This window comes from Larimichthys crocea, chromosome III, assembly GCF_000972845.2.
Source record: "Larimichthys crocea isolate SSNF chromosome III, L_crocea_2.0, whole genome shotgun sequence".
Lineage (NCBI taxonomy): Eukaryota > Metazoa > Chordata > Actinopteri > Sciaenidae > Larimichthys > Larimichthys crocea.
The window spans coordinates 16,466,583-16,599,024 of record NC_040013.1 but is presented as its reverse complement, the minus strand read 5'-3'; the positions used below and the strand labels follow the sequence as shown (position 1 = coordinate 16,599,024).

The 132,442-nt window shown below is 41.2% G+C and overlaps 5 protein-coding genes across 9 annotated transcripts; 2 read left to right on the top strand and 3 right to left on the bottom strand.

Moving 5' to 3' along the window:
• Positions 1-5,973: 5,973 nt before the first annotated feature.
• Positions 5,974-23,718, bottom strand: efemp1 (EGF containing fibulin extracellular matrix protein 1). Of its 2 annotated transcripts, none has more exons than XM_019267930.2 (11): positions 23,443-23,718; positions 22,703-22,806; positions 22,457-22,502; positions 22,026-22,325; positions 11,382-11,504; positions 11,127-11,246; positions 10,134-10,253; positions 9,900-10,019; positions 8,921-9,047; positions 8,640-8,832; positions 5,974-7,971 (listed from the first exon to the last, which is right to left on the bottom strand). In XM_019267930.2, exons 2-11 carry the CDS (start codon positions 22,781-22,783, stop codon positions 7,810-7,812), a joined length of 1,392 nt encoding a protein of 463 aa, XP_019123475.2. In that variant the 5' UTR covers positions 22,784-22,806; positions 23,443-23,718; the 3' UTR covers positions 5,974-7,809. The 2 variants fall into 2 exon arrangements, with proteins under 2 accessions (XP_019123475.2, XP_019123474.2); XM_019267929.2 differs by having other exon boundaries at positions 23,432-23,717.
• Positions 23,719-39,921: 16,203 nt separating this feature from the next.
• LOC113745659 (cystatin-like) lies at positions 39,922-40,625 on the bottom strand. Its single transcript, XM_027278065.1, has 3 exons — positions 40,350-40,625; positions 40,163-40,270; positions 39,922-40,036 (listed from the first exon to the last, which is right to left on the bottom strand). The coding sequence occupies exons 1-3, from the start codon at positions 40,557-40,559 to the stop codon at positions 39,941-39,943; spliced, it is 414 nt and encodes a 137-aa protein (XP_027133866.1). The 5' UTR covers positions 40,560-40,625; the 3' UTR covers positions 39,922-39,940.
• A 3,780-nt stretch (positions 40,626-44,405) lies between these two features.
• On the bottom strand, positions 44,406-56,873 carry xpo5 (exportin 5). Its single transcript, XM_010745021.3, has 33 exons — positions 56,640-56,873; positions 55,983-56,104; positions 55,800-55,872; positions 55,562-55,699; positions 55,073-55,255; positions 54,946-54,972; positions 54,651-54,836; positions 53,869-53,945; positions 53,731-53,775; positions 53,528-53,618; positions 53,336-53,419; positions 53,094-53,219; positions 52,920-53,010; positions 52,706-52,834; positions 52,351-52,466; positions 52,096-52,251; positions 51,665-51,706; positions 51,491-51,580; positions 51,156-51,355; positions 50,959-51,061; positions 50,330-50,511; positions 50,107-50,207; positions 49,909-50,005; positions 49,678-49,814; positions 49,470-49,567; positions 49,299-49,345; positions 48,637-48,743; positions 47,776-47,835; positions 47,600-47,691; positions 47,407-47,514; positions 46,748-46,885; positions 46,163-46,327; positions 44,406-45,894 (listed from the first exon to the last, which is right to left on the bottom strand). Exons 1-33 carry the CDS (start codon positions 56,739-56,741, stop codon positions 45,748-45,750), a joined length of 3,660 nt encoding a protein of 1,219 aa, XP_010743323.3. The 5' UTR covers positions 56,742-56,873; the 3' UTR covers positions 44,406-45,747.
• Positions 56,874-59,762: 2,889 nt separating this feature from the next.
• Positions 59,763-87,395, top strand: tp53bp2a (tumor protein p53 binding protein, 2a). 4 transcript variants are annotated; one of them, XM_010744995.3, is made up of 21 exons: positions 59,763-59,878; positions 60,196-60,354; positions 70,297-70,444; positions 71,488-71,601; positions 73,047-73,117; positions 73,517-73,618; positions 74,592-74,766; positions 74,934-75,115; positions 75,230-75,394; positions 75,641-75,679; positions 77,229-77,276; positions 78,536-78,719; positions 80,948-81,070; positions 81,232-81,353; positions 81,464-81,872; positions 83,078-83,937; positions 84,704-84,841; positions 84,941-85,074; positions 85,290-85,456; positions 85,557-85,756; positions 86,159-87,395. In XM_010744995.3, exons 2-21 carry the CDS (start codon positions 60,328-60,330, stop codon positions 86,198-86,200), a joined length of 3,450 nt encoding a protein of 1,149 aa, XP_010743297.3. In that variant the 5' UTR covers positions 59,763-59,878; positions 60,196-60,327; the 3' UTR covers positions 86,201-87,395. The 4 variants fall into 4 exon arrangements, with proteins under 4 accessions (XP_010743297.3, XP_010743305.3, XP_010743315.3 ...); XM_027277523.1 differs by lacking the exon at positions 59,763-59,878 and adding an exon at positions 59,931-60,087; XM_010745003.3 differs by lacking the exon at positions 75,641-75,679.
• Positions 87,396-92,557: 5,162 nt separating this feature from the next.
• Positions 92,558-115,974, top strand: sema4ga (sema domain, immunoglobulin domain (Ig), transmembrane domain (TM) and short cytoplasmic domain, (semaphorin) 4Ga). The gene is made up of 16 exons (XM_010744984.3): positions 92,558-92,818; positions 98,107-98,404; positions 102,435-102,583; positions 103,771-103,833; positions 103,961-104,059; positions 104,286-104,379; positions 104,460-104,573; positions 105,718-105,872; positions 106,730-106,905; positions 108,175-108,319; positions 109,049-109,271; positions 110,021-110,136; positions 110,221-110,375; positions 110,792-110,850; positions 111,358-113,873; positions 115,021-115,974. The coding sequence occupies exons 2-15, from the start codon at positions 98,257-98,259 to the stop codon at positions 112,365-112,367; spliced, it is 2,706 nt and encodes a 901-aa protein (XP_010743286.2). The 5' UTR covers positions 92,558-92,818; positions 98,107-98,256; the 3' UTR covers positions 112,368-113,873; positions 115,021-115,974.
• The last annotated feature ends 16,468 nt before the right edge of the window (positions 115,975-132,442 follow it).

Here is a 132,442-nt window from a genome sequence, read left to right as displayed (position 1 = left end):
TGGTATGCTGAACATTTTTGGAAGGCAAGATAGATATGAGGCTGCGGTGGAATTTGATCAGGCAGAGAGCCAGCCTTCTGTTCATTACAGAGTTTTCCAGCAGTAACACACCCTCCCAGTGAGCACACCTCAACCTGAGGAAAAGTATTACTGACTGGCATGTCAAGAACCTGCGCCCACCCTTGGCCTTCCCTCACCTGCCCGTCTTCATCGCTGTCACACATGCATGTGCTGACACATGCTGCACACAGTATACTCTCCCAAGTTACATTGGGAGGGATGGCAGGGATGTGGAAAATATGAAAGGGCTTGAAAATCCAGGGCAGATGTGTGCTGACAGGGCGGGAGAGATGGAAGTGGACTCGGAGCAATGGGTATAAGTGAGAATCTCAAGACTTGAGCTGCAAAATTTTGTTGGGTTGTTTCTCCACCCATTAAAATACTTAACTTTTTTTTTTTTAGAAAATAATATCAACTTGATTTGTCAAACAGACTGCTGAAGCTTCATATTAGCATCAGATAGAAGATTTGCAAACATTTACACACAGAACGAGGACTGGATTTTGTCCCTCCTCACTTACATTGAAAGCTCATAAGGAGAGGCCAGGAAACCTCTTTCGATGTTTATGTGACTATTGTTTCAAGACAGACTTGAAAAACTGTGAAGCTATCCTTTAATTGTGAACTGCAGCAAGGTATGAAAAAGAGGGTAGCATGTGTGTGAGGAGGCCCCCCTCCAGCAGTGACCTTCCTTTTAGGATTATCCCCCTTGAACTATTTCCTGCTTCACCTTGACTTGGGACCAATCAGAGCCCAGCTGGAAGACTCTGAGCCCCATCATTCAGTCTATAACCCTTTCTAACCTAAGGGCTTTTTTAATGATTACTAAATCATTTGTAATGATTAAATAAATCACCACTAGATCATTAAAAAGAAGAACATTTGGGCTGCCAAAAAAAAATTGGCTGGTGTTCATTCTCCTCAACCATGACACTTTCTCTTTTTGGCTAGCTAAAGTTCAGTTCAGGCCACTCATGATATGAAATGCATTGGTCAGCCATATTTAATTTAGTATTTTTTATTTGTGATTTGTTTGTCAAAATGAAAAAAGCCTCTTCACACCTCCACCTCCTGATTACACCTCTGCTCAGGTCAAAGTTGAAGCCCTTCTGGGAATAATGAGTTTAGTGACCTTACATAAGTTGCCCTGGCCTAAAAGGTGCATCTAAACTAACAGGTGATAGAAAGAGATTCCCAGTCAAACATGGTCTGAACAAGTCTACACAGTCCTGAAGGAGTCTAATCAGGCGATGTAAGTAAAGACACCTGTGGTGTTGTTTAATTGCACCTTTCCGACATAGCAGGGAAGCTGCTCCTTCTTCACAGTGTGGTAGCAGTGGGACAGTGGGGGAGAATGCGTCTTCCACCATCTCTTTGACTCACATTCTTCATGTACTCCCACTAAAACATAAAATACATTTTCTTACAGCATTTGCTTTTCAAATGTGCTTCTCTTAGTTGAAGTGTTAATTAGTCTCCTTCTATTTGCATGCATGACCTGTTTGTCTTTACATTTTTTTCTATTCAGCAACTTAGATATGTGTTGCTTTGCCAGTGATTGTGTATCTATTCTACTTTAAACAGATTTGAAATCATTTTGATGACACACTGACACATTGTAATCAGGTGAATGGTGTTTCTGTCTTTGCAGTACAAATCATTTCACGGCACTAAATCACACACCAACTATTTGACTTATTTCGGTGAAATCATATTTTATGGAAAAAATGTTTTGTAGTTTCTCTCTGATGTTCTCTTTGTGCTGCTCGTCAACTGTCAACAGTGATTTACCGTGTTTCTTGATGGATAGTAGGTTAAGCTTCTGTGAATTATAGCCGCCGTTAGCTAACGTTAGCTCAGTTTGTTTGCTTCCTGGACTGTGAGCTTAGAGTATGGGAGAGTATTTGTGTTTACAGGCCTGGTGCATGAGGGAATGCTTGCAGGGAGCAGAGCTAGTGTTGTGCCAGAACAGGAGCTGGAATGTGACTGGGCTCAGCAGCCTCTGTGGACATAATGACCGTGGCGAAAACTAAGAAGTTTGTCCAGGAAGGCTGAAGGACAGACGGCAAACTGAGCTTCTTGCTGTTGGACAGTAAGTAATATTTGCTGGCTGCTATGTCTTGTGTTGTTGCACTTGCTTGATGTTTGGCTGTTAGCAAAGTTGTTGACTTGCTTGATCATAAACCATAACAAATGCACATGTACAACTGTCCATATTTACGACAGTGTGGGGTCGCTGAATTGTAAAACTACCAATTACACTTTTAGCATCCTGTAAATAAAGCAGTGTTTTGATAGAAAGAGCTGTGGCCTAACATGATGCACTCCAGGTGCAAGTTATTTCCTCCTTTGACCGAGCAGCTAATGATAAACACCACACTGTAGCAGGCCCTCTGAGGAAGAAATATAAACTTTTTCCTTGATATGAACTTCACAAAAGGAAATGCCATTTACTGTTACTGTGCTTGAGGATAATTATCATCCTTGTATATCATGTTTTCCCTTGTAATTATGTCATAATTCAAAGGCTTCCCTGGCGAGCTAAAAACAGTCAGGTACGTCATCATATAAGAAAGTTCTCTGAGGAACGGGCCTATTAATTGTCAGGATATAATTACATTCACAACACCCTGAGGGCCCGTCTCGTTTAGTCATCTCACAGTTACTGCTCCAAACTATAATTAGAGAATGTAATCACACAGGTATGGACCTCCAGGATTTATTTTTCAGCCTGACTGAAGGCTGATTGAAACGACATCTGTGGTTGGGCACCGGGCAGGGAGTGTTTACGACCTGGCACGTGTTCAACAGCCACATGCAGTGGCACCGGGCGGCATACCAACAGAGTTCACGATTTACATACACAAACATGCACACATGGATTCTGCTAATTTGTTTGACGGGTCCATATTCTTGTTACCTTGAGGAGTGATTTTTTTGAGTGGCATGCATGTTTGTGTGAGTGTGTCTCCGTGTGAATGCCCTTGTGTGGTTATGCCACCCTTATGTGGCACTTTTTTGCCAGTGCTAACAAGTGACCTCATCCCATTATGTCTTTCCGATCCCAAATGCCATCCAATAAACTACTCATTTCTCACCTCTTCATGCACTCTTTCTCGCCATTAAAACCGTCACCTCTTACCTCTCTGCCTGACACCCACTCTGAGAGAGCTCAAGGTAGGCCGAGAAGAACATAAAGTAACTGCACAAAATGAAGTGGTTGTGAGTGATTTCCCAGTGAGAGGTGATTAATACCTTGAGTTTAAACAACATTTTTGTGAAGTAGACTCTGGGCTTAAACCTGGATAAAACAAAATGACTGTAGTTCTGCTGGACCCTAAAGATTGTTTTACCGTCCCATCCATTATTGTGTAGGGGTGGCAGTATTGTTTGAATATATCAGCAGCTCTGCCCTTTGACTTTTCTGTGGCACCACCAGCAGGTCAAAGTTTTCACCATTGACAGTGTAAATAATGGTGTGTGTGACGTCACCTGTGGGTTTCTGAGGGGCCATTTCGTGGCTCAAAATCTGTGGCTCTGTCCTGCCTCTTTCGCCTCTCAGCTAATCTAAAAATCGGCAAAGACATGGATCATCAGTGGACCTGAGGCAGGCTGAATGACACCTGGTTGCTCAAACAGCTGTAGCAGCAACCTGTCAATCAAAGCGTCCATACTGTTAATTATGCAAAACTTTAGCCTCAAGTGCCCGTTCAAGGAACTGCAGTCTTTGGCACTTCCTCATAGGCTTCACTTCAGGGCCACGGATGTTGCCACTTGGTTTTCACTTCACCTGTGACATTCATTGATCCCCGACAAATTTAGTTATTCTGTGACTTTTCAGCCACCAGCAAGTTGACATTTGTTATTTTGAGTGAAATGTCTCCACAGTTATTGGATTGGATTGCCATGAAATGTATCTATCAACATATTGCTCCCACAGCATGAATTGTAATCACTCTGGTGATCCCTCAACTTTACATCTAGTGTCATCATCAGGTTAAAATTAATTTGTCAAATACCCACAACACTAATGATTGACTAGTCTCATCAGCCACAACTGTATTTTGTTTTTAGTGCTAATTTTCCATGAACATGTTAGCACTGCATGTTGGCATGCTGTTGGTGTTACCATCACAAAAGATACAAAACCACAATGATAAGTAAGGGACTGCATCGTCCTGGTATTACATACTGCGTACTGAATCAGGCCTGAGTTACGCTGCCCATCACTCCACCATCTCTCTCCACATTTGCATGTTTATGAGCCCTTGTACCTTGTACTGCATGTGTGTGTCTGGGTTAAAATAAAATAGAGTGAAAAAAGAATTTCCCCATTGAGGGCTTGATAAAGTATATTTTCTTTTTCTTCTTCAACCACTCTGGTACAGTGACCCTCAGGGACCCAAAAAACATCAAGTTCACTGGCACGTATTTTGTGATAACTCAACTAGTTGCACAATATGTTTGTTTTTATTGCTTGCGCCACAAAACCACAAATTGAAATGACAGATTACCTCGAGGTAACACCTGCATAAATACCTCATCTTTAGACCCTGGTGCATTGTACTAAATAAATTTGTGCTCATTAATGGGTTAATCTGTCCCTGTGGGTAATATCTGCATATTGAATATGATACAGACTGAAACTGTGTTACTGTACTAGAAGGGTACTGCACCCCAGAACCTTTATTAATTAACCCAGGGACCCCCAGGAGCGCTTTGAGGTATACCCCGGCCTGTTGACATGTGCTGCTACCTGTGAGATGCTACCTGTGTATGTATGAATGCTGTTGCAGACATTAGGACGTCCAAAGTGTGCATGCATTATTAACCATCCAAGGTTATAACAGTATATATATTTTGTTGTGGTGCATTCCTTTCCTAGCTGGGAAAAACCCCCCAGCCTTCATATTTTGTAATGCAAAAAAAAAAAGGTAGTAGATGCCTTAAGGCTGTAGAGAATTCAGCTAATCCTCCATCAACTTCTCATCTTCACCAATATTACACTACATTCCTTGAGTCTGAAATATCCATTTGCTTTTTGACTGTGTAACACGGCTGATTAATATGAACAGCTCTCTAAGATCTGATCCCAAACAAGTTCAAAGTATTAAAAGCATGCTGCAAAAAAAATGTTATTGCATCACTAGAATATTGTGGTAAGGAGATGACAGAGGGTAACAAACACTGAACTTACTGAACTTTTTTTTTCCCTCGCTGTGATCTTCAGCCAGTGACTTGGGCTTTGATCTGTTTAATAAATCTAACAGTGATTAATGAAATGTCGAGCTATATGCAGGGAGATTAAGTTAATTATCTTCACCGTGACCCTGAGTGGAATATTAATCAAGAACAAGAACCTGAAAATGTTGCTCCTTCCATGAAGCTCAGCGCATGGTTGAGTCACAGAAAAAGTGGGTGAGCAATGTTTTCTCCTGGGGGTTGAATCATGCACAGACAGCAGAAACACAGAGTTCCTATGAACGGGGAGCTGAAGATGAGGCTAGGGGAGCAATGACACATCATGTATCATCTTACACGTCCCAACACTGCTCTGACTAAAGCCCTAGACAGCAGAATGATTGAGTAACAACTTACCATAAAACCACTCCCAACCAATTTCAGATCTAAATATGTTGTGTGCGTGTGTGTGCAGGCTTCACATTTGTCCCTCAGCACACATTGACTTAACATACTATATTACTATATCCCTGCTGGATCTCTTTAAATAAGATAGATATGATGGCTTGGCTCATGTTCACTGCATTTATCATTGTTACATTCAGATGAAATCATCCTCACGTTTTTCCCAAAAGCATGGGAAGAGCAGCGAAGCATGTCACGATACTGCTGCGTTTTCCATAGCGCTATATGTTAAGTCAGAGCTTCTGCTAAAAAAACAGAACAACCGAGCCCCGTGTATCCATCATATTTTATTCAACAATATAACTTTTGCTCTTCAGAGTACAATCAATATAAGATACATATGACAAAATATATTTTAAATAGAAGAGAAAGACATTAAGGCATTTCAGTGAAGGAAGTTAACAGTCTGACAGCATGAATGGTAAGATTAGTGTTACATTTTTTTTTGTTTATACCTCTAAGGCACTATGGCAAGCTCACTGCTGAAACCACATGAAACGCTTTTAGGCAAAGACGGATAACTTTCTACACTACACTTTACAGTGGTGACAACATACTGCTTTTTTAATGTGGTTTTCAGTCCTGTGTGTCAACAGTGTTCAGTGTTTCAGCAATAAGCCAGAGCAGACACGTGGAGTCATGAAAGGCAAAGCAGGTAGTGAACGATTTCTCATTCTGCCAAAAGTGTGGTCGTATTGTATTAACACTTTAATAATCCCCTGTGTCACACATGCACCAGCTACAAGGCAAAGCACTGTAATTATGTTTATCACGCAAGCCAGCCTGGTGCCAGTGTGACTTCTTGACTGGGACCAACATTAGAAAGCCCCACTGTTCCTCTGGAGAATCACCGTGGCACCAGCGAGCGGACAATTGGCCAAGGTGTGTTACGAAAGCCGTCATTTCCTGCGCGTGTTGTCGAGTTCAAAAATCTCTTGTTATTGCCTCTGTGACCGAGGGCTGCGAGGATGGCATCACAGAAACACATAAACAGCTCAACCACATCCACCGAACCTGGGTCAGAGAACAAGCTCTTTCTCACTCTTTCCCTTTCTCTCCCTCTGTGTTTCACACTTTCACTTGCTTGCATGCATAAACAAAGCCAGGCGCACACACACATACACGCACGCACACTCGCACAAGCATCCACACACACACACACACACACACAGTTAGCTTGGTATGTACATGACTTAACTCCTGTGAGTGAGGTCTACGAGCATCAAGCCTGTTGTCATGCAAAGTTTAGTACTCTCTCAACTCACAGGCATATTCCCTCCCTTTACACTTCTGAACTGTTCTGGACTTCTCTGGAAATTATTACTCATGAGTAAAACTATACAGAAACTTGCACAAACAGTGTGGCGCAGCAGTACTAACCCCTACAACATTTATCAACAGAAGCTGTGATTTACAAGGTCTGTAAATTATTTTTGTATCAAAGCTGCTCATATTGTATATTTTTTCATGTACATTTATATAGAAAATATGATTTCTCGCTCTCTCTCCTTGTGCACACACACTGGTTATTGTAAGCAGTTCTGGTCGGAGCAAAGTGATAAATGTAGGTACAGCTGCATCAAAAATTCATCACAGTTAGGATGCGTGTCCACTAGGCTTCTTTTCCTGAGTGCCACTGCACGGTTCCCAATTGTTGTTGTTTTTTTTAGTATGGAAGTAGCTAACAACCACTACGGGTTAAAATGCTGCATCCAGCATCATTCTTATATGTCCACTTCAGGCACTTAAAGTAAAAAGTGTTTCAACTTTAAAGATGAAAAATGTTTTATCGTTAAGTGCTGTTGTTCAGACACAGTTGGTTGATTCTTCAGGACACTAAAACCCTTCATCACAATGCTTCCCTGCACCGTGAGAGAAAAAGATTATTACAGACATTACAGCACGGGTTGGTCTGTCATGAGCAAGCCTATTGGAGCTGCTGTGAATGAAATCGGCCACAGCCTATGTTATATGTGGTACGCATGTATTGTATGAAAATGTACAGTATGTTATGCTGATACAGGCATCTGCTGTGTTACACTGCTATGTTTGCTGAAACAGACTTATGTGGGCTGCTGGGGGGGCGGGGGGGGACTGCAGTGCTCAGAAGGCGTAGGGGCCGACTATGACGGTGAGGCGCAGCAGTGAGCTGGAGCGGTAGTTCATGGTCAAATGGTGAGTGACCATCTCTAGGTCCACGACATACTCCCTGGGGCCTGACAGAGGCTTGGTTAGCACCAGCATGGCACTCACATTACTGGAACGCTGCAAGAAAATATGTTCAGTCAGTGTGAATACAGATTTATTACATAGCGTTTTGATAAAATATAGTTGGATTAGATAGATAGTTGGATTAGTCCATCACTTTATCAAATATCTACCTAACAGACATTCATGGTCTCCAGAGGATGAATCCTGCTGACTTTGGTGATCTCTAATTCATTTTTAATTAGATTTTTGACCAAAAGACCAATGACATTTCCAGTGGTTAGCTGTCCTTTGTGTTTACTGCTAATTAGCAAAATTAAGATGGTGAATATGGTGAACATTATACCAGCTAAACGTCAGCAATGTCACTGGGAGCATGGCAGCGTTTAGCTGAAAACAGCATCTATGTGCAGCCTAAGAGAGTCACTAGCTGACTGTTGCTAAACAATACATTGGAAATGGGGGGGACACTGCAAAACTGTAACTATTGTGCTACAGTTGCCATATGCTGATCAAATATCAGTTTGGGTAATTGTTCGAGGTGGAGTCGGGGGATAATAATAGAGTGAAAATGTGAGTAATTTAATGGATTTAGTTTGAAACTGCAGATTTTGACAGCATCACAACACTGTAACAGTTTAGCATTCAATCTTAACCCATTATCACCTATTACATCTTCCACTAAGCTTTAAAGCAATACAAAAAAATAATTCCCATCGACTTACTCGCAGGAAAAATTCTCCTCCCTCATTCCCAGCTTTGATCCTGAAAGTGTTGTGTGTGTTGGCGTAGATGTTGGTGGCCTGAATCTGGAAGATGTCTGCTGGCACGGTGCGGTCAGCCTGGATGCTCATGTATTTGTAGACAATTGATGGTGGGAGACCCTGGCACTCTGCCTGAGACCGGCAGATACAGCGACTGCAACCATACAACAATTGTGACAACCTCTGTGAAACTGGCTGTACCGATGATAGTGAAACAAAAGAACTGGATGATGTTTACTGACTTTTCAGAGGTTTTGGCATAAGGCGCCTCGCAGGGGTTTCTGGGATAGCAGCGGAAGCCTCCATAATAGTTCCAGCACATTTCATCATCTTGGCAGTTATGGGTCCCCGTCTCACACTCATTTATGTCTGGTGATTGGCAGAATGACAGAGAGAGAGAAAGGATTGAATAGTCAAAAATAGCTGGATGACAATATTAGTATCCCGCACTTCCAAAACACACAACCTCGCCACGCTTCATGAAACAGAGCTGTGAAAACACAGTCAAAGTTCAGGACATGTACAGTTTGGGAATGGTGTTTTAGGGTTGTAGCTGCATTACCAGCAGCTGTGGAGATGCAAGGAAACACAAGAGGGAAGTCGGCGGATATGTAGTCGAGGGAAGCCCCCCGATGCAACCTCACACAGGCCTAAATGCAACTCTTTTCCTTGCAGCACCATGAAAATAACCCCATCAAACGAGCCCCAAACCACAAGGCTATTTCTGGCACAGCAACCTGGATTCATCACCAAAAGGTCCCTCTGACACAACCGACCAGATTCATGGTTCCCTCTATAAAGCCTGCACCTGACCGAGGGGGAGAGGAAAAAATAACAGCTCACCCTTTGAGCGAGCGCCGGAGCTTCAAATAAATCCACTTCAAAAAACCAACATCATGCATATAAATTCACAGAGGTGGCTTAGCTGGGAAACACAAAGTTGCTGTGTGTTTGTGTTGCCTAACCTCTGCATTCTTTCCATGACAGTACTGGTTTAGAGTGGCGTTGATTCCCTGCTTGAGAGCTAGAATAGCGGATGATAGCAGGAATTATCAAGTCTTGATTAACAGTTAGCTTCAAAGAGTTGGGGAAGACGAGGAAGGGAGGGAGAGATAAGGACTCACTTGGGAACTTTGTTGTGTGTGAAAATAGAGAGGAGGATAAGACGGATAAACAAATAGATAGACAGAAAAGGGACAGGAAAGAGGAGGACTGTAGTACCTTGACACAACTTGTTTCCCTGGAGCTGATATCCCTCTGGACACTCACAGGAGTAACTTCCTGGACTGTTGATACACTGATACTGACACATGTAGCTGGGGAAGCTGCATTCATCAATGTCTGTACAGGAAATATGCACACACATATACAAACAAATGATGAGTGTAAGGCAGCGCATGTTTATATACAGTATGTTTGTGTGTGTGTGTGTGTGTGGATGATGTGTGTGTCCACCTTGGCAGGAGACCGTGTCTTGTGCCAGCTCATAGCCCTGGTCACACTGGCATAGGAAGGAGCCAATCAGGTTGTAGCAGTGGTGCTGACAGGGACTCTGCACATCACATTCATTCACATCTGGAACAAAAGCAGATGTTTCACATATATGGACATAACACAAAGAACTTTTGTTACATCTTGGAACTTGTTTTTGTAGTTCAGGGGCCATGAAACTGGTAATAATGATATGGCACACATTTTAAAAAAAGAACAGTTATAAATACGATTTAATTGTCTCATTTATTTTCCAAATGGAAGTTTGAAAGGGGGCAGAAAGACAAATACAGTATCCACACATTTGGCACAAATACACACACACGCATTTTTAGCATAGCTGGGAGCTAGACATGGGTTTTAATGGATTTCTAAATATGCTTCAGAGATAAACAGTTTTCTATCACTGCGCAACATTTTAAAGAACTTCCTTTGAGATTTGCCATGTGGGTTCAGGTTGCATGATGAATCTGATGATAGATCTGAGCATCCAGCCATTAAAAAAAACAACTGCTCGTGCACCATTTGTTTTATTAAAGCCATTCCTGGCCTTAAAATATCTGCATCCTGAGCTGAACCAAGAGATGAAAGAAAGGCGGTGTTAACACGAGACTTTGTTTTTTTTTTTCTATTTCTATTCTATTATTTTGTTTAACTTTATTTATGTCTGCCTATTCACAGTACAGTGAAGCACTCTGTAAAAGTTTTTAGGAAGTGCAATATAAATAACCCATTAGTCATGATTATTATAATAAGCTCTTGTCATTTATATTGAGCATGCAAGAAACAACAGGTGCTGAAATCTATTAAAAGTCAGCCTGGCAACCGAGCAGATTCAGTGGAATCCACACCAGCACAAAATGTCTGACGGGCTACGTCAGAAAAACAAACCACTGAAGCAGAATGTTTTGCTGTACACACTAACACATGAGTACACATGGCTTTTCAGTGACTTACCAACACAGCTGTGGTTGTTGCTGGCCAACTTGTGACCTGCGTTGCACTCACAGTAGTATGAGCCCTGTGTGTTCACACATCTGTGCATGCAGTAGTGGGTCAGCGCACACTCGTCTCTGTCTGCAGGAAAACACAGGCACACACACACACACACACACACACAGGATAGTCACAAAGGTATGAGCGGCATGATTGACACCATCAATCATTCATTTAATCATGTGATAAAGCGAGAGGAGAGAGTGTGTGGCTTACCCACGCAGTGGTCTCCGTTCTTCTGGTAGCCTGGAGGACACTGGCAGGTGTAGGAGCCTCTGGTGTTGTAGCACGTCTGTTCAGGGCCACATGTATGTCTACCTGTTGCACATTCATCTATATCTGCAATAAACACACAAACACACGCAGTGAGAGGAAGCCACAGCAAGAAGCTACAGGCTGACAAAGCAAAGCAAGATGTCTGGACTATATGTACACTGTGATCTGTGATATCTGCGATTACTGACACCATCACATCACACACATGGGCGTAAACACACATGTTCACACAGAGAGCGTGTGATTAAATAAAGAAGGCTTCTATTCAGCAGCTCCGGGTGAGGGGGAAAACACAGATCGTATCTTTTACTAACAGGACAGTTTTTTGGAAGAAGTGCGTGCGTGTGTGTGTGTGTGTCTGTAAAGAGCTCCACTGATAAAGTCATATGCTTTCCTCCATAATATCTCGGTCTCTCGACAGACATCTATCAACCCAAAAGCACACAGATCCAGACACATTCACTATCTGTTTCTCACCTCATCATTAATAAGTTATATAATATGATAAGAGGTAGTTTGCTGTTAGTATAAGAAGCTTAAAAACACAAAGCTCCTGCCAGAAAGATGTTACATTTCCAAAATCAATCCAAACCATTTTTACCACTGACTGACTTAATGACGACCATGATGTGCAAACTCAAACGTTACCAACTCCTGAATGTCTAAAATAAATGATACAATCATTAGTTTTGAGGGCGACGAGGGGATATCACGCTGAGGTTATGGCCGTGTTAATGTTTTAACATTTGGCTAACCCTCCAAATAGCACCTTCTCCCTCAGGTTCTTCAGCAGAAATGTAAGTTTTCCAACGACACAGCAGTGGAAAGATTCTCCCTCTTGATCCTACAAACACGTTCTCAATTTTGATTTGCTTGGAGCCAGAGCCTCTTCAAAAAGGCTTTTCTCACTATACCCCCCCACCCCCAACTCTTTTTTTTTCTGAACTATCTTTCTCTCTTTCTCTTTCACACACACACTAGAAATACGCACATAGTTTTTTTTTTTTTTTTACTCTCATCTCTGCGGGCCCACCAGCAGTCCTCTTGGGTGGTCCGACACAACCCATCATATGCAGACAGCCAGTGGGCATCAGTTTAACAGCATGACAGACATTTATACTCAATACCACACGCACACACAATAAAGGGAGTGGAGGCAGTGGCGGGGTACTGACTGTATTGTGATTTGGCACGTGCGTACTTAACAATAGTTTGAAGAACCTGCCTGGAAGGTGACTGGAAAGCTTAAAGTTTCCCTCTGTACTCCCTTGCTTGTGCTGCACTTGACACACATGACTGTATTATCTCTCCTGCAGGATTTGGATGTGATCAAAGGGCCCAAGACAAGGAGTTATGGAGCCCCTATTTATAGAGATGAAACATGTAGAATTGATAAATCAATTCAAATGAGTGCAGGGAAGCCAAAACTGCTGCTGCGCACATATCTTGAACTGATGTTCACCTGGAAATGTTTCATGTGATGTGGTCTCAGCTGGAAAGGATCAAACCCTTTCCCGCATGCCTCAAATGCCCTATATGCCAGTCCCACAGCCTCCACCATCCAGTGGGAATGGTGCCGGTGAGAAACTGGCCCATGAATCAAAAGGTGGACAGAAGGTAAGTTGTCCTCACTCCTTAAAGAGAGGAAAGGGAAGAGGGGCAGAAATGTGCTCAACTTTGTGGGGGCACAGTGATAAGATGGTCTCACTACATTAGGGACAAAAGCGGGGCTTATCTAACGGTGCACCTGAGAGACAACAGGTGCGAATCGCATACAGGGAGGAATGCGCAGACAAGACCTGTTGCTCACTGACCCGCTTAAAGGACAGAGATAAAAGCAGTGTTGTTCTAGAAAATCTAAGCTCTGATGTGGCTTGAAAGGAATCTGGGAAAGTGCGTCTGCAACCAGCACCAAGTGTCAGTAAGAGACCGAATGCTTGTATTCCAGCAGTATCACATTATGAGACACTGACCCACTTGCAACAGCCCAAAGAATTAGTGACATGGCTGTTAAGAAAGCCCTGGCGCATTAGTCTCTGTTGGTGATAGGTCTGCAGCATCCAGATCCACCCTCTTCATTCTGGATGTGGACAATTCCCCATATGATGTGCATGACCACACCACTGTCGAACTGGATCTCTTCAGTTATTAAGATGGTTTAGGTTTATTTTATTTATATTACCTGGAAAGTCACTGACATTGTCATGCTAGAAGTAAAGCAACTTACACTTATCTATGCCTCTTTGCACATACAGAAAGATGCAGGTTGGCAGAAGTAGCTACACAAGTTAGTAAGGTAAACTGGCCCTTTAAAGAAGAACAGAGTGATGTGCTTGTCAGAGAAAAAACTGGGAAGTGAAAATGATGTATGAAGACAAACCAATGTCAACAAAAAGTTGAAAAGTTTAAGTCAGGAGACAGCCAGATCAAGCCCCCTGTGAATCACAACTACGCCTACTTACTGGAGGTATTTGATGATTCATTGAGACTGGAAATGCCCTGCCTCCTGGCAGCAGATTTAGACAACAAGTCTGATCCCTGAAAAAAGTCCTGTGTGTAACAGTGACAATGCTACATGCATGCCGATGTTTAGCAAGTGTAATGTTACAATGTTTAGCAGCAGTTAGATTGTTTATATTTGCTAATAAGCACTAAACATGTTGATGGGACATGTCATTACAGATATTTCTTCATAGTGGCAATAAAAAGTTTGGGAATCGCCAAAGTTACAGTAAAACAGTTTATCTCAGCCTCTTAGGGCCAAGAGATTTTGTGGCAATCCATCAGCGTCATTGCCACATCGCCAGTGTGGCTAAGTTTCTTAGATAAAGTTTGCGCAAGTCTTTGTGCAATTTTTATTTTTTTGTACTGATGTGACTGAATCTGTGTAAGCAGTTTTGTTTTTTGACAGATACCAGCATAGTGGCAGAGTTTGACCAGTTGCAGTTAACACAACTTGACTTTGTTCAGACTGACTTCAGGACAAAATCTAAGCCACGGCTGGTCCACATATGGCTTCAAGACTTTAATCAGCTCCTGGTAGCAGCATTTATTCTAGTTTTGGGCCATTTCTGCCAACCAGAATCACATCAGGTGCACTTGGAATGATTTTGGCGTAAATTACCTGAAGTCTTTATGCAACTATTGGTCTGTTTGAGTGGTTTTGGCTACTTTGGGAGAGTGTGAATCATCAAACAAGGTGTCACTCTCCTACATAAGGCGTAGAAAACATGAACTGTTAGAGAAAGGAGCAACTGCAGTTAGCTAACAATGCGGTGATGCTTCCTTACTACTTCTGTGTACGGAAAAGTCAGAGTCATCCCTGCTCCCTACAAGAAAGCTTGCAGAGCTCTAAATAAAAACACATGTGCTGAATTCAGTCCAAAGGTTCATTCATGGGAATATCTTGTGGCAACTGCTACTTTGTCACTAAACCTTTAAATGGCTGCCAATACATAGTACCACAGAAGTTTGTGTGCGTGCATGTGTACAAGTGTGTGTGTGGGTGTGAGGTGGGAGGGCATCCCACACTGGCTGACTCTTAGGTCCCATAAAGCCTCCACAGCTTACCACATGCAGCACCGTCCATAGAGTTTACACAAGAAAACAGATTTTACTGCAACAAGCCATCAAACGTGATGATGTGTTGCGTGTGGGGAGAAGTGACTCTGATGTCTGAGGTCAGATTTTTCTTTTTTCTTTTTTTTTTTTCTAAATTTATTTAAGACAGCTTACAGTACAAGTTTCCTCTAAGAGCGAGCATGCTGTAACATCACAGGGAAAGATAAGGCTGTCCAGCAGAGGAGTGGAAGGAAAGAATGAGGAGAAAGGGTGGAGGCTTTTTTTTCTTCTTTTTTTTTTAAACAAAAAAAGAGCTTTTTAAGATTTGAAGTTAGATTTACGGCTGTGTGTGCATATGTGATGTCAGACTTAAAAACTCCTTGCTTTTCAGGGAGATTAATTCTAAATGCCTTGTGGGAGTTGGGGGAGTAACAGGGATGGCGGCAGCTCAAAGAATGTGAGTGTGTGAGTATGGACCCAGTGTGGGTGTGTATGTGTGTGTGCATCAGAGGTCCTGTTTGAGGTGCTTGAACATTAAATGGCCTTTTTTTTTTTTTTTTTACCTAAGAGTTCACATGAATGATACATTATGAAGAGATGGATGTTTGGAGGAGGTAGTGCATGCATATGGGTGAAAAAGAAAAAAAAAAAAAGAAGCATATGTGTCCAAAACGGGGACTAAAAATTGTTTGGCCTGATTTCAGAACAATGTGTTATTTGCTCCAGATTTATACTGACATGATAGGGCTTGTTGTAATTATCACTTGAGAGCATTTAGTCTTGTTTTCACTGAACCGCTGCAATGGAAAGCAGGAGCTGTTCCAAAGAACAGTTGGAGCCATCCTGCTGTTGGACAGCATCTCTGTTTCCCTCTGATTATTGGATAATTCAATCTTTGGGAAAGCAGGGGGCAAGATGTGAGATGTTAATAGCCCATAAAATTTCACAACGTCAAATTTATTTGCATGTCACACACCAGCCCCTGAGTGTTTGCTTTTCCTTTAACCTCAAACACCTTAACATCACCCCCTCCCTAGCAAACGTGCACTGCACATTGTCTCATATGTGCACAATTCTCTCTGCAGTGCAGTGTGAAATGCAGCCATGACTGGCTTAAACACAACCTCAGGACATATGGGAGTGGTAGCGTTTCCCTTTCAAAGCAAGTCCAAACACAAAGCAGATAAGAAATCAAAGGAATCAAGACACTCTATCCTTATATTCTGTGTATTTCCATCCGTATTAGGGCATGAAATATTTCCATGCTCTTGCTATTTGCACCACTCCCAAGATTCCCCTCTCATCGCTCTTATTGTTCAGGAGGAACAGGAGTTTTAGTCATGCTGACACTTACTAACTGATTTGTGAGTTTGTTCCACACTCTTCTAAAGGTCGGGCAGAGTCTTGACATTCTTGAAAATCGTCCAGTGTGCCAGCTACATTCCCGACTGATAATAATCCTTCCTGTTACTCTAAAAACATCTAGAAAAAAAAGAAGAAGTGCTGAGCAACTCTCCTGCTGTTCATTGGGGAGACGATCAATCATTCTGCCCACCTGACATGTCAGTTGTCGGGCTGCAGCCATTTACGGCCCTTAAAGCAAAATTTGTGGCATGGAAGGAATGAAACCTGTAGACACGGGCACTGAAAATATGGTCGAAATAACAGCGCGATAATATGAATCAAGACACAGAAAAACTCTGAGAAGCACGGACCCTGAGATCGCATGCGAGTGTCACCCAGCTGAGTGCAATAGTGATTTATAGCAGCCCTGTGTCCCTTTCCATCATGAGGTAAACGGAAAGAGCAACACATGTAAGCACATCAGAGGAGGAAGCAGCTGGCTGTTGGACAGGCACCGACCTCAGGGAGAATAATAACAACAACATTAAGCACTTATGCTGAGGAGGCACGGCAAAGCTGCTTCCCCTTTGCTCCTCTCTGCCATCGTTGATGTGATGGCAACGAGGAGCCAGCGGCAAACCACAAGAAATAACAACCAAGAGAGAGGCTGGTTGGATTATATTCACAGAGCCTGAAAGACACTCTTAGTAAATAAAATACTGTCACCATGGTTTGCCCGTTAAAACACAGCAGGGCCGGGAGTTGTTCTCTGACATTGATTTTAAGTTTACTCATGTAATGTGTTGATTTTGTTTTAGGATGTCATTGCTGAATTTCTTTCAGTTGTAGTTGTTTTACAGTCGATTTCCCTGGTTCCTTGGAGATTATAAACACATCGCCATAGAGAGTTACATCAAAACACATCCAGTGATTCAAAAAGTGTTAAAGAATTTGACACTTCTTAATCAGCAGCTGAGAGTTGCAAATGGAAAGTGACTTTTAAAGGCCTGATAACCAATAATGGATGTTTGAGGCAGATACTAAGGTCAGTTACAAAAATCTGGTAATGATTTAATATATTACTAATATATTACTTTTTTTTATTGATGGTCATTGGAGAGTTGTGACCAGGCTACTGAGCGGGATAATTTACAGTTAAGAAATAAACTTGTCAGTGCTCTCTGGTGGACAAAATATGTAATGACAATCAAAGTTTCAAAGTTAACGTAAATATTCATTTATTTTCCATAACCGTTTATCCTTAATACAAATATATCTTTGGCATTTCTGTACTGACATTTCTTACTTATTGATCAAAACATGCAGATACTGATATTGGAAGATGTTATCAGCGGGCTAATCGAATCTGTCGAGATCTAGTTGACTTTAATCCTGTCAACGTCCTAATTAAAAACATGGAATTTAACTGTGCAAATACTCATTATTGTATTGAATAGATCAACATAAAAAGAATAATAAGCCATTTTTTTGCTTTTTAACATTTTATGCTAACTTTTGCAAATAAACACAAGCATAGGCTGAGGCTGATGGGGATGTCTTTTTGCAGCTATTTGGTCATAAATCAAATTGCTCAGAGGATCTCTAGTTATCATAGTTTATCCTGAAGTGGGGCGTGAATTTCCGTAACACACTTCATGGCAATCCATCCAGCTATTCTACCTTTACAGTGTTGTGGGCTGACTCATATTGTCATCACTTGAAAGCATCAACAATTCAAAGGCTCAACGATGCAACACTAGTTGTTACAGTTGAACCTGCGGTGTAACAGGTGCAGTGGGGTGGACAGTTAAATCACAGGGCACTAGGACAGTCTCATAGTGAAGACGTACTGATGCAGGACAGTGTAAATCATCGGTCTTAGAGCAGGTGGAGGGCGAGAGCTTAGCTGGTAATAGGAGGGTTCCACAAGCACAAAGGTGTGCCTCAGGTGTCTTTTTCTTTGAGTAACCCCAAACAAAGTGGGTCAGTTTCATCAAGCAAAGGCTTTGTGTTTGATCCCACTTCCTCCTGTTGAGCAACAAAATCGCTGCAGAATGTTTTAATATAACATCCTGTACATCCTGTACCGTATTCACCTCCGTGTGGAAGTTTCCTCCTCTGCGCAAAAAACATTTTCCAAATGTGTGTTGCTTATCTTTGGATGTTTGGGAGAAACAAACACTAACAGGATAACATCTGAAGGAATTTCCTGAAAAATTGCCATCGCAATCACAGCTTTTTACATTGTATGTGGATCAGCAGAGACTGGTGGCTGGGGCTTGTTTCTTCAAGTACAAATGTCTGGGACAACAACAAGTGGAGCTGTAAAGTATAAGCTGTAAAGGTCAAATCATGAAGCAACGTTATGTCGTGCTTTGCAACCACCGGGCTTTCTCTCTCTGTCTCTCTCTCTCTCTCTCTCTGCTTGTTCTGTTCTCTGCATTCCTGCTCCTCGCAGATCGATCCGACGCTTATCTGTCAAGGTGGTGAGTAATTCCAACCATCACAAAAGATGGGAGCAAACGGAAAAAACAACCAACGCTGACATTCCTGAGATATTCCTCCCAAGTGCATTGCATCTGTGCGGAAAAATGTTATTGCATGTGCTCTGCCTTGTTCGGAAAAGTACACAAGTTCTCTGTCACACAGGGCTTAACGGCTTTAATAGAACATATTTAGGAAAGATTTCCAGCCACTGCAGGTGAAGAGCGTCCAGACGTAGCTGAAATTAGTCAGGCATGTAGGCGGTAATGTGGCCTACGTGACCTCAGGAAACCAGACAGGTAAACAGGATTGGCATGTCCTTTCATGTCCCATACTGCAGCGCATGAGTATCTAATTTTGAGATGAACATTAAATAGGCAGCAGCGAACGTTTGTAAAGTCAAGACTTGTGAGGAGAATAACAGAACCCACAAAGTGTAGTATATGACATTATGGCCAACATTATACGTGTGAAGTCACTGAGAATACAGTTAAGTTAGTATTTCTAAAACATGAGGGTGTACTTCACAGACAGTGTTCAACTGTGAACGAGAATCATAAAATAACTGCTTCCCACGTTTCATCAGATTTAACGACTGATTCGACTACTTTTGATGGACAACCTTCATTTCATAGAGGAAGTGATCTCACCTCTGCTGAAAATAAGAGTTAATATACATACACAAGACTACAGCAAGCCACTTGTAGGCATCTCTCGGTGGCAAACACAGTAAGTATGTGTGTGTGTTTGGAGGGTGGGGGAGGTCATGGAAATGCGAGGCATCATTAAGCTGTCACACATACAGTAAAGGTTCATAGTTTCTCTGTGTGGCCGGACTGGAGTAGGGCGCCAGCTTCCCCTATGTGTCACTGCAACAACACACACTTAGGCTCGGGTTCACGCTCAGGTCCAAGGGGCTTTATTGCCAATTTGCAAGTAGTTACTCCCATGGCAACGATATTAAAGCTACATTTAAAAGGAAAAATATCAAGGGGAAGTGTATTATATAATTTGTGGTTTGGTTTGCTTTTAATCAGCATAAAGAATAGTAAGAGAAGCTATTTGGTTTTGGAGAGTTTTTTTTTTTTTTTCAACAATTTAAGTTGTGCTTTGGAAAATTGGCTTAATTTTTTCCAGAGCATTTAGCTGATCTCTCTACTGTTCACCACACACTCAGCAGTAAGTCACCAAAACAACTCAGCAGCACCACAACCCATGACGTTGGTACAAACCTAGCTCAGTCAGTGCTCCGGAACTTCTGTGGTTATTTAGTCAGTGTCAGCCTTTCATCTTTGCCCTACCTGACTCGGCATTCTAGGTTTCCTCCACAGAGTGGTGAGTTAGCAGGGAAGGAGCCTGATGTAAGCGCTATTTGATACACTGAGGTTTCCCCCCATTGAAAGTTAATGGGAATTCCTTCGCTAGCAAGATACGTAGCTGTGCAAAACAGCCACTGTGGAACCAAAAAAAAAAAAAAAAGAAAAAAAAAGAAGAAGAAAAGACAATTCTGTGTCCAAGAACAATTGGCTCATTGTAGTGAGTTAAAGGTAATGACAGAGAAACCAGAGACTGATGTAAACAAAGATTATATCACTCTACCAGCAGGAATATACGCCCACATAACGGCACGAGACGCCTTCCAGTTAAAGCTTCAAGTCATTTCAAAGCAATAACACTGACAGCAACAGCCTATCTTTGTTTAGCCCATGCACTCAAACGGCACGCCAGTGAATGAAAAAATATTACACCCATGCCAGCTCGCTTATGTGGTTACTTTAGCTGATATGCTGCCATGTTTTACACTCTAATAAAACCTAATTGGGTTCCAATTCAGGGAAACACATAAAGCACCTCACACATATCTTTGCCCCAGGTGTAAAATCAAATTTGTTACTTTCACTGGAGCTCTGTGACCGCAAGCCTCACCACACAGCCACTCAACACATGCCTCTGCCTATTGGCAAGAGGAGTTACTAACCACTGAACACATGTACTGAATGGTAAAGCACTTTGTCTTACATTGCATTTATACAGAGCTATCTATCTGGCAAAATTATCCACACACCTGATCTCTCACACACTCCCTAAGACCCACATATGACACACATGACAAACTCAAAGCTACAAGGAGTTATGAGGGATATCAGAAATTCTCTCTCTCTCAGGTGTAGCTTTGAACATCTGGCACAAGGCAGCAACGAGAGGCACTAGTGTGTGTGTGTGTGTGTGTGCATGTGTGTGTGCACGCTAGTGAGAATGAATCTTTAAACCACTCCCCATTTGTAAAGATCAAAGAGTCTCGCTCAAACACAGGATCACACCCCCGCAGTCTTGTGCAGAATACCAAAATCCCAAACTAGTCCAGTCCCAAAGAATATCTAGTGTAGAGGTAAAAGTATACGTGAGCACACATGTTGCCACATTATGATAGAAAAATCTCCTTGATTTGCCCCTGAAGTAGAGCACCTCATCGCCCCAAAAACAACATTTTTTATATTTTTTAGGAAGGAGCTGAACCGTGGCCAAAAACATCACGCTGCGAGCGACCGAAAAAGTTTAGAAAACATGACATCACAGTGAGAAAAACCGAGAAGCTTGCAACACATCTGGCAGCTCCGCATGGTTTAGCTGTTGATGACTGTCAGACAGATGGATGAACAGTTCACCTTTGGAGCTATGCTTGTTGAGGCTCTAAAGTCGTTAGCAAGTAATTATCAAATACCTACATAGCTCTACTAGAGACACATTCAGACACATTCTTCTGCAACTGCCAAGTGCAACAAAAGCATACTACTGATATTCAACATCTCCACAGTACACCGCAGTGGGATTCCAATCTGCAACCACATTTTTAGGGTGTAATCAAGGCTAAAGGTCAAATCTTTAATATTCTGGAAAATAAAGAAAGAAAACTTTTCATGGAGAGAGTGTGGCAGCCATCACTTTTGCACTTGTAGACCATATTTTGTGGTTACACCTCTGCTCCTGCTGACTAGGTCCATTTTTTTTTTCATGTCAGCACCGCTTGCTGAGATAAGATGAACTCTCTCCATGTGTTGGTGTAAAAGCAGTAAAAAATGAAAGATAGTACTTTGTATCATTTTATAGCTGAAAAGGAGAATTGAGGTGAAGTTTCTGTGCAGCTGATCTTACCTCTACAGAGGTGAGGTGAAGTTTCTGTGCAGCTGATCTTACCTCTACAGAGGTTCTGCTCATCTGCAGTGAATCCGGTTGCACAGCGGATGGTTCGGCTGGACTGGGAGACCCTCTGGCCCCCACCTCCACCTCCACCTCCACGTGAAACCTGAGGCTGGCTTGGTGGGACAACAGGGACAGGAGCGACAGGAACGACAGGGTCCGGCTGCGCCACCTGCTCGCCCTCCTTACTGATATAGATGACGGCGCTCTTGGGGAGGCAGAGGTAACCACCAAAGTGGTTGATACACTGCATTCCTCCTTTGCAGGCATCATTTAACAAGGCACACTCATCGATGTCTGACACAGGGAAGAAAGAAATATGACATTTTCTGTACTGAAATAATTTGAATTGGCTAAAAACAGATGAAAAATACATACAATTAAACTCATTAACCATGAAAAGCTGCACAAATGCGTAATAACCTCACCTCTGCACTGCTCTCTGACTCTGTCATACTCATACCCTTCTGTGCACTGTGAAGGACAGATCATGATTTCCATGAAATAATACACATTTTTGTGTCCTTTCATGTCACAACATATAATATATATAATAAAACCATGAACCTTGAATTCTCCATCAGCACAGGTACACAAGTACACAGCACCTCAGACATGTCAGGTTGTGTTTGACCTCCACAGATGAGAGCTGGTAAAAGAAATCTTTCACTTACTGTGTAGGAGATGGGCTCCTCAGCCTCCTGAGAGAGGACATGTGTGAAAACCGCACAAAGACACACGCAGATGCCCAGCATGTCGACCAAACGTCGGAGCAGCACTGTAAGGAGATGCAGAGGAACCAAATGGATAGAGCGTGCAAGATCATTTTTCGCTTGACAAGCCTACATGTTTTAATACCAGTTATTACATCACTGATGGCATTGCTTAACGAGTCCCAACATCTCTCGCTGCTGGCGTGATGTTTATGTTGGCAGCGCTCCAGCTAAATCTGCGACTTCAACTAAGTGAAGTGTTTTTCTGCTGTTTTTCTCCAAAAGGATTAGTGCGTAATACGCGTAAAGATCGTGCGTAAACATGCCCTTGTGTGTCAGTCAAGTGTCAGGAAAATGAACGAGTTAATCAGCCGTGCAGAGCTCGTGTTGATTAAAACTCTGTCTTGTGTATAAATCACTGTATTTGTATAAAACATGTCAAACTTCACAAGCTGCCCTATCAAACATTACGCGTGTGTTCTTGATTCAGCCTCGTTTCAAGATACTGACACTTGTTACTGTACCACGAAACAAGCGAACTACATCTAAAACAAGTGCTACTGTAGATTTTTCTTTCTTCTCCTCACTTGTTTCAACATTCACAGCCCCTCGGTGTATTGTTTTCATTGTTATCTGATCAGAGCTCTGTGTGCAGTAGCTTTGTCATCCTGTGGCGCCTTGGCGACCTACCTGCAAATTACCTGCGGATCTCCCAACTCTCCCGGCGTGCTGAAGAAAACGTCCCCGGTTCGCGTTTTTTCTGTTGCAAACCCGAGATTGTTGCGCAGTAACAGGCTGCTCTTTACTCTGCAAACGGTGCGGTGGATGCTAGATTGTCGGAGTGCAAGCAGCGCTTGTGATGAACATGCGGCTCGTACAGTATGACATGCTGGGGGCGGTGTACCGGGCAGGTTGAGCTGCGGGTTCGTCTCTCACCGGAGGGCAGTAAACGATCAGCAGGCTACAGTGGCTCCCTCTATAGACTGATGACTAGTGATGAAAAAGAGGTAATCATCAGTCATCAGAAGAGACTACCATCAGTGGAAAACTATGCTCAGAAATCTGATTATACTGCTGACAGATAAACTCATATTTCCAGAACAGTTATGTTAGGTTGCCACTGTATTTCTAAACACTGCACATTAGATTTATTGATGTAATAACACACGTTATAGATTATTTAGGTAAGCTTCAATAAAAATATCTGTCCTTATTATTCCCATAGGGAGTTTGAAGTGACAATGTCCCTATTTTCTATATGATTTCCTCTGAGAGTACCGAATTTAATGTTTATAAGCATGCATCATTTATGTTATTTTAAGAATGAGCATCCATAACTTTTGGGGGTTATAATATGAAGACCCTGTCATGCTGTCAGGGACTGCGTATATGTATATATGTGTCGTATGTGTGCGCAGCAGATGGTAAAATCAAATCATGTGTTGAGGACCTCTGTCAGCAAGCACTACATTAGCCTCTAATACATTTCATGGTGTTTACAAGATGCCTGCGCTTCAGGAACATCTGCTGGAATTGGCATGGCTTCCTGGATTTCCCATGAGTGAAGAAACAAGTGATTGTGTGTTTGTGTGTGTGAGTGCATACGCATGTGTGTGTGTGTGCCAACAGCTTGCTGATATGAGTGGATAGAGATGAACTTGGCATCAGCTCCTTTAATGCTGACCTTCTGACCTTTCTTCACAGGGTGTTGGTGACAGAAGATTGTAGATAGCTTCTGCGTGGTGCTGTATCCTGTAGGTCAAACTCAAACTTCTCTTGGCAAAAAGCTGTTTCTTCTCTTCCAAGGGATAAATCCTGTGTTTAATCTTTAATGTGAGTATTTAACTTGTAATCAGCGACAGTTTAACAGGTTAAGAATACTAAACTGGGAAATTAAGAGCCAAGTTCTGGGCCTCCACTAAAGGAATATTCACATCACGTCTGCTCACGTGGTGACTGAATGAATTTACATGATACAGAATATGTCACAGGAATAAACTATAGATTGTGCAAATAAATAAATGTACACAAACACAGGTGACCAAAAAAATAATAGCAGAAAACTTAACTCTTCACTAAAAGTTTATTTGACTTAGCAAAGTATGCAGATGCACAAAAAAGGCAAAGTCATTGAGACAAAGAACTCGATTATCAATCAATCAAAGCACTTTTGAAACCGTTCATAGAGATTAATAGAAGCTTGTATCCAAGACTGATGAAAGAGAGGATGAGAACACTCCCCCTGGTCATATGCATCATTGAAAACCAAACGAGACAGTCGTGCATACAAATCACAGAGGCGGGCTGAGGTGGGTGTGTCCCCTCAGGAACACCTCTTGGTGTGAGAAAGTCTCCACAGAAATGCTATTGCTCCTTCGCACACATGTTACAAAAGCACTGGTCTGACTGACAGAGCACACTTGGACAGCTGTGTAAAAATGCATTAAAACTGTATTTGTGTAGAAAAGTTAGCCTGCAAGAAAAAAAACAAAAACATGCTAACATATGATCTCAAAAAACCCAGGTGCCCCATTTGGATTTAAGTGAGCTAGAGGGGACATAATACACCAGATAGCACAAACTTTTGCAAGTAATAAGTGTAATGTAAGATTGATAGATTGAGCTTAACATAAGTACCACTTTGAGTTTCCCAACATCTCCGTGATCATTACTGCCTAATCCCTCAGCCAACAATGGTGAGGGATTACACACACTTCTTGGGTTAACCACGTTTTTAACGATAAAAACTTAGCATAGAGGCGCAGTATTTGTGATGTTTCTTTCGATGCTGAAGGCAATGCATCAGGTACTGTTGGCTATTGAGCATCAGCCAATCAGTTCCTGATGCAGTATCATCCACATCAGAAAGGTCCTCCTTCACCCCAACATCAGTGCAGGGGCGGCAAACCCTAAACAGTTTACTTCACATTTTGGTCCTTCTGCAATGTCTCCTAATAGTGAGAGAATACAAAAAAAATGACCCAAACTCGTGAAAACAAGCCATTATTATTCTTTTCATCCTACCGTAATACAATAGCCAATACTGTACAGTACACATCATTGTAAGTCAAGATGGCAGCAGAAGCATCTGGAAAGTGAATTCATGCAAATTCAAAATGGGCATGCATTATGAAAGAGCTGCAAGAGATGAGGCTGCCCTTCAAAAGACCGTCGAAAAGAAATTTTATAAAAGTGGGGAAGGGGGATGCGAGAGGAGGAAGAGCAGACAGAGAGGGTGTCTGTGAAACGTGCTTGTGTAATTGCAGTGACATCTTCATTGAGAGCGCTCCATCTCTTTCCTGTGTGCTCCAAAGGGCGTTGCTGACGCCGGTCGATGGGGAGAGCAGCCGTGGCGCTGTGTTTAGCATAATCCCAGAGGCCATTGTGAGAGCAGCTAGTGAACGACTCACAGTTGCCAGCTGAGATTTCACCAAAACACAGCAGAACACAAGGAGAACGGGATGAGACAGGAAAATCAGAGGTGGAGGAGGGGTAAGAGTGGGGAAAGAGCTCAGGCAAGAGGGAGATTTGGTAGTAGTAATGAAGAAATGTGTCAGATATTCATCTACCTGGAATCTGAAGAGTAATATTTTTTGTATAAAGGTCTTTTGCTGAGCTGTGTGGGGGGGTGGCAGGGTAGTTAGAAACAGGGTGGTAGTGGTTATCTGTGCTGCTTGCATAGCATCAAAGAGGGAGAGAGTATAAAGTGTGAAACACGTTTTTCTCCAGGTGGACTGCACCTGTTGGCCCTTATTCAGGACTGCTATTCAATAATCTTCCCCCTTTTACTTCTTCTAAACAATCACTAACTGTTTTGACTTGTAACAGGGAGGCATAAAAAGATTAAGCAAAAGTGTCCCATGGCAACATTTCATCTATTGTGCAACGATCATTACCTTAAGCTACAGTGTGAAATCCTCTTTGATCACAGTGTCAGACGGTGGCCAACCTTTGGTAAACACTTTGCTTTCCACCCAGCATGTTGTAGGAAACTCTAAGATGAAAAATTTGATGTATTGCTCATAGCTTTTATGGTGTGATACATTGGAGGTAGAAGAAACAAAGTCACAGTTTAGTGGGTGTATTTTTTTGGAGGCATATTAGACAAACTGCAGAATCTCTCCAGGTGATTGTGAGAATATAAATCACCATCACAGTTGCCTGCAGAGATTACCCAGTCAGACCAACGTACAACAACACACTGTTCTGTTGCGAGTATGTGTGATATCCATAGGAGTCGATTGGCAGCAGACGGTTAACACCGATCAGGGTAAGAGACCAAGCTTTGACCCTACCCCTGCCGCCCCCCACCCCACCGTTCCAAAAGGTCCTGTGTTACCATGGTGACGAGGCCAAGGCACGTGCCTCCCATTGTTGAGCCGTATCCTCCAGGGTCAGCCACACACCCAGTTAGAGGTCAGATGTCACCCAGGCCTCTCACTTGGGACACCACTCACCAGCCTTCAGCCTTTGACCTCAGCAAACACTGAAACAAATTGAGAGATGGGGGGCAGAGAGAGAGAGAGAGAGAGAGAGAGAGAGAGAGAGAGAGAGAGAGACAAGGTGACAAAATTTTACACTCAACAATTCTCCATGACTGCATGACAGTTTAAGATATTCTGGAAAACTTATATATTCTTTGTGCTTCAGGCCTTTGGGTGCAGATTAGTAGTGTAGTCCCATGTGGTGAACGTACAGTGTGGTGGAGAATCACTCTGCGTGTTACAGTATGTCTCCCTCTTGTGGTGAAGTATGATGCTTGTGCCACATTTTATGTGATTTGATTCAAAGTGTAGCACAAAAATGTACAATATAAGAAGTCCTGGTGGTTAAGACTCATACCATACAACCACGACGATCCTGGTTATGTTCTAGTCAAATACTTCAGTCATGTTGTCTCCCTGTCTTTCCCAGTGTTTCTTGTTAGACTGTAAACTATATAACGAAGGGCAAAATTCCAAAATAAATGCATTATATCCCATTTATGCTGAGAACATGAGATACGTGTGATAGTGAAAGGCTTTTTTTCCCCTTTTGTAGACAGTCACTGAATGCTGGATTCAAACAAAACACATAATTTTGCATGCACTCGTTCAGCATGGCCATGCATACATCTTGAAGCCTCTTGACCCAACCTCATTATGTTTAATTAACAAAACGCAATTAGCTAATGCAGTTTAACTGACCAGATCAGACATATGTCCACACATTTTGAAACGTCTTTCGCCAGAGGTGCCATCTTTTCCATTGAGCCTCGATGCATGTTGGGATATTCAGGTCATCGAGTTGCAAAGTGTTGCTCAGGCGTTGACAAAAGAAAAATCTTAAGTTTATTAAACGGAACAGGCTGACAGTCCACACTTTGTTAGGCAGTGAATGAACAGAGTGGTTTTGACAGGCCTAACCTCTTAAGCTTCGGGTCCCACTGAGCTCGGCACAGCTAGAGCTAAATGCCATCTGTCCCAACATCATGAGGCCCCCCCCCAACCTGTCCCCCAACACTTTAGCATAAAAATCATACAATACTGCTATTAAGGAAGAATAAAAGACAATTCTACTCATCTGGTATCATGTCCCTAAATTAAAAATAATACTTTATCTGCAGTAAAGGCTCAAGACTGTCCAGATGAAACGTTTGGCAAAAAACTGTGCTTGTAATCCACATCATTTTCAAAAGGTGCAGCTTTCTTTGAAGACTTTAATAAAGTTTAAGATTTAATTTAATTTCCAATAATAAATATTTTATGCTGTGTGTCTCTTTATGGCTGGGTCTTGGATGACTACTGGCCCTGCTGTGTGGTTAAACTTGAAAATAAAGAGCAGAGCAGCCACTGAAAGGAGAGTGAGAAAAGACTGAGGAGGAAGAAATTGTCGATCTAAGGTGATACTGCTGAGCCCTGAATAATGTCATTGCTTTATTTTCTCCAACTACAATAACAAGTGCTTCCAAAATAAGTCTATATATTGAATCAATATTTTTTTTAAGTTTAAAAATACAACATAAATTCTGTTAAGATGGATCAAACAAAGATTTTTAATGTAGTGCCACGTCAGAAGATCAGCTCAATGCTCGAAGATGGCGATTATTTTTACCTGGAAACCCTCAGGACAAAATACTGGGGCTGGACACACACACTTGGACTATGGACTCAAAGTTGATATGGCCAGTGATGGATGGACCTGAACTACGGGATCTCTATGTTAGAGAAACAGGATTTTTACGTTACGTTGCTTTTTTGTTGTTGTTTTATGTTGCTTTCTTCCTTTGTGTGTATGTTTGTTTTACTGTTTAGTTATGCTGTGCTACATGCTTCATATTATTTTAAAAATTAATAAATCTGTTTTGTAGTTAAAAAGAAAAAAAAAAGACAGCATGGGGTTTCAGCCTCATGTTGAGAAGGTCAATATCCTGCTGCACATTCCTGGTCTAACGATGACATCCTATTCAAACCACAAATTACTGTAATCACTGTGACTCAATGTAAATTTCAAATTCGGTTTTAAACAAATTCATTTTACGCTTTGCTGACTTCCACATACAGCACCGAACAATAAAGTAATGATATCACCGCATGAACTTTGGTCTCCATCTTTTCACAGTGTTGTCTGCTCCGTTAGCTGTCATCTAATGTTAGGAGCAAAGAACGACCTTTGTGCCCAGTAGCCAATGTGTGTCCTTTAGCACTTCATTAAGGGCCTGGACCGTCTATGTACAAGCAATTGTCTTCCCCTAACAAAAAGACTGACGCATTGTATCAGTTGGAGGTAAATTTATCAAAGGAGGCCGGTACAATAGACAGAGCAGCCCAAATTATCAAACAGGTCTGTGAGGGGCCTCCTGGTGAGCCATATTGTACAGTTTGTTGACGCTCCAGTTTGGACTGAATGACATGTGGTGAGTTCAGATAAAACTGTTTGGTGTGTGAGAGCTTGTGCAGAAAAATGCAGATGTACAATGTGCGTCTGTAAATACGAGTGCATGTGCGGCATGGTGTGCAAGAGTTCTGTGAAATGATGTGGCGTTGGATTCGGGTGTATGAGACCATGCTGAGAAACACAGACAACCCATAGACCTCTCTGAGGTACACACTGCCTAAAAACAATTGGGATCTCCATGAGCTGATGTGACATGTGTACGTGTCCCAGCTTTTTCCGTTAGAGGAGCCCTACTACAGGGGTGAGAGAGGGAAAAAAAAAAGAAGAAAGGGAGGGAAAAAGGGATAGTAGGATGAGGAGGGGGCACGAGGTATTGGCATAGTAAAAAGAAACTGCAACAGCAGAAGCTGCAGAGGATCTGAGGGGAGTTTCATCTAGTGTGCAGCCATATAAGGATAATAGCATGACATAAAAACAGGTCAAACGTCTATATGAAATTATAGTGAGCATGTTATTGTTTTAGTGACAAGTCTTGTGATAAATTTCCCTCAACGTTTTTTTTTTTTTTTTATCTTATGCATTTACACACCAGGATTAGTAATCTTTAGAGCTGCAGTGATTGTTTTATCTATCTATCTATCTATCTATCTATCTATCTATCTATCTATACATACATACACACACACACACACACACACAACTGTGTGCAAGCAACTATTATAACAACTATATAAGTCATTTTTAAGCAAACACTCTGGTTCAGGCCTCTCAGAGGTTAGGATTTGTTGCTTTTCCCTTTTATATCACCATAAACTGTAATCTTTAGGTTTTGGTCTGCTGGTCGGACAAAACAAAAATATTTTAACACATCACCTTGGACTCAAGGAAACGCTGCTGGACATGTTTCAATATTTTCTGCCGTTTTATTGATCAAGTAATTAATCTAGAAAATAATCTACAGGTATAAAGTAATCTTTAGTTGTAGTCCTATTAATCTTACGTATACAAAAACGACCTGCTGGCAGTCAAACACTTTGTTTTGATTAGACTCTTAATTTCATATAAAACACTTCTCTATAGTACTGTGAACGCCAGATTTAATTTGCCTTTCATTCGGTGTGGGACTGGCTGCCATTTAGCCCCTGCACTGCAGTCTCAGATGAAATGGGCCGATGGCACATCAGACGACTGACTGTCCGGACCATATTTACATCCCATTTCAGTTATTGGAGGCATAATTCCTCCACACATCTCTTCAATCTTATATCACCCACACACACGCATGCGGCTGACTACAATTATAATTTCATATGCCCCAGTGTATCAGCCACCCGAGCAATTTTCTGCCATTTAAATGTGAATTTATGTCTCATGTAAATGAGTGGGGAGTCGATTCAGGCCCATTGAAGGACTGGCCTTTTCCCAGGGAGCATTCTGTTATAGACCTCTGGTCATTTCAAGGTCCCCGTTCATCACCTTGATTTAACAGACAGCACTTGTACACATTGAGGCCTCACCATCTTATCAACTTCCCTTACTTACAAAGCATACTATGAGAACAGTAACTGAAGAATCTCCCTAAAAGAATAATATAACCTCTTTGCTCTTAAAAATGTCCATTTATATAAAAAAAAGGTTGCCTGAATTCAGTTTGAATGTAATGAGTGTGAAATTCATTAAAATACACAGAAAAAAAGGAGGATGAAATATTACATTTCTGCTACTTTCTAATCAACTTTTAAACTTGAACACTTAAGAGCTATCACTGTGTAAAAAAAGATATTGCTCCTTAATTTGTGAGTCATGTTTAAAAATGGAGGTTTCGCTAATGAAACACCACAGTTAGTCTAATAATCATCGTGTGGGTTAACTACTTTATGTACGGTGTGCTTATGTAGATGTTCACAATGTTAGCGCACACCTATACTTTCATCTCTAATCCGAAGTTTACTGATCAAAGTTTTAATAACTAACTCAATTATGGGTTTCTGGTTAAGTCATTACTTAATTATTTTAATACTTTCATGAATGAATTTCTTTAAACCGAAAATTTTCAACCCTGAGGATAAAACCCTTGACAAAACACTCTAATTAGTGCATGTTTCACAGGGTCAGTTATTGGCTGTTTAATTGGCCACATCACAACATAGCAGTAATATGTGACCTTTGCAAAGAGCATTTCTTGACAACCCGGGGAACCACATCACTTCTACATTCATCTGGAAAAAAACAACCATCTGTAGGTGTCTTAATGGACACTTCTTTCTCCTGCACGATACAAATGATTTAAATACATTTCTATTCCTCTGTACATGTAAGTAGAAGAAAGAGATTGAAACTATATTTTTTTATCCTAAATACATGTGTGCTTTTTTCCACATTAGTTAGCCACTGTTGAAGTTCAGCAGATAAATATGAAGGGAACCTCTCAGCTGATCAAACTATGTCTGAAAGACAAGACCTTGACCACATGATCGATCACCTACTCTTATCACAACAATAACCAGTCCACCTGCTGCTTATCACACGCTCTCCAAAACCGCCACGATTGCAAAATAGCCACAGCCCTCAGCATACTCTACCTCATGTCTTATCCAAAATTCAAGGTCTTTACACTCACCTATCAAATACAGCTGGCTCTTGCCCATACCATAGGTATAGTTGATTTCTCAGTGTCCTAGTTTAGGCTAATGTTTGTTGTGTGTTGTTAAAATTTCACATTTAAAAAATTTCACAAGAGCGGATGAGGGAGTTACGTTAAACAATATAAAATAAACAGATTAGAAGATCGTAATATATGTATATGTGTATTGATGTGTCTGGTCAGACACAAGGACAAAAGAAATGGGCAGTTCATATGGGGGTGAGGTGCACACAGAGCTCTTCAACAACTGACATCAGGTACATGCAGGGAAACAAGATGTCAAGCAGGCATGGGGAAGCATTGTGAGGCTAAAAAAGACATGAAGCAGTTACAGCGATGAAAGGTTCTTCTGTAAGATACGCTGTAGTCATGCTGCTTGCTATATGTACAGGGAGGTGATGTTACCATGTGAATCCTTTTATTTAGTATACGCCTCTGTCATATTAAGACAGGGGTGAAAGCCTGGAACATTACAGACTTTGTTCACATTTTACTGCAACAAAAGAACCAAAATCTGATAGAAACGGTGTATGTGACTGCGTATATGGGACTGATTTATAAGTCACGCCATAAAATTTAATCTCTCGTCATAGTTTAAAAAGACATGGCACCGCACAAATGTGTCGCTTGAGTTACAGTGCAGGGTTAAGACAAAGTCCAGAAAAATGCAGTGTTGCAGGTAAAGTGCTGTGTAATTCCAGCCCAGAGAAGGGACTTGAGGGACCAGGAAAAGAGCAATGCGGCTCACCATGCATTTGTGATTGATGGTCTCTGTCTGTGCAATAGCTGACTGAGCAACATGTACATCTCTCTTATTCACACACTTAATGGCATGCACAAATCCTACAGTGCGCACCACAACCCATATATGTAATGTGCACGTGGATCCTCCCTTAAAGTAATACACAATCAGGCCCATCATGGTGGCTCATTTGTCGTAGGAACATACCATTTGGAGTCCGACCTGGGATCTTTGTCGAATGTCTTCTTTCATCCCTTGCTGCCACCCCATCGTCTCCTTTCATGTACACTGTTGAATCAAAAATTAAAAAAATCTTTAATCTTTGCAATCCTTTAGAAATGTGCATGACATGCATATCATTGTACATCATTGATAACATGGATCAACAGTACTGCATACTGTATGAGCATACTGTATGAGCATACCCCCCCCCCCCCAAAAAAAAAAAGAAAATCCTTGATCCTGTCACATCTCTGTTGTCTGGTGCCAAGACATGTCTGGTCTGGCTTTTGGCCAGGCTGGGCTGGTCGCCACCACAGCCCCAGCAGCCGAGCAGGCAGGCCTAGCTTAATGCTGACACATCGCTAACATCAGCCAGGGAGAGGAGACCTCTGGGAGATGCTGAAACATCAGCAGAGCACCATTTCAGATTTACAAGGAGGGATACACTTGCTCATCTGCGGTAGAATTTAAGAAAATGTCACACAATCGTTGTGGCCTTTAAAGGCTTAATAATTACATGCATTTACAGATACCTGTGAGGCACAGGCGAAGTAAACTGGCAGAAAATTGTGGAAATGCACTAAAAAGGGCCACACCCCCACAAATAAACCTATGATGATTCACATAAAGCCATCATAAAACCCTAACAAGAAAAATAATATAATTATTACAATATAAACATTGACTTAGTCCTCAATTTTCCTCATTTTCAGCGGTGCACATTTTATGCAGTGTGGTGTTTGTAGGGTGTAGCATGCGAGAGCTACAAACCGATACAGTCTACATATTGGATAATTTGGTATATTAGTGGTTTCAGTGTATTGAATATTGAAATACGTATAATCTATCGACTCAATCTTCTATTTAGCAGTGGTAATAATATAACAAAACACCAGATGCTTACAAAGAGGATATATTTTCTTCTTTAAAAGCATTTCTGGGGAAATGGTTGCCTTTTATAAAAGTGGATGCCATTTATGAACAATAAAGATATTATTTGAATGCATTCATAATGAAGTGGGTAAAATTACACAACAAAAAAAGGTTAAATAACTACCGTACAGCTGGAACAGACCTAAAAACTGAAACTACCCACCCTCTTCACGATGCAGATCTTATTTTTGTTCACGTGTATATGATTATAATGGCTGCCCTTTGCTCTTAGCAAGCCATGCAAATAAGATTGGCAGAAACGAGCATGTGTCATCGATATGCGCAGATATAACCAGGAGTGCCACTGATTGATGATGCAAACCTTCTCCCTATAGCTTTTTTGTGACCTCTGACTTCTCACCCCTCAAGGGGTTAAACTTATTACCCTTTGACTCGTGTGACCTCTGCTGTGAAAGGAGGTAGATTGAAGGATGACCACGGCTTAGGTCCTATTGGCCGCTCTCTGACCAAACTGTGGCCAGAGGGCTGACCATCCAAACCCTAGAGGGATGTGACCCTGGCCCTGCCACACGCTCTGTGGATAATACTATTAACAGGTCAATACAAGCCCTAAAAAATGGGGAGAGAGAACGCTGCTTTAACCTAAAGGATGAGCAGAAGAAAGGGATGAGGGGGAGATATTGTGGAAGGAACAGATTTGCAGAATGGATTTGGAGGTTATTTGTCAGGTCTGTTTGAACAAATGGTCACCAATTTGATATCCAAACAGGGATGCAATGACCTGGACTAATTTGAATACAACAGAGAGACAATAAGAGTAGAGTCACCCTGTAAACTTCAACACTGTTAAAAAATATGGTCTTTTACAAAGTGCATGGTCATTATTGTGTCCTGAACAAATACACAAAGCTAAGAAAGTGAGCCAAATGATTTATTCATTTAATAAATTCCCCGGGTAGACTAACCCAACCCACCCCATCGAATACAAAAAAGCTCAGTCCCTGTAAAATCACGATAAAGCACCAAAATGTCATATAAAATGGAAGATATGTTAGAAACAGAATTATAACAAATCCCAAACTTCAGATTTTATTGCATATAGAAATAAAATGTCCATATTAGAGGCGTGTTGCTTTACACTGTACCTCCATCTCTGGTAGGAACAGAAGAGGGGTGTAATGAGTGTTAGCCAATAGGGCACGTTACATGCAAGGCATGTGCTCCCTTTCTCTCTTACACACACACCACATTATTGGATTATTAGCCGCTTTTGCTTCTATCTCGCTTATCTTTCCCTGATAAAGCATATAATCAAGTTCGCCCTCTGACTAAGTTTTTATACAACACATAAATCTACTTTTTCATAGTGAAAAGGCGAACAATATGCAGCACGATCACAACTTAACTAGCTTTTGTGAAATTGTGTTACTGTGACAAATGCTGGGCTACGTGACAATCATTAACCACCCAAAAAACTCAAAATTCACTGTTCATCACCAACTCTTTCACACCCACCATCATCACTATCACACCCAAAAAAACACAATACTCTTGGTGTTATTGCAAAGATGCTGCCATGTATTTCTACTAGACTTGGTTTGAATAAACGCCTCAATCCAAACATCATGAATACGCATATTGAGGGTGTACACAGGGCATACATAATGCGCTTTGTCTTCCTCCACCCTTAAGAGTTGAGCGCCAATAAAAAATAATAAAACGTGAGACTAAATAATGCAACAAGCAGCCAAAGCCCTGACTCCTACAACATTAGTTTTGAAAAAGGCATTATGGGATGAAGAAACAAAATCGAGCTGAAACACATGCAGCCGATAGAATCCACTCCACTAAAGTTGTCAGACCTGCGGCTACAGTAGAGCTTGTAAACAACCATGCAAGCATGCATTCAATCTCACACAAACACACATGCGATCTCAGACAAACACATACACGTTAGTAGCACAGGATTACTCTGAACAATGCAGAGAGGAAATCTTTCGAGCGAAGAAGAGAGAAAGAGCAAACCAAAGAAAACTGAAGAAGAATTGGGATAAATAACAGAAAGCAGAAAGAAACAAATTGAAACAGCACCTTTTAAAGCATCCATGTGATGAGAGAAGGGTGGGACACCTGCAGAACCTTGCATGGTCTATCCAGAGCTCTTCAGCGACTGCTTCCTCACGGAGCAGAGTGTGTGTATGAGGCAGAGAGAGTATGTGTGTGTGTCAGTAGCTGAGGGAGGGGATCCTACCCCTCCTCCTCAGGACTGTGCCTCCTTAACAGGATGGAGGGGTAGGTGGGGCCACTGCAATAAAGCAAACACACACACATACACACACACATTTTTCTATGGTTATGTCCTCGCTTCTCTCGCTCTTTCCCGCCTCCACACTTCCATCTTTCTGCCTCTTTCTAAGACTTGCTCTCAACCTCTTTCCCTCGCAGACTTGCCCTCATTCCTCTTGCCTCGTGCTTCCCTATGAATCTCAGTCTGTCTACAAGGCTCTTACACTCCCCCTCTACCTCCCTTCTCACACCCCTCCCTACCCCTTGCCCCTATCCCTTCCTCTCTGACTGTATGGTAATATTAACATGCTCCCATTAATCTGAAGAGGAGAGGGACATATGCTGTTTCTGGCTGGTGGTCCACAACCTGCTAAACTCCTGGGGTGTGTATGTGCGCTGTGTGTGCACGTCCCGTCGGTCTTTAGTCTCATAATACTACAGTGCTAAGATTAAGCGGGACAGTCAGAGAGCATGGTGTGTTAGAGAGATGAAAAGAGAGGAGAGGGACAGCAGAGAGGGGAGAGGAGTAGTGCCACGATCAACAACAGCAAAGCACACTTTTTTTAACCTTTTACAGTTCTTTCTCTGAGTCGCTGTGCCACCACCCCTCCTCCCCTCCGCTAATCCAGCCACCAAACACATATCCCATCTGATTCGGGGAGTAGCCATCCCTACATAAATCATTCCCTTATTCCATTGGCCACACGTTACATTCAAAGTATTGATCCACCCCCCCCCCCCCCTTGCCGCAGCACTGATTGCAAGGAAACCCTTCACAACGGTCACAAACAGGAAGTGGAAAACGAACCACGGGTGTGTTTCGATTGACCACAATGGCGGATTTTGAAGCTTTGGTCACAACACCGAAGAAGGAAGATCTATGCTTTGCTGCACATAATGAAGACAGCTTCTAAGATACAATAAATAAAATTAAAATAAAACACAAAGACTGAATCAGTAAAATGTAACAAGCAGTTAAAAATTATACTGGGATGCTTTGCAGCTACATTATCCTCAAAATAACCCAGGATGCATCGGTACTACAGCAGGAGCCATTATGTACATCCATATTTCCATATCTGTTAGTCCAAAGATTAATATCTTAAGTTTGGCTGTGTAACCACATAGCAAAGTCTAGCGTTGAAGCTTTAAACAAGTAAACACCAAATGATTTAAAAGGTGACCCAAGACAGCACATTAAACTCTATGGTTTTTAGTGAACCACTGGCCTTAGATTAAAACTGACCATCAGAAAAGCCAACGCTGCCGTTTCCATGACAGCACAGCTGAGGATACTTTGAACTCTGACCTTATACTCCTGCCTGTGCTCTGAAGCGGTGACCAAGCCCAGGGTCAATCAAAAAGAAGGTCAGCAGGGGTCAAATGGTAATGACCCTCTCTACGTTACGCAACTAAACCATATCAACCTCCTGCAAGTAGCATCTTAAGCATCATTCATCCTAATCAGGGAAGTGCACCTTCCAGGGGTACGGGGTGATGCTGCCTCTGTATAATGAGATAGGCGAAAGTCTGTGATGATGATGCAAGAAACAAACAACAGAAAACTGAAATAAGTAAAAATGCTGAGGGTACACAAGAGATGATGCACTTGAAAATTGTGGATTGTGGTTCATTCTTACAGTTCACTCATGGGTTAATACCTCTTTTTAAATTGGTAGCAATTTTGTTAAACTAATCACTTCAAGTATTTCTTTAGTTGTGCCTTTGATTGAATAAGTGGCCTACATTATTATTTCACAATGACTCGTGTTGAACTTGGGACAAAATGGGACTACTTGGCGTTACATCTTAACACATGGCATATACTGAAACGCATGACTAGGTACTGAACGTGAGAAGCAGCAGTGAAGTTACAAAGAAGAACAGTGTAATATTCAATCGCAACATTTTTCTTCTAAGGTGAATTTGTTGGTTTACTAGATGCCTGTGATGAGTCAGCAGAAAGTAGAAAGGGTTTTATAACCGATGGGATAATAAAATTGCCAGATCCATCAACAATGATCTAGGACAACTGTCAAAACTACTGGATTTGTCCAGTAAAGAATGAACTTCCCAAGAGGAAGAGGGGATGATCTTTAAGAAAGGATGACACCGTCTTGGGGTAAGGAAACTGGGTTGGAAGAGAAGGGGGAAAGACAGATGAAGGGGTGGAGGGACGATCAGAGGGGTGCCAGACACAAAGAGGCCAGGCCATGGCCGGTGGCACGCGATGGGCAGATTAACCAGCGTTTCCTCCCCTAACTGAAGCATTAGGACACCTGACTGAGTCCCGCCAATGGCAGCCAGCCAAGGATTTGTAGGGGGGGAGACAAGCTGGGGCTCGCCTTTCAACACTCAGGCTCTTCAACAACACAAAGAGGGGTGGGGTGGTGTTCGTAGGGGGAAAAAAATAGGGGGTGATGGGCTGGTGGCTTGGATTGGGGAGGTGGGGGGGGCTACAAGCCTTACCCCTCACCATCTGCTGCCCAGGCTAAGTGAGGACAAGGGTAGGGCCAGAGTGCGGGGTGGAGTATGTGAGCGCGTGCACAGGGAAGCACACGTGTATCTGCGTGCACGCACCTGTTAGTGTGTCAGTGGGTGGGTGGGTGAGTGGAATGGCAGATGGACAGGGCATACTACTGGCACCGGGGCTTCGATGTTCGTCATCCCACGTTAAGGAGTATCCCCCTTCCCCCACATTCCTAACCCCTGCTACCTAATCCACAGTGCCAGCCAATTCTTTATGTTTTGCTCAGTTTGATTAAGACATCCATGATTAGAGACATTATGGGCTGGGTGAGAGGGTGTGTGTTAACCGCTTATCCATGCGGCTGTTTACTGTAATGAAAGCCAAACAGATGCCGCTCCTTTTTACCCCAATGTCACTGCCCAATGTCTCCTATTGTACTGTAAGGTACATTTTATTAGTCACTAAACCTTATTTCCTTTTCTTGATTGATGCAAGACGTGATTGAGAGAGGAAAAGTCTCAAGCTAGACTCACGTGCATATCCTCGTACAGTATTTGACACCCCCCCTGCACTGTGTGTTTATCTGCATATTATCAGTAAGCTGTCCATTTACCTCTGTAAATAAAAAAAAAAAAAAAAAAGGGGTCAGAGCAGCAGACAGTTCAGTCTTGCTGAGCAGTAATCTGAAAATGCCTGTAATCCTCCATACAGACACCGTGACTGTAGTGTGAAGAGGTGTTGCCTCGTCTCCGTTTAGCAGCCATGTGTCTGACGAAGCTTGACACGCAACCAGAGCCTTACAGCTGCCAGGACACACACAGAGATGAGGCACTGTAAAGCTGCCCCGGTCATTCACTGAAATAATTATGCCATTTTTTTTTTTGCCCTATACAATGCAGTGTGAGTGCAGGTCACTGAACTTATTCAACTCTGTTAGAACAAGTGGCATATCTGAGAGCCAATGAAATCACTGGTTTATGAATATAAACACAGGGTGTGGACAGTGAAAGAGCCATTTCTGAAATGTTGAGATGAACACACTGAACAATGCTTAATGATAACTGTTTACTTGCAATTATTATGCAGTCGACACTTGTTTTGAGTGAGTGCACGTGAATCCTCCCAAGGGACTTCTGTAACAATGAAGTGGCACTGAAGTTCCTGAAAGTAATGGAAAATTTGTGATTTTTTAAAAATAATAAAAATGCACTGGGGCAGAAAAGCAAGGTGCATGATACTACTTTTTAAATTTCTAGGTGTTTTGAGACACATAAATCTTGAACTTGCCTTGGGTTCAGAGTGGTAAATACATGGTTCACCGTCTGTCGTGACGCTTGTCTTGCACATTGTACGACTAATCTTCACTTCCAGGATGTAGTTTATTCCCGCGACCACCTGATACAAATAAAAAAATTAAATAAGAGAGCCTCTTCATGGTTTTAAAGTGAGCATGGCTCCAGAATACAAGTTTTACCTGGATTTTGGCCGATGATATGTTCGAAAGTTTATAAGCAAACACGTCTTCTGCGTTGGCTTTGTTGAATTCAACCACAGCAAACCGGGCTGCGTTCACAACTCTGGTGCCGTTCACTGCGACTTCACGCGGCTCACCGGTCATCACGTCTCTGGTGGTCACAAAGCAACCGGCCAAAGCGCAAAGGACAATACAAAACCAGAAGAACATCCTAAACCCAGCAAGTTATTTTGAACTATTTGATGAGGGTCCTGTTTATCGGTAACTTGTGGCCGGTTCAAAGCCGGGTTATAATATGCTTAATTAGGAGCGCACACCTGTTTCTAATCTGTTAATTAAAATATGAACGTCCGAAAGTGAAAATCACCACACCGACCAGAAACTTGGCAACCACGTTGCTAGGCTGCCGTGAAGCTGGTGCTGCTGGTGCAAAACAGACTAACATGTGAGTAAACGGATAAATAAAATAAACACAAGTAGAAGTATGGGAATTATGCATTATATTGATTTATTGCTAGAAATATAGGTACCTTTCCAAGCACACTTGGCCCCATTTAATCATTAATTAAGACAGTATTATCATATTTCAAACTTACCTCTATGATTTTTGTCCCACACACACCATGGCAACACATATCTGTTCATAACTCTTTAATGTTTAAAGGAAATAACACATTTGCAAAGAGTATTGTCATGTATACTCCCCACATTGATCAACACATTAAAAAATAAAAACTGTCACATAATTAAGCTGAATGGAGGTAAGCCATGTGTAATCAGACAAGTGATTTTTTTAAATACTGCCCTGGTGAGTACACTTCCTGGCAAAAACTACATCATGAAATCAAAGGAATGTTTTATACCATTACATGACAAGGATACTGAAAAGTATCAGTCTGGGGAATGATATAACAAAATACCCAGGGTATTGAATAACCCTTGAAATGTGGATATCAAATGGCACTGCTGTAACTCTGCCTTGAACAGGCTGTCCTCAAAACGTTTTGAGTCCAGAAGGGCACTTTTGTGTGGCAGGCCGTTACACGCTCATCATACTAAATGTAATATTTGCTGTAAGCAAACCACTGTATATTAAGAGATCCCCACCCAGGTCCTGGAGGAAGACCGGGTAACAACCATTTGGAAAAATATTTATTTCCCAACAAGACAACATCCCCAAACATACTGTTAAGCACAGACATACATACAAGAAATATATTTAAAAATGTGTGGCAGGATTTATGTGGTTATTGACATCATGATGCAATCTAGTAGACCTTGTGCAGTCTTGCAAAGATGCATGGGGAACCCACAGATGCATTCATACTCAAGGCTACGACTGCTGCCAAATGTGACTCCACATAATATAAAATTGAACAGGCAATTATTTATTATTACATTAGTTTCATGTTACTTTGTATTGTCAATGTTGAAAACAAATATTACAAAGTCTGTGTGGTGAAACATTTTGGGGGCAGTAAATTTCTAATTTATTTATTCATTTATTTATACACTTTTTTGCGGCTTCTGAGCAGTAAAAATGTAGTTAAATGTAGTTGCTTTACAAATGAATTACTTTTAATTCTGAAGTATCAGACATTAACATATTTACAGCTAACATTAATTTGTTGTCTAGTGCTATTAGTTGTTAGTAGCATAAACTTCTACAACTTGCATTTTGTTGTACATTGCTGTGTTGTAGAATGATAATATACTGAACTGAATTTCATTCTATGTGAATCACTGAATTAAAATACTCACTGATATGCAGGGTTATTATGAATTGCTAATTATTGTATAGGATCAAGAAAACAGGTGTTCTTGCCAGGGGGTTGAATTTCATCTCATCGTATACTTTGTTATAGACAAATGTTGAGGAATGTCCTGAGCTCAACTTTGCAGAGTCACACCGATGAGAGGATCTTGCAGTCAGGGCGCAGTGACAGCCAAAGCAGGAGGAGCGTGGTGGTGCTGCTGGATGAGCAATGGGCACTAGAGCACATGGGGGGAGGAGGATTACAGGAAAGGAAGTAATTAATGAGTTTGTTCTTTGGATTTGAATTTAGAGATGCTGTTCTACTAAAAAAAGACAAAGACATTCCTTTATTGTACCTTTATGCATTAGTTATCCAGAATCCTGAGCCACTGTAGTAATGTGGGTGGGAGACAGCATCCTGAAGGTGGGTGCAGGTTTTGTTTGGTTCTTTTTTACTTTACTAGGAAAGGATCTCATCACGGCCAGTATGAACAGGAGGAACGGTTACAGTAGGGCTGCAGCTAATGATTATTTTCATTACAGATTAATCTAGTTATTATTTTCTCAATTCATCGATTAATAGTAAATAAAAAAAAAATAGCACAGAGCTTACTGTCATTTGATAAATAATATTAACTGCAACCAGATAGTGCTTGATGAAATGATTTGCTGGTTCGTGGGAATATGCACATGGAATAATTTTCTACACCAGCTGATCAATTAACTCTAGATTAGAGCAGCTAATATCTATATTTTAATGTACATGGGGACAGATTATTCTTCATTTAATTAGAGGAACAAGCAGATACAGAACATTTGTGGAAAAAGGGTTTTTATATAACCTTGAAAATAACTGAATTTAAAAAGATATAGCAATGGTGGAAAACGACATAGACTAAAAACAAATCTATTACTGGATCATTGTAATTGATGCAACTCCTTTATGTACTTTTTGGTAGTCTATATTTTATAAACTGATTATAGGCTTGTTGTGCAAACATCTTTTTTTTTGGTGAACTAAAGCTGTGAAATAAATGTAGTGGTGTAAAAAAAAGAGCAAATTACATTTGTATTTGTCTTTATGTGACGACTCAGCTCTTAGCTCGCATACCGACGTTTTCTTACAGGCATTTAAACTTTTACGGTGTGACGTTGAACACTTCGAGGAACAAACGAGTGCCTGATGGCCATAAATATTAAACCTACTTTTATCAACATATCCTGTAAGAGCAAAAACAAAGTTAGCACTGACAGCCGGTGAGCGTCCATGTGCGACAACGCTGTGGCTCTTCTTCATTGCGCCTTTACAACAACAATAGCAAGTGGCTCATTAGCGCCCCCGAACGACCCGGAGTGTGAACTGATTTTCTGCTTTTACGAATATGCTCCTGAAGTCTCTCCCTCGTTCACAATTTAATATTTCTTTATGATATAAGCCCCAAAAAGGTAAACTGTACTTATTAATAAATGAGTAAAAAACGTTTCCAAATGTACTGAAATATATTAACAGATGTAGAAAGGCTGAAATAATTGGCAGAGGTCTGTAGCATGATACAAAGAAAATGGAGGCAACACATGATGAGTATTTCTGATATTAATAATCTTATGAAGAAAAAGGCTAATTGTTGAAATGTGTTCTTTAGTTTTAATTCATTTTAAATACAGTATGTAATTTATGAGCTACAGATTTTTTTTTTATTTGGGAGCATGCTTTTCTGAAAGTATAATTAATGTTGGTCATTTTGCAAAAATGTTTGTATATGCATGTGCCATAGAAAATAAAATGAGACCCAATATGATCATGTAGCAATAAGGAACTGTTTTGTTTGTTTTATTAATTTAAAGTGATTCTCTTTATTCTAAATATAAAACCAAACGATCAATGAGACAAATGGAAATTAAGCTTTTTTTTATTTTAAAAACAATAAAATATAAACCACATCACACTTTTAAAAAGCCTATTTTCTCTTTTGTACATAACATTGTAGTGTTGAACAAGCACTTTTTAAAATGGCCACATGTGAACAAGCCATCACAAACACAGGGAAATCAGTTCATTGGAAAACTTTCATAAATGTATCTATTTGTGGGAAAGCATGATGTGAATCGGTTTCAGTAAAACACCATCTGAAACGCACACTGATCTAAATGTATTTAAAGGGGCGCTCACCTCAAGCCAAAACTATTTATTTTGGTCTGAATCTACAACACAGATTAAAAAACAAAAACATAATCACTCTACTTTGACAACTCCATAAGAGCAAAAATACATCCAAGAAATTATGTTTAAAAACAATCCCTTAAACAATGAAGGAATGTAGTGCTGGTTCATCTTTTCCTCATGGCTGGAAACACCAGTACAAACACAAAACATGTTTAAAAAAAAATATCACATCACAAACTGAACGGCTAGAAAGACTTGGATTAAGCTACACATTAGTTGTTGCATCCACCCTTAAATAATCTTTATAAAAAGTTCTGTTATTAGGTTTTTCTTCTCGGACACAATTTTCTGGTCACGTTTGTCAAACAAGTCTACCGTGAGTGTTTTGGCACAAAATGCGTCTGCATTATTTGTAGTATGATATGTGCTCTGTGTTAACGAAGCAATTCAAAATAGTATTTTGGGCCGTGAAAGTCGTGCTGATATGAAGAACTGGCACAATGCAAACCATCCTTAAACTACTGTGTAATATCTGCAAAACAGAAAACTGCTGTTCATACTTAAATCAAGCAATCATCATTCAGGAAAACACAATACAGTTTTTTTCCCCCCCTTCTTCTTTTAGGGTATAAAGGTCAAAACTTCACCCCATCGCACCTGAGGTACCATTAACACATCTTTCAGAATCCAAAACTTCATTCAAGCTTGTCCAGTCAGAGGAAATTGTGGCAAATAGAGAAATGTGTACCAGGAGAAATGTGTTTGAGATTTTTCTTCCTCTCTTTTTGACCCAGGATATAACAGCAGTGTGGTCACACAACATATCTGCCAACACTAAACTAAGTACAAAAGGTCTCCACAAGTCACACTCTTCCTAACAAGCTACTCCTGCCGTTATTGGCTATACTGGCTTTGCTTGTTTGGATATCATTAGATGCCAATTTCTATGCTGAATATCAAACCACAGCTGGGCTCCCAGTTTGATTTACGACATGCTTAGTGTGCATGATGCTGGGAAAGAGGCAAATATTACCCCTTAAAAAGAAAAAAGTAAAATGACAGAATTGTCCTATTTTAGGGTATTTTTGTGGCTCAACAAGGCTTCTGCTGCAGAGCAAACATTAATGGTTAGTCTGCTATTTTAAGATTGTCTCTTAGCACAATCTGACACAGAAACACACCATGTTTTAAACAGAAACATTTCCCAAAAACCTCCATAGCTAATATACCTCTCCTTTATTGGTATACACGAGGGAATGGAGAAGAAGTGTGTGCTGGGATTTAAAAACAAACAAAAAAAGGAGATCTGTTGTTTGATACTAGCCTGTACAAATGACAAAGATGTCATTAAAACAGGAGTGTTGACAGTTATGTTAGGTAGCAGCGCACTGCCCCCACTGGACAACAGTGAGGGAAACCCTGGTTTGTACACATAACTCTTCAGTCAGTATGATGTCCATCAGAACCAACACGTGTTCCTACAGGGTGTTATTCTCCGGGGCGAAGAGAGCTGCCAGGCCCAATTCCTCGCTGTTCTGTACATCCTTGACCGGCTTTAGCTTTTTAAAGAGCGATGGAAGATTCCGGATATGAACCTCCTTCCTGAACTGCTGGCACAGAGCTTTCTGTTGGCAGGGGACAGAGAGCAGAGTTTAAAACAGAGCTATCCAAAGATCCACCAGAGAGAATTTCATTAGATTGTACTGCCCCGTTGAGCTGCTGCACTTTTTTTTTTTTTGCTGCCGAGCACAGAGGATTTACAACACAGCCAGAATCACCCTGCTGAGTAATGACTTGCACTATTAGGCCGGTGTCTCTGGTCACCCCTGATGAGGCTGTACAGTGAGACATAATAGAGAAGCACTGCTCTCTAGTGGCTAAATGTGGCATTACCCCGACAGTTCCTGCAATGAGCTTCTTGAACTGGTCTTTCCTCTTCTTGTCTCCAGCCTTCTGGCCATTGGGGTCCATGAGCCTGTGATCATACTGGTCCAGAGCCTCCACATTAATGTTCGGGATCTGGGTCATCACTGTTCTCAGCTCCATGTAGCGAGGCCGCTAAAACAGATGGACAGACAGGTGTTCGCACGAGCAAGGAGATTAAAAGCGATGCGTTCTCAGGATGCATCTCCACATGAATGGAAAATTAGCTTGACACCCCATACTATATGACTCTAGAGCTGAAACAATTAGTCCATCGCCTGCAAATTAATAAGCAACTACCTTGAAAATTTAATTTGGAGGTTATTTTTCATGCTTTCTTAAAACCGTATGATAGTAAACTGAACACCTTTGGATTTAAGGACTGTAAATTGGATAAAACAACTTCCAATTACCACCGTTGTAATTTCCTGATATTTTACAGACAAAAAAGGGAGATTAATAATAAAAATAGGGGACTTCTTTAACTGAAAATGGACCAAACAAGAAGCAGAAATAAAGAACAGATACTGCAGAGATCATTGCCATTAGCCTCACCAGGTTTTCGTAGATCAACATGGCCAGATGAGAGAGGGTGGAGTTGCAGACCTCATGCTGCCCATGAACCTGAAGGCCCCTAAGAACACTGGTAAAGAACCATGTGACCGCCTCGGGAAGGAGATTACCCCCTACAACCTGAAGAGACACAGTGGAAGTAGGAGAAAAACTTAATATGTAGAACGTAGGATATCACGTCAAACAAGTCATTTAACAGAAAATTCAAGACGTGTTGGTTGAGTTCTCAGTACAAAATGAATCCACAAAAACTGGAAGGTACTTAAAGTCTGGGAGTTATTCATACTTTTATAAGCCACGCTGGATGGCAGATGTTCCTTCATTAGTACTGTATTTAATCTTGTACAGTCGTTATAGTCTCACATCCTGCTCTAGAGCACCAAAACTGAGACTGAAAATAGTCCAACGATATGCACCATTTACTCGTTTGAATGACATTTGGTAGAACGCACACACTGCCCAGCTGTTTCAGGAAATTATATATTAGTACATAACTGTGTCCTGCTTTTGAAGATTTACATCTTCAGTAGTCACTTGGTGCAGAGAGTCAGAGATGAGGTAGCGAAGTCGGAAATAGATGGACTGATTTTGGTCTTTTTTGGGATTTGTGGACAATAACAAAAATAGCATGTGAGTGCTACCTGCCGCAGAAGAGTCCAGCAGACCATGGAAGCAGTGCGGTGACAGTTTGTGGTGTCCTTCCACGACAGTGAGGTGAAGGAGAGCGTCAACAGGGACATGTAGATATTCTGGGTAAAGAAAAAAAAGAAAACACTGAGTTTATATACAGAATTTAATGAGTGACTATGATGCATGATGGAGTTTCAGCCCGACCTCGTATTTCATTAGGCATTTTCCCAGCTCAGTCAGCTCCTCTGTAGGCTGGGTAGACGCCGTCTGCGCTGAATCCATCATCATGTCATCCTCTATGAGAGCACATTTCAAGTAAAACAATGAAACGCTTGTCAGAATAAAGACAAACAAACCTACTTATTGATTCAATTTTTTACCCTCCATTTCCTCCTTATTTGCTACTGGTTCAGGCACTTTTCTGGAAATACAGCTCACAGCTAGAAGAGAAGGAGAAAAAAAAAAAAGATTACGACCTTACAGTACAGTAACTCAAGTCTCCACTTTTACTCTCTCTCTTCCCCTCAGGCGGTTGTGTGCTACATCCTGGAAATCCAGTATCTCATATTTTTTAGTACCTTCACAAGATGAAACATGAAAAATCGCCCTCATAGCCCAGTGGTTACAAAGACAGCAAGTGAAGGATAATAGGAATTGTGCCACAGGCATCAAGCTGTCAGAGACCTCCAACCTCCATCATGTTTGTAACCCGTGTATGAGTATGTGTCAGATACTGAATGCAGCGGTTTGCTTGTAATATTGTTTTATTTCTCAGGATGCAACAGAGTCTTGTTAATATGTAATATCGCAGCTCTGTCTAGGAATTGGGATGAGATTTGTGTTTTTCTGATGTGTTCTGAACTCTTCTTAGCTTGTGCAGCTGGTAGAAAAACTACTTCACCTGGCATCAGCAGGATCATAAAACAACTATAACATCACTAATAAAAATAACTCACTTTTACAATTAATTTTATTTTTAAATTAATCCTTGTGCCTGCAAATGCAAAGAGGCTGGCCCATAGTGCTCAGTGTAATGATAGTTAAGACTGTCAAACGGTTTTGGTTCATTGAAAATAATCTGCTGATAGTAACATATGTTAAATCGTGTGTACATTTAGCTGATGTTTTACCAAACCTTTATATGCTGTCAGATTACTCTTATTTAAAACACAACAACAGTAGTTTGCAATACTTGTACTGAAATGGGGTAAAGTTAGATGCATTGAGATGCTGAAACTTACAGAGGAGATCCAGCACCTCCCTGGTGAGCAGGCAGACCAGCTGCTCCTCAAAAATCTCCTGCGTCACCTGGCTCTCATGACACAGTGCCTCCTCCTCGTCCTCACCGCTAAAAGCGCAACAAACAGTTTACCACTTCAGTCCATGGATCCAATTTGTAGCTCAGACATGGTAAGCCATCAAAGAATTAAACACAGTATCCTATAGTGATTTAAATTGAGCTCTAAGCTTTGTTTGAACTACATAAAGATTAAAATGAACTGTTTCTTTTTCATAAAAATATTTCTCCAATTCGTCATCCTAAGAAAATATTGTAGTTGGGGTGGGCAATCTGTTGAACAAGATCCTGACCTAAGGTGCCCACAATCTACTTTTCTGGTAAATCACACAGATTGTATTATTTAATATCCTCTTACTTTTGTTTCCAAACTTCAAGTAACCTCACTGACTAGCAGTACGCTACGTGAACAAAACAATAGTGAGGTAGCCTAATAGATGGCTATGCTGACTGGACACATGACTTCAATGTGGCTCTTCATTGGGGCAGTCGAGTTATAAATACTTAAAGTGTCATTTCATGATTATGTTATAGTTTGGCTTCTGTTTACAACTTCAAATTAAACTCACCTAAACTATACACACAGATACAAACACCACAACTTACTTGACAGAGGTCCTCTGGATGATGACCTGCCACCTGACGTTGAGTCTCTGCGGTATGAAACAGAAGCAAGGCTGTGAGATTTGGCAACAGAGACAGCTGTGACAGAGTGAATTGTGTGTATTTAATGGTGATATTAATGATCTACAGAATGGAGAGTGTGGAGATCCTGACCTGCATCATGTAGGTGAACAGAGGGCCCAACAGGGGGCAGAGTAGACTGTCGTAGTACTCCTGAGGACATGATAGCACCAGCTGCCTCACAAACAGGCGTATCACTTGTTAAGAAAATTAACTGTTAAAATAAAGCAATAAAAATCAACGTGTGTCACCAAGCCGACTAAAAGCATGGTTCAAGTGAAGCGAAAACAAATGAGGATATGAATCATAGGGCGAAGTCTGTGGTCAGGTATGTGGTCGAGGGAGACAAAAACAGAGCCAGCGAGTTCTGCAGCCAACCTCTCGATGGTGTAGAATTCCTGCTGCAGGGACAGACCTACATTTCCCAGGATGTTGAGGCTGCAGAGGTAAAGAGAGCAGAAGAGGAAGTAGACTTTAAATCTGCCAGTGCGTGTGAGGTGAAAAACAACAGCTGCTGCAACATAATTCTCACCAGTTGTCGTTCAACGTGCTGAAAAATCCCTGCATGCGCTCTAGGTTGGTTCTATACACAGGAGAGTCATAATTTTCCAGGACATTCTGAGAGACACCTGTAGAAAATACATATTGAGAAGGTTTAATTACAGTTTTTCCCTTTTTCAGATGATGCTCACCATGGGGCAACAAGCACGTGCAAAAAAAAACAACTTACCAAGAACCACATTTTTCTCTGCATCCATCACCTCGTGGGCCCTGGAGAAGGTCTCGCTCAGACGAGCCATGTTCTCTGGCATGAACAGACTGTTGTGAGTCCTACATTGGGGAATAAAGAAAGGGGACTGGTCAGAGATCAGTATGAAAGACATTTTTATTGAGACGTGTCACACATGAACACAAGTATTTGGTATAAGAAGAAGTGACAGTGTAACAGTTACCTGATCAGAGCGAGCAGGTTGGGCAGCAGGAGCAGGAACTGAGCAGTGCAGGGGTTTCTGTAGATGGGAGCTCCAGAGGGGGTGTAGCCCACCACGAACCCGCCAGCCTTAGCTTCCTCCAGGTCTGAGGGCCAGCGAGCCCGCTTCACCACCCCCAACATGGCACACAAACAGAAACTCAACTAGAGTATGGTCAAAAGAGAAGAAGGGAGAAACAGTTAAATACGTTTAACACTATTACAGATGACTACAAGCTTGCTACCAGGACAATGTCACTTTGTTGGTTGGTCCTTGACTGAAAAATAACAACCATTTGACAGATTGCAGTGCAATTTTGTACAGACATTTATCATCAGGTCAACATTTTAATTTCTCTTTTATGATTTATGACCAAATACCTGCAAATAATGACATTTCCATCAGCCTCAGCTGTACTTTCTGTTTAGGGTGGTAGCACGGTAAAATCTGCTAACTGGCACTAAACTTAGATGATGAGCATTATGAACCAGGGTAACGCCAGTGTTTACCGTACCATTTCATGTCAAAATGGCTGCTTTTTGCAGATTTTGTTTTGAGCTCTGAGACTAGTATTCTGTCCCAACTAACTCAGTTTTCACCTACACACTTACCCGGGCTCTATTAAGTCCTGCTGTATCTGCCTCTTGATTTTGCTCTGTGACCACTTGATCGGCTCCAATAAAGGACAAGAACACAGCAGGGTTCAACAGCACACTGAAACACCAAGAAGAGATGACGGTCAATTATCTGTCATGAAAATGAAATATATCATGTACAATTATTGGAGGAAGAAGAAATCAAAACGTACTGCCTCATCTCATCCGAGGTCCAGTCTACAACCACTGAGGCCATCAGTTCATCTAGAAAAGCCTTCTGCTTTGCAAAGTCTTTGAACTGGTTACTGATGAGCACCAGAGCTTCCATCAGCGCACATTTCTCCATGTGAGTGAGGGAGATGTCGCCCGAGAACAACTTCTTCACGTGATTGTAAAACATGTCAAAACAAGGCTGCAGAGAAAAGAAAAGAAAAAAGAAAAAAAGATACAGTCAAGCATTTTCTCATACTTCAGATGCACATTTTATGCCTTGAATCCATCAACTGAAAGCAAGTGTTTTTGTATTTTACTTCAACTAGACATTTACCAAGATGAACTGTGGGTAATCTCTGCAAATTTTGATGATGGAAGAACAGGCGTGACGCCTCACGTTCTTCACGGCTCGGGTCCGAGGTGCCTGAAGTTGAAGCAGACAACAGAGAATCAGCAGGAGAATACAGCTGACGAGAAGTATGAAGACAAGTGCTGATATTTGGCTCACCTTTTTTCCCTGAAGAACCTCGAATGTGATAGCGTTAAACAGCTGCAGGAACAAAAGAATATAACACAGTAAAGTCGATGTTAATGATAAACACACACTACTTCTAAACAGAATACCGATTTTTGCATTTTGCATACATTTTATTGCTGAAAATTGCAGGTGATTTTTGCATTTTGCATACATTTTATTGCTGAAAATTGCAGGTGTGCTGACATAAAACAGTGGCAAGTCATATCTCAGAGACGTTCCCTTAATTATTTGAGCATTAATTCAAACTTAAGTCTTTCCCAGCTACCCCAATCACCACATTTAATCAAGAAACCACTTCATATTCATATTATGCATTTCCATATGCCTGTAGCTATATACAACAACAAGAAGAATAAATGAACACACAAATATATTTAGTATGCCATGACAACTTGGCTGACCTTGTTGAGGATCTGTGGCAAGAATTGCTGTCTTCGGATGGCAAATGGGAAAAGGGCAGAGACGTTGGTGAGCACACAGGACAAGATGAGTGGGTCTTTGGTGTCGTAGTTCAGTACAGCCTGCATCAGCTCCATGCTCTGATCTATTGGCAACTCCTACATAGTAAGAGAAGGTAGGGGCAAATCTTTACATCATTAGAATCAAACATTTTTCAAATGCAGTTTTTTTCTGTTACTTGTAATAACTCCCAGTACCTCCTCCTCCAGATTTTTGAAGATCTGTGCGACCATACACTCCATGAAGACGGTCATTGCATCCCACTGGACCACTGATGGAGACAGGAGGGAGCACAGGCCCTCAGCAGTCTTAGCTAGGGAGGTACAGAGAGAGAAGTCAAGTTAATTTCCAAGCCTGTTGTACCTGAGTGGGCTGCAGGATTTGCTTTAATAAATCTAACCAAAGGGGACTTGGTGCAAACCCAAATTAGTTCAATATTGCTGCAGATTTTACATTATTTTAAATGTAGATTCATTATTTTAATGAAAGATTCATTAACACCCCTCTCTCTAATGCTGTGGAAATTTCCCAATAATGAGGACAACCACTCACATGTCGTATTCCCAGTATCAATAGGACTAGTGATTTGATACTGTAACCACTCTGCTGCTATCCGGAAAGCCTCCAGAGGAACAATGCGACACGCACTCCTCACCACCTCTCCCTGCTGGGCTCGAAAAGCTGTCAAACATGAAAATAGACCATGAAAAACATGAAGGGATAAAATAAAGAGTAGCGCTACTAAGTGAAATAAGTCCATAATTACAATTGAAGAATGAATTGAAGTCCTCGTCACTGTCAAAGTCCACACGGGAGTATTCACAACTGGGGCTATCGTCTCTAGATGGGAAACCAGTCTAGAGAGGAAGATAAAACTCTGAGTTTACTCTGTTTGTCTCAATGTGCCCTCGGGAGGGTAGTAGTGACATCGCTGTCTCACCTTGACTAGGTTGGTCATAGACGCTCTGAGGTATTTGATGGTCATCTCCACAACAACCTCGTCCTTTGACATAATCTCATGTCTGAATAAGCATCCCCAAGTAGCCTGAGTGGATGACTTCAAAAACTGCACAAACAAAAGTTTACAGGAGCTCAAACACAGCTGATTCAAACGCAATTTTTATAATAATTTGATGTAGAGATGACAGCTTGAAGAAAGTGCACCCAAAAAGGGTCTCTTACCTGACTGGAATGTGTAGTGAAAGCTAAAAGTGCCTCCATGTACTTGCTGAGATTTGCAGGTACTTTAACTTCTACATCTGAACCCTGTTGAGAGAGCAAGATATGATAAATGCACAAACATGCTTCTGTGATTTTACATATTGTGTCTGGACCAAGATTAATGTGTGGCCAAATCAGGCCAAAATAACTCACCACTAATGAGCAGAGCTGGCCTCCCAGAGCACACAGGACCTGACACAACCTCTTCAGGAAGACATAGCGCCGCTCCACCACCTCCACTGCTCTAAAAACGGTACAGTATTCAGAGTCACAGACGTCCTGAACAAACTGTGTTTTATGACTGTTTCATATCTGTATGTGTGCTCCACAGTAGGCAGATGTGCCACATTACTTACTGTGGATCGGAGGACTTCTTACATACTGCAAGGCCATCTGCTGACCTGTAACCAAACAGACAAAAAAAACATTCAATAACAGTGACAATGGATGGTTAATGCTTGTAAAGAGGGATGAAGAAGAGTACTTGTACTCACTGGGCTGCAGAGAGGATGTAGTGGACGGCCACATCATCAAACAGCAGCATGAATGGCTTCCTGTCCTCCAGCCTGCCCTGTGGCAGCACAACACAGTTGATTATACACATTATTCTTAAATTTAATGTAAATATCCACTGTCCGGTCGCAACTGAGCATGTCTCATCTGATCTATGGTTCTACAATAAATCATAATGCAGTTTCGTATTACAAATAAAAGCACTAAGAGAGAGAGCACATACTTCCAAACCTGTACAATCCTCTACATTAGTTATTAAAAACAAAAAAATCTGCATCAGCATCAAATACACACAGTGATAGACAGTTATACTGATGGTGGACATTTTCTCGAGAACACCTAAACCCTGTTTGGGAATATTAGAAATTGTACAGAGTCAGAGCTGTTTAAATTATGATGAAGCCATCTGAGGAAATAGTACAAGTCGACATATCAACTTTGTAGGAGTCATCGTGAAAAAGAAACTTTCTAAGAATTCAAAGAAGACGTCTTTCTCTTCCACAGCCCTCAGTTCACACGGTACGATCTTATGTTATGTTATGTTATTAATAGCCACAAGGTAGAGCTATTGCTCTGGATCTGCACCACTTCTTTCCATGAACTATTGCCTCACTTTTTCTAGTGAGGTCTGGTAAGATGTTCTTAAGATAACAGAGCAGTAACTATCTGACAAAAAATGTAACTGAAAGGAAAGACTGTCAAGGCAAGCATTATGACTAAACCACAGCCCATCAACGCTTCTTTTTTTTTTCCTGTGACTCACCTTCCGACTGATAGCGATAAGCAAACACTCAGCTGCCTCCAGCTGCAGCTCTGGTTCACTCAGCAGCAAACACAACATCTCCAGTAATTGACAGTTTCCAGAGGTAATATACACCAGAGACACCCAGTCTATGTAGCCTGCGAGTGTATTCAGCGTCGCTACAGCAACTCGACAATGAGCTCTGGCCTGTGTGTGGAGAAGAATGAAGGACAAAAGAGTGACACAGAAGTAATCCAAGTTATGAAATTCAAGAGTGGGTCATGTAAGAGCACAGGTGGGAGTGATGTTTTCTCACCTGCAGTTCATGTCCAGGTGACCCTTTCTGGATTAAGAACAAATCGGACAAATATTATGGTCACTTCACTGTTATTCCCCCCCCTCCCACAATAATAAGAACCATAAAAAGTTAAGACCCCACTGACCAGTTTACGGTAGTCCTCAACATTGACATGCAGAATGGCCATCATGAAACTGAAGATGCTTTCCATGTTTTGGGTGAGTGTCTGCTGAATGTCTCTGCGTCGCTGGGTGGGCAACGTCTGGAAGGTGATCACGTCCTCCGCCAGCCTCAACAGGATCAACATCACCAGCTCTGTCTGTGCCTCCTATGAACATGAATTTTAGTTTGACTTTATTCACTAATAATGTTTGACTTTTTAAAAGTCCACAACAACAACAAATAAAGAAGTGGAAAAGATGATTAGAGTCATAGATGATGAAAGATGAAAATATCTTCCAGTGGCTAAGTTGATATGATGACACCACATGAAAATGAATGTGACTAATCCTTGCCAGGTACTGATTTGCATGCGAGGTATCACACAATCCTATTCAAATTAGCTGTTAGGTGGAAAATGGAGCTACTGGCATGAAGTAACAGACTTGTTTCTGGACTTATATGAAGTACTCACCCCTTGGCTAGTGAGAGCCTCCATCTCTTTCAGCATATCTGGCCAATGTTGAGGCCATTCTCTCTTTATCATTTCCACTGTGATTCGTGACAGGACATCTTTGATGTGGCTCTCCTCCTCCAGGATCGAACGAGTACCCTGATAAGACCCCCCAAAAACAGGTATCAGACAAGTGTCAATGCGCAAGACTTCCTTTCCTCCCTTAAAAAACACACAATTATGTTGTTAACACGCTTACAGTTGATAACAGCTGCATGGCACACTCCTTCAACTGCACTTTCTCATCTTGTTGCATGTTGTTCCATCGAAACCTGCAAGACAAAAAAAAACATGCTTTTCTTTTAAATATGCAGCTTTTCTTTTTTCTTTTTTTTTAAAATCATGTAATAATTTTTTAGACTTAATTAAGTTACAAACTCACTTGATGACATGCTCCAGGATTTGCAAACCAAAGTGTCTCACTACAGCTGGCTGGGCTTTGTCCGCTAATTGTAAGCCACATGGGACACAGAAGGAGCTGGTCTCTTTAAACTCTTCACAGAACTGTGGTGAAAAATAAAATAAAAACTCAGCACATTACACTACATAACAGAAAAAGGTATAAGAAAATAGCTTAATATGACTGTAGACATGTAATGCGTCAGCATCAAGAGGCTACAGCAAGCTGCTGCCTCAGCAACATTACAATAAACACTCAAATAGCATGGAGCTAACAACATAAGGTTGGTGAGTTTTTAGTCGAGCTATTCTTTCAGAAGCATCGCAGGACTCTCACACATGCCACATCTATGAATGAATGAATGAATGAATGAATGAATGGACGTGAGTCGACAGTGGATGTGGTGGTAATCGTGGCATACCGGCTAGCTCGCAAAGCATCTGAGCATCATATCTGCAGCTCTCGGTAACTAACGTAAATTAAGTGTATGAGCGGCGCCGCTGCCGGTAACCTAACTGATAAAAACCGACTTTTTATTCGGCATCGTTAGCTTCTGATATCACTTCCACAAACAGCTCCAGCTTCAGATGACAAGCACAGCTAACTAGCAGCTAGTTAGCAATCCATAACCGATGCTACCTTTAGGGCCTCCAGTCGGTAAATCTGACTTGTCGCTGCGTCCATCATCACGTTCACAGCTTTGATAAGCTGCTCACACATGGCAGCCACCTGGTCAGCCATGACTTCAGGTAGCGTCTTAAGGCGAAGGCGAGGGGGCTCCCTTATGCAAAACACCTGCACGACAGGGCGCCGCGTACGCTCAGGGAGGTACCAACGTGCACAAAATGTGCTGTCCGCGAGTTTGAACCTTCGGCTCGCCGTTGACTGGGAATGCTGGGAAATGTAGTCGAGTTAGTTTGTATAGTTTGGAATACTTTAGTTTTTTTTTTTTGTTCTTTGTTTTTTTTGCTGAAAGAGAAATCAGTTCTTAGAAACATTATGTCCAGGACCTAATTAAAGATGGAGTGTGTAAAAATTCGGGGCTTTATTTTCAGAATAAGGCAAACATGAAATATATAATATTCATAACTTTCATGCATGTATGATCACTTGAAATAAGAATCTTTTTTACTCTTTGTCACTTAAAAATTAGCCTTTTATTATTTATTTATTTTAATTATTTAATGGGACCATGTACAGTATTGAACATAAACATAAACGATTACATTTGATGTACTACATCTACGGAAGCCCTAAAAGGCCATAAATACATACATTTTATTCCACCCATTTTCCCTGTAAATACAAGATAATTTTCCTCCGTTTTCCCGTGATAACGAGATAATTAATTTGAGATCGAGAAAACAAAACGATAGTCTAGTGTATTAAATCAGTCCATGATAAGGAGCGAGCAAAACTATTACGCCATTGTAAATCCATTTGATCCCTAGTTTCTGACAAAGGTTGATACACTTGATCTCAGGACCATCCTGACTGTTCACTCACTCAGTATAAAGCATATTTACTGTATCATTTTTGAGCAATTCAGCCTCAGAGTTCATTATTTTGAATTGAAAAGGGCATTATGTAAATAATTTACTCTACTGTAAAATCTCTTGATCCATAATTTCTGAAAGGGTTGAAACACTTTGGCTAATCCTCACTCCAGTCCTGAGATCAAAATTATCTCGTTATCACGGGAAAACGGGTGGAATAAAATGTATGCATGTATGGCTTCCGTATGCACCAGAGTTAGCTTTCAGCTATTTTTCATCTGTAGCCACTTCGACAATTAAAACATATTATAGCACAATAACAAACAGTACAAAGCAAAAAACACACAGGACACATAATACAAAATACAAAGTTACACAATTATATTAAATATAATATACACATTTAATTATACACATAATTAAATATGTGTATATTTACATATTAAATATGTAAATATACACAGTTATATTTACACTGGGAGCGGGTCCTCTTTCATGAAGGCCGCCATGTTGAAACACCATGTTTCTACAGTAGCCCAGAACAGACAAACTAAATACTGACTCTAGACAGGGCCTCTCAAGTGTTGTTTCTCCTTTACAAGGGCGATGTGAGGAGGTTGCAATGCAGCGATTACACCACTAGATGCAACTAAATTCTACACACTGGACCTTTAAATAAATGGTCATATAAACAGATAAATGAGTCAATAAATGGAGAGGTTATTTAACAAATGATTAAATCTCAAGTTATTACAATGTTATTTTATAATTTATTCATGAGTTATTAATTATACACATATCACTTTTCATGATAGTTGGAGGGGAGTCACCTGTAATTACATAAATATATTGTTTTGGTAACCACCTCATCACCTTTCAGCTCATCAGTTCATTTCATAATTCATTGCTTTATTTAGAGATTCGCTTATTTATAGAGTATTTATGTTATAATGTTTGGGGTTTTAAGATGCTCTCTTATCTCACTAACAAATGGAAGGTCATATTTAGAAGACAAAAAGTTAAATGAATTCAGTTTACAGATTACAGAGTTTAAGATATTATTAAATTACCCTCTAAGTTCATAACTAAGAGAATCAAGCTAAGCTTTTTTGAGTAAATATCTTAAAAGTTACTTAATATTCACAATTAGTTAAAAAGTACAACACCAATTGTGGGTGCTGTATGTGTACTGTTGTTGCCTGTAATTTCTTTATTTGTTCTAGGTTCTGTTCTATTGTATTTCTATTTTATTTTATAATACTTTTTAATTATTTATTTTCTTGTTTTTTAGGATTATCCTAAAAATATGAACGTGGGACACAAAGACTTATAGATAGCTAGTGTAGATTTGGATAGAAATATATAGAAAAAATCATAAAGTCATGCTGGTGTTTAACAGCTGTTGGAATGAAGGACCTGTTGCGATTCTTTTTATATGGTGGGAGTAGCTGCTGTAGCTGAAAGAAGCTGTTTATGACCCCCACAGTCTCTTGCAGGGGGTGAGAGGTGTTGTTCATGATATTCTTGATGAATGCATGATGAGAGATACACTTTTGGTCAATAAAGTTTTGAAAAATTAAAAAAAAACACATGCATCAGGCAACCTTTTAGCCATCAGGGTTGTCAAACAGGACAAAGTCACTTTGAGCCTTGTGTAGCTGTCCAATACAGTCCTACCAGCCTTAGAGAAAATACACACATTGACTGCTCAATGTTTTATAAAAAAAAAAAAAATCAAACATCTCTGCTTTTTTGAGTGAAATAAATAACACTGAAATAAATAGATGATACCAGCTTAGTAGGGTTAGTGGGCCCCTACTAGCCTATACATATGGGACTGATGCGTGCTGATAACGCATGTTACATAGACTATCGTTTGCAGCTCGCCTCTATGGAGTCTAGGGGGCAGTCCAGGACAGAGCTGGTCCTCTTGACCAGTTTGTTGGACGCATCTATGCACAAAAAAAAACCTTTAGGGTCAAACATCAGCGACATTTTAGTTAATTATTTGACAAGTCATAAATGAATCTCTAATTTAATGTGTCAAGGTGCCATAGCTCCACCCACGAGCAACACGAGCAGAGTGAGACCTCTCACTTTGGTCCGATTGAGCTACTTTTAATACATAAGTTTAATTTGATCTGATTTAGAGTAAACTTTGGTGTACATTTGGCTTTCATTTCTTACTCTTTTAGGGTAGTTTCGTGTTCACACAGGACAAGTCTAGCCGGTGGGGGTGTTTTCTGTTTCAGGACGGGGCGGGGCTTGAATTCCAAAGTGGAGTGAGTTTCCTCCCGATACGTCACTCTGGGATAGGCTGCGAGCTATCGAGCAACCCTGTCAGTCAACGGGATCTCGGGCTGGTTACCTACGCGTCCTAGGGTGAGTGAAGAGAAGAAAAAAAACGTATTAAATTATTGTTTTATAGACTTATAATTAGTTTAGCTTACTCACGAAGCGCGAGCGTTTTTTTCCTTTTTTAAAAGTAGTGCCTTGCGCTCGCGACCAGCCGTTTGAAAGTTCTACGCGATGCTTCTGAGAACTACAACGGAAACTTTTGTCGTGAAGGCCTTGTTATTTTGTTGCAACAGGTCCGCGTCACGGCACACACGATAAACATTAGTGTGTTTTTATTTGTGGATGTTTTCCTTTTGGATTGAATTCATAAAATAACGTGTTTTTTTGTTTTTTTAATGCAGAACAGGACCCCCGAAACAGGAGAAAGTAGCCTTGCCCATCGCGGGTTTAGGCTCCAGGATTGAAGTGATCGCCAGTCCCGGAGCTTTCGTCGAAACTGCCAGTGGAAATTCATGCTGTTGTTGGTTAGCTAAATGCGGTACGAAGCTAAAATGATGCCGGTGAGTTCATGTTTTATTCACTCAGCTGCAAGTTTCAACCTTGTCCTGTGGCGTAATATTGCCCGTTTTTCGACACTATATCCACGCTGTGCTAAGCATTGGGAATCACCTGGACATTTAAATTGACGTGGCAAGTTGATGCGGCTGCTACTTTGTGCCAGTGCAGAGGCAGCCCAGGCGTGTGTTGTGAAGTTTAATAGCTGTGTGACAAGCTGTGTGTGTGTAAGAGAGATAGACTGTGTTTGCAAATAAATAACGTCATATATTTGCTTTGTGAGATATGTTTGCGCACATACACCTTACCTATTTTACCTTTTAAATATAGAGCAGACAATGTCCTCTGCGTCAAAATGTTGTGATCTAATGTCCAGGTTTGGGACAGTTGAGGTGTACCTGACTGTAATGTACTGTTTAATTCATTTTATGCAGTTGTACGCTTTGTTAGTGTATATACATCCATCCTGCTCCGATCACACAACAAGCAGGAGGCACCTGCCAAGTCTGGCTGGCACTAAACTCCTCTCTGGACTCTTGCCATGTCATCACCATCATCATCATTGAAGTCTATAGCTTTTGCTGCAGTACAAGGGTCTGTGTCTCAGCATCTTTCATGTGTGTAGAGAGCGCATCGGGGCTGTGGTCTGCATGAGTCAAAGAACCTTCACAACAAATTTAAATAAAAGTAGTTTTGTTGTTTTTTTTAATAAAAGTAATCGCAGTTTTGCTTCTCTGCTGTGACTTAGTAGGTTACTTGCTAGTAATGGAACAAAGTTTTAAAGAAGAATGTCATGGCAAATGGCTTCATTATTAATCGGTCGATCACAATTTCCCAGAACTCAAGCCGATGTGTTTACCTTGTTCGTTTTTATAATGATATAAATCAGAGAGAAGCTGCCTCATGCTTAAAAAGTTGGTACCGGAGAGAGTTTGGTTACTTAAATGATAAACCTGTTAGTGAAATAATCGCGTAATACACTAATCGCTTTGAAATCAATGCCATTTCAGCACTTTGTGCCAGGATGTTTAGTTTTAAGGGGAAGAGACAGTCACTATTGGTTGTTAGTACCGTGTTACTCAGTGTTTTTGTCTCAGTTTGTCTGCTTATGTGTCTTTGTGTAACCAATAAGAACACACATTTACACTTTGTTTACAGGGATGAAAAATACAGTGTTATCCTCTGTTTTAAATATACTCCGGTTCTGCGAATGCTCCTCTTCTCTGCTAAGACCCGTGCTTCCAGTAAAACGGCTTGATCAGGGAATTAATCATCTTACCTTTGGAGACAGAGTCGTCTTTGGATGACTCCTGTCTGGTGCATGACCTCAGTCTGCTACTAACACGTAATCATCTGTTATCACCAAACTCTGTTCTTCTGAACACCAACATAAATTTTCACCCCCACGTGTTTTTATACATGATCTGATTCTTTATAAGGTCGTATGTGAGGACTGCCCCCTTTATCCCGAGTCTGTCACCTGAGAATATATATGTGTGTTTGTTTTGAACGAGATACAGTGTCTGGTGTTCGCCTGATAAACACAAAATGGCCTCTATATAGCCATCTCTGATGGGAGGTATTGTCTTAGAAATAACACCCACAACCCATGACCCTGCTTGTACAGGCCAGGGGCTCGGGGGTAGTGAGAATGCAGTGTCGTAATTGCTGGCTGCGATGGTAAATAGGGGGTCACTGTTTCCTGAACACAATGAGCTGTAGGGACTCTTTAACAGTGTGTTGTCGAGAGCACATTGTATGCCTGTGTTGTGGCAGCAGCCTGATAAGGGATGCTCGTCATTTACCCCTGATTTACTGTTATCTCTCTGCTTAAACCAGGCATTTATTAACGCCGCATTAAGTCCACATTCTCTGCTTGGTTTATTAGTCCATATTTCATGTTGGTGTACTTTTTGTTGCTCTTGCAGCGTAAAAGAAAATATTTGATTATTGGATGGATTTCAAATGTTGCAGGGACATCACTTCCTCATTCCTTTCCCATGATACACGTTAGGTTGCTTTGTAGATTTTCAAGCAGATAAACGTTGTGTGTGCCCACATTATTAAGTTTTTCATTCTTTGCACATTTGTATCATGTCTCAGTCACACACCAGCAGATCTCAGTGTTGCCGGACTTGATGATGGTGGGAAAACGAGGTGATGTTCTGGGAAGCCTGATTTTGCTGCGTGTGTCAACAGAAACCTGAGTAGGCTTTTGCTGTAGCCGTCACAGACTTTGTGTTTTTACTCTGTGGGAGAGTATGTGGTGGTTACATAAGCAGACAGTCAGTGATAGCCAAGGACATTCAAGGGTAATATTTTCACTTTTTATGAAGGAGTATTGGCAGAAAAGAGTGGTGTAAAAAAAATAATAATAATAATTCAATTGTAAGCAAGTTGGGAGGTATGTTCTGTCTTCAGTAGTATTGTAACATTTGTACGCAAGGCTGATTTAGTCATCACAGGGCAGAACAAAGAATATTTGCTGAGAATAATTGATGATCTTTTAGAGAAGATAAATAATTGGTTTGGGTGCATACTGTTACACTGTGCAACTCACTAATGCTACAATACCAGCTTTACATTGGTCTAGTTTCTGGGAGGAAGCACTAGACTAGTGTCACTTGAGCAGGTATTGACGTACTCACACCTGTGAGCAGCCCAGATGAAAAGTGGAATTACACATTAAAGTGTTACAACTCCAGAAAGACCGCCCCCTTTTCAAGCAGCAAGGGCAACAAGGGCATTGTGACAGCATTGTCAAATGCTGAAACACGAATCTAGCCATGGGGAACAGGGGTGCCATGGTTCAGAAGTGTACCCAGGGTGGTCTGGAAATCAGCCAGGTTTGTGGCACTTTTTGACTAAATAGTTTCAGGAACTGAACTGAGGAACCAGTCAGGAATCTAAAGTTTCTTTAGTGCCATCCTGTTTGCACTTCTTCCACATCTGAAGGAGCCATCAAGATAAGGTAAATTAGACTGCAATCGGAAAGCAGTGGCTTTATTTAGTTGTTGTTGTTTTTTTTGCATGTGATGAGACAACAACACAGCTGTTACACCCCGTCTTTATCATTCACTGATGTTCCTCTGCGATATAGCTTTGCTGTCATTGACATTTAAGTGTTAGTAATCCCAATCAGAGCTAAATATAGACCCTGGTAAAAACATGGATAATGCTCCAGAGTCTCAAAAAAAGCTTCCTGGAAAAGGGATTTATCTACTCTGCCTCCTGCTTCAGGTCTCTTTTTGCATGAGAAAGATTAAACACCACATTTTCCTCTGAATGCCAGTTACTGCATATACCACATTTTGAAGCAGTACCTCTTGGCTTTTTCCAGTATGAGATAAGTGTTTTGCATTCAGCAAATTCCTATAAACTGTTTCCGCAATTCTGTGAACACTTCACTCTTTACTCTGTGAGTTATTTATTTATATAGCACTTTAAGTTAATTTAGTCCAGCTTCTGTTATCTGTTATGGCCTTCACTTGACTAGACCGCTGTAGCCTTGTTGTTTCTCTGAATGAATTTATCCAACTGTCAAGAGGGTTCTGAAAAAAAGATACATCCTCTCCCTCTCTGCTTCATTTTGCCTCGCCATTTCCCGTATCTCTCAGATAAGCACAAAGTAGGGACCGTCTCATCACGTAGACCAGCAATGGAAGTGTGTCGTGAGAGTGCAGATTATAAAGTGATAGGCTAAGTACTGCAGTGCAGACAGAGTGAAGAGGTTGTCCCGATCGAAGAGTCACAGCTTGCTGCAGCTTCGGTGTGTTTGTAAAACCTGCTTGTTTTTAAATGTTGCAGCTGAATGAGGCTACTGTGCATTCCGATTCCCCCTGCGTTCTCCCGTTTGTTGCCCCTGACCTTTTCTCCCTCACCCCCTCATCCCCCTAATGCGGTATAAAGAAAGCGAGAGAGAGTGAACAAGAGACGGAGAGGAATGATGCATAAAGCCATTGGGGAGTTTTCTGCTGCCTCGACTTTTTGAAGGACTGTTATGCTGGAACTGTGTCAACCCTTGAAGCCGTGGCAGAGAAAACCGAGACACACACACACACACACACAGAGGAAGATGATGCTGCAGTGTCTTACAAACTTGCTGTAATAAGATTCAGAGGTGACTCCCCCAACAAGACCTAGCTGATTTCATTCGCTTACCACAGCAATATCTATAATTGAAAGTGTGTGTGGACAGACGGTCCCGCAGCCCCTGAGGTGAGACCCTTCAGGCATGGTCAAAGATATGGCCCCTGTTGTCTTACCCCCCCTGTCACCCATGCCTTACCTCACCCATTATCCCAGTTGTCCCCTTAAAATATTATCAGATATTGTGTATAAGTGGTGCTCAATCCCAAACCCTATTTTATTAATCCTGTCTGCCTGACTTGATCTGACTTCATCCGTGCCCCTTCAAGGCACCGATGTCAATGATGAATAAAACTGTACTACCTTAATTGGTGTGTTTTACACAGCACTCTCAGATATTGTGCTCTTTTTATTATTTTGTTACTTGTTTCACCCACAAAAAATTAACATAATTCATTAATATTTATGGTTTTAACATTCACTCTTCAGCAGGAGGTTGTAATCAGGTCAAGCTGCGATCGTGATGACAATATAATATACACGGCTTTACAGGTTCTCTATTTGAGAGTCGTGTAACATTATAACAAATTGAAAACATATTTTATGTCATTTATTAGACAGTAGCAGCCTGTTTTGTTTCTCTGTATGCCCATGAATTACGTATGAAAGGACAACCTTTGCAATGACCGATTCAGACAGCAGGCTTCTTCACAACCTGCCACAACACTTTTTACTGGAGTTGAAATAGATGCAGTGAACGGTTACACAATCAGTGGATCAACAGAAAACTCATATCTGACAACTGAGTCATAAATTCAAGTTATTTCTTGTGTAACAATGTCAAACATTTTGTGGCTATCGCTTGTAAAAAGTTTGTTTTGTACCGTATTTTAGTTAGATTTAAAACTTTACATTCACAATTTGAGGTATGAGTTTGTCTTTTTATGAACAATGTGACATAAATAGTCTTAAGATTAATTATTCTTGCTGCTGCAGTTCCAGTTTGCACCAGAGCCTGTAGGAAAAATAAACACACTGGCAAGTTTACATTTTAAAAGAAAGAAAATCAATAACTTGCTGATGTTACAGAAAACATTAGTGAACATGTTTAATTTAACTAAGATAATAAATCATCTCCGATGTTGCTGTGGGTGTGTTTGTTTGTTTTTTTAGTCGTATTGACGTGAATTCCCAGTGACAGGATGGGCTTTCATTTGCTAGTTATCCTGATATTGCAGAGTAATTCAATTACAGTACAATCCCTTGTGTGGAAACTGCAGTGGCAGACAGTTTTGATCACTCTTAACTCAATATGTGACAAATTACATTTGGACAATCATCTTGAGAGATTAATGCAGTACAATTGACCCTGACAAGGAGAGAGTGAATTGTCAAGGTAGGACAGTTTGAAGTAACATCGCCAAAGGATCATTCATCTAACTCATTTAAAAGCTTTCTTCAACAACAATTTCCAACAATTTTCCTGCCAACTACTCTGTTTATGTTCACTACTTTATTGCTGTAGTGCGCATGTTCGTTATCTGAATGATCAGTGGGAGTGCCGCACACACACCGACGCAGCATTCCTTCCTGTAATTGGCTGCGGGTACGGTGTTGATCTTTAAACTCAAGTCATCTCAGAGTCCTCGCTCTAAACAACTGGAGAGGCTTGAAAAGCCTGTTCCCCTCAGGCCTGCAATCAATGGCATCTGCTTCAGGACCCCTCTGGTTTTAATAGGAGAAAGGATCCAAATTACACAGCGAAGGGCCAAATCAGCATCTTAATGGCGGTAGGCTTTAAAGCTGATATCTTCAGTATACAGTACATCTCAGAATAGCTCCAGACCCCCCTACAGGGACTGCAGCTAATTTAACTCCACATGGAACAGAGCCAATGGCAAAGAAATCTGTTTCCATAACCCAGAACAACATTTATAGCGTATCTTTGTATTTCCAAGTCTCTTTCTCGACCTCTCAGCCAGGGCAGGGCAGGTCAAGTACACACTGCCAGCTGCAGACACTCTCTTCCTCTTGATGTTTTCTTATTATGTGTCTGCCGGTTTGATGTTGCAGCCTTTAATCTCTGAGACACAAAATCATATCTGTGTTGCTGTGCAGATGTTCTTCAACGTGTGCCATTGACTCTCGAGATTGCGCAGTACCTAATTTTAACACTGAACAGTAAAACCTGGACTTTGGTTACCTAAAAGGTTATTCTGTCTTAAACATAGTGGCTGTAGCCTAGCTGCAAGCTATTAAGCTTACTATTGTAATGCTGGGCTAGTAGTCTGTTGAAAGGCTATATTTTTATTTAGGGGATTAACTTAATCCCTGAGATATAGCCACAATGACCAAGCCTCATAGCTGCTCTGTTCTGGCAATATCTGCAGCAAAGGCTGCAATGTTAACAGCCACATTTTTTTTTTTACGCTGGCCATAATTGTCAGTTTTCAATTCTGAGCTGTCACACCAGTCCCAGATCCTGGGAGATAGCTTTGACTTAGTTGATGCTGTGATGGAATTAGAAATCTATTGCTATAACAGTGAACCACAGAAGCAAAGGCAGCTCGTCCCCCCCCTCTCCTTCCCCGGGGCGATCTCTTTGCCCTGTCTCAGAGAGGAAGGAAGTGCAACTCAGCAGTTTCTCCTGTCATCTACGCTGATAGACACAAGGCCGGGCGTAGCACATTTTTGTCAAAACATTGTCACGTACGATCCAAATTGGTACCGCTCAGGTACCGCTCCCTGGTTGTGCGTAAGGTTACCTGAGGTGATACTTTCTGGTAAGCTGTGCTGCTGCCTATTTTGAAATGAGCCCATCAAGCAGTCATTGAGCTGTTTTAAGTTCACTCGCTGTTGTATCTATGAATATTTAATGAACTCTCAAGTTGTCTGGCTGAGTCAAAACAGGGCTCTCTTCTCACCCTGTCTGTCTAGGTAAGACCACTTACGGCAGTCTTTTTTTCCCCCACTTAATCAAGCTCGCAGAGGCTCTGCAGTAGGGCTGGACATGATGGAGTGAAGACTTTATCTCCTGTCTTCTTAAATGCAAAGTCATATGTGTTAATTCAGACAGCAGTGTTGTGTTTCATGACAAAAAGTGTTCCTAAAGCAATTTAGGATATGCAAAAATAATTAAATTTAGCCTCATTAGCTTAACTAATTATGTGTATATATATATGACACGTGTGCAATCTCCTAGCCCATACGCAGTGAACGCATGCATTAGGTGGATGAAGGTCAGCGGCAAAGTGCTAACTCATCCAGATCGGGGATTGGGTGGTGGTGGCCCTGGATCATTAACTTTAGTGCTGAGGAGAATTTGCCGTCAGTGTAGGGATTGCGACCCCCCCCCAAGACTCCGTTTCCCTCCCACCGGTGTTTCTGTCTTCTCACTTTTTTTCAGTCCTGCTCTCTTCCCACCCCCCACGCTCTGTTGTCTCTCTTTCACTCTCCAAATATTAACAGGGTCATTTGAATGTCCTACATTGCTGGGAAGTTGTGATGATGTCAGCTGCTCTGCGCTGATCTCTTAGTGGCATTTCTGCTAAAGGCAAGACAACAGGAAATTGACACCGGTTCTTTTTTAAGTAGCAGCTCTAACAGAGTCATTTATTATGTCAATTGATTCCAGTATAGTTCTCACCTACATGCCACAAACAATAAAACTATTCTAATTAGCAGGATCGGAAAAATCTTGTTTTTCTTTTGTTCTCCGGGGTGGTCTTGCACCACAGAGCTATTAGGTCTTCTGTGGAAGTGACGAACCCTGGGGGAAATGTCTGTTTACAGCTCTCTGTACGGTAGAATACTGACAATGATGACTCACTGCTGATTCACTCTATTGATGGGGATCTTTCATTTACATCCCTATGGAACAAACCGATTCAATCAGGTCCTCTGACTCAGACCACTACCCTTTGCTTCCACCCGTACCTCATCACCGAGACAAAACCAACCGTCTCTGGTTGTGTGTGTGTTGCTAAGGAGATTTCCAGAGGAAACGTGTCACCTGCCCACTCACTCATTGAGCTTCATGTGAAGAAGAAAAGGGGAATAAAGCCACTTAACTTTAAGGCTGTTGTGCTTTTGCTCACTGCACCCCACAGTTCAAAAGCAGCACAAATACTTTTGTTTTTGCACCACGGCTGCAGCTGCTCTGCATGCGTGCCGCCCCCCCACCCCCCCAAGCCCTTTGTGCTTTTGACCCCACTGACCTGATGTTCCCACCATTGCCCCTGCAGACATTCACAGCAGCGTGCTGAGAATAGAAAAACCCGACGGTCTTACCTGAAGGTTTAGTAAATAAGTAGTATTTTAACAATTATACACTTTCCAGGCTATTCTAGTTCTCATGCTGCTGCTGTCCTATTGGAGTCGCCATGAAGACATCGCACCAAGACCTGCGGCTTAAACAGAAATTCTCATTGCGTTCAAGTAGTGTCATGCCCAATGACACCCACGTTATAACATTGGTTTTATGATGGCTTTATCAAAGCTCTCACCGCTAACGTGTGATCAGATTACAGAGAGCTGCGTATTCCAACACGACCCTAAAAGCCTCTTTAGCATACATCTGTATATGATTACACAGAGACAGGCTTTCAGGTTTACTGTCAGTGTTTGTAGAGTAACACATCGGCAGAATATAACATTTCACTCACTAATGTGTATTTATAAGTTAAAAAAAGTCTGTGATGGCTTTAGTTTGACATACGTTATTTTTTTAAACTGGACTAAGTATAGCATAAGTATTGAGAAAATTTGATATTTTTATATGTTTAAGTAGCTGTCATAGTTTTAAGTTTTAATGGCTCCATTTTTGGATGCTTGCTGTTGGACAGCTCAATTTTCTGTACAGCTCAAGTTGCTGAAGGCTTTCACATTCCACTTCTATCAGTGACAGCTTCATTGAGATAGTCCATTTTCTTTCTAAACCAGTCTCTGCCATCTGTCAGTCACACACTGACATACAAATCCAGTGTCTCCAGAGTCCTCAGTGGTCTCCCTCTTTAGAGTGCTTTGCAAGGACATTTAGTGTGTGTGTGTGTGTGTGTAGAGGGATCACAGTGGTGACAACACTAGTTAGCGGTTAGATGGCGTGGGGTTAAATGGAGTTCTGAAAGCAGGACTCTGATTTCTCTGTTGACACAGAGGAATGAGGGCTGGGAAACAGATACTGCCGTCTGTAGGCCCTTTCAGACATGCACCGCTTTGCATTTATGTGACAGCAATTTAAAATGTCGGCGCACGCCTTGTACCACCTTCTTAGATCACTGCTCAGTATCTTTCATAAATTAGGAACCATGAAAGAGCTTTCAATGATACTCTAATTAATAGTTTCTCCACTTTCCAATGTACGTTCATATCAGCTGTGTGGATGAATAAGTGAATATCCAGCAAATCAGTGTGACATGTGAACAAATAGGAATTAAACCTCATTCAATGTCAGATATCATAAAACAGGCAGCAGAGTCTCTCTCTAATAACTGAAATAAACGATTAAACTGATCTGAAAATGTACCAGTAGTTTTACTCTTTCGTTAGAAGTGGTAGTCACGATGATCATTAAGGCAAGTCTTAAAAATGCACCAGTGTTGCAGCCTTAGAAACGAGAGAGAACACTCTTCTTCCTTTCTGTCGTTACATCTTGAACTCATCGCTGTTCTCTCTTTTGCACACCAGGTGCCAAATATAACACACATACATACACACTGAACCATGGGGAAATAAGACCCCAATTACAGAGAATTATGATGTTCACTCTGTTTCCACCAAGGCCACCAGGATACTTTATCTTGTGTCGTTATCTAACTTTATCTGCCTCTCTCTCCCTCCCTCCCTCCTCCTGTCCCCAGATGTTCCTGACAGTATACCTCAGTAACAATGACCAGCATTTTACTGAGGTTCCCGTTACCCCGGAGACACTGTGCCGGGACGTGGTGGAGTTGTGCAAGGAGCCGGGGGAGACAGACTGCCACCTGTCCGAGATGTGGCGCGGATCTGGTGAGTGACGGTGCCAGTTCAACCCAGTGTTATCCTTATCCATCTACACGCAATGAACAATGTTTTTCAGTCACATGCTGTTTTGTTTATGGAGTATGGCTGTATGCCAAGGGACAGGAGACACTGTGCAATTTTGTCTTCCTTTTAATTAGAAGGAAATGGCTTTTCTGGAGTCGATCATATATGGAGATTAGCTGTGTGGTCAACTGCTTGGTCTTTTCGAAGGGCTTATTTCTTTTGGGTCTGCAATGCAAATGAAGCGAAGCCTATAATCCCTGTTACAAACACAAGCACCCAGACAGCTCCCATCTCTCAGGTGGGAGCGGTGGGGGTGGAGGCGGTGGGGGTTGAGCTTTCAAGCTTTCCCCATTTTCCCCCATCTCTCAGCGTCACAAGGTATTCAGAATCAAAACTCAAGGAGCCAGGCTTCGTGGCTGTTTCCATGGTGATGCTGTGTTTGAGTACTTCCACAAGTAGTCTGAAAAGAGGCTGCTAACTGCTGAAAAGATTCTCATTTGCAGCCATTTCTCACTACAGACTCACTGCTGACTCGCCTTCAAAACACAGCGGTGGCATTTTGCATTAAACTGAGATGTAAGGCTATTAAAGCCCTAAATATTACAGTTATTACTGATTTATTCTGCTGCCATGCTACTATAATAAATCTGTTTCATTGACCTCTATTTGAATGTAATGTGTCAGTCCATTTGTGTAATGAAATGGTCTTGAGCAGGTGAAGGAAATGTCTGAGAAATGGCTGATGAGCCCTTTGGCTCAATACCAGCCAGAATAATTGACAACACATCACACTTGTTTTCCCTGAGGTCATTGCTCGGAAAGATCAACTTGATACAGATGGCGCTGATGATGCTGGTTGGACAGGATTCACAACGCATCACATGCACATTAACCTACATTGGTATTGTCACAGGTTTTAACCCTTCTAGGCTTAAACTAATTCGACTTCTTGTAGTATTGACTTTCTGGGTGTGTTTTTACCGCACACCTCAGCGCTGACGTGTTGTAATGTATTACATCTGCAGAGCGAGCCGTAGGTGACGGGGAGAGGATGTTGGACGTGCTCCAACGATGGGGACAACACAGGGCAGAGGTGCGCTTCTTTCTGCGTCACAATCGAGCTCCTAGCAGGGAATCGGGTAAGTGTCCATCTCCAACATACAGCCCGACGACATACAAGCAAGAGTTTCTGAGGTCACTTTTTCTCACATATGGGTCACGGGCTCAAAAGACATTTGACGCTAACATGGTGAACTCCAAAAATGCCTACAGCCTCTAAACATACACTTACCTCCGGCGTTAAGCATTTATAAAAGAGAGGTTTACATTTACAACAGCCTGTTTTAAGAATGAACCAGGTCACCTCTCCTCTTCCACTACTACTCTTAAGGCTGCCTTTTTCCAGGAAAGGGTTTTATATTAGCATGCGTCAAATCCTCAAACAAGCCTTATTTAGCCGTACTGTCTGAGACTAGGCTGAGTGCAGGGTGTCACAGTCGCATCGTCATAAGCCTGTTAGTTTTCAGTTTTCTTAGGAACACAGAAAACTATAATAGTATTTTGGTCGTGCGCTATCCTCTCAGCCCCCAAGTTGCATAACTAAGCCCTTTTACCCCTCACAGCTTGAGTCTGGCCCAGGGATTACGTTCCTGTTTTCCCTTCCTGTTATCTTAGCCTGCTCTTGTTTTCCCACACAGTTCTGCTCAGTCCTTGCAACGCAGTTCTGCATTAACGTTTTCTGTGAGGACGGGTACCTTTTGTCACCTGTTTTGTGGTGTGTGTGTGTTTTTTTTTAATGGAAATGCTGTTGTACTCAGTTCTGCCTGTAGTTTTGACTCAGGTAAATGTTCCTGATGCTGCACAGGCATCTTTCTTTTTACCACGTCAGAGGACAAAATGTTTTCTCTCCAGAATTGAGTTAGCTAAGTAATCTCTCGCTAAATGTCATAATGTCCCTTATTGAGGCTTAACATGATGTTCTGTTCAGACTAACACTTAACCAGTGCATGTGTTTAACGTGGACACTGTATGTCAAGGGTCATCTAAAACCATTATACAAGCTAAAGGGCTTTGGTCATGGGCCAAGGCTTTAAGGATGGGATCTGGATTGCAAGACCCCCCACCTCCCAGCTGTCAAATGCCAGTAGCATGATTGGACATGAGTGCATTTATGTACACATGCAGGCACGTACACACACATTTGTGGGACCCACCACCAGACGATTATGTATTAGGTTAAATCCTGAGATTATTGCAAGTCACACAGAGCACTGATCCCAGTTGTTCCAGCTCCCCAGAAGAGCTAAGATCATTCAGCACTAGCCAGTCAGTTTTGCCTAGCTTTCTACTAATCTAAACCCTGTGCTGCAGCAAGTCTAGAGAAAGCCTGAGGTGTGTACCTTTTGTTTGTCAGAGTGTTAGTGACAGGCAACAAGGCACGGGGAAGTTCCAGTCATTTTTCACAGCTGTCTGTAAAGTGCAGTAGTTTGCTTAGTTTGCAGTTTCTTGGTTTTCGACTGAACTGACGGAGTCGCTTTAGATGAAGTTCTACTGTAGATTGTGATGTCTACTGTCATGTTCGCAGGAGGGTCAAGAGGCTCAGAGCCGAAGAGGAACGGAGTGAAGGGTCCTCCGGACAGAAGAATGGAGAATGGGGTGAGTTCTGAAGTTTTCTCTTTAGACAATTTGAAATATCTTCAGCAGGATGCTGAAAAAAACTAGTCAGTAAAAGAGATATAGCCTCATGAAATATTCAGTCAAATATTTTATTTAAACATCTTTGAAACTTTAATATTTATAGGGTTTTTGTTTGTGCATACTGCCAAAAGTGTTGCATATGTTAACCTATGACTTTTATTTTCTATTTTTAATTTAAGAAGAATGAAAGCCCTGGACTGTTCTCACTTAGAGAGGTTTTTTACTGCACCTAAGCAGAATAACATTATAATATCACCAACAAGACATTTCACTTGTACTATTTAATTCAGTTCAAGGCCGTTTATATAATTATTATGTTGTGAATGTTAGTCGTTAATGCGATTTATCCCTGACCAGGTGGCAACACCCCGCATGGACATGACACTGGCCGAACTACAAGAGATGGCTGCTAGACAACAGCAACAGATTGAAGCTCAACAACAGCTCCTCGCTTCCAAGGTACATAAAGGAGAAGTTCAAAATGAAAGGGGAGATGGGGATGCTGCATACGGGGGATGAAGAGGTTAAGTGGTGAAGATGAAAGTCAGAAAAGAAAAGCTAGAATAATGGAGCAAGATTAAAGAGGGTGTTATTAGGAGAAAGTGGGGAGATGATGCACAAAACAACGGTACTAAAACAAGTCTTAAAATGAAGTCTATGAAAGTTGTGATAGACAGGTGAGATGAATTGTGGATGGCTGCAGGTGTAGTGTTTTAGAATTTGAGAAGCCTGAGACAGCTGCATGTTTTGGATTCTCACTGAGCAAGACTCATCTGGTATTTGAAGATCTCTTTTGTCTTGCTTCGGACTTGTTTCTTACTTTGCTCATGATTTATTGGTGATAGCGGGAAAGACAGAAAACTGCTGTGATATCATTAAATTATTGGCTGACCATTTTACCTCTTCTGCATTTTTTGGGTTATTTTTGATGTACCTTTTTAAAATGTTTCTGTTCTGCTGCATATGCTGTGTGCTATATACTATATTAATACAACTTAAGAAAAACTTGTGCCTTGCTCTTTGTGGCCCTGCTTAAATATGCCCTGCAGGCTGTAGACTTAACAGTTTTATGTATATTGTATGCCGGAGGATAATATAACAAGCCAAGAAAAAATATGTGAAGCGGTCACGTACACAAGTCAAGTACGAAACCGGCATTACAATCAAACACACATCACATGAGCAGCTCTGGATAGACACTCTGTTGTTCTCTTAGAACCTGTTTGCTAGAGCTCTGTCATGAGTTCAAGATTGACTATTGATTTTGAAAGTTTTAGACTGTTTGACTCCACAGAATGTTTTCTTTACCCTTATTTAACTAGACATGCTGATATAAAATGTGACAAGAACACACTCATAAATGAAGGTTAAGGGATGTGTTTGTTTGATTACGTTACTGACCTATGCACCGTGTTCCCTATTGTTCCTCAAGGAGCAGCGGCTGCGCTACTTGAAGCAGCAGGAGCAGCGTCAGCAGCAACAGGCCTCTGAGCAGGAGAAGCTTCAACGCCTCCGAGAGAACATCGAGAACCAGGAAACTCGGCTCAAGAAGGTCCGGGCCCTCAAGGGCCAGGTGGAGCAGAAGCGCCTCAGCAATGGTAAACTAGGTAAGCTCAAGGACTTGACGCATGATTTGATTTTAATACACTGGGACACTGTCTTTCTTTGACTTCCTGACTTCATGATATTCTCACCTACCTGTCTCTCATCATCTTCACTTTCTCTACCTATTGTTCCCTCTCTCCACCTCCCATTCCTCCTCATCTCTCTCCAGTGGAGGAAATAGAGCAGATGAACAACCTGTTCCAGCAGAAGCAGAGAGAACTTGTGATGGCTGCATCCAAGGTGGAAGAGCTCAATCGACAGCTGGAATTGCTCAAAAATGGCAAAATGGACAACTTCAATGACAACCAGAGCTCTGTGGCTGAACTAGATCGTCTCTACAAGGAGCTACAGGTGTGCAGAAATAAAATTTACTAAATTAAGTACACCAAAAAAGAAGACATATTCAAATTAGTAGTTTTAAATTAGCACAAATGTTCCAAACCATCTCTCCTTCTTGCTGGTCAGCTGAGGAACAAACTCAACCAGGATCAAAACTCGAAGTTGCAGCAGCAGAGAGAGAGTCTGAACAAGCGCAACCTGGAGGTGGTTTCAATGGATAAACGGATCAGTGAGCTCAGAGATCGGCTGTGGAAGAAGAAGGCAGCACTGCAGCAGAAGGAGAACTTGCCTGTAAGTATGATCACACCACAACATTATAAAAACATTCACAGAACCTCCTCGCATATCATATAACCATATACCTTTTTATATTTTGTGAATGGTGTTTACTTAGCTTTAATTGTTATTGTAACTGTCAAAATTTGTCAGGTTGTTATTATTCATATCTGCAAATAAGTGTTGGACATGGTTTTGATCAGAGCTCCCCCTAGTGGCCTCATAATAAAGGCTGTTTGTATCTCTTTCTACCTCCGGAAGCCTGAGATCCCCTGGCATTCAGAGCTCACCCATGCCAACGTAAGGCCCCTTAACCTATCTTCTGTGTGGGAAAACCTAGGGACCCCCTCACTCGAAGGAGTCAACTCCTGTCCGTCTTTTTCTTCGAACCTTTGCTCCCTCTCTCTGAGATAACTGGTGGGGATTGATCGTTGTTTTGATCATGTCACAGAGTTGCATCCAGTTTACACAAAGTTTACACTCCCACTCCTTCACTAAGCTGTGAAACAACTCCTGAAGATGAGCGAGGAGTAATAAGCACAGGCTGACAGGCAGGAATGTCAGGGGAGATGCTATCTTTTCTGGCTGCACTCCTGACAGAAACAGGAAAAGGCGAATAAACAATTCACTGTAGGCAAACAGCCTACTTCCTGAAAAACACATTTCATAATAAAATACATGACAAGATTCAACACCTAGTACTAATCAACGAGCTGAATAATGCAGTCTTTGTTCAAGCTCTAATGACTGTTAAGGTTTTGGCCCGAGTTTGCTGCCTGGTGTCTCCATGCTCCTCTGCTCCTCTCTTCCCTTTCCAGGAGTTGTTTTGAACACAGGTTGCCATGGGACTGTATATAAGAGTCAACAGACTGTGAGGAAGGGACATAAACATACTCACTGCTTGAGTTTGAATGCTTGCGTAGGGAGAGCAAGGACATAAGGGTGACCAAAACAAAAACATGGTGATTGGGTGATGGATGATTTTATGTTTTCACCCTCGTAAATAACACACGTCATTTTACTCTGTCCTCTATGCAGTAATTCCTTTAATTATGTTTTCATCTCAGACATAATTAGGGTGTTTCATTGGCCTCCATTATTAACTTTCTTCCTTCGAATCAAATTAACATTCAACCAATTAACCACAAAAAAAGTTTGTTTTTTATGATTTAATGCTGATTCATAAATTTGTATTCTGTGCCATCAAAAATGTTTTTCTGTGTTGTAGATACAAAAACCTCTCTAGTATGCAGCATATGTAATGTATAAGTGACCTACAAATTAGATCATAAATTATTAATGTTGAAACGTCCTTCTGAAGCTTTGCTGGAAATCATTTAGATACATGAACAACTTGCACCCTAATCTAACTTTACTGAAGCCCAACTTTTAATGTCCTGACATTTATAATAAAGTAGGAACAGAACAGAGAAAGGTGTGTGTGTGTGTGTGTGTGTGTGTGTGTGTGTGTGTGTGTGTGTGTGTGTGTGTGTGTGTGTGTGTGTGTGTGTGTGTGTGTTTTAGAGATGAAGGCCTGAATAGACTCTAGTGAGGAGGGGATTTACCCACATCCTGCCTGGAATCATAATGAGTAGGCCTTTTTCACACCAGTACAAAGACACTCCATCCAAGCTGCTCTCTCCTCCAACCAAACAGCAAATGTCTGGCTGACATCACCCAACAAGCACGTATCAGTGCCATACTGACTGAAGAGAGGTAGTCTGAGAGCTGCCAGCCTAGCGTCATCCCAGGAAGCACTCAGAAAAGGCTCGTTTCAGATTAGAAATAAAAGGGGATTATTTGGTATTTTGAACTGCTGTTGCATGTTTGTGCTTTTTGTTTTTTCAAGAATGGATATCCTGGTAAAGAGAGGGCTTCAAAAGACACACAACTTCAGGTAACTAAACTAGTATTGGAGCTGAACATATGTGTTTCTTTTCTTCTTGGACTGATCTCTAAGTATGACTTGGCAAGTCAGATTTCATTAGTTCTTCTTTTTGTTTTGTTTTTTTATTCAGACCCAAACACAGTGAGCCATGTTCATCTTGTTTCAGATGGACAGCTTGTCATAACGTCATCAGCTGTAGGACACGTTTTTGTCCAGGGTTGAGCTATATTTTGAAAGACGGTTAACTTAACCAAGGTTGTAGTGAAAGTTAATGTCTGTTGGTTGGGTTTGGAAAGCATAAAGGCATTTCATTTCTTGAGTACAATGTTGTATCTATGACAGTGTTACTGTCGTTTGACTTCAACTAAGTGTCAAATTAAGCTAATGGATTTAAGAGGTACTATGTGTGTGGACTCACCAGTCCAAGGTGGGAAGCCCATATCCATCGTAGCTGCTTTAAAATAAGTATAAATTAAAACCACACGATGTTCCATTGCAACATGTTTTCTAAAAAGCTTTTATAACAGTAGTGTTTTCTTGAACTAATACAGTTATTCAGTAGTAACTAAAACTAAATACCAGTTTGAGTTCATAAGATACCCATGTCGGTTTGTCATTCCAACGTTTTGGCCCAGGATAAAATATCCCAAATACTGTTTGTTGCCAGTATATTAGAAATATAGATATTCACAGATATTTATATATTAGGATTCAGAGAATGAATCACTTGAATCACTTTGATCCCCTACCTATCATCAAGCTCCACCAGCAGGTCTGCGTTCCACTTCATGGCAGTAAGCCTCAGTGAGTGTTTCACTGTAATGACCACCCACAGGTCAGACTGCGCAACAATCTTAGAGTTCGTTTTGATTTGAGTAACCACATGGCCAGCTCTAGTGCCACCTTCAAACCTACATTTTTACCCCTCTTGTTTAAAGGATCTAAGAATGTTAAATTTGTCTCACCACTTTTCACCCATCATCCTTTTTTGTTTTTGAGCTGCTAAAGACTTTTTTAGTGTCGTTGATTAGTGCCTCACTATTAACAAACATTTAAGCATGCTTTCTGTGATACTCAATCTTAATATCGTGTTTTTGGTATCATTATCAAAACATCAGATAAAGTTTTTGTTACCATTTTGTTATCTCTATATATTTGTGTCTGGATACTGTATCTCTCTCTCTGCTGTCTACAGTGATACAAGATATTTTAGATTAATCTCATTGACCGTTGCTGCTCTTTTTCTCCTCTATTCTTTCACTGTACAGGTGCCCACTGATGGCCAAGCTGGACAGCAGTCAGGTCCGTCTCGTGTGGCAGCGGTTGGCCCATACATCCAGTCATCCACCATGCCTCGGGGCCCAGTAAGGCACGACATGCTTGTGAAACCAGCTTACCCAGACGGCACTGCCACCCTACCATCCAACAACCCGCAGAGCAAGGCCGGCACAGGTGAGCAGTCAGAGACCGCACACTGTCTGCAGCCTTTGACCCTTTTAATTCAACTTTTTCCTTTCTGACCATCACTTAGAACTCCACTGGGGCTCACTTGGCAGCAGGCCCTCACTTTGTCCCTTTTGTCATTTAATATAGAATTTATTCAGCTGAATAGATTGTGTAAATGGAAACTACGAGGAATTCTCAGTTACTGTTCCCTGTGTTTCTTTGTGTATGTCGCCATGGAGTTAAGTATGTTTTTATTTTTTAAATTAAAATGTGATAAGACTGTCCTGCTTCCAGCAGGAGCAGAGGAGTCTGGGACACCGGCTGGTTGCGATGTCACTCTGAGCTCAGAAGGTAGTTAGTTACCTCGTGGATGGTGTGTTGTGACCTATTACTGCTGAGCCTCAACATCACAATCTTTTTCCGCTCTCCTGACCTTCTGTGAAAAGCTTAGATGTTCTGTATAATACGTTTTGCAGTGAGTGAAACTGTGTTCTTATTGCCATGGTGTGTCTCTTTATACCACTGTTCCTCTCAGCTCACACTGCACTAGGCTTAGCTGTGTTTAGGGAGTTATTTATACACGAGCAAACTCAGATGTTTTAAATGACTGCTCACTGTAGGTCGGTGTGGTCTCTTCTGCTTGGTTCTTATTCATGGCCTTGTAATCAGAACAATCAATTGGTGAGCACTAATTTACAGAGACATTTAGAGAGACACAGCATGCTTGATATAAAAGTTAGCTTTATAGAGTAGCTTCTTCGCACTCCATAACATAAACCAAATAAATTATTTTTAAACTCTTATTGCACCAGCACTCCCCCTTTGGACTGCAGAAGTACATGTGCTTAGTTATGGAGGGGAACAAAGTCTGGACAAACACATGCCGGATCAGAGCAACATCTTACATTTAAAGATGTTCTCTGCACTGTCCTATACACAGTAATTCTTTCTCACACACTCCATCTCCATACGGTCTCTCTTTGCTTTAAATCAGTCCCCCAGTGGATAGTAGGCCAGCAGTGTGCTTCAGGTTATTAAAAATTAATGATCTGACACCAAAATTAGTCATTACAAAACAACAGCAGAAAGAAACTCCCTCTTTCCCTCTTTCACCTCCTCATCCGCACATGTTTTTCCTATTTAAAGAGATTCCACATACAGGAAGTAAAAGTAACAGGCTTTTCACAGTCTGTCATGATGTTGCACGCAATTATTTCTGCATGCTGAGTTGATTTGCAGTATGTGAAGAAGAGAGATAGAGATGGGCGGAGATGCAGAGGATTGTGCTTTTAGTGTACACCCAGTTCTCAGTTCCTCTCTAGCAGGGACGTTCTGCATATTTTCAGGCAGGCTCCTGGGGGTCTGTGCTAGTCTCTGTGTGGCCCCTCAGGGGGGCCCTTGCCCGGGTCCAGCCAACAGCATGTCTGGAGCAAAGGGAGATCTGGAGCTCTAAGGCTACTTTGTTTTTCTTGTCTTTCGAATGCATCTTCCTCAGAAGCCATGTTCTTGCTTAAGCCTCTGAAAGAGCTGCGGGCTAAGAGAAAAGGTACACACTCGTGTTTGTGTGCGTGCATGTGTGTTTTTCAGCAGCTTCGTTTCGATGTGTTTATTTTTTTCGCGAGAGTGATTCTCACTGACAAAGTTGGAAAGCTGAGATATTTTGATCATTTCTTAGCAGGTCTGTTTGCTTGTTTTGCTGCTGTTTGTTAAAGCGTGTCTGAGCTTTCCCCTCAGTTATTTTTTCTGCTGCTCTAAATGGGTCAGTTGGAACAAACACATAACCTTCAGCTGAACTGACATCCTGTGTGTATTCTGACCAACCCAATCAGATCTTGTTCACAAAATCTGTAAGTTGGTGTATTTGTACAACACCTCTTGATGGGGAGCATTTAACTAGAGTCTTCGGGTATCGCAATGGGTCATCATGTTTTACCATTTCGAAATGTGATGCTCATCTTGCTAGTTGCAAGAGACCGATTCTTTTGTGGCTCATCTGACGGTGAGTGTCTGTGGACATGCATTGCCACTGGCTGGGACAAAACACAACAAATCTACTGTTCTTCTGTCAGAATGATTGTTTGCTCTGTGACTCTACCACACATAAGAAGACACAGCTATGAGCATTGTGTTTATCTGTGTTTATTGTTGTATTTGTGGTACATCCTAACATTTAAACACTCCCTGTCTCTATTTTCTTTTTCTTCTCTGCCTCGCTTTTCCTGTGGGTCCTCCAGGTCTTCAGCCGTCTAAGCTGGCAGATTGGAGCCCTTCAGGTCCAGAATCCAACACCAACGGTCATGTTTCAGCTTCAACACTGCCACGAATGACCTCTCACTCCCACTCTACCACAGAGCAAGGTAAGAGACGTGCATGCATGCAGCATTTCTAAAGAAACTTCGCTGCAAATTACTTTCAATAACTGTGAAGACAAGCTTCCAAAGAGGCTTTTGTTTGGTGTTTGAATCACACTGTCTGAACATGAGACAAAACTGATTACTGCCATGTGGTCTGTGGTTAGATGAGACGGAACTGAAGAGGGACAAGAAGGTGCGTCCATTTTCCATGTTTGAGCCAACGGAGGCTCCTGCCACTTCCCTCCGCAAAAACCAGAGCAGTGATGACCTGGTCAGGGACGCTCAGGTGAGAAGGAACAAAACTAGGATAAAATCAGATTTTCTTTTTTTTTTTTTTTTTTTGGCTGGTATTCACCACAGCGTCTAATTAATCTCTCTCTCCTCTCATCTTTCCAGTCTGCTCCCAAGGCTCCAGTCAAGGTGCCTCCTCCTGTACCCACCAAACCGAAAGGCCCAGGTGTCATGCCCTATGGCAAAGCAGGTCTCAATACCGGCACCTTCCCTAAAGCCAAGCCCCAGAGCCAGCAGCCCCAGGCTGCCCAGGGCCGCAGCCCCCTCCCTCCTTCACAGAGCCAGACACTCCCCTTACCCTCCAAGCAGGACACTCCACCTGCAGCCACAGTACGGCCCTTCACTCCAGAGCTGCCATCCTCCAAAGACTCCAGCCTGAGTAAGCCTCAGACCTTAGCGGCCAGCTCCATTTACTCCATGTACACACAGCAACCTGGCGCAGGAAAGCCTTTCCAGCCTGGTATACAGGGCGCTCTCAACAGATCTCAGAGCCGCTCCAATGGATTTATAAGTGGTAAGAATACCCACCTTTTAAATTTACTGCCTGAACTGTGTTGCTCTGCTGAAACAAATCCTTTTTTGGGTTCCAGGATATTAAACTCAATAGTAGTAGTCTGTCTGAGCATGAACACATCCTCTCTTTGTTCTTAGTCTCTACATTTACTGATTAATATAACCTGAGAGGATCATGTCTTATAGAAAGCTTCGGTTACACAGTGCATTTAGATAGATTACATGTAGAAATAGGACACATTTTGAATTAAACATAAATCCACTGGAACACACAAAATCAAAGAGTATCTGTACACATGCCAGTCTTTGAGGTTTAGATCAGCCTCTGACGTAAATATACTTTTTAGTAGAATGAAATCTGAAGACTAATGCTGGGTTAAAATAACAAAAAAACATCAAATCTAAACATTGAGTAAGAAAGGTACTGTCTTGTGTCACTCACTGTGTATGCTCAAGGTAAACCTGCCCTGCTGCTGCTGTCTTACATACTCAACAAGAAAATATTCACACACCACTGACCAGAGGAGCAGCTAGAGAGGCTAAGCCATCTGTTACATCTTACATCATTCTCTTTACAAACAGAATTACAGGCAACTGTACCTGCTTTGAATGTGCAGGATCTCTCATGTAATTCACACACACTCTATGAAATGAATAGAATATTATTTTATAATACATTTAAGAGAAACAGGATGAAAATGATGGTGTAAATAGGTGTACTAAGTCTTAATTGGCATAGAAGAAGTCCAGTATAAGTATAATGTACTAGTAATGCATTATAAAGTTATTTAGACTGACATGGTGTTTCGTGTATAAAAGAAAAATAGTGATTTCATCATGGCCAGTAGTTGGTTATGTCTGTGTGCAGCGTATAATGTTTGATAGCTTAAGTTCGAAGATTTCCAGAACAGTATTTCAAGTCCATCTATTATCAATGTTCCCATCAGATGAACATTCTTGACCAGTGTTGCCTTGAAGCAGGAATTCATATTTAATACAAAAACGTCTCCTAACAGCAGGTTTCTGATAGCAAAAAACCACAAGCAGTATCTTGGGCTGCAGTAATGTGGCTCATTGTCATTAAAAAATCAGACCAAGAAAGCAGTTTTGGGATAAAGAACAAAGATTATTAAGATGAGGTTTTAAAAGGGGTATTGGTATTTAAACCAATAGGTCTTCACTCTTGTTTCTTGTATTTGTTTGTAGTGTACGGTAAACCAGTGATCCCAGGTGGAGGATCCCCACATCCAGAGAACCCGTACCTGGACCGCCGCTCTCCTGCCCTAGAATCTGAGGTAGACCACAGTGGAGCCAACAACATGGGTCCCAGCCAGTCCGAGGGCCCTCCACCAGAAACTGAGCGCATCCCTCGACCCCTCAGCCCAACCAAGCTGCTTCCCTTCATTTCCAACCCCTACAGGCATCAGAGTGATGGTGATCTGGAAGCCCTAAGAAAGAAGCTCTACAACGCCCCGAGGCCCCTGAAGAAACGCAGCTCCATCACTGAACCAGAGGGTCCTGCAGGGCCCAACATTCAGAAACTCCTCTACCAGAAGACCACACTGGCAGCTATGGAGACCACTGTGACTACACCAAGCACTCCCACCTACGCTGGTGAAGCAGAGAAGGCAGCGGAGGGATCACAGGGGCCACATGTTCAAAGCCCCCTGAGTGGCGCAGAGAACCACCCATCGGAGACAGGACAGACTCTGGAGGGAGGCCCGCTCTCATCTCACATCCCAAGTGCTAATGTCCCCACTCCAGCCCCCGCTGAACAGACCAAACCACCTTCATTCGTCATCCCAGAGATTGAGCAAATTATCCCCCCTCCTCCTCCATCCCACCCAGCCCCCAGGCCAGATGACGCCCTTTTCCCACCACCACCCCCTGTTGGCATGGAGGACGCAATGCCCAACATGCCTCCTCCACCTCCAGAAGGCTTTTTGGAGGAGTTCCCCCCCTACCCGCCACCCCCATACCCCAGCGGAGCAGAGCAGGACAGCTTGGGAGAGGACACCTTTAACATGAAGGCACCTGAGGTCACAGGCCAGGTCACTCTGCCACCGGTATGACTCACCGTCTTAAACTGCTGAATCATAATTATTATGTGGCTCTCAGTTGTGTTGTTTGTGGCTTTAAAGATCAGAGTGCACGGTATAGATTTCCCTTGTTTGCCTTTGTGCTACATGTGTTTTTAAATCCCCTCACATGTCTGCTTGTTAGTTTCTCAGGAGCAGATCATACATTTAGTGCATATTCTACCTTTTAATGACCCGATCCGATGTTACATCATCAAATAATCCCCATCAAGTACTTCTATTGTTCCTGGAGAAATGCACCTTATTCTGCTTACACTAAGCGGATACCCTCCCCGTTTTAGCCCTATTTGCATGCCCCCTGTGTTGAAAATAAACACCAGTTTACATGTTCTTGTTGTTAATCTCTTAATGAAACCCTTTAAGTGGGTTTCATGGTGAGGCAGCAGGTTTTACCCCTAAAAAGCAAACCAATAACCCATTTTCCCCCTCGGTTCCCTCCTTTTGTAACGTCCATTTCAGACCCATTTGGTTGCATAATCAAGGTTTTAGAGAAATGAATGTGTTTCTCACTGCTTGAGCTTGTAAACTGGATTAGTGATGCGCGTAGAGCTGGAAAATAAGTCCCTCCCCTGCTCTCTCCGTCCAGATTGAACACAACAGAGAGCAAATGCTTTCAGCTCAGCAGGGACAGACGTCAGGATGAGACTGTGTAGTCTCATTTACATTCCTCTTCTTTGTGTCGTGGCTGTTTTAAGATCATTTTTGTGATGCACCATCATGATTGTGTCTTCAGGGAAAGAGGACCAACTTGCGCAAACCTGGCTCTGAACGCATCGATCACGGCATGAGGGTGAAGTTCAACCCGCTGGCTCTGCTGTTGGACTCGTCTCTGGAGGGAGAGTTTGACTTGGTCCAGAGAATCATCTACGAAGTAAGACTCCTCAAGACACATTTGCGATCTTTGTTAGTACTGTACCATAGATTATAAATATTTAAGATTATTGATGTATATTTCTGTGTGTCTCCCTAGGTGGAGGATCCCAGTCAACCCAACGATGAAGGCATCACTGCTCTACACAATGCTGTCTGTGCTGGACATACAGAGATTGTCAAGTTTCTGGTTCAGTTTGGCGTCAATGTCAACGCTGCTGACAGTGATGGCTGGTAAGTTCAAGCTCACCGCTGAGATGGTTCATGTTGGATTCTTGGATCAGAGCCTGGAGCCTGGATTCTATATGTTTGATTGATTTCATGAAAATCCATCCAGTCATCACATTCAGTCTTTAGCTGTCGGTGTTGTCCTTCACACTTCTCATCACCCTCTCCCTTTTCCTCTGTTCTTGCCATCTCTTCCTTTTCCTTTCCCACTTGTAACACAGGACGCCTCTTCACTGTGCTGCATCCTGCAACAATGTGCAAGTGTGCAAGTTCCTTGTGGAGTCCGGTGCGGCAGTGTTTGCTATGACCTACAGCGACATGCAGACTGCTGCTGATAAATGTGAGGAGATGGAGGAAGGCTACACCCAGTGCTCTCAGTTCCTCTACGGTCAGTGAAAGCTACTTTGAATTGTTTTTAATGTACATTATGCTTGAAATCTTTTTGTGCTGATTTTTTTATTTTTATTTAAATTTTAATTGATCCACAGGTGTGCAAGAGAAGATGGGCATCATGAATAGGGGGGTGGTCTACGGTCTTTGGGACTACAATAGCGAAAACCCTGATGAGCTGTCGTTCCGCGAGGGCGACTGTATGACCATCATCCGTAGAGAGGACGAGGACGAGATTGAATGGTGGTGGGCACGCATGGGCGACACCGATGGTTACATTCCCCGCAACCTCCTTGGGGTGAGTCATGAGTCACTAAAACTGAAACAACAAGAAACCGTAACAAGTGTTAAGTGAACGTTGTCTCGCAGGTAATATTACATACGACTGCAGCTTTTGCGGTCAAACAGAAGATTTAGAGTCCCAAAGGTTCGACTGAACAGACTGCTGAGCTCTTGTTACTCAAGCTGTTGAGCTGAGTTTGGGTAGGAATCCTGTGTGCACTGAGTTTTAAAGGGAGTGATTAAACTGCAGTCACTCATTCGTGATGTTTGGTTAATTTATGTGTTTTGTTATTTATGTGAAACTGTGCATGTCTTCAGTGTATTAAATTAAAAATAAATAAATAATGATAATAAAGTTTAAGTAGAGGCCTTTATGTACAAATGCATTGTTGACATGTCGTCTTGTTGTCTCTAACAGCTCTACCCCAGAATAAAGCCAAGACAGAGGAGCCTGGCTTAAAACACAAAGATCCCTGCTGCACATTCCAGCCTGCCAGAACTTTCCAAAACACACACACGCACACACACACAGGCTTTAACAGACGGGGGAAGAGAAGGACATTGCTGAAATGAAGAGACAAGGACAGACCAAACAATATGAAGGATCAACTCTGAACTCTGGCACTTTTTCTGTATCTACAACAGAGGGATTCTCCCTCTTCTTTTGCTTTTCCAGGCCACACTGTGTACTGTGTACTTAAGACACTATTGCTGTTGTTTTTCCTTTTATTCCACTGTTTTGGTTGTTTTTGTAATTAGTGTCTGAAACTATTTCTAAACGGACAGAAACTCAAATGGTGGGATATAAATAGAACAAGCAGTATTTTTATTGCTGGAAAGTGATTTTTACACTTTTGAATAGTCTTTTAAAACTTGTTGTCCGGGCCTTCAGTTGTTTTCTAACACAGCGCTACATCACATGAGGTGAATGAGTGGATGATGATGATGCTTTTGAAATGCTCTATAACCATGACAATCTTTTGGGGGCTTGTTTCTCGTCATCTGTGTTGAGTGACTGTGCCTCTGTATAACTGCACTGGAGGTGTAAAGTTTCAGTTCTGACCACCGCTGTTCTGACTAAACAAAATGAAATGACAGGTGGGAAACCGGTGATGAAGCTTTCGATTGATCTATTGCTGTTCATTCTGTGGTCTATGATACCCACAAAGCCAGTCTGCTTCCCTGCGTTGGCACATGGTTGAGATGCCACGGATACTGTGTATGCATGTATTTTTGTCACAGATACTAGTGAACTGCTACTGTAGCGTTGATCTTGTTGTGAAAATGGACTTTCAAATTCTCAAGAGGCCCTTTGACAAAGGAGAGGTCATGCAATATGACTAATATTTTATTACAGCCATTCCATGACAATACAGTAATGTTAGGAGGCAAGAAGAAACCTTGACTTTTTGTAGTAATCAGTAAGACACAATATCTTGTAAAGTCAGACAATTTCTAAATCAAATTAAAAAAATACAAATAAAAAAGGATATAACTCCTACAATATGAGTTCCCAAAACTCAGCTCCTCACACATCTCTGTGAATGCAGATATTTATTTTTGTTACTTTTTTTTCTTTAGCCCTTTTATCAGGACTATAACCACAAATGTACTGTAGTATTTCAGACATTTACAATAAAACACTTTGTACTCGGTTTACAGTCTTCTTGTTCCTGTGCACAAATGCAGATTTTTATCCAATTAGCTTATCTTGTGATAAAGGTGAGTAAACACCAGATTCATTTGAAACAGAATCTAGTGAATATGTGGATCGCTATATTATTTTTTATACACAATGTTTGCTGCCCTCTGCTGGTGAAAATATGATTCCCCTCACAGAGAATGGATTCAAAGTCTGCAGGTTACAAATTGTTAATCTTGTAAAAGTGATATTGATTCAGGCAGCCATTCAAAACCTGACACCACTGTGCTTTTGGCCAATAACCTCAACAAAATAATCTATAACTAACTACAAAATGATAAATATTGATTGAAGTATATTTTGGGCACTCTCATGACATAATAGCTTGTTGTCTTAGATTATAGGTTTCTGTATGTGTAATTTATGAAATAAGGTAATTTTCTCTCAGGCTCTTTAGACTGAAGATGCTGAAGAGGGAATGGCACATTCGACAAAGAGGGAGAGCACACAGGATTCACAGCATTTAAACTGTTATTTGAGTTACAACTGAGGCTAAATCAGCTTCATAAATGAGCCTGTAAATTAGTGTTTGCGCTGCTTATTGACTTCGGAGTGAAACTGAGACTCTTTCAATTAATCTTTATGGGGTCTCAATACAAATACAGCGTTACCCTGACATTTGATCATTGTTATGTTAGCTCTGTGGTCCGATGTCATTTAGTTTTCTTCACAGAAATGAATGAATGGTAAATTTTGCAGTCCCCTGTGAGGCTTTGATGACCGTAATGAGGGTCAGGACTCTCAGGTTGGGAACCAGTGATTCAAATCACTGACCTTCAAGTTATCATTGATAGGTTTAGCTGCCCACTTGTCAGCTCTAATATGGTTATTTTTGCATTAAGTAGGCCCACGTGTGTCATTTGTTCAGTATTAGGACAAATGTGCGACTGGTGTTTTTTAATTACACAGGTGTTCAATATTGCATTGATTAGGTTTCTGTTGAAGCAGCACAAATTAACATTATTAAAAAACAGAGTAATTAAAAATAGCCCCAAGACTAAATATTGACAGAATATTGCTGAACAACTTTATTTCAGCTTAATCACATAGTTCAAAATGAGAACGAACGGCATGGTCCCAACAGATTGTGGCAAGAAAATTAACAATTTAAAATCTAAACTGCATCACCATGAATTACAGGGGAAAGACTGAAGGGAATAACAGTAAGTAGTTTGTCTTTTTTCATCATAATGATAATGTGTGGTGTTCAATTTTCTGCAGGGTAAACAAATCACTGTGTATTTTTGTGTTCAGAATAGCTTCATCTGTCACACCAAACACTCCCTGGGTTAGGAGCTGAGCTGACATTGCTGTCCATATAAGCCGAAATAATTGTGTTTATAAAGTATTTATCAAGTTTTCCATGTTTTTTTTTCCTGTGGTAACATTTGTACAGCTGAGGCTGATGGTAATATCATTAGTTTTGCAGGTATTTAGTGACAAAGGATATTTTTTTCTTTAAAAGTCAGAGGATCACTAATGTTCATACAATTTACCCTGAAATGGACATTTCAATCTTAAGCACAACCTCTTGGTGGCACTAGAGGAAAAGTCTGGGAGTCAGCATCAGCGAGTCATTAGGAATCATCCCCTGGACACCATGACAAAGATGTTGCTGTCTCACTGGACAAGTGAAACCTTTGACCTGCTGGGATTCATCCTCTGTACACCATGAATGTCTGTACCAAAGTTCATGGAAATTCATCCTGTAGTTGTTGAGACATTTCAATCTTAACCACAAATGTCAACCTCATGCTGGTGCTAGACGATAAGTACAACAGTACACAGTACAACATTGGGATTTATCCTTTAGGGACAATGAATGTTTATAGAAAATGGCATTGCATTGCAATGAATCAAATAGTTGCTGAGATATTTCACTTTGAACTAAGGTGGTGCACAGAAAGACTGGCATTATTTCCATCCAAAGTGGTGTAATATTTACCGTCATGGGAGGTGTTACATCAGCTGCCTCAAATAACACAGCCAATGTTTAGATCGAGATACCTGATGTACAAAGACAGATAAACAATTCATGACTAGAATTTCAACTGACTGGTTTGAAGTGCTACTGTATGTTCAAAACAGGCAGGGCTGAAACAGGTCGATCAATTTTTAATGTTATTATTAACAAGGACACACATTTGTGAAGTAACCTACACACATACTGTATGAGCTAATTACACCACAACTTCTTAAGGTATCACTGTTGCCATGGCAACCCGTACCAGTGACGCTCTATCTCTCTATAATCCCCAGTGGAGGGCTTCTGTTGCTGAGTTTTATGGGGTTAATAGTGTTTTAGACACAACTCCTACGCCGCACAAAATCCCTGCTGAATTGCAATAAGGAGTTGAGATAAAAGGCTGAATTCAACATTAACACTGCCCACTGAACATAACTAACTGTATTTATAATTGATACATACATTCATAATGGATTGAAAGTTCTGAATAAATGAGAGAAGAAAGTCGTACGTGGAATGACAGATAGCTGTTTTCCCCCCTTCATAATCAGAGCTCTCATTGATCTCTGTAGCTGAGTCGTTTGTGTTTTTATGAGCAGTGTTACGACTTGTAGGGTGTATGCACACAGATAAAAATCTGATCTATGTTGTTACTGTTGCCTTGTGCAATATAATGACTTGATTCTCATGTATACTCCCTCTGGGTATGTTATTTCACTGGGTTTGTGTGTCTCTGGGGATGGGAACAGTGGAGAGTGATGGAGCCAGTTTTACCTCCAAGGCATTTCCATTAAGTGTTGTGCTCCTATGTACATAACATCCACATTTACTGAGATGTACCATAAATCTCACCCAGTCTAGAAATATAAAAAATAATATTTTAGCCCAAGCATCCAGAGGGGAAGGACAATGAGGTGAGGAAACAGATTAGGAGCAGCAGGTGGAATTATGTCTGCATGTTTGAATGTGAGTCTTTTACAGACAACCTAAAAGTGTTTTAAAGAAAAAAACAACATCTATAATTTATCTTTCAAACATCGTATAACATTGAATCTGTTAACCTATACCAAGTAATCAGTCAATTCTGACCTTTAACTCTGCAACGTTAACATATCATTAGCTGATATGGGGAACTTGTGAGCAAACAGTTCCTTATCAAGCTGATTAGGTGCAACATAATAATTCATTTGGAGTGTTCGTGTTTGTTCAGTATTCACTCTATACCAGCTCCTGAGGAACACAAACTTTCATTGGTACTTTTTTTCATTAGTTAAGTTTAGTTTTGACTATTTAATGTTATTAAGAACAACTTGAAGCGGCTATAATCACTGTTTTCCCCCTCAGGTCTGCAGAACTTTGTAGCATCTGTAAGATTTAGTGCTATCTAGTGGTGAGACTGCAGATTGCAACCAAGTGAATATCCCCTCGCCTCACCCTCTGCTTCCACAAAAATCATGAAAGGCCTTATGTAGAGTCAGTATTTGGTTTGACTGTTCTGGGCTATGTAGAAACATGGTGGTTCAACATGGCAGACTGTGAAAGATGCAACTTTTTTGTACACCAGACAATAATGTTAAAATTTTACTAGCCCGTCAATAGATTACTAGCGTTTTGTTTTTTTGTTTTTTCTTGCTGGCGAGTGAAGGAACCAGCCACTTGCATATTTTGCTACAATCTGGTGCTAATTTTGTGTCCTGACTACCGAACATGCTTACTACATGACACACCCTTGCAATGGTCCCAGTTTGTTCATGTTTAAGCACCAAAACTATTCAGTTAGATTTAGGCACAATGTTTTTTTATTTTCACTGATACACTAATGAAAACATACTTTTCTGCCGATAGAGTCTCCTAAATGTTACACACTGGTCCTTCAAAACTAGTTTTCAGAGGCTTTAAAGACACAGTTATTGATTGGATTTAAAAGCAGTATCAAATGCCAATGAGATGCTGGAGAAACACATGTTTACTTGATTAAATCTCTTTCTCTTTTATCAGCAGAGATCAAAACAACACTAGTTTCAACCATCAATAACAAAGCTAAATAAATACAGGCAGTATTCTCAGAGGAAATGTCTATATAAGTTTGAAAATCATGATTAACTCTGTGTCTCAAACATCGACTATACCTGTAAATGTATCTATATTTTAACTTCTTTGAGCCAATCAGGGATTCCTCTTAAACCAACCGATGCCACCACCACCACCACAGCACAGGACAGTTTAAACCTGGACTCAGACTACATCTGTCCACTGTAACCTTGTTCGGCAGAGGTGTTTCCAATGATAGCCTACCAATTAAGGTCCAGTTCCATTCAGGTTAAACAAAGTCAGGGTGTTGCTATGGTGCATGTTGGCTCACTGGAAAGTCTCTGCTGCAATAAATGGAAGGAAACCTTAATTAGTATAATTGGAAAGAAGAAGATATACTTTATTAATCCCTCAATTAATCCCTTATTTCTTTTATTGTTTACATGCATTTTAACCCGGACACACACACATGCAGTACAACGGCATAGACATGCAAACGTGGAGAGAGATGGTGGAGTGATGGGCAGCCAGCCAGACCAGCGCCCATGGCTGCTGTGGGGTCGGTGCCTTGCTCAAGGGCACCTCAGCAGTGCCCAGGAGGTGAACTGGCACCTCTCCAGCTACCAGTCCACCTTCCATATTTTTGGTAGATGTGGTAGATATTTTTGGCCATGTGGGACTTGAACCCTCCGGTTACCAAGCCAAGTCCCTATGGACTGAGCTACTGCCGCCCCCTGACACCTGTGTTAACATTTCATGTCAAAATGGCTGCTGTGAAAAAATGTCTATTGATGTTTATATCTCTGTACAAACTGAAACCGTCAAACCAGTCAAATCCCTTGCATGTGTACACATACCTGGCCAATAAACCTGATTCTGACTCCACTCCCTGTACCCTTTACATGTGTACTTCCCTCTGTGGTCGCTAGGTGTCAGTGTAAAACCACCTTGCAGCATACAATGGGACAGGTTGTGTTCCTGCACCTTTATACTTTTTTATTTTTTATTTTTTTTACAAAATTTTAACTGTCCCCCACACCAACTGGACCGCGTGATACACCCTGTGAAAAAAAGTAAGACGGACCAAAAAAAAAAAACCAAGAACCAAGAACCAGAACCGTCTTTCCGTCATCTAACAATGAGCTGGTGGAAAAAAGACTCCGAGACTACCTGGTTCAGAGGGTTGGTGGAAGAAGAAGTGAGCGTCGTGGGAGGGCGGGCCACCTGTGACGGAGTGGAGAGGAGTCTCAAGAGCGAGTCAGTCCCAGTCAGTGTGTGTGTGTTTGTGTGTGCACAGGCGTTTTAAAGTCCAGTTTGATTATCTTGAGCTCAAGGAAACGTACATATCCTTCTCCTCGAGGAATTTCTACGTGATTCAGGTGAGACACACGACCGCTGCTTAGAAAAATACCTTTACTTATTGTAGTAGTGAGTTTATCTTGATATTTTTGTATTGTGGTGTCTTTATAGTGTTTCCATAATGGCTATTCGGTCATAGTCGTGTAGTATAATTATTTGTAATCTCTCTTTGTAATTATGCAATGCTCCTGTGCGGACTTAACAGTTTTCCTGTAATACACCGTCTTATTCGCGCCTCATTGTGGGGTATTTTCTCAATACAGACAGGTGTAATATATCAGACAAGATTTGACACAATGAATGTGTGTAAAATTGGTTAATTGTTCTTTTTCAAACACCCAGTATGTGCCTTCCTGCTTCATTTTACTGCATTACTGCGTTTTAACTCATCTGGGGGCTGCATTGGTGGACTGACTTTCAATCCGTCAAATATCAAAAGGGATGTTGACGACCTGGTCAGCATGCAAAGCATGTTTTCATGTGGAAGACAAGATATGGCGAGATGCCAACTGATTGTAGTAAATCAGCTGTAAACACATTGATGATGATGAGGAGCATGATTGATTTGATTATGGGTATCTCACGCCCAAGATGATGGTATTTGTAACAGTAATCTAATCATTAAGCCTATGGAGAAACCCAGTAAACCCACTTATCTGCCTGTGTAGTCTTTAAATATTCATGGTGTAGTGGGTATGTTAAGTACAAGGAAACACGTGTAAGATATGATTATTTAACTCAAAGTATGTTATTCTTATGTAGGGGACGATGTCTTTAATGTTCTTTTTATTGTTTTTTGTTATTCCACCCAATTCTTCAAAGAGTATGTTAACTGGTTTTCAACTAAAACTTTATTAAAATGTCGGTTGTGTTAATTTCCTATTACAAATGACTAGTAATGCTTTTTAGTTTGAGAAACTTAATATTCTGCTGCAGCCTCTTGTTAGGATTTAACACCGTTCAAAGGGAGCAGCTATTATAAATCTTTATTAAAACAAGGAGCTCAGAGTAAAGTCACTCTGTCAATGAAAAAGACTCCTGGCTACATATGTGTATGCAAAATAACAATACGTGTTTCATATTCTTAATTCTTAATATTGTATTTTTTTTTCACTGTAGTGTAATTTTACTGCTATTTTGCACATGTAACATACAATCTATTGCATGTCTGGCAGTCCTAGAAGCTTCTCACATATTATAAATGAGACCATTTTAAGTCTGAATTGATCACAGTTTTTAAACTTCTAAACTTCTCTATAGACAAGCAAAAAACCATGGATTTTAGACTTTAGACTCTAAACTATTGCCACATTTGGATTAAACCCAGAAAAAACCTGCCACAGAGTGGAAAGCTTCTCACAGATAACACAAATAAGCTGTGAGTTTGTGTTGTGTACACTTATAAATGATGGCAAACAACATTTGAATAATACACTGACCATACATTTAGTCTCTTTTGTCATATTGTCAGAATAACGGCAGTGTGAAATGTCAGTTTAAATATATCAGTGTTACATTCACAAAGCAACTGCACAAAGTATAAAGACACAGAACAAATAGAGTTCAGTGCAGTCAGTCAGTCTGTGACACAAGAGTGTTTTGAAGAGGTCTGTCTCTCTGTTGAAGCACAGCTAAATGGCCTTGACTGTAATCTTTTCTATCATTTGTTACACACACAGACAAACACACAGACACACACACACACACACACACACACACACACACATTGAATTAAAAAAAACAGAGATTTCAAGTCTTTTGGGACAATTGTTGTCTGTTGATGGAGCTGTCACCACACTCCTCCAATGTCTTCTATTCAGGCAGGTTAATAGATGCTTTATAATTGCCTGATAAAATCCATTTCCGTGAATGAATGTCATGGGACTGAGGGTTGGCAGTGAGATCAGGAAGAAGACAGATTAGAAAGGTTAGGTCATGAGTGTTAGAGTCACTGATTTCCTCTGGGTTAGACTCATCTTATTTTCAGCGTGTTGCTTGCTACATTTTCTCAGAGTTTTGACTAGTGTACTCAGTGGCCAATTAACAATTGAAAGCTTTTGCATTCAGGGGGCCCAGGGTACTAGAGCAAGTCAGGAGTAATGGATTTTAGATGACAGAGAATTGGGAATGTCACAATTACTGTCTCTTTACTCTGCGCTGCTAGACTTTCAGACAGTATTTTACCTCCTTTCTCGCTGCTCTCTCTCTGTCTCCTGTTTTATATTTTCTTTTTTCTCTCTGTCATTTTCCTGTGAAACATTTCAATCTGAATAGAGTCCTCTTCCTTTCGCAGTCAAAAGACCACATCATGGCTGACTGGCAGACTGACTGATTGAAAGGATTTAGACCCTGACAGCCCCATTTGAGTGATTTGGTGTGCACGAGTCAGATATTTAACTTTTAAAGAGCCCCTCAGTCCACCTTCCCTGCTACCTTTAAGAGGAGCTTTGACAAGGCTGCAAGGGCAATTGACACACCTTTACAGTGTTTGACAGGCCTCAGGAGAGGCAGCACATCCTGAGAGAGGATGGACGACTGAAATAATTGGTGTCGCCAAAATATATTTGCCATACTCGGAACAAGATAGAGCCATAGTAACCTATAAAAAGTTGTTAAAGTAGTATTTCCCAAGCGGCTCCATTTCAGGCACTCATAAAACCACCATAAGGTGGTTTTGTATCGCTTCACATTAGATTCATTTATAGCCACTGGTTTAATTTCAGTAGAAATATCCCTTTGAAGAAACCTGAAATCCATCATTATGAAGATTTAGTTGACTTCACTTCTTCACTTCATCTTCTTTCAGTCAAAGTAATAAATTTGACGCCAGGGACTGACTCTTAATTCTTTTTGCCATTGTATTCTCAGAAGGTCTGAACTCAAAGGCTTTAGAGTCAACTGCTGAAAAATTGCATTTTTACTGCAAGAAACTAACAAATGATGATTGTTTTCATTTTTGATTTATCTGTTGATTGTTGTGGAGAAATTGCTGAAGTCTCAAAGGTCAATGGTGGAACAGGAAGGAAGAAAGCGTTCAGGAGCCTCTGATGTCTTATGCTGTATTATTTATTGATGCTTGGTCAAGGAGAATTAGAGACACTCTCAAAGTACATCAGAAGTGCCTGAGTCGGTCTCACATTCTGCCCAACTCATCCTGGTGGATAGCAAGATAACACCACAAATACTATACGCCCGGAATTAGTCAAAGAGAATGTTTTTACTCGTGGAGGTGTTATTGTGAGCATATTCTAGTCTGAAGACACTGATGTCTGTTTATGCAGATTGGAACATCAACGACAAGCTATCTATTATGTCTAGGAAGGCAGCGATAGGTCTCTTCGACCCTGGCCACCACTGTGTTGAGATAGACTGGCACTTACTGTTCTCAATCAAAGCCAAACAACTAATACTGCTGAGGACCTCAAGGCCCACATGTGACCATGTGTAACCTAAGGATAGAAAATTGCATAACATTGATCACTTTGCAATTAGCCTAATCATTTTGTCTGTTAAAATGTCACAAAATAATAGATTAGAGGTGTGTAATAGCTTCTTTTATTCAACCAAAAGTCCACAACCCAAACCTACTTTAATGAACAATGATATAAGACAGGGAAAGGCATTAAAGCCTCACATTTGAGATGCTGGAACAAGCAAATGTTTATTAATTCAAACAATGAATCACTTCAATACTAAACAGACAGCTGGCCCACACAGATTAATTTGCAAAATGGTCCTTATTCACAAAGCATTACCGCACAATTTTATTCAGAGATAAAGAATGAATAAATCAGTGTGATGTATTACCTCTCTCTCCTAAATTTTACCTAAACCTACTGTAGGTTTTAAATATCTCTGCTGGGTTATCAAAAACATATCAGTCACACAATAATTTTAAGGTTTTAATTATAATTTACATATTTGGTCTTTGAATCTAATTTATGCATACATATTACATGTCTTGGTACAATCATGTAGCTTTTCAAAGTACTGGCAGTGCATGGAAGTCCTGCATAGTGTCAGTGTCCTGTGTGTGAACAATGGGTAGTAAAAGGTCATGATATCCAGTATTGTGATTCCTCATATTAGTGTTTTTACTCATTGTTAAAAGTGCAGTCAGTGCAATATTCCCTCTATCCATAGCTGCATGCTGCTGTGTTTGTCTGCTACATTATGCAGCGCTCAAGCCAGCCGTTGTCATGCTGTCAGCCCTGAGGGACTGTTGGGACTTTCTGCAAGAGTGCAGTGCTTTTCTGCTCTTTTTTTTTTATTATTGTTGTTGTTTCCATGCATGCGTGTGAATAGATTTGCGTCTGCATGTCTTCGTGATAAAAAGAACAAGCACACTCCCTGGATCTGGACGTTCGGCTCTCTACGGTGCTAGAGGCACGCTTTGTTAAAGTAAAGAACTAAAGAGTGTGACTGTTTACACTTGGAACTGGGAAAGCATTAAAGACAGAGGTGGAGTATTTAGAGAGAGAGAGAGAGAGTGTGTGTGTGTGTGTGTGTCTGTGTGTGTCTGTGTGTGTGTGTGTTTGAAAGAGAGGATGAGAAAGAGAGATGTCCCCATTCCTCCAAATAACACTGGATAAGGTCGGTGATGCTCCACAGTCATTGTATTCTCAGTGTTCGTGCATAGACACACACACACACATCTCCTCCCTCCCCTCCTTTCACCATCTCTCCCTTCACTCCTCCAAAAGAGGAGTCTTGTTCTGCTGGAACAACATTGACATTCACATCACAACACACACATACACACATCTTAGAGATGATCATATTTCACAATCTTTCCTCTCGCGGATTTGGCTCTTTTCAGGTACATCTGCTGTTTGAACTGGTTTCGCACCTCAGCGGTCTGGATTGCTCCACATTGTCATTCAATCCCCAACTGTTTGCCCGTGATATCGGCACGTAGACTGTGTTTGACAGTCATTGTTTGGTTAATGATTTTTCTTCGGTCATGTGTTTAGACTCGGCATCTGCTGCTCACACAGACTGCAAGACTTTGCAACACAGAGAGCTGGGCCGATCTCCCAAAGCGCCATTGATCTACAGAAGCGTCCCGTACTTTACTGAGCAAATGCACTTTGTGCCTCTTTCATATCTCTGTCGTCATCCTTGTGAAACCCTCCACGTCACCTTATTTAACATGTTTGAACTGTGCTGCTCAACTTTGCAGCTTCTTTTGCAACTTCTTCTCTGACTTTTTGAGGTGACGTTCCAGATGCACAGCGTTTTGTGTTTCCTCTAGTGTGGACATGACTATTAACACTGTTGCTTTTTTTGTGTGTGTGTTTTATTTCAGGTTTCTTCTACAGCACAGTGGAAGAGGCTGCCTGCTTGCCTGCCAGTGTTTGTGCGTGGGCGTGTGTGCATGCAGGGGTGTATGTGAGTCGTAAGGTGATGTGATGTTTGTGTGAGTGCCTCTGCAACCTGTTCAGAGAGCGCGTGTCCCATGAGACGCTCGGCGGAGATGCAGGGAGCTCGATCCTCTGCGCTGCGGCTCCTGCTGCTAATCTGCTGTGTGTGTGCGACAGCCGGCTACCCATTCAAAACGCCCCTGGACCTGGATGTGATTCCACGCGTTACAGTGTTGAGCAATGGTAAGCACAGACTCAAACACACACAGTGAGTTATGTCTAAAATGGTGTGTTTTTGAAGAGTTTACTGGTCAGCATTTGACCCTCCAACATGCAGACCAACAATTGTGCTGTAACAGGTTTCTTTAAATGGGGAATATTTCTGTAGTCTTGCAGCTGCTGCTCTTAACTTGTTTTCTTTATATTCTTCTCTCTACTCTCTCCTAACACAGCCCTTTCCCCCTCCCTGTCTCTTGCCTCTTTACTTCCTCTTCTGTAAACCATGTTTGGGTTTTTTGTTTTTTTTACATCAAACTGTGATTATCATTCATTCATTATTCATATGTGTGAGTGATAACATGTAGCCAGAGGTGTTTACAGAAGCAATGGCATATGAGTGAAGTGCTTACACTTGGATCCCTGCAGAGCATCCAGGGAGACTGACACCACTGTAGGTAGTTGAGAAGCACTGTAACCATGACAACTGTTGTAGTATGGCGTGATGCTGCTGTATACAGTATTTTTCTTTTGTGTGTGTGTGTGTGTGTGTGTGTGTGTGGGCAAGAGTGTGTATCTGCTTTAAAGCTGTTATCTGATCCTGGACTTTATTTGTTGATACAAAGACGTGTGAAAGAAATGTTCTCACGTCCTCACTGCCAAATTCGCTTTATAAGATCTACTTGTAGTCCCTCCTCTCCCCTTCTCTTTCTCCAAACAGTTGTCTTTCTCGCAGTACATCACCTACTTTAACTCACTACTACTTATAGCTTCATCTCCGTTTCTGTAAATCATCGGTTGGTTCTCAAACCAGCCCACAGGTCCTCCTACACGACTCATCTCCTCCTCTGCTGCCCCAACACTCTCTCATCCACTCCCCCTCCTCTGCCATCCATCTCTCTCTACCTCTGCACTTTACCTCTGTCTGTTTTACTCAATTGTTTCTTCATTAGTTTGTACTTTTCATGGACGCACTGCCCTCTTTTAATTACCTTACCTTAGCCGTTATCTCCAGTCTTTGTTTCTCCTGCTTTCCTCCGTTTGATGAGAAGATTTCGATACACAAACTTAACTCTAATCCCTTTAATCTCTGTGTTTCTTAGCAACCTAAAAGCAAAGCCTACAAATGTGTGTGTTGTGGTTAAAGCCAGACACACACACACACACACACACACACACACACACACACACACACATACCTGTGGTCTCTCTTTATTGCAACATCAGTTTTTCCCATAAAGAAGGTAAAAATATTTGTGGGAGGGAGGTCGTTCAGAGGTATTAATTTGACGAATGCCAGTGCATAGTTTTAAGGAGCTGAACGGCAAAATCTGGACAGCAGGTTGGTAAAGAGAAAGAGAACTGCTGTAACATCTAAATATTTTTTCATTACACACACTGATTTTTGCCTGCCTGTTTTTTTGACCACACTTTGACATCAGCTGCACTCGATGGCTATAACTTACGCTTGTCTGGCCCATCTGCTTGTCAGAACACTCTGAACTGTAAACAGACCTGATGCTCAAATGTGAATTTATATGTAAAGCTGTCAAGTCACAGTCTAACACCTAGAGGTTCAGTGAGTGTATGTGTGTGTGTGTGTGTGTGTGTGTGTGTGTGTGTGTGTGTGTCCCTGAACACTTTGTACTGTGCTGATCAGCTGAGGGCCCTGAATGTTTGCTCAGTAAATAATATCATCTGGGCTTCTCTCGCTGCCTCTCTGACTCCTTTTCTCTCCCGGTAGAATGAATCAAACGTGCCTTTTTTCTCGCATGATCTTGTACGCCTTGTAAGGCTAAAATGTGCTGCTATAAAAATATCATGTCAAATAATAAATCTCCCCCTGCTGCATCACTCTCTCAGCCAGGTTGTATTGAGTTACAGGGCTCCAACTGTCAGGCATTGTATGTCCTAATGCTCCGATTACACTCAGGAAACTAAGGTTTTGTCTCTGTTATATTGCATTGTCCTCACCCACAATGAGACACTCATATCACGTAAAGTTCCGAAAATCCCATACAGGCAATACTTGTCTTCCTCCTGCCAAGAATGAGGGAAGAAAAGTAGACACCTGATCACCCAGGAGCAGGCTAGGATGGGAACTGACTGCTGCTGCTGAAGTGAGCAGAGTGGGTCGTGTTTTGTTGCAGCTGATAGGAATCTCAATGACAGCTTACTTAATAACCATGCAGTCTTCAGGGGGTAGTGGATTGGGGATGCAGGAAGTCTGACACACTACTGAACTCTTCAATGGTCATGAATGGTGGCTTAAATGCTGTCAAAACATCTGACGGTGAAACCTGTTCAGCATTAGTCACATCAGATATTTTAATTAGACGTTAAATTACAACTTGCTGTAACAGTCTGCTCACGTCACAGTTGTCTTTGTGGTTATAGCATGCCTAGAAGTTCTTGTGTCTGTGACATGTGTCCGTGTGTTGACAGTGGTGTGGTGTTTACCCAAGCTAAGTGGAGTCCTGATAGATCGTATGTTTAAAACTTACATAACTCTCCCACCATCTCATGACTGCCGCTAGTTACATCATGACAAACACTTGTAAGTGTGCGTGTATATGTGTGTGTGTGTCTTTGTTGAGTGTTTGTATGAGTGAGCCTCATTAGTATCTCGTCCTTGTCAAACAGATGCATCCCTATATAACCTGGAAAACTGGACAGGGGACACATACACAAAGCAAAAGAAACCCCAAACCACACACACACAAAAAACCCATTCAGTAGAAGTGGATCTCTGAAATCTGATGTGTTGGGCCTCTTTTCATTATCTTCTTCCTCCTCAGCAAAGCTCTGCAGGATAAGCATAATCCCTTAGCTTTTATCGTCCATAGCAGAGTTCTAATTTCATTTTGTGCCAGTGATAAAACAAAAAGTAGAAAACTGTGAAGTGTTTAGCTACACTAGCAGTGTAATTATACGGCAATGGTCAGTCAATCCAACACTGATATCTTTGACTTTTATGACCCTGAATCTTCCTCTTTGTTGTCTTTCTATATTCTACATTTTATGTTCTTTGTCTGTCTGTCTGTGTCCCAGGTATTGACAAAGCATTACCTTTTTCCCAATTTGTAGTTATTGTGTGCTTTTCCTTGTTCAGACTAAACACAAGCAGCTGTAAAGTCGGTTTCTGTGCAGCTCAAGCACAACAGAGATTAATAGAAGACAGTGTCTCCAACAGTCTAAAAAAGAATCTCATATATTCGAGCGAGTCCCTCAGAATCAAAGCTCAAGGTCCTCTTACCTCTCTGCACTGACGTTCGACAATCATACAGCGAGAAATCCATCACAGAAGATGAAGAGATTTCTATTTCTCCCTTTATTCTCATACTGTCAGGCTTAATTGAAAAAGCTCTCACTCTTGTGCTATTAACATGCCCCACCCTGATGGCAATCCCTCGCACATGCACATTTCAAGGCTTTCTAAAGGCCTTCAGGGAGATGTGTTGGTGTAAGAATATCCACCAGTGTGGATTTTTAAAATTATTTCCTGTTCAACTTATCATAAAAATCCAGGTGATGAGAGTTAGGGTTAGAGCTGTATGTACGTGGCTGATCAGTCCAGTGGCACTACACCATAAATGACTTAATTCCTGCAGTATTTGAGGAATTATGAATGTGAACAGAATATCTTTTGTTTTTTCCTGAAAGTGATATTGGTTAACCCACAGTTGTTCCCATAGAGACAGAGCTTTAATCAATAGCAGCAGCATAATGTGTGTAGCCAAACGAATGAATCAGCCTGTTTCTGTAGAAGTACATCAACAAAAGAAGGTTAAACTAAATTGTCGTCATCGTTTTTACTCCCACAGATTTTAAGTGTGTCATTTCTAAAATTTCCTCCATTGAAATGCCAATTATCCGGGATATCATATCACCGACTCAGCCACAAAAGGGCATGTGTGTTGTAAGGATGTCTGCTGTGAATTTTTTTCAAGACCATTTTGAGCTGTTTTGCTGAATAGGTGTAGCTGAAGCAGCCAGGTTACAAAAGGTCACCTTCATTAACAACAAATCCTTCTCTCTCCTTCTGCTCCTTCCTCAGGTCTCCAGGGCTGCAGGCGTTTCCAGTCCTCTGCAGTCAACTACAGCACCATGTTGCTGGAGGCTGACAGTGAGCGGCTCTACGTTGGGGCCCGGGGGGCTGTATTCGCTCTCAATGCCTCTGACATCTCAGCCAGCTCTGCTCCCACTGTGAGTTTTGTTTATTTCGGTGTTGCAGCATGTTGTTTGCCTCAGCTGCCATATCTTTAACTCTGCCATGGCTTCATTTGCATTGCACGACGCAGGAACTTTTTTGAGGCAACAATATTTCATTTTGAGGCAAGAGTATTTATTCCCCTGTCATCCCTTGTGTGTATGTGTGTGTGTAGTCACAATAACTCATGGTTACGCCACAGGAGGATCTTTCTGCATAAACCTGCATATTAATGAGAGAAAAACCTGTATTTTCTCACTGTAACTCTAAATAGATACACAATTCCTCCTCATCATCCACATATTGGAGCATGTTTACATAGAAATAGTTTCTAATTAATGCAGTGATTTGCATATTATCTACTTCAAACCTGTGTTGCTACTAGTATTTATTCTAGTTGTGTAGGTGAGTTCAAACTAAAACAACAAATGCAAAATTTAAAACCAAGATATATTAACCTGTGATTGTTTGTGAGTTCAACAGTCCTTTCTGCACGACACAAGTTTGCCATGATGGTCCCAACAAAGGGTCTGTAGGGTTAAAGAGGTTTATTTAGATTCTAATTAATATCACAGGTTAATAAACCATGGTTGATGATTCCGATGCTGGTTTCAAATTGTGTGAAGATCCATGTATGTGCAAATGTCAAGTAATGACATAATCCAGAGAAACAGAACAAACAGCCAGTATTTGCTTCTGTATAAGCTTAGCGACCAAACGATGTCAGGTGTCTAGTCTTCAAACTATTGCATGTTGCAAGATAATGTCAGTAAAGTCATCTCTTCCTTTTAAGTATCTACAGAAGCTGAAAGCCGCCTTTCACCTGTCATACTGCTGTGTTTGTTACCTGGTGACAACCTGACGTGGTATTAAATGATAATACAGAGGTGGTGTCTGTCATAAGGTTTAGTTAGATGAGCGGTTGTGTTACACACATTACATTTTATGACTCCTGCTGTGAATACAAATGTGTAAAGTCAACTGTCTTTGCTACAGTAGAGTGAAAAAACACTGCTTCTGTTCAACAACGCAAAAAATTCAGACGCCGTGATTGCAGAAAAAAAAGCTATAAAAATGTATCTGCTGTCAGATCTGTGGTATTTTGCTGAAATTTATGCAAGTCGGTGATATGAAACCATCCAACTTTCTCTTTCTGTCTTGTATGTTATGTGGTTTGTAATAGATTGAGTGGGAGGCCTCCTCCGAGCAAAAACGTCAGTGTCTGCTCAAGGGAAAAGACAATAAGGTAGGCATTTAGCTATTCGTTTTCCCTCAGTCCTTTCTTTTCATCTTTTTGTATTTGGTCCTCTCCTATGTATTCATATTTGTTCCCCCACAGTAATACATGTTCTGTCCTTCTCTTCCTCTTCCAGACGGAGTGTTTTAATCACATCCGCTTCCTCCAGAGGTTCAACTCGACTCATCTCTACATGTGTGGGACTCATGCCTTCAGACCCCTCTGTGCATACATAGTAAGGAAATGCAAAACACATTACAGCTCTCCCACTACTGTTAGATACATTCATTTTATTACTGCACTAGTGCAAGTTCAGATAAATAATACATATACATTTGTTCATCTATAGATGTGAAACAGTGATTAATCTGTTCATATTCTGTACTTTCTTTTACCTCATGTGTGGTTTCAAGATGAAACTAAATGTCTTCTCTTTACCACAAATGTTTTGTCCTGAATAGGACGAGGAGAGGTTTGTCATGTCATCTCAGCCTGAAGAGGGCAGAGACAAATGTCCTTATGGCCCGACAACGGGTTACACTGCCCTCATCATCGGTAAGCTCTTCAACAATTATCAGTCACCTGCAGAGTTTTACTGAAATACTGTAGCTGACTGATTTGTTTTTTTGCTCCAGACCAGCAGATGTATACAGCTTCTCAGTATGAGTTCAGGAGCTTTCCAGATATCCGCCGAAACTCTCCATCTCCCACATTGAAGACAGAAGATGCCCCCACACGCTGGCTGAATGGTGAGTTAATCTTGATAAATACTCTTTAAGATTTTTAGATGGCAGGTTGGTCCAAGTGGTCTTAGCTCAACCAGGTTAAAGCCTCCATATAAACATCTAATCTGCTGAAGTAACAGTGCATTGATTATTTATCAGTGCCAGTGGATCAGTGATGCATTATTTTACTTTACTTATATCAGCTACTGATTGCTCTGTTAATTCTCAAAGCACTGCAGTTTAGGTTTATATTCATTCACATTTGTGGGTTTTTAGACTTTGAACAACTACTGCACAGACATGATATTTTGTACAGACATTCACAGATCCCAGACAATTGAGCTTAATGACTTTGACAATCCCCCGACTCTTCCTCCAGGATCACCAAAAGATTGACATTTATGGTTTATTTATGTTGGCCAATGCAGCTTTTGTTTTGTCAGGCTATATTTTTATGAAGGTCCCCCTCAAGATGAGTTTTGATCTGACTTATAGGGTCATTGCCGGACCCAATTTTTAACTTGTCTAATACTTTGGTTTATAACCAAATACCCGTAAAATGAATGGCATTTCCACCAGCCTCAGATATACTGTGTTTATTTCTAATTAGCAAATACTACCATGCTAACACACTACAGTAATGCTAAACATCAGCATTAGCATTTAGCTCAAATCTGCTGCGTCTCAGTACAGCCTCACAGAGCTGCCAGCTTGGCTGTAGACTCTTAGGTTGGTTAACATATTTCTCCAGAAACCTGATTTTGATATGATTCAAAAACATGATGTTTTACAGATAACTGAAGTATAACATTTTCTTCTTTTACTTTTTGTTTTCCTGTTTTTGCAAGCTGCATTAGTGGGATTGCCAATTCTTTCTCCTCATACTACAATTAACCAACTGCTCAGTTAAAGACCGTTATCTGCATCACACCTCACCTCACCACCTTTTTATTATATTATGTTTTGATTGATTCGAGTTTTATGATTTGACTCAGGTACACAGCTAGCAGTATTAAGTTAATTGTTTTAGTTCAGGATGACTGCTTTCCTAAATTAGACTCCATGGATGGAAACACTGCCAATTCACACGACATAGAAGAGCGTTTGTTGTTTCATTTATCAAGAAAAACACAGCATGAGTCAGTGTATCTTTTTCTCCCCTGTGTAGAGGCAGACTTTGTGGGTTCTGCGTTGGTGAGGGAGAGTTTGGGCAGCAGTACGGGCGACGATGATAAGATCTACTTCTTCTTCACGGAAAGGAGCCAGGAGCAAACAACAACGTACAGCCACAGCAGGGTGGCACGAGTCGCCCGTGTTTGTAAAGTAAGTGCAGGTTGAAAAAGATGTAGGGTATGATTTGCAACTGGGAGTGAAGTCTTGCATCAGATAAGCTTGAGTGAAGTCTTGTTTGATGAGAGAAAAGGTGCCATAATAGATGAGATGCTGGATGGGGAATGCATTTGTAACAAGGCCCCAGTGTGATTAGAGGAGCAGACTGTGTAGCTGATGAATAGGTTGCAGAGTCAGTGTGGTTTAGAGTGAGAGGGATGGATGACTGCAGGGGAGACAGAGCTGCTGTTTAGCATCCTCTGCTGCCTAAATTGTGAATGCTTTACTTTTCCCTATTCCTAGGAAGGGGTTAAGAACAGTTGTACAATGTAATAACCTTGTTGTTCTCTCCTGTGGCACCTTAAAATGAAGTCAGCTCACAAGTTTTCTCCTTGAAAGCTTGGCAGCATATTTGTTTTCTCATCTTAATAGAAAGGCCTTGTGGCAGAATATGTGACATTTGCAATTTACCACTGGCCGAATACATTTTAAGTTAAAATGAAATCTAGCAACTGGCAAGATGATGTCAGTTTCTGGATTTCTGGAGTTTTTCCACTGGGAACCTGTCAAGACATTTTCAACAGTAGGTGTGCTGCAGTGTGTGGAGGAATAAAGACACTCATGCACAGACTGTACAGTGGGAACTTATGGGAAGCCATAACCTTTATTGAATGTATCGTTATTGCTTTCCCTTGCCATCTGTTGCACTCTTTAGGAGGCTCACTTCCCCTTGTGTGCCACCTTGAGCCGAGTGTTCAGTCTGTTTTGTCATTTATCCAGGCCTTACCTCATATAACCCTGTCTGCTCCCTCCTCCTCTGTTTCTTTTCTTCTTTATTTTTCTTCCCTCAGGGGGACCGGGGAGGCCATTTAACTCTCCAGAAACGCTGGACATCCTTCCTCAAGGCCAGGCTGACATGTTCTCTGCCTGAGTACGACTTCCACTTCAACATGCTGCGCAGCATGTTCGTTATGCCTGGAAACACACCGCAGGACACACTCTTCTATGGCATATTCGGCCTGGAGTGGTGAGTGTCTGATGTCAAGATCTCTGGCTGACAGGAACTTTGAGGATGCAAATGCAAATGAGTGAGGCGAAGATGAAAGGCAGCAATCAATACATTGAGATAGGCGAAGAAGACAGGAAGGGATGAGATGAAAGAGAGGAACGAGATGAAGCGAGGAGAACCTTTTATCCAAATTATATGAAAAAAGAAGTTGGATGGAGGAATTTTGCAAAAGCTTGGGGAGAGAATAATAATTAAAAATTCAGATTTAGATGGGTTTAAAAGAAAGTGGAATTCTTTGAGATGTCAGTCCTGGTTGATTTGGCAACACCTGCAATGCACCTGTTTTATTTTGAAAAATGATCTCTCGATTTGGAATGTGATGCTTTACTTGGCTGCATGTGGCACCTGTCAAAAAGAAATGCCATGTATTCTCAGTGGAGCAAAGAGCCGCATCTGAAACACACCATGGCCTCCTGGTGGGATCACAATCATTAACTAGAGCGCCGTCACAAGCATAAGTAGAATCCAGCAGGGAATGGCGGACTCCGCCACTTTAAAAACAAACTCTATACTATAGGTGAAGAGAGATTACTGTATGTATGTATGTCCATGTACGAAGGCTCAGTCTTTGCCGCAGCGGCCCAGGGTTCAAATCCGACCTGTGGCCCTTTCCTGTATGTCTTTTCCCGTCTCTCTCTCCCCACATTCCTGTCACTCTTCAGCTGTCTTTATCAAATAAAGCTTGAAAAGGCCAAAAAAAATATCCAAAAAAAAAGAAAAAGATTACTGTATGTAAATACACAAACTGGCGAAACTGAAATTATGTTTAATTTCAGGAAAATCTGAAGTGGTTCATGTGCTTCAAATGATGTATCATTTTGTTGTTTTGGAAAGCATAAAAAAATGTTTACCTTCAGCATTTTTGTTCTGTTAGGATGCTGTTGTCTCCTCTTGAGCTCCACCTCCCCTGTCTCCTACCTCACCTCCTCCCTGAATCCATTTTGTAGTTCTCTCCTCCGCCCCTCCTCCTCTTCTCAGAGATGTATGACTTCTAATCAGCTTGATACTATCTATGACAGCACTCATCCCATCTCTCCCGCTCCCTGTGCTTTCTTCTCTTTTTCTATCTCTATCTTTTCAGCTAGGTGAGCCACTGATCTACTGTACTTCTACTGCTGTCCCTATGGCAACACTCGGTTTACTGCTGTTATTGTTCGCGGCCTGTGCTCTGGTCTTTTTCTCACTGTGTGTGTGTGTGTGTGTGTGTGTGGGTGTTGCTGTCTTTAGGAAAAATGTGAAGGCGTCTGCGGTGTGTCGGTTCTCTCTGTCTGAAGTCCAAGAGGCTTTTCAAGGACCCTACATGGAAAACCAGGACTCTGGCTCTAAATGGAAGGAATATACCGGAAAGATCCCTGACCCACGACCTGGAACGGTAAACACACATACATACAAGCACTGCAGAGCTCTTAGTCACATTAAAAAAAAGGATTCACACCAGAAAACTGATCCAAGGTATAGATTCAATTAGCGAGAAAGCAGAAGATAAGAGAGAGTGGCAGCCCAAAACACCAACCAGCTTATGTCACTGAAACCTATTTCCATGGCGATTAACTCTGTCCCGTAGCTTTGGTGACAATGGCTTAGTGCGGCAGCCAGGCCATGCAATCACTAGTGGGAGCAGACATTATCCACTGTAGTGTCACTTCAACACTTTGTGGGACTTAAGTTTAACGTTGCTATTAAACAGAAGGTAGGAACAGCCAAAGGTTTTAACTTGGGAGCATGAAAGCCTGTTAGTGGAGTTGGCTGAAGTCATTTGAAAAGGACAAAGAGAGAGAAGAAGTTCTTAGTCAGATGCAAAGAGAGCTGAGTCGCCCCCATGTCGGCTCAAGCCCGCTGCTGAACTCACACAGGCTCATTGTTGTCCAAGTGAAAAGTTGCATTTTCCCCAGACACAATCTTCCACAGGCTCGCACTTTTTCTTCACCCCTTAATTTTCCCTGCAGACCATCTCGCTAAGCCTTAAGACATCCTCTCTGCCTCCCACTGTCTATCTCTGTTCACAGAGAAACTTATTACAAATGGGCAACCTACGGCGTAGATTGTTACTTTGCCTATCAGCCCTCCTCTCATCGCTCTCTTTGCCTTCTTTTTCCTGCAGTGTATAACTGACGCTCTAAGGGCCAGGGACATGAACGTGTCCACCTCTCTGCCTGATGATGTGCTGGACTTTGTCAGGAGGCATCCTCTGATGTCCCAGCAGATCCAGCCGTCAGACAGACGCCCACTTTTGTTCAGGAGGACCACAGACTACACCCAAATGGCTGTATACATGATCCAAGGCATAGACGGACAAACACACCATGTATTATACATGGGCACAGGTGTGTATGTATTCATGTCAAGTATTAATCGTGCAGTCTGTTAAAGGAATTGTTCGACATTTTGGGAAATAATACACTTATTTGCCTTCTTGCAGAGTTAAATAAGAAGATTAATAGCACTCTCATTTGTGTAAATATAACACTTAGCTTAGCTTAGTCACCTTAGGGCTTATGTCCTGGACTATTTCCATTACTTCCTGGAGTCTTGTAGTCATCATGGCCAAGCTAGCTGCATCCATTACTAGTTTCATAAACATTTAGATATATTATATACCTTTGGTTGTTGATGTGTTGTCATTGTCAACAGTCATTGTTACACATTATTTCACCTTCTCATGTGGTCAAAAACGTGGACCAAGGACCAAGGTGCCCCTAATCTTGTCTTTTTATTTATCACTTGTCATAGATTAGACTAGTCATAGAAAATATATACAAAATAAATTAGACATAAACTGTATAAAATGTGTTTATTGTGTTAACAACATGAACAATTTTGTTTTTGTTTTCAGAGAATTAAACTGAACTCCACATCTTACTGTAGACACTAACACTCACTCAATTATGTCGTAACTATGACAAGAAATAAAGGCAAATAAGTGGATTAACTGCTTGAAGTTATTTTTTGGGTGTTTGCAAATTAATATGCTGAAAAAATGAATAAAAAATGATCAGTTATCACAGTGATATGTTGTGGCTGACAGAAATGTGTTCAATTCAAATGTTCTCTCTTCTTTGTATGTCTCGCTCAGATGAAGGCTGGTTACATAAAGCTGTAGAAGTTGAGGGGGAGCTGCACATTATCGAGGAGCTTCAAGTCTTTGAGGAGCAGCAGCCTGTTAACAACGTACTAATATCTACAAAACAGGTAGTGTGTCTGACCGTCACATTCACACACATTTAAGGAGTAATCTCCATCCTACAGTAATCAAAACATCTCACTCCACCCCAGATGAGCGTATACGTGGGCTCTCCATCAGGCGTGGTGCAGCTTCCCCTCTCTAACTGTCGCAGATACACCTCTTGCTACGACTGCATCTTTGCCAGGGACCCTCACTGTGCCTGGGACGGAGCCCAGTGTGTGGACATACTGGCACATGTAGACAGGTGAGTGCTGAAGGGTGTATGTGTGAGAGATCGGGAGATGAAAGTGCTGCAGGTGCCCTTTTGTGTTTGATTTGACTAAATTCAAGTATCACAGTGCCCTGTCACCATGTTGTTTCCCAGAACTGTTGCGTAATCACAGTGCTGGCAGAAACTTGATGCTGGCAGTGATAGTAAACAGAGCGTGCAGCTGTGCACTGAAAGTGTACCGATAAATCTGGACAGGTTCAGCTACTAGACAATTGTTATGAAGGGAATAACTACCATGATGAACAGAGCAGAATATAGCCTAAAAAATACATAAGAAGATATAGAAATCTCACGATATGTACCAACATTACTGGATATGTTCATGTTACAAGTAAGTCGTTATTCTTTGCACTAATGTACTTATTGTTATGTTTTCGCCCTCTTCACAGATCCACTTTAATCCAGGACATCCAGCATGGCAACAGAGGATGTGAGAACACACAAACTGGTATGTAAAATCATCTGATGCTAGTCCCCGCTGCTTAAAAATTTGAAAAAAGTTTGCTTTTCACGCAGTGAATGATGAAAGTGAGATTGAAAATAAAGAATGTTAGGGAGGACTCAAAAGATGCATAGTTGTCATCAGATGCCATGAAGGCCTCTTTGAAAGTTGATTATGCACACTGCGTTGGCAAAATCCTCTCCTCCCTTCTTTAATCACATTTTTGCCATCTCTGGAGAGATATCTGTTTGATATTCAAGGCAGGCAGATGCCTTCTTTCACTTCACGATTTCAGTCTGATAAAATGTAGCATCTTCTCAGCCCCATTGTTCTCTCTGTACAAGGTGATATGATGGCAGGAATGAAAAGATATGTAAATGGAGTTCATGCCTCAGTAACTCTGAACAGGCTTGATAAATTTTGGTGTTGAACAAAAAGTTGGAGGCGAAATTAGTCGATACTTGTGAGTTTTTCTGTAAACTTGTGAAATGAGACTCGCTCTCTGTGTTCCAGACGTTGTCCTGCGGAGCCGTACCGTGCGGGTGGGTGATGACGTGCTGCTGCAGTGTGAGCTCAGTTCCAACCTGGCGACGCCTCTCTGGACTCTGGATGGCAGCGAGCTGCAAGGCTACGGCCTCAACTCTGGCTTCAGAACCGGCACCGATGGACTGCTGATCATCGAGGCCCGGCAGGACCAGAGTGGGCTGTACACCTGCTACGCTGTTGAGAACAATATCAAGGTCGGCATAGTTACCTATAATGTCACTATCTGCCTGGACGTGCAGCCGCCCCCACCTGTAGAGCCAACTGAAGACCTTTACAGTATCTTCACCACCGTGGCACCACCCACTGAACATGCCTCCTCCGAGAGGCCCCTGCCGCCACCCCCAGCCCCTCTCCTCCCCCACTCAGAGCTGCTCTCCCCCAGGAACATGGAGGCCATGTACCTGTCCCTGATCACCATCCTCGGAGGCCTGTGCGTGGTGCTCACCGTGGTCCTTGTCTATGTGGGTTTCTGCCTGCGTGTGGGCCACAGAGGGAAGTATTCATTACGTGCTGCAGCTGCTGCCTACCCGAACAGTAAGAAGAACAACAGGAACAGAAAACAGCACAGAAACTCCTCTCACATGGAGCTGAAGACCATCTCGAGCCACTGTAACGGGAACGGCATTTGTAATGGAGTTTCAAAGCAGCATAACGGCGGCACCCAGGACGGAGGTTTCCTTCAGATTGTCCCCGGCGAGGGTCACCCATCACCCAATAAGGGGCCTCCGCCCCCGGCACCTCCTCTCCCACCGACTCCACAACTTCCCTCTCCGGAGTGTGACTTCCCCAACGGGCTGTCGGCCACGCTCCCCAGTGTCCTGAGGAGGATGAATGGCAACAGCTACGTGCTGCTGAGGCAGAGCGACTCTGAAAACACCTCACCCAGCTGCTACTCCTTTGCCGAGGAGCTCAACAAGATCTTAGAGAAGAGGAAGCACACTCTACTGCTGCCCAGGCCAGATGAGAGCTCCGTGTAGAGAGAGGTAGCTCCCCCTGTGGTGGGAGGACTGCCGTGTTGTTACCTGGTGCTGAAGTGCCTGTCACATGACTCATTATTGTCGAGGACTAAAGCAATGAGAGTCTTATCTGCTTTCTTTACTTTGGATTTTTTTCCCCATTGACACACTTTTTGAACCTTTGAGCTGTTCATCAACCTTAATTCCTAAATTTCCCAACACATAACAAACAAGAATGAGAAATGAAGGACCGACCATGTAATCTACCTCACCTCAATACTGCCCAGAAGGACGTGCAGCCAGTCTGCAGTCTGATTTTAGTATCAGGGGCTGAGATCTCAGCCACAGAAAGATCTCGGATCCACAAAGCACAAGCGGAGACGCACAGACTCCAACGAGGAGCAGAGCCCAGCGGGAATATAAATACATGTGAAGACTTCTGCTGTGCGCCGGCCATATTTGGCTTTCAACTGGAGGGCAGCTAGCCAAAGTTTGTTTGCACTGACAAGTGCACAGATGGGCTTTGCATTTTTAAAACATGACATTCATGGTCTATAAATATTGAGGGAGATGGACGTGGTGAGCAGGGGAATTTTGTGCGCAATGTTTTCACTTTTAATACAGACTTAACCTATTGCAATAACCAACACACAATAATATACAGTAACTCATGACAGCACAAGACACCCTACACCAGCCATCATTAAGAAATGGTGAATTAATCATTATTTAATATTACTATTAACCTGAATGTCAAGTTCAGTAATTGATGATTTATTTAATACATTGTTTTAGATGGATCATTATGATGTTAATTTAATACTTTATTCAATTAATAATGGATGGTAATATTAATAATTAAAGTAATCATATAGAGGTGGTGTTAAAATAAGTAACAATAAACAATTTGTTGGAAATTACAAAATATGCAGGTAAACTTTAAATATTATTCACATTACTGTACCCGGAGCTCTAAATTACAGTGGCAGCTGAGTCTCCAAATGCATCATAAATGGTTAAAACTTGCTTTGTCATGTCAGGCACATAAATTTACATAAACATTAGAGTCCACATTATATATAAAAAGCACAAGCTATTAAAGAATAAACAAGGAAATAATTTAACTTTTATATCAGTGAAGAAATATTAAATAGTGATTATTTCACTGTGAAGTGTTAATAGACAATTTGAAGAAAATGTGACAGTATTATTGATTTCAATGCACTTTATATGCCAGTTTTAAATCGACTGGGAAAGTTAATGGACGCTTTTATGAAATTTGACTCTGCAACCTGTCGAAGCAGCAGCAGCAGGTCCAGAGGAGCTTTTTGATTGGACGTTTCTCAGTATGAAGAGCTGCAGCAGTGAAGGCCACAGCTGTGCCTGCTGGACCTTGTTTGACACAAGTGGATTAGAAGGAAAACATTGACTGTCTCAGCCGAGCCCGACTCTACCGCTGTGTGACACCCCGCATGCACAGGATGACAGACTGGGCGATGAACACAGCGTTCACCAAAAGCATCCAAGGTAAATCATTTCTGTATTTTGCCAACACATCTCCTGCCCAGGCACACTGCCAAACACACACTTAAATAATAGATCATGGATTCTCCGAGAGTTCGAGAGCACAACGATATCTTCAAGTTTACTGAATTTTTCTCCACTTGCACGGTTACAGCTTGTTGATCCAACTGCCGGGCTGTTTATAATTTGTGCAAACGTTTTGCTTCAGAGATTCCCAAATGAAACATCTGCTACAGTCAGATTCACAGATAAACTCCATCAGTCCAAACTAATTAACAGTCATACATAAACATATTTAATTTATGAGAGGAGCCTGTGCGTGAGAGGCTTAATTTACAGAGATCATGGTGACAGAGGATCTTCATCCTCCACACTCTCAGGCTCTCCCTATCTTCACATAAAGAAAACTTTATCTAGTCATTATCATTCAGTATCACACTGTTTATATTGCTCATCAGTGTCCTCTAGCTACGTCTCACTGTTGTTCTCCTGTCAGAGGGCAGCGTTAATTAAACACCCGTCTTACGATGAGTCTGACCTTACTGCAGAATGAGGGAGAGGAGAATTTGAGATCTCACCAGAGAGTTACAGAATGAAACACTCTCAAGGTCCCAATTATTTTCTTATGCCCTCAGGCTCAGACTGGGATCTTGTATGTTATTACAGTATGTCAAAATAGAACCTGTCACATCTACGCCGTATGCTTATATGCACATATAGCCGAGGAAATTCATACACCTCCACAGGCACGTGGCACATAACGGCACATTTGATTGATTCTAACAAGCCTGTGATGTCAGAGTGTCACATACTGTGTGAAATATGCTGTGGCTAAACTTTCCAGTCATTGGCACTGATCAAAGACATGAAAGGAGAAGGACGTGGCTGCATGCTTTACACATTAAAAGCCTCAATTAAAGCTCAAAGCGTCAATCCTAAGCATAAGACAAGATAAACACAAGCAGAGGTTTTATATGTCTACATACATATAGTATACATATTATGTTTATGTGTATGTGTTTGAAAAAGCCCAGGCCAAATATAGTCCTGTCAATGCTGTAATTGCTTTAAAAAAAAACACCCCAAAGTGATAGACACATTGCTGGAACTTACTGAATATATTTCTCCTCTTTCTCTCTCGTCTCTTCAGTTTGCAGGTCTGATATGCACAGGTCAGTTTCGATATCATTCCCGGGGATACCATCTCCCAACCAGTGTCAGATGGCAGGACCGGCTGCAGAGATGTTCTTTTAATGAGCGGTGAAATGAAATTCACCATCATTAGTGGACAGTGAAGAGGCTGAGAGGCTGGATAAGGGCTACAGCATGAGAGTCTCTGCACCTACAGCTCTGCCTCCCAACAACTGGAATGAAAATCGTTGTCTGCAGTGTCTCACTGAGCAACGTTTGTTCTTCACAGAGCCACTCTTTGTCCGCAGAGAGCGTCCTTGCCTCTGTTTAAATGCAAATTCGACGTATAATGACCTTTTTTTCTCACACTTGCTGCATGAATTATTTTTCAGCACTGCTGTTTTTATTTTCTCGTTAAGGTAACAACAAGGAGAACTCACCATCAATATTAATGAAAAGTGCCAAGGTTGATGTTTAAAAAAAAAAGTGCTTTGTGAGCCAATTTTTCTGCAAAACCAGAAGAAAAAAAGAGGCATATTTATTTTGTAATTTTGTACATTGTGTTTTTGAGGTTATTGTTAATGTCACTGTTTAAGTGCCACTTGTGAGACACCGTCCTGATAAATAGGAGGGTCACATGTTGCCTGTGTTGCACATAATGTGATAAATAGGAGCACGGTAGCCAAAAGCATGCAGAGGCTGTACCAGCACCACAGAGTTTAATATTTATAACCTACTAATGGGAGGAAAAATACACCAATTTACCTATTCACTGTAACCTATAAATGAGGGATCATTCAGCTTTTCTGTCACTGCAGTGTTCACATATTACTTTTGATCTCTATTTGCATGTTACACCATGCTTGTGCACACAGTAAATCAAATTATTTTTATTAATCTCTCACAAAGAATAACAGGGCAGTGGGTTCCTTCGCATTTCACACATACTGACTTCAAATAAAACTTTGTATTTCAACCTCTTCCTCTCCTCATCATTTCTTTTGTTTTATTGAAACATTTGACAAATACAGGTGGATGAAACTGGTATGTTGTATCTGAGAGGAGGCCGAGCGGAGGAGGCGCCTTGTTACTGAGTTTCTGAGCTCTTCCAGCACAGCCTGCGGCTGGAAAACAGCATGGCACGGAGTGGTACGGAAAATTTTGCTGCGACGTTGATGGACTGGTTCAGGTCCAACTGGAGTGCCTTGTTGACAAAACCCACACATATCCTGTGTCCTGTGAAGGCATGACAAGAGAAAATGTTACCTCAGCTGATGCAGCTTTTATAAAAGAGCAGTCGTTCTTACTTTCATCTAAGCCTTTTGATCTGATCTTTCAGAAATGCCAGTCAATACACTGTTCAACTGATTTTTCCATCAACCATTTCACCTTTTCTTATAATCCTGGTGAGAGAGCAACGCCCAGCTTTCAGACAATAACTCTGTTGTTGTAATTTATTACCGGCAGCACGACAAAACACCCATAAATAGGACAGCCGTGTCATGCACACTCTGACTAATGCAGCCAAAGGGCGATTTGAAATCCTGCCAGGTACCGGCAGTGCGTACAGCTTGACATGTGATTAACAAACTGTCATGGTCGGTCTGTTATTTACGTAATGTTTCCTCAGTTTAATCAGGGTCAACAGGAAGAGCTCGTTCTGCCTCTTGAATAGTAGATTGGAAGCAGCAGATTCATTTCATGCACTCACAAATGTGTAGAATTAATAAAATGCTGCTGCTTTGATTAGATGAGCTCAACCATTATTATTAGATAGTTAATTATGATTCATGTTTCCCAGAGGATGAATCATAATGGTGACGTTCTTCTAGTACCACCACGAGTTTTATATCAATAACTATTTGATTGATTGCCGTAAAATCTACTACACATGCTGGTGTATCCAAAGCAGCACTTTATTTGCACAAGTACACCTGATTAGCTTTGGCATTTTTACATTGTCACTGTGAGCATGTTAGTGTGGTGGTATAAGCATTTAGTTTGAAGTGTAAAAGTACAGTCTCACTCACTTTTCTCATAGATTACTGGATGATTTTACCTTATTCTGGCTTTTGAACATTATAAAAAAAACAGAAAAATAATCTTCTCTATGGTTGAAGAGGTCCACATTGGTAGAGAACGGGTTGCAAGTATTCATTTTGTTCTACACAAAAATGGTTAGGAGGCACTGTTTCACGATATCATGGTGGAAAAAGGAATTTCATTCTTTTATATGTTTATTTCTGCCTTGAATTGATTCATCTCTTCCCAGGCTGAAATACCTTCCAACAAGGTTTATCAATTAAATTATTTCAGATTTAACCGCTTCAGTTTGTAGTTTTGTAGTTTTTTAGACATAGTAACATCCATCCATCCATCTGGGGTTGGGTCGCGGTGGCAGCAGGTTTAGCAGGCAAACACACTGCGATTTATTTTATTTGTAAAGCCATCCATCTCATAGAAATAACCTGTCAAAGTAACTTAATCTGAGATTAAAACATCTGGTCTATTCCTGGACTGGATTTACATCACAGAGACAGCTTTCTTGTGAATCCAAGGTGTAGATAAATATAATAGGAGAGACAGATGAAAGGCCTCTCAGTGACAGATGATAATAAAAAAATAGATTCTAGCCTGCAAATATCAATCATATATAAAGGTAACCTTCAGTGAGACAGAGTACAAAGGTAGCGAGGTGAAGGAATCATATTGGTGTGGTCGATAGCTCCCACTCCTCTTATCCTTCCTCTTTTGTTCCTGTCAGCCCTCTTATATTTGCTCTTCTGCGTCTTGTTTATCCATTGTTACAAATTCTCATATTGAGTGGTGCAGTGGTGCTTTTGGGTTTGATAAACAACCAGAATGAAAAAGACACACCCTTAAAAGTGTGTGTACAGTATGTGTGGAAAGTGGAAAATGTCATATGGAAAAGATCAACAAGCAAAGTGTGACTCATGAAAGCTGGGTACAGGACAAATAGATCTTATCCACCCATTATTGTGCAACACTCACTGCTTTGTATCAGAATACCAAAGAAATTAAAAATACTTAGTTTAATTAAAAGTTTGACATTTAATGTTTCAGGTCTAAAGGTTTGGTTTTTTACCTTTTTTTCTCGACTCTTTAGTCGTTACCTAAATCTTTGCTGCCATGGCGATGTTGGAAATGTCAGACTGACTGAGATTTGGTAGGCATTTAAGAGTTTTGATGGTCCAGATGTATTAAGATGATCTGTATCAGTACAGTACAGTACAGCATGACACAGAGTTGTCTTTATTCCTTCACTCTCTCAGGTCCAAAAAAACCCACACAACTCTAGATTTAATGGAAACACTAATGGTGTTCAGTGTCCGCAGTTATTTCTGTGTACAGTCATTGTATAGCCAACAATAATCCACACAAACAAGCTCCTAATGCTGTTTCCACTCTGACATAGTTGTGTGGATGTCACCATTATGGAAAGCCTGTCAATTGAACTGACAAAGGGAAGTGTGTCCCTCTACAGTTTTCTTCCCCAAAACAAACAGATACTGTTGCTCCAAGCAGCTCCTCCTAGACCGGTCTGACGCCAGAAAAGCCACGCGTCTCTGCTGTTACACACACACACACACACACACACACACACACACACACACACACACACACACACACACACACACGCACACACTCTATATCAATCAGTCTTTTATCTGCTCCCTCCACTCAACCTAAACAGGCTTACTGTCTGCCTGTCACAGCTTCTTCAGACATGACACACGCCTGTCACACTCAGACAGTCTGGCATTTGTGGATAAACCAGATAAACCAGTGGAGAATTTCAACACAACAATCTGGGGATGATTATAAGAGATTAAAACAGTTCCTGAATCAACAAACTGTGTAGGCTGAGGTTGAATAAACCACTCAGGGCTTTGGTTGCATTTTATCTGAAGATCTTTCCTGACATCAGCCAACAAAATCAATACAAAGACAGCTTTTTTCAACTACATAAGCACACGCCCTGTGGAGGAAGTAGTAGGAGAAGGAAATTAGAGTTGTAACAAGGGCACAGACACACCCAGGTGATTATGGTCTGTAGTGACACATCACCTGGATGACACGCACACCTACACACTCGTTTTTTCTGATGTTTTACTTTCATCCCAGATGTTTTGATCGCAGCTCACTGCAGTTTCACTTGAACTTTCTGAATAATGATGCTCAAACTGGCTCGTGCATGAGATTTCTGTTCCTCTCCTTCTCGTTATGTAACAATTTAAACAGATTTGGACAAACACAGGCGGCTGCTCAGCTGTTGTGTGCATATGTAGATGTAAAGAGGATTCACACACACATCATGGAGAGGCAGAGAGGGACAACATGTCTGATCTTTTGGACTTTGGAAATATTGACAGTGTGTAAACATCCTGAAGCCCAGAGCACATATCTCACTTCGTCTTTGATGTTTGAAACTGGTGTGACAGAGAGAGCTGTGTTGTCTGTTTTGGTCGCGTGTGCTTCACTAATTGGTGTCCTCTTCTTTGTGTGTGTGTGTGTGTGTGTGTGTGTGTGTGTGTGTGTGTGTGTGTGTTCAGGTATGTGTGTGTTCAGGTATGTGTGTGTTGCCCAAGGCTATGCACTGCTTCCCTTCTGGGGACTATGATCTCACACCCTGACACATTACATTCTCACAACTGTGGCGCCACCTAGTGATGCTCTCTTTTCAATACTGTACTTCTGCGGTTTACCACTGGAGGTCACAGACAGTCTTCTTATGGAAAATCCTCATATTACTGTACACACAACATCTTTTTAAATAGGTACAATCTGATGTTATTAAATGCATAAATTCTACTTTAATGAAGCTTTTTGTCATCACTGTCAGAGAGGTCATGTTTTGTTCCTAATCATTTGGCCACCTGTCTTACGAAAATAAGAGGGCCATAATATTAGAAACACCTTTCAATGTCCAAAACCACACCACCCACTACGGCCTCAATAATAAATAAATAATAAAGTAGTCAGAGCTGATATATTTAATCATATAAGACTGTACAGGTGTACCTATGAACACATAATTCATATTTCATGGCAAACCTTTATTTTAAGCATTTTAAGGGACTTTATACAGAATAAAGTATATTTTATATCAACACTAATATTTCAGAAGCTTTTTTATATAGCATTCATATGATTCATATGGTATTTTCATGTCTATTATATGGCAAAACAATGTTTCTTTTGATGGCAAAAACACTTACCTTAACCATAAAATCAACAGTATTTATATCCTATTACCGTCATAACAGGAAAAGTTAGATCATAAAGTTTTTTAACAGTGAAAACATGGCAAAACCTTTATTTGTAGGACATTTTAAGGGTATTTATACAGAATAAAGTAGTATTTTAAATGGCAGATGGTAGAATTCTGGGGTTTTTACTGCAAAAACAACAGTATTTTTTTTTACAGTGTAATGAAGTGGTATATTCTACGACTGCATGAACTTTGTATAACTCCATAAATATGTTAGAGTTTCATTTTAATTCAGCACATCTAACCACTGGAATTCACACGTGATCACATTATCCTGAAGGAGACAAAACAATCTGAGATGTAATTAATCCAATTATGGTTCATGTGTATTATTATCATAGTAGTATTGTAGTATTTTTTTTAGACTTGTAAAGCTTTCACTTCCTGCAATGATGGGCTGGAGAAGCAGGATTACCTCTCTGTATGTTTGATGCAAACATCAGTCAAACTTCCGCAGTAAGTGATGAAAGTCAGTCTTTGTTTAAACCTAAACGGAGAGTTAAAGGTTTGTGTTTTTCTACATAAGGACAATTCAGACTGTGGCAGATCAGCCTGAGCTGATTTCCTTTGATTGTCTGACTTTTTTGTTGTACTTTCCTATAAGACAAACATGAACCCCTCTGGCAAAATAAAGCAAGCCTGCAGGTTGGCATAGTGAGCAGAAGACTGACCTTGACACAAAAAACCTGGCATAAATTCTTTATGTCAGCAAACATCAAACCTGATGAATGTGTCACCAAACAAAAGTGAAGCTCAACTTCTGCCAGCTCCAGAGGCACTGTTCCATAACTGTCCATGACCTCTGACCTTCCTGTACAAAAAGAAAAGCCCCCAGGGGTAATGCAAACATTAAACACTACATTAACATAAAACATATCATTTTCACTGCGTGGAGACTTTGTACCTCTAAAACTTTACGCTGAGACAAGAAGCTTTGTATTTGGGTTTTGAAAAGCTGTCAACAATCACAGCTTGAAATAGGGTCTTCAATAAATAAACTATAATAAAGTATAAAGTAAAATATTGGATGCTACTTTAAAACATGTTCTTTTACCGAACAGCAGCCACCGTTGCCACACGAGACTGTTACAAGTTAATACTGAGACGCATTGAACCAGGAATCCCAACTGGTGGAAGAAATATCTAACCTCTTCACTTAAAATGTATAACATGTAACATTTCCACACAAAAAAGTGTCTACATCTTTTGTTATGATTTTGATGTGAGAAAGGCAGAAATTACAGAAATAAAGATAGAAATAGCACAGTGTAGAAATCTGTAGTCTGTTTAGCTTAACCCTTCCTTTTCCACTTTCAGACCTACAGGCTTTTTTAAGCAGAATGCTCCTTTAAACATAACTGTATCCTTTCCAATATTTGATACTAGCACATTGTTTGAATTGTAATAAAACATCCGAGTTGCATATTTGAACTCGAATAAAATATTCAAGCTGTGACACGAGGTCAGTTATTGTGAAGAGAAAATTGTACATCAGATCCCAAAGCATACATAGCAAGTATTTTGTTGAAAAGACAAATGCGCAGTGCTTACATGCATCAGTGAAAGTCTGGCTTCTCTGGGACGGTGCATTTGAACCATCTGATGATGACATTGGCAGCATAGCATCCAGACAAATATACTCCCCCTTGAACAGAGGAATCCTCCCACAAAGGCATCTCCTGCTCCTGCACTTTGACTATTAAAAATAAAAGTTCTCATAACGCATAATAGTTATACATAAGTCTGTATTGTTGTTGTTACTGAGTAAACCTGAATCTGCAAAGTAAATAAGTAAATGAGTAATAAGTAAAGCTGTCACACAAATGTAGTAAAAGTACAATAATTCCCTGAAATGTACTAGTATTAAGTTCCATAAAATCATAATACTCAAGCACCTAATAGTTGTAATTAAGTTTATTGCATTACAATAATATCTATAAAAAGCACAAGTTAAAATTAGTCACCATAACAACTAGTCAAACCAGACCAAGCAGGCTGTAGCAGCAAAATGTTCTGCTACATAAATCCTCTACTGAGAGAAGAAGAGACTGTTAGTGAGGGAACCGTGAAGCAGATAAATTAATTTGCAATAAAGTTTAACCTCATTTGCAGCGTTGTACGGCCACAGGACTCAGAGCAGTCCCACCTCACTAACTGGAGGAGAAGTTAGATTGGTGGCTGGTTAACTGACCGGAAAGCTCTCTTGTTGAACAGAGCGTACCCTCCATGCATAAATTAAATCTTGCAAGCAGAATATCTCTTTCATATTGGTGTGAACGTAGCACAAATGAATATACACACTCACACACACACTGAATCTGTCATGAGGTCCCAGCTCTTGTTTCACTGAGTGTGAAACACAATCAACAGCAGGAAGGAAAGGCAATTTCAGGCTTCAGCGACGAGAACACTTGTCTGTATTTCAGTGTCATTCTTATTTAGGGTGGATGGAGAAGTCAGACAGTGTGTGTGTGTGTGGGTGTGTGTGTTCTCATGCATGTGTGGACGCATGCCTGAGTGTCTCATTTCTGCTGACTTACGCCATTTACCACCTCCTTCCATCATTTCGTCCCGTCATTTACTGGAAGCACATGATGCCAATGGTGTCAATACACCGTCAAATTATTTCACTGGAGTAATTTCTGCTGCTGACGCTTGCTCTGACTTTTACATAACACCGATAGTGGGTGGAGGGCACACTGGCCCAACAATCAGAAAGAGTCTTCTTCTGCCACATTTGCATTGAAGGAACAGTGTGTAGGATTTAACGGCTTCTAGCAGTGTAGTCCTTTCACCCTCTGCCTCCTCTCATGAAGAAGAAACTACAGTGGCTGCAAAAAACATGAAGGCCCTATCCACAAATTACAAAACAGTGACAGGAAAAAGTTTCCTTTGGTTTGTGTCTGATGGTTTGAGAGAGGGGGGAAAGTAAACATTGGTGGTGAGACATAGACAGTGGGGGAGACTCAGATTTCCTAATTGTTACATTCAGCACAAAAAGAAATATGTTGTCTGAATGTACCCTCAGTGACAAGCTTGAATGCAGTACTGCTGTGTTCCAAGTTGCAAGTTGTAGGAACAAATAATTTTCATGTTACAGTTTTCTGACTGATCAGCATGGAAAGTGAAAATCAGGGGCGACATCTGGCCATATTTGAATGTCAAATTTAGTTATTTTCAGTCATTTAAAAATGAAAAATGAAATGAAAAGCACCAAATATGTTTCAGTTCAAAAACACAATCACCCCTGCAGGTGATTTATTTCTCCAGTTAACCTTACCTGCAGAAACACAGACCTGTACCCCAGTGTCACTCAGGAAGGTCATTTAATGCTTCACTTTCCTGGATAACCAACCAGAGCTGTATTTATGTCCCACTGTGGTGCACCTTTGAAATGAAGCATAAGGGAAATAAATTATATAATATACCTTTTTAGAGGGTGGAAACTGAGGTGCAGCTCAACAACATCTGTTGTTGTCAGGTTTAATAAGGCCAAGACCTCCAGGACAACCAAGTAAGCGTACTATGAGTTGAGATGATTTGGTTAAATAATAAAATAAGTCATATGCACTTTGGTCCACATACAACACAGTCTGTGACATAGTGGCGCTACATCACATGCAGACATTAGAATAAAGGCAGTAGAGCACAGATGACGATATAATGTGTGTTCTTAACTGAATGTAAAGGGTCAGGATAGGGCAATGATACTTGTTAGTGTGTGTGTGTGTGTGTGTGTGTGTGTGTGTGTGTGTGTGTGTGTGTGTGTGTGTGTGTGTGTGTGTGTGTGTTTAACTGAGTTAGAGGATCCAGCTCCAATCCCAGATTAAAGCTCATCTCTCTGCATTTATCTCCCAGTGGACTATCTGAGAAGCAACAGAGGGATTTGACCCAGTTAGACACATACACACACATGTACACACACACACACACGCACACAGCGGCATAAGACCAGCACAAAATGACACAGAGACAAAAGCACACAAAACTGCAGCATAATATAATGAAGAAATCTGTGTGGGTATTACTGCTTTGGTGATTGATTAATGGAAACAACAGTACCAGGTGTCTAGTCAGCAGGGAACAATTAATGACTTTGTGCGTGTGTGTGTGTGTGTGTGTGTGTGTGTGTGTGTGTGTGTGTGTGTGTGTGTGTGTGTGTGTGTGTGTGTGTGTGCGTGTGAGTTTGTGAACCCACTTGTTACCTCCACCTCGGGCTCAGTGATGCATGCTCCTCTGAGATCTGCATTGCAGCAGTTGCATCCATTTCTCCTCCTCCCTCCTCCGGCTCCATCATCATTATCAATACCTGGTCGAATAACCGATGATGCAGTTAGTGAACTGGCTAATGGGAACACGCATCATGCTTTGCTTGGAGATCCATCTATTTTTACGAGGGAGCAAAAAGATCTAATCAACTAGATCTGCGGGGAGGTGTTGGATTAAACATTAGAGGAGAGTTTGAGGAGAAATGTGCAAACAAGCAGAACAGCTGTATGTGCCAAAGAATATCAGGCTCTTCCTCTGAAAGCTACATTTTACATTTCTGAGATATGATTCTGCCTGTTACTGCTGGTTGTGTGTGTGTGTGCTGAAAGTGAAGGTCAGACAGTCTCTGAGGTGGATATTAGTGTAATTCTCAACTTTACAGCACTGGAGAGAGTTTTTCTTCTCTCCCCTTCCCTCCTGATCATGCCTGATGTAAGTTTTTAATGGTGTTGCAGTTAAGTGTTTGTTATGAGCCGAAGGTTGACCCAGGGGTCCCAGTAATAACATGAGTATGTTCATTGGTTCCAGGCTTTCTCTCTGTCTGAGTGAAATATGAAGTACTATGAAGATGAAATGATGTAGTCGTCCAGAGAGGCCACTTGGAGCCTTCATGTCCTGGGCAAATAGGGGGAAAATAGTTGTGGGGGTTCAGTGGAGGACATGGGAGGAGCATGACAAGCAAGTTTTCAGCAAATTCTCCTCCTTAACGCTGGAGAAATTAGAAGATGCATGCACATTTTTTCACAAAGCGCAGAGTTCAAGTGGCTGAATTCCAACAGCCATGAAATAGTTCCGAAATTATTGAATGACTGTTGTGCGATTGAGGTTAATTGACTTCAAATCAGCTCCAGATTTCCTCCCTTTAGAACCGCAACGAGAAATAAATGAGTAGACTAAAACCTCATTTGTTTCCAGTCCTTGTTTCTGCATCCAGACCCACACATGTTAATCTCTTATGTAATAATGGTCCACACATACACACACATGATTTGAATTATTTCTCAGGCTCCCACTGTAATAACACTTCAATATTTTTATAGCCTTCTGCTATCAAACTGAGCAGCCCTGACTGACCCTGGGCTGTCAGAAAAATAAGTGCAGCCTTGCTGTCTCTGCTCGTGTTATTCGAGTCCTCAGGGAGAAGCTCCTGGTTTTTGCTTTCTGATGGTAAAACACAGACTGTTTAGAGCTCGCTGTGGACTCAAAATAAATGAGAGACTCAAAGAGAGAGATGCAGTTGTAAATACAAAAATCAGAAAAGCACAGGAGGGTCGGGAGGAAGAGGATGGGTGGAGAGTAGAGGCTCTAAAAACAGATGCTCCCTAGACTGGACCTGTCTCCACACATTAGTGTAGTGTACCTACTTCCCTCTGCTCCTCTGTCATCCCTCCCTCCACTGACCTTTTCTCTACCTCTCACATGTACCTCTTAACTCCTGATGTAAAAAGTGTCTCTCAGTCCCTTGTCACGTCTCTGATGCTGCTTTTTTTCTGGCTCGAAACTATCTTAAAAGTTTTATCGACTAGTTCTACTTTGAACCCTGAGTCTTGTCTCAGATATTTTTTTGGCCTTTATTTGACAGCGACAGCTTGAAGCTTGACAGGAAATGCGGGGAGAGAGAGATGGGGAATGACATGCGGGAAAGAGGCCGGATTCGAACCGTGGGCTGCCGCAGAAAGGACTGAGCCTTTGTACATGGGGTGGATGTTCTACCAACTGAGCTAACCAACACCCCATCAGTCATTTTTTAATTGTCTAACAAAATAATAAAATGTCAAGAGTGAGTTTATTATAATGAATGTCATGTCTTCTGTGAATGATGTGAATGTCCTCACCTCCTGGATAATCCTCCAGGCATCTACTGACTCCTGACTTTTTTATTGTCTCATGAATAGGCCATGTAACTCATAAAGGCTTTTTATTACATAAGTCTCTTTTTTTTCTATTAGCTGTGCTAGTAGCATAGTTTTAGTGATGGCGATATCCATCCACCACTTTGTCCAGACTGAAATAACAAACACCCCTTATTTTAATGACTGCCTCACCTGTAACAAGACTCTTTTCTCATTCTCCTCCTGTGACAAATTAAAGATATAGTGAAATATCTCTTTGTAACATGAAGAGAGATTTTCACAGCGTTATATGGTGCAACATCATTTACAGACACACAACTTCTGCATGTTTAAACTTGAAAATTGTTTCCACCAGGTCTTAGCAATTAAAATCCTCACTCTATTGAGCAATGTGTTTTAATCTACTGACTTTTCAGCACAAACCATCTTTGGGTCAAACAGTCAACTATGGTTTATTAACCAATTATTTGCAAAATATTCAATCAACCCTTGTTGTACTTTGTGTTTATCAGCAAATGTTATCACGCTAATATAAGATGGTGAGCATAGTAAACACTATACCTTGTGTAAGCATGTGAGCGTGCTGCTGTTAGCATTTAGCTCAAAGCACAGCTTGAGTGCAGCCTCACAGAGCTGCTGGCGTGACTTCAACATTTTTTTTCTTCAAGAGACAGCAAAGGCTCACGATAGAATACAATGTCTTGCTAAAAAAAGTAACTTTTAGTTTTGATCACAATCCAGACAGCTCTTATGTTTGTGCGAGCGATTCGTCCTCTGGCTGATTGACCTGACATTTTTTTCTAAATGACATTATTACTTTACTGATACTGGTAAAAACATAAACTTGTGTCAGGTCAAAGGTGAGGGCCAGCTATAAAACATGTCCTTCCAGCAGTTTGAGTCTCGACTCCTCCATTTGAAAGACTGTATCCCTACCCTGTCATTACAACACAGACACACACACACAGTCATTTCACATGCTTTCACTATGACAAGCAGAAGAAGACTCTTACTAAGTTCAAGGACCCTGCAACAACATTTATGGCATTCTGTAGCATTAGTTGGAGCGACATTATAAATGTGTGTCTCTGTGTGTCTTCACGCACACATCTGCTGAGTGTCTGGATACAGTCACGCTGTTTGCATCAATTCAGCCAACCCAAACATTTCCACAGCTGCTATTTTAAAGACCCCTAATTCTGTTTTCCACACAGCCGTGCATTTGTCTGCATGTGTTCTTGATTTGTAAAGTTTGGTCTGGGATGTTATTCTCCTGCATGTGGTGTAAATGAGTATAGGGGACTCCGTTCCAAGGCATCTTCGTGTCTTGATCCTCACATACGTGTCAGTGTGAAAAACTGTGAAGATGATTTAAGAGTCGTGCTGTCTTGCTGTCACGTCCTTGACCTGGTTTGACATTAGAAACATGCCTGTAGCCTGAGCTGTAAGTCACACACCATCAACATGTCACTGTTCAACCTTCAGCATATTTAATATTGTGAACATACACAGGCACACATCACGTGAATGCAACGGCGATCACATGAAAACATGAAAGGTGCACAGTGCATACTGTATAAAAACATATAGGTGAAAGATGGAATTAAAGGTCTGACATTAAGTGTGTTTGGTCCTGATTCAGACATTTTAAAGGTCAGTAAACTCTGAATGCACCGACGTCACTGAGGCACAAAATGTTATTATTATTATTCATGCGGTGCTGATGGCAATGAACAGAAAGTTATTACAAGGGTTGCAGAATGTAAAATCACAACCGCTTGGCTGATTGTTACATAATTTTACCTTTCTTCTACAGTGTTCTCATTCATCATTTCTCAACATCAACCTGCAGGGATGGACCATTTTCTCACAGCACAGATTTACACAACATGACAGTGCGCTGCCTGCAGCCTTTGCCTGACTAAAATAACCATCTGCATTGAGTTCTCGAGGACACGTGCGGCATAATTTTCTGCCACTTACTACTAACTCCAAACACACACATGCATGCTCGAATCTGGGTCAGTACGCTTACTATGAGATGCAACGATATCATTTGACAGAAAATACAAACCATAAAGCAACTCCAGTGATTGTGTTTTTAAAGAGTTCATCAGCTAGGACATTACAAGGACTGTCGTGCATAAATATCTAAATATATTCTGGCAAGTGAGAGCATTCGACTGTGTATGTGCGTGCCACTCGTGCGTGATACTGTATGTACTGTTGTTATTTGAACAGGGTGTGAGATTAACTCCATCCACCTTCTTATGTCACATAACAAAATTAAACCTCAAACCTAAAAGCAATTATCCTGCATTCGCGTTACTGTGACATTTACTCACAGGTTTTTCTCCCATATCAATAATGTAGGATTATAATTGCTCCCCTTTGAAGTGGCTGTTTAAATAATCCATAGAGGATTGGTCTTGGCATCCCATTTTAGGCTCAGTAAGGGAAAAAAAATCTGAGGGGCTGAGAAGCTACTGGAAGTAGTTAGCTTTAATGTGGTCGGCCTGGAAATCTGCTCTGCTGATTAAAGAGTTTCACTTCACAAGGACGTGCAGAATAAAGAGGATTTTTGATGGAGTATTACTTTTAGATTACATAGATAGATATTCTGTATGCTCCAAGAGATTAGCTGTATGAAAGAATTGTGAAAAAACAGGTGAGGGATGCACCCCTTGCTTAAAATCAATTTTCATCTCGTTCTATTGGAGTTATTGTTGATGGAGACATTCATAATTTACAAAAGTCGGCGAGAAACGTAAATGTAGAAAGAAATCCTTGATTATAACTGACAACACTGACAACAAAACATCATATTGATGTTTTCAGACTGGCATATTTTTTCTGTGATCAGGCTACATTGCACTGTAGCTGCTCTTGAAATGTCAGCATTAGGTCACATCATTTATGTTCAGCCAACCAGAAAAATGCACCAGCAGACTACAAAAGAGTGCCTGAAATGCAGCGAACATCACCAATGGCTGTTTTTAAAAATGTATGCTATATGAAATTGGACTTCTTTTTGATGAGGGAAGCTGCCATACCACCTAAGATTGATTTTATTCCGCAGAAATATGTTGCAATTTATATGATATTAAAGTTAAATGTGAAGAAATCCTAAATTTAGAAAGAATGATTGGTTCTATGACTTTTGTAAGTTAGAGCAGGAATATGACTTTGTTGTCAAAAAAGACAACTTCCTGTTGAGCTTTGTTTCAGTACATAAGGGTGTTTTGTTTAAGAGGACACATTTATATATATATATAGTACACAAAGCAGGTTACATAAGTCTTTTTCTTATTGGGCACTGATGAGAAGAAAAATGCTGATTTTCATGTTCTCTGAGCATTTTAATGAGTTCCTAAAGTCATTCCTAACGCTTGATATGGTTGCATTTCTATATTTTATGAGTGTGCGATAATGATATAATGATATCTTTCCTGTGTGCGGAGGTTTTGATTAGGTCAGGGTTCAGCTACAGTGCCAAAGAAGCAGGGGATGAATGAACAAACAGGACAGTTATTAAAATAAAAAAGAAGATCAAAGACTGGATGGTTATTTTTGTTGCACAGACATACTCCTATAATGTGCACGGTTTGAGTGAGTTTGTGCTGCCACGGCCCAGACTGCAGCAGCAGCAAAATGTTTCATTGAATTAGATCGAAACCGAGCCTTCGTATTGTTTTACAAGACCAACCTTGACAGCAAAGAGATGAGAGACTCTGAACAGACAGCACTATCAAAACAGAGATGAAACTGCTTTCTGCCCCAGTTCTTCTGCTTCCAAGCCACACTGATTCTGCTTGTAGACAAAGAATTCAATATTGGATGCGCTCGCAGGCTCAGACCAGAGCTGCAAGCCGAGGTGTTTCATGCTACACTGCACTCTCCTGATTTTACCATTATAGAAATATGTAAATAGCCCTCCACAGGCTGTGCAACTCTGGGATTGGAGAGCTCTAATTGGGAACATGACAGGGATGTCAAGAGTGTTGGATGAATTTTTAAGGGGCTGAAAAAAAAGATAATGGCATTATTCAAAGTCCCACGAGGTTGTTTTGTTTGGCAGATTCATGCTAGATGCACTTTGAGCTTCATTGTTTATTGAACAGCTAAAATTCATCCATTTGGTAAACGAGGCATAAACAATTCATGAGTCATTAAAAACATAGGTTGGACAAGTAAAGGGTACTTTATCTAGAAACAGAAGGAAACAAAAAAAAGCACTAGAGGAACAGTAGGAAGCACTTTGATATTTCTCAATCGGCTGAGGGTCGGACTCTGGTCAGGTATCTGGTGGAGGCTGAAGACCCTGAGGGGACAGAGCATGTGTGAGTCATATGATCCAAGCTTTCGGCCTTCACACAGACAGACCAAAGTGGATTGGAAACAAAGGCCTGCAGTGTACTATTTCTGCTGAGGCATGAGCGTGAGGAATTCTCCATTAATCTGTTTCATCTTGTTTTATGAAGCTGTTACACCAAACAGTGTTACGTGTGAGATGTGTGAGCTGCGTTGTTTCTCAGAGTCCCCCCTCTAGGAGCCCCATGCCTGTTCTCACGGTATCAGTGCTGCTGCTGAGGCACATGTGTACTTGACTAACACAGTATGTACAGTGAAATACATTGATATCTGTAGTGGCCCAGCAATGAGAAGCAAACACTGGAGAAAAATGTTGTTAAAAAAAACCTTTACATGCCATGCTGCTAATCAGTGTTTCAAACATTATAACAGCTTCAAAAGTCAACATATAATTGGTCTTAGCATGACTACAGATCTAAGAGTCTTGACTCGTGCACGGTTGTTCTTTGAGACAAATGCTAACATGCTCACAATGACAACGGACAGTTCACCCTCTTAGATCATTTTGCACTAAACTCAAAGTACAGAGAAAAAAAAGGCGGTCGTACCATAAAACATGCTTTTGAAATGGAGTTGGTTTAACAGTCTGTTCATTTGTAAAAACCTCTGGGAGAAGAGACGATTTTAATTTGAATAATTCACGGAAAATGAGTTGATCTACCTTTTTATAATGAACTTTGTAAACACCACAAGGTAATGCTGGACGTCAGGCTGAAACCAACTTGTTTTCTACTTCTCGCAGCTTGTAGTAAAAGGTTGCATAGCACACATAGCACATGCACAAGCGGCTGTCAAAACAGAGATGAGTTCTGCTTCGCCACATTAGTTTACTGTACCATCACATTGGACAGACTACCAAAAAAGGAAAAAATGTTCAAATATTGTTAGCAACAGAAAAAGTGACAGATTTTTAGAAATATGTACGCAGAAATCTAGCTCTACTTTTAATTAGGTAGTTGTATATGTCAGGTTCATCCACTTTAAATCCACTTTTCCTGATGGAGTCTGACAGGGCTGTCAATCGCTATTTCTTTATTTCTTTCTATATAATCATTCTGATGGTTGTTTAGCAATGACATGACATAATCGTTTGTTTGACTGGCCATAAAATGTGGGCCTATAATAGTTAAAAAGCAATATAGTCTTCTTGTTTTATTTTTTTTACCATTAAATTGGCAAAGACCTTTGAATTTGCATTTACTACAAGTCAAATTAGAGGGACTACTTTCACCCAAAAAAGGGTACAGGGGCAAATCACCCAAATGGGCTGCTCTCACCTAAAAGACAAACAGAAATTGTGACTTGATGATGACATGGAAAAGTCAGAGTATCACCAAAGTTATCAGTTTCTGAGGAGTTTCACGGCCATCCATGTGAATCAGCTATTGGTGCTAGAGGACATCACTCAGGTTATTAGGATTCATCCTCTGAGGAACGAATGAATCTCTGTTTTCGAGATATTTCACAAAAAAGCCTCATGCTGACTTTTCTCTGCTTTGCATGAGCAGCAGCCTCCTCTCAGTGATTATGAAATAAACAGTCTTGTCTTGTGCAAACCTCACGGGCTCCCGAGGGCGAGGACTTTTTTTAGAATATACACTTGAGCACACAGATCTACACACGCACAAACACACAGCTGCAACAGTACACACACA

Coding starts and splice junctions, on each gene's coding strand:
- xpo5 (XM_010745021.3), bottom strand. CDS start 56,741: ATGGCTGACCAGGTGGCTGCCATGTGTGAGCAGCTTATCAAAGCTGTG. Junction 51,062..51,155: donor ACCTCGGATGAGATGAGGCA/GTACGTTTTGAT, acceptor TTGGTGTTTCAG/TGTGCTGTTGAACCCTGCTG. Junction 46,886..47,406: donor GCTGGACTCTTCTGCGGCAG/GTAGCACTCACA, acceptor GTGTCTCTTCAG/GTTGTAGGGGGTAATCTCCT.
- efemp1 (XM_019267930.2), bottom strand. CDS start 22,783: ATGCTGGGCATCTGCGTGTGTCTTTGTGCGGTTTTCACACATGTCCTC. Junction 22,503..22,702: donor AGGAGCCCATCTCCTACACA/GTAAGTGAAAGA, acceptor TGTCCTTCACAG/TGCACAGAAGGGTATGAGTA. Junction 9,048..9,899: donor GGGAAACAAGTTGTGTCAAG/GTACTACAGTCC, acceptor GCCAATCACCAG/ACATAAATGAGTGTGAGACG.
- tp53bp2a (XM_010744995.3), top strand. CDS start 60,328: ATGCGGTACGAAGCTAAAATGATGCCG. Junction 73,118..73,516: donor ACAGAAGAATGGAGAATGGG/GTGAGTTCTGAA, acceptor ATCCCTGACCAG/GTGGCAACACCCCGCATGGA. Junction 85,075..85,289: donor GCTGCTGACAGTGATGGCTG/GTAAGTTCAAGC, acceptor CTTGTAACACAG/GACGCCTCTTCACTGTGCTG.
- LOC113745659 (XM_027278065.1), bottom strand. CDS start 40,559: ATGTTCTTCTGGTTTTGTATTGTCCTTTGCGCTTTGGCCGGTTGCTTT. Junction 40,271..40,349: donor TATCATCGGCCAAAATCCAG/GTAAAACTTGTA, acceptor TATTTGTATCAG/GTGGTCGCGGGAATAAACTA. Junction 40,037..40,162: donor TTTACCACTCTGAACCCAAG/GCAAGTTCAAGA, acceptor CATTACTTTCAG/GAACTTCAGTGCCACTTCAT.
- sema4ga (XM_010744984.3), top strand. CDS start 98,257: ATGAGACGCTCGGCGGAGATGCAGGGAGCTCGATCCTCTGCGCTGCGG. Junction 98,405..102,434: donor CGTTACAGTGTTGAGCAATG/GTAAGCACAGAC, acceptor CTCCTTCCTCAG/GTCTCCAGGGCTGCAGGCGT. Junction 105,873..106,729: donor GAGTCGCCCGTGTTTGTAAA/GTAAGTGCAGGT, acceptor TTCTTCCCTCAG/GGGGACCGGGGAGGCCATTT.